Source organism: Polypterus senegalus, chromosome 12 (genome assembly GCF_016835505.1).
Source record: "Polypterus senegalus isolate Bchr_013 chromosome 12, ASM1683550v1, whole genome shotgun sequence".
Taxonomy (NCBI): domain Eukaryota; kingdom Metazoa; phylum Chordata; class Cladistia; order Polypteriformes; family Polypteridae; genus Polypterus; species Polypterus senegalus.
The window spans coordinates 150,175,774-150,319,952 of record NC_053165.1 but is presented as its reverse complement, the minus strand read 5'-3'; the positions used below and the strand labels follow the sequence as shown (position 1 = coordinate 150,319,952).

The following is a 144,179-nucleotide window of genomic DNA, read 5'->3' as shown; positions in this document are numbered from 1 at the left end:
TCTCGTTGCTCCGCCGGGCCTCCTTTTCAACTTTCCCGCTGGTCTTTCTCCTCCCCAGCAGCCCCCTGCTCCTGCTTCAATCATCCAATGAGGGTAAGCCCCTTTAGGGCTACTGGGAAATGGTGTTCTTCCCGTGGTACTGGTTACTGGTTGGCCAAATATCACCACCTAAGCTTAAAACATACCAAAAAAAGACAAATACTAATCATCATTAGTGATGCCCGCCTGGCCCAGCAGTCCTCAGAACTCCACGTACGGACTCGCCAGCTTTGGCAAGAATGACACACAGCAGGGACGTGCGGTTAGAGGAGGGCAGGTGAGCGGTCATCTTGAAAAGAAAAAACACTAATAATGATGACATAAAATATATGTGTCCACTGGTCTGCGCTATACATTTGTTTTCTCTATGATTCCAAGAATTGTGATCAATTTTATTTAGTTAACATCGCTGAATTTGCACATTTCCTGTTCAAATACGGGGTAGAAGCGTGAGGTGCGGCAGCGATGAGCCTCACCTCATATCGGACTGCGCTCTCCATCACACACGGGGTTGATGCCTGCAGATGGCGCCTGCCTGTCACTGTCTCTCTGTAGGTCGCCAATATAATGTTTGCAGACACGTTTATTATACACCCTGACTTTCCACAGTCTGGCTAATATCTTCAATGAATGTGTGTGCTGATCAGACATAAAACCACAGTGAAAAGGCACAAGGTGAGTGAGGCAGACAGTACCGTGTCACACCAAAGGGGGCGCATGTGAGCCAGACAGGTGCTCGTTGCTGCTGTTCTTCTATGCAGACGCTCTACAAGTTGGCGATAGCAGAAAGTCAAGCGCATGGCCGCGGTCCGTTTATTTTTATTTTTTGTTCCGACTGACTGCCAAAATAGAAGATCAAGATTTTTAAAACTAAAGGAAAACCAGGAGGGACTTTTACAAGAAAGTGACGGAGATTTTCGTGGAGAAGGAGAAGGCACATGGACTTCATTTACAAATAAAGGGAAGACCATAAACGGTTTTCAATTTTATAAAAAATGGGATCAGACTAAGAAAAAATGCGCCGTCTCCGCTCACGCTCACTGCTATAAATGTAACGTTCTTTCTTAGCCAAATATGAAAATTACCGACCTATCTGTGTGTGTGTAAAGAACGCTGATGAGATATGAAACATAACCGGTAGTCAATGTGCAGGCTGCCAACCGAACTGTGAATAAGCGACTCTTTTGGGTTCACTAATTTGTAAATCTGACTCTGAAGGAGTCAGCGGCCATCAACCTCACGGCATGTCACTGACACGCAGGTGTCCTCAAATAAAACTGAGACTCTGAAGGCTGCCTTGATGCCCAAGAATTGAGAGGAGTCCAGCTGCAGACCTCCGCACTTCAGTAGCCAATTGGATTGCCGGTTTTTGACACCTGGTTTACTTGACTTGAGTCCGATAACCCAAACCTTAACCAGTGTGTAACCAGGTGATATCACAGACGTATAATACAAAGCGATGGCCTCCTCAATGGAGTGCAGCTCTGGAGGTCAGCAGCATCAGCAGTCTATCGCAAGAATAATCAAACGCATGGTGACTGAGGTACCTTAGCTGATGCCACTTATGGTGCCTATAAAAAAGTATTCACGCCTTGGAAGTTTTTACATTTTATTGTTATAGTTGGGCAGCACAGTGGCACAGTGGTAGTGCTGCTGCCTCGCAGTTAGATGACCTGGGTTCGCTTCCCGGGTCCTCCCTGCTTGGAGTTTGCATCTTCTCCCCGTGTCTGCGTGGGTTTCCTCCCACAGTCCAAAGACATGCAGGTTAGGTGGATTGGCGATTCTAAATTGTCCCCAGTGTGTGTGCCCTGTGGTGGGCTGGCGCTCTGCCTGGGGTTTGTTCATGCCTTGTGCCCTGTGCTGGCTGGGATTGGCTCCAGCAGACCTGTGAACCTGTGTTAGGATATAGCGGGTTGGGAAATGACTGACTTACTGTTATAGTAGATATGTTACCTGTCAAAGACAGCTAATAAAATACGTTTTAAAATGATACTCGATATCTCCTGCCTTACTTGTACTCACAGCATTCCTCTTACGCCTTTCTCAACCTGTCTTGCCTGGCCATGAAGCCCGTTTCTCAGGCTCTGTCATTTAAAGGCACCTCGCTTGCCTCCTGTCCATATTTTGAATACTACTGATGGTAGACGGCAGCCCCCCATCCTACCCCCAAGTTAGCCGCTGTGAAAACATCACTCGTATTCTTGTGAAGACTTTCTGTCTTTGAAGGCGACTCTCAGCGTTCCTCCTTTCCATTCAAAGTGCTTCCTGCCTCGACCACATCAAACACGGACCAATCAGACCAAAGCCACGCGGACCAATCAGACCAAAGCCACACGGACCAATCAGACCAAAGCCACACGGACCAATCAGACCAAAGCCACACGGACCAATCAGACTGCTCCGAGGAACTTGGTATTTTAATAGACAGTAGAGTGCAATGTGAATGGCAGGAGCTTTAATTTGGTTTTCTCTTTAAATGTCAAAGAGAAAGCAGATCTCTGCAAAGCGGTCCACATTAATTACAAATATAAAACACTAAACGATTACTTGCATAAGCAGACAGTATTTAGTGGATGACAGACCTGACAGTCTTGGCGTTTCTCTTTCACCTTTGTCCATCTGCGCTCTGCCATTTTCTCTCAATACTTCTTTGCTAAACGGCTCCAGGTCCGTCTGATGGTGATTGCGAACGATCAGCCTTTGTGTAGCGTTGGTTCTATGCTGTAAAACAAATTTTCTCCCACAGGTTTCTTGTGGACCCCATCAGGTTTTGGGGCATTCATTAGACAAGCAGCCCCCCACTCAGCCCGATGCTGCTACCACCCTACTTCACGATACACATGCTGTGTGGTTGATAATGTGCAGCGTCCAAATGTAGTCTGATGACCCAAAGGCTCAATTTTGGTTTCATCGGACCACAGGACCCCTTTTTTTCCCCCAGTAGACTTTGGAGTCTCCCCTGTGCCTTCTGGTAAACGCTAGCCCAGATGTCCTGTTTGTGTTTTTCGCTTTTCCACTTTACCACAAAGCTGTGACTGGTGAAGCGCCCAGGCAAAGTTGCCTGTAGCCATAAATAAAACTGCACATAACAGATATGGGTTACAGTTGTACCCACTGTGCCACCCAGAAGGTTATGATGTAAGAAAAAAAAATCATTACTTTGCAAGACAACATATAAACAAACCTCATTTTATACGATGCCTTTCACTGCTCACGCGTCTCCATTTCTAATCTGTAAGCACTGCCAGTAGGGCGTTGAAGCCTCAGGTCCTGCGTTTTCCGGGATTTTACCAAGGGTGGGAATACCAGGCAGGCTAAACGCTGACAGGAACACACAAGTGGCACTTTCAGTTTCCTTATCACTAAGCGAGTTCGTTGAAGGGGTAGCTCGATGGTTAGCGCTACTATGACATTCATTCCATTGAGCTCAAAATGTTGTGCTGCTAATTTTCATTTGTTGTCAGCATCTGCTGCTTCGCGTTTCACAGTCCAACAATAGGCGGCCAAGCATTGACGGATTCCACTTGGTGTGATGCCACTTTTTCGTCATCGCAATGTCCTGGTGCATCCTTTCGCCATGTTCATCACCAACTGCACCAAGAACAGCAGTGTGAATGCAGAAAGCGAATCTTTAGTGTCTTGTTGCACTTGAAAGCTGTCATCAACCAGCTGGGCGCAGTTTGGTACTCTGCAGCTCTCAGCAACATCCTTGAATGGCTTCCACGTGATTTCCTAAGGACCCACTAGCAGATCCTCAAACCACTGGTCACTGATGATGTGTTTGATGTGTGGACCAACTAAAATGCCACCCTTAATGGAACTGTGGAAGCATCTGCCCAAAATATCAAAAACCTTCACACTTCCCTGTTCATCATTTTCATGAAACGTTTCCATCAGCCCAAGTTTTAATATAAAGATGAGGCAAAAATCTCTTTGTGGGGCTGACGAGTGGTTTGTGTGCCACACTTATGCCCTTACAGGATGGCCAGTTCTTTCTAACATCACAGTACTGGGTCCACCTGAAGTGCACCGCCAAGTGGGTCCAGCGGTGGTAGTTGTACAGTTCATGTATACTAATAATACAAGAGGAAATCGCTAAAATATACGAATGCCATAAAATGTGTGATTGGACAATTTTAAAGTGATTTTTGTGATCAGCAGGTCACAATCGATAAGATGCACGCAATAGTTTTCAGGAAGCAAAATGTGAATTTGTGCCCCAAATTCCCTAAAACCTCATAAAGATCTGCCGCTGTCTCGTCCGCGCTACTTAGGTTTGTGGCACTGCATGCCAGGCCCTGTCCTGTCATTTGGGTATATTAACAAAGCGCAGACGTTACGTTATTATATCTTCACACCCAAAGGTATTTTCCATGAGCAGGCAAGATCATGTATGTTGAATAAAAACAGAGAGGTGTTGAAGGCACACCCATGACCACAGCACAGAAGAAGGAGCAGTAGGGCGTCCCACATCTGTCTCGATACAACCTCAATATTTTGATGATCAGGGATTGCAGCTAAGGGGATCAGATTTCAGGCAGAGGATTTTCTGCTTTCATTGACTGGCAACAAAGTGATGTGTGTGTGCATTATGGGATACAGACGAGGCCCGTAATCTTTTAAGAAGCCTGGACGGATCAATTCGAGGTTATCCAAATATGTAGATAAACAAGGCGCTTTTAAACGAAGGTTCAGAAGGCTCGGCTCCGCGCTTGTGGGGGTGTAGGGGGGAGGCTTTGGTGTCTCATTCTGCCACCTCTCTGGTTTCAAAGCAATGCAAGGAATAAGGAAAGCTGAGCGAGAAAGGTGGATTAGTGCCAAATGGAGCTCCAGACACCCTGCCGTGTCCGGCTCAGCATGTCTGACACCCCGAGTGAAAGCCGGACTTCTTAATTCATGTGTGATTCAGGGAACATTTGTAGGTACTCAACATACAGCGTGTACATGAGCATTGATAAAAGTCTGATTGTTTTTTTTTTTTTTTAAGGAGTTTTGAGCGCATGTGCAGCATGAAGCTGGGAGAAAAAAAGTGATACAAGTGGCTAAATTAAAGGAGAATGGGGATGGCCTGTTTGAAAGCGACCACTCAGACCCTGTCCAATATAAATCTGGTGAAGTTTGGTCCTTACCATCAGAATGAAACTGTTAGCACACTGATTCATGTCACACCTAAAAGAAATTTCTGAAACCTTCAAAAAAAAAAAAAGTTCAGTGTCAGTGTAGAAAGGCTTCTGTATCAGAACTTTAATTAACACACATAACAAGTCGTCTAAACAAAATCCAATGATCAATAAATCATTCAGGTAAATAAAACACACATACGCACACAAACAGTCATGCACCTGTGTGAAACATTTTTTTACCTTTTCCCGGATAAGCTGTCTTATCCGAAATCCAAGGATACAAAACTTGCACAATTCACAAATCCTGGGGTCATCTTTATGAATCATCAAGCAAAAGAGATGAAGGCTACATGTGTGGAAGATTTGAGAGCCATTTAAAGATGCAGGCTGCTCATTGATCTTACAAAACAGTTGTCACTTTCCTCAATTTTCCCACTGCCACAGAAAAAGTCCGACAACTTCCAACCCCCTTCTATAGAAAAATCACATTAACGGCTGTTGTCGTGTCTGTCCATCTAGAGGACGCCACTCTGCTCCCAGTGGACTGACTCTGTTGAAATTTGGTTCATTTATACTTCTAGGACATTTGTCACAAAGGTTCAAAATTCGCAGAGAAAGCACAATGAGCACTTTTTTTAAAATCTGGAAAACTTCCATTTGATACGCACCGAGGAATTTTCAAAATCTTTTGTCTTAAAACAGAGAAACATTCCATGCAACCTCAATTACTGATTGAATTATTTCACATGGGTGTTTCTTTTATATATCTAATGCTGATCCTGTCATAAAAACAGATCTCAAATGCTACTGCTTGAAGTCATACTTGACAAGTTAAACAATCTTTGTAATCATAAAATTACGCAATGCAAGCAAACTGTCACTTAACTTAAGCAGAGAAGAGGAGAGGCGCACCTCTACGTGTGGGTTAGTAAGGCATTGCGCATACAGTGAACAAACATGAGCTCAGTATTTAAGTTACACTGAAAATCAGCTCATGGTTGCAATTCAAGGAGACAGACCTGATGAAAACCAGTCCATCCCTAAGGGCAATGATACACCCACAATGTGCCAGTTTAAGACTCTCCAGTACAACTAAATAGCAGAAAGGCTACTTAGGTAGGTAGAGGATGGCATCTTAGAGGCAGCGCATGTACACGGGCATACGGGGGAAACTGAGGGAGAAAGCAATGCTCCCTACCACATTGATCTTTGACACCAATGATACCATTTTATACTTTTACATACACACATATTTAACAATATTTAAAATAATATTTATTGTAATTTGGTGATCATGAATATACATATGTTGATATATAAATAAAACAAAACAACATTACAATAAATAGAACAGTGAGTGCATTACATTTTAACTACAACCATTTTTATGTTATTTATTATCACAGTACTGCACATTGTATACTATGTGAAATATTCAATTAACATTCTATGAATCTATAGCTCAAAAAGCCTACTTGAACCGTATCATCCACACAGGTAAGAGATATGCTTGTACGTGTAAGCAGTAATGCAACAGGGACTCACAGACTTATGGAGAAACTCTTTTTTCTTTTTACAGGGTAACTGGCCATCTGGGAGGTAATGGAAAATAAATACTTTTTTTTATTTAAAAAATTTTTTTTTAAAGAATGCAATAATATAGAACATTCTGATTAAAAGCCATTGGTATGTTTATTTTACAAACCACAAATAAATCAGGTAAAAGTTTACAATATTTTAAAAGAAAAATATTTATCTTCTTTATAACTAAAGAAATATTTTCTTAATTATTTAAACTAGTGACAGCATTCCAGGATTTTGTTTGGGAAGTGTGCCGAGAGTCAAATGTGAGCAGAAAATGCTTCGTGCCAGCACATGAGTCTGTTTTAGGCACCATACCAATGTATCTGTGCATCCACACTGCATTTTCATTTGGTATAATGCAATTTTTAGAATATCAGATGTTTACCACTCACAAAAGAAACATATGAAACAGTCTTGTTTGCATGAAATTATCATCATATGTTCCTAATGATGCGTTTATTTAGTAAACTGAACAACAATACCCTGTTAAATGTGATTAGACAGTTCAATGAGTTTGGTCCCTTTAGTTACTTTAGATCAATAATTGCTCAACCTGACTAATATTTACGTATATGACAAATGCTCTATAAAGTTGTAATGTCTATTACTTATCTTGATCCTAATAAATGTTAACATCTTCAGCAGCATCACAGTATTTCTATTTGTAAGGAGGCTCTTTATGCAAATTGGAAATATCACTATTATTTTTAACATTCAACCCTGTGATGCATTTTTAATCAAGTATCTATAACACTGTAACTATACCATATAAAAGAAATAAGACATAACAAACAAATGTGCCCTGATGATAACAACATATTGCTCATTATTCAGTTCAGTTTATTCTTATATAGCGCTCTGCTCAGTAACAAGTGCTTATGATTAACAATCCAGTTCTTCATTCCTCAATTTACTGCACAAAAAGGTGCAATGAGGTATTCATGACACAATATATATGGTAACAATGCCTTTTAGTTTTATATATATATATATATATATATATATATATATATATATATATATATATATATATATATATATATATATATATATATATATAAATAAATAAAAGTTATTTACCAGGCTTGTGCTCTTTTAATTCCCCATCCATACTGATTTTTTGTAAATGAGTATTAGAGGGGCCACAAGCCGGAAGAGGTAATTTCTGTTAAGTAGATTTCTAAATCTTGTACATAGAAAAATAAAATACCAGTTTCAGGGAAATTTTCATAAGAATGGAACTTGGATCCTGCTCATGCTAACTAGGTTTCATGGAGTTATTTCTTTAAAAAGAAAAAAGAAAAACTGTATAACAAGTTGTATATTATATTTCATTAAGTATTTACTTGACTGAGGCATTTAGGAGTTCACAATTTCAGAGTTCAATGAATACTGAAGCTGTCCTTAATTTCTGAATAATTTTAAGAAATGATGTGATGCACACTGCCGCATTACTGGTAATGTTTACTTACTAATATTTATCACTATCGAGTGTACACTTTAATTACTAACATCTGAGATATACTGTAGTAAAGAGAAGCTAGTAATGTCACGAAAACCTAAAATTCAGCAGACATTAATCATAAGCATTTTTCTATATTCTGTCACTTTTTTGCAGATTGGTCAAGATATACACATTGTTGGCTAATCCTAATCTGTTTTGTTCACCGATTTGAGTTACTGTATAGAGATATTAACTGTCAGTAGAGACGTCTAGCATTATTAAAACCAGACATATTTAGTGTATTACACATTAAATTGTGAAAGAACTCAGAATTTAATATCATAATAAATCCAATGCTTGAAGAATGAAACTTGAATGAAGACTTTAAAAGCGAATCTTTCAGCTTTTAGTTTTCTATGTACTAGTTATCCGTCTTTACAGAACTGAACACTGACCTCTATTTAGCAATAACAAAAAACATAAGTTCATGTGCTTGATTAAATTAACTGTTCACTAGCACTTACAACATAAACAAGCAGTTTAATGGAATAAAAAGTAATTAAAAATGGGACTTATGATTTTCAAACCAAATAGAAGATGGACTGTTTAGAAAAGTAGGGAAAGTACAGCTTCCTTTGGAGAGTTGTTTGCAGTTGGTATTGGATTAAATAAATACCCAAAATAAATAAAACTGCTGATGTCTATTTTCTTTCTTTGTATTTTGTTACCAAAGAAAAAAATCAACTTGTGTTATAATAAATAAAATATAAATACAGAAACATGTAGGTTAATAAAACATGTCTGGTTTTCCACTACATGTACAGTTAGGCCCAAATCTGAAAAAGAGAAAAGAAAAAAACATAAATATTGTAATGTGCTTGTTGCACTTATACACAAAAATGCTCATGCCACTGAAAGTTAAAATAATATGATGGACTAAACAGAACAGAACAACATGACTGTTTTACCTTATTTCTATATTTATAACAGGTCATTTTATTTTCTTATTTATGTGATGAATCGAGCAAAGACTAATAAAATGATCTGATATAAGTGAATTGCAAGGACTGACAGGTTTGTTACCTGTTTCAATTAATTAATATAGTGTCACTGCTTTACATATTTAAATTAACCTGGACTCATTTTAAACTAAACTGGTAAGATATACCATACTGTCTCCAGTGGTCTTTTCCAGAGTAAAGAATCAGTCCCAGTCTTTGAAGATCCGAATTATGTCAATCTCTCCTCATCAGGACATCTTGATCACATTTCAGTTTTGAGTACACAAGTGAGATGATTGGAACATTTATATGTCTACCATTATTACATATAATGCAAAATGTGTAAATATTCTAAAAATAGATGTGTTTGGGAAACAGACATTCACACTACTTTACAGTACAGCAAAGAAGGCAGCAGAGATTTACAGAATGAAAACAATATTGCTAAGACTGCTATGAAATCCTCTTTAAGCTTTCAATGTTAAGGTTATATAATTCTGCCTAGCAACTCTTTAGCAGATGCTGTGGAAAATCCTTTGGGGAAAAACAATTTATTATTAAATGAATCAGTTTATCTGTACATCATGCAGGTTTTATTATTAAACTATTACTTTAAAATATCTGAACCATTTCATTTAAGTGTATTAAAACCCTATTTCAAAAAAAGATGCCTTTATTGCGAGCTTTGAACCTAGCCATGCCAATTACTCATGCAAACTGTGTACAGATTCAAAAACATACTATAAACAAATAGACAAAAAATAGTACCATTCTGTTATTTACATAATACGTAAACAAAATTATTTTTTCACACAAGCACAAAGGAAAAAAAGTTATACTGTACATGATTAAAGCAAAATCACAACAGCTAAACATATTTAAAAGTAAATATTACTAAAAAGCGAAATCTTTATTGGACAAAAATAATAATTATGCTTCAAACAAATGTATGTGACCTCAAACAACAGACTATACATGAAGTGTAATAAATCTTTTATACTCTATAAAGTGGTTTCATTCTGTAAGACGTTTCCCATTATGTGTTCTGGATATGTACTGACACTAATACACCTGCACTTACCCTTAATGTATGATCCCATGACCCAGAACAAAAAGCTGTGCCATCAGGTGAAACTCTCAATGTACTAACACGATTCTCGTGGCCAAATAAAATAGAGACTCTTGTCCCCTTCAAAACATCCCAGACATTGATTGTGTAGTCATTATAGCCAGCAAAAAGTAAACGACCTAAAACAGAAAATTGGTTTACTTTTTAATAAATGAAAAAAATTCTTGTGGAAGGTATAATGTCATCTTTTAGGTTATGCCATAACAGAACAATTTGGATCAGCAATACACAAGCTATAAATAGCCAAACAGAAAATACAGATGAATTATTATCTCATAGTCCTGCCAGACATCTCTTTTGTTTATTGGATAGACATTTAAATGAAATTCAATGCACACATATTGTTAATTAATTTATTCATAAACCTTAACATGAACTGTAAAAAATAAAACCAGATGTTAAGTTTTGTAAATGGCCAGCGCCACACTAATATTTAGTATTAAGTAAGGGGTCATCTTCTTTTGTAAAAGCCATCTAGGGAATTGTTAGTAATTAAAAATTTCCAGTTGCAATAGGATCATACAAATAAAAACATCCTGATGCCAAAATTAGAGTGACAGATTGTTATAGGACAGTGGACAGAAAAATCACAGCCCCTGAGAATACCCAAAACATCACTGAGCTGAATTACCCTGTAAGCATACAGCTGGCTATATTTTGAACAAATGCAGGCAATAGTATTAATTCTCCAGTACCGTATTATTCATCTTTACTTTGCTTTGCTTTTCCCCTATTGTATCATATTTGTAAAGCATTTACATTATCATTTTAATAAAGGAATGATTTACAACATTACTAATGTACAGTTTAATGCCAGTATTTTGCATCTTCTTTGACAGATGCCATCTCCGACCCTTCTGTAATATTGCATTAGTATTGCAGAAGTCAGGGAACAGTGCCAAATTATTTTATTTAAAAGCCAGAAAAGCTTTAAAAGATAAACACCACACATTTAAAGAAAATCAAAAAATGAATGACAGAATAACAGCAGAAATGAGTACATACAAAATGGGTAAGTAAAATAAAGAACCTTTTCAGGATACCTTGTATAAGACATACAGGAGAAGTCTAAGTCCTGGCATTTGCTTATATGAAGTTTAAATGAATGTGTTGGTTCTTACAAACATTTGCTTCATTTTACATTTCAAAATCATGTGTTTAGATTGATTGGCTACTTTTGATTGTCTAGTTTAAGTGAGGCCGGGCATTCCATCCTCAGCCGGTCTATGCCTGATGCCCATTTGTGTTAAGATATAAATTCCAGCTTTCCATGAATCTTTACAAGGTAATACACATGGTTGGATGAAACATTTTTCATTCAAATAAATTAGGTTAGAGATGCTTCATTACCTTATATATTTGGCAAAGAAGCACATAAGAGTACAACAGTAGATCAACAAAAGTTTTAGCATGTTATTAATACTAAGAGAGGAGCTTTGACATACTTTTCAGCAGCTGCATTGCCTGAAATGGTTTAACAAACTGATCATTCTTTTGTTACTTTATCAGCAATGTTACCAATTAACATTTCACTGCAAACTATTTTCCTCAATGACAGACATTTTCAGCAACAATTTCATTTTGCAGATAAACATCCAAAGTAAATGTTAGAAGTTCAGCTTTTGTGGACTTTAAACCACAAATATGTTGTTTCAAAACCTGCTTTCAGCTTACTGTGTAATTCTCCAATAATTAAAAAAAAAAGCAAACAAAAATAATGTATCCTGATCTTTTACGTTGGCTTTAGTAAAGGTATCTCCCATGTAAATAATAATTTCATAAACTGCCTGTGTGGAATAAGGTGACAATTAAGACGCCTCTTATTTACACCTTAAATAATACTACTAGTTTCAAACAACATTAACTATCAAATGCATATAAAACTACTGCCCTTACTCTGTCTGTCGTAAGAAATCTTACTGGAAAGGAATGTTTAGCTCCTAGCTGATTTTTTGTCACTCAAGCAAATTGTTTTGTAATCATTCATCTTGTTAGATATGATTTAACATGAAATGTGTGTGCTTCTTCAGTCTAAAGGAACACACTAAAAAGTAGCCAGAGTGTTGTCAGAACTTGCATCATAGAGTCAAATGTCTAGCATTCAGAAATGTTTTTCCAAGATAAAAATGTGGTAATGTCTGATACTATTCTTTCAAAAGATATCAACTACTTTAATATTGTTCTACCAGTTCTGGACTATCTATCATCCCAGATAACTGTGTTGTCTCATTCTAACAGATAACTACAGTATCAATGCACCTAAGGTACACCCATCCCATTTTTATTTTTAATGGTAAAATGTCATATAACCCTCGAATAAAAACTTTGTGTATTTTAAAGATTCTGCTTCGAAGCAGATACTTTGCTTTTCTGCATGTGACTAACTTCTTTTTTAGTCTAAACAGCACTGCATGGGAAATCAGAAGTAGTTTGCCTATTTCAACCACGTTTTCAGTTTTAAGTGTACTTATAATATTTCTTTTGTATTGCAGTTGGGCAAGTTTCTAAACTTTAGTCAGATATTGTAGAAATAATTCTTTCTACAATAGTTCTATTATAAAAGCTGCTGATTAGGCTGTATCTATTATGTAGCTTAGTTTGTTAGTCGTTTATACGAAAATAAAAGCTTGGTTATCATTATGAATCTAAACCTCCCCTATTTTGTTTAAATTCTTGGTATCCAGCTGGAGTGGCTTGATGATATTGCTACGTTACATTATCAGGCTACTTTCTCTTGCCCAATGAAAGTAAAAACAGAGATTTTGAAATGGTTGGGAGTTCATGGATTAAATATGCTTCTCATTATATTCAAAAGTACACTTAAGATAATTTAGCATGTTATGTTATTGTGTAAAATGTCTTGAAGAAACATGGGAGTTAGTTGACCTAAGTCATCAAAACCGTGACTTTGCCTGTTACAAGTATTCTCCAAAATTATATTGACTGGCGTTTTTGTTTTCTGTATCATAATTTTCAATTATCAGGTTAACAGAACTTTATTTTCCAATGATATGTTTATAACAACTATTAAGGTTTCTTCTTTTTTATTGTGTGTGTTACATAATTTGTGTTTATGTGTATAAATGTTGTTTACTGTTAGTGCTTTAAAGCTGTAAATATGAGTTGGTGCCCAGAGACTATTATTCTGCAAAGACCAGTTTGCAAAAGTAAAATGAACAGAATAACACTTTCACTACAGAATGACAATGGTTTTAGAGTTTATATTGAAACCTAAATCCTTTGATTCTTACAGCAATTCGCCTCTTTTTTGGGAACAGGGCCTATCAAGATTCCAAGATAGAAACCATCACTAGATGGTAGGCCAGTTCGTGTCAAGTTACAATACAAGTACAATCAGCCACAGATTTATTTGGAGTATTTTGTAGTTATCAATTGACCTGACTGTGTATATTTAGATTACAGGAAGATATTTATTCTTCTGTTTTTATTAATATACAATTTAAAGTATACAGTTGCTTATGATATAGATTTCAATAAAGCAGATGATATAAAAATACAACATTCTTTAAAATTTCACATCAAACTGTTGAGAAAGCCCTTTAACATTTTCTATCACATACTGAAAATTCTATAGTGCTTGGCAAAAACATTAACTTAAAATGAAATGCTGCACATATGTTTTACAATTTTGAAGTTTTTTTTTTCAACACTGTTAAGTTCCTACTCTTATTTTCCCAGTACTATTGCAATAATTATTTCAAAATACTTACCACTAAGAGAGAAATCCACACTAGAAGCCCCAAAAATGATGCTTTCTTTAGAATATATTGCAACTTCTCTGTCTGCACGAAGGTCATAAAGCCTGCACTTTAAAAGGATAACGTGTCAGAACTTATAAAACAATAAAATCCACAAAAATGTGATTTTAGCAAAGAAATTCTATAGATAACACAACTCTACATTAGATGCCATATACAGTAAGAAGAGAAAAAAGTATAATTAAGGATGCTTTTATGCAAATAATTGTAATTAATTAAATATCAAGACGTAAATCATATTAAGTTTTCCTCAACTTTTAATGTTCTAGTATGCTAGCAGTACTAGGGTGTTGTACCGTGTTAGTCATTATGAATGTAATGAAAAGTCAAGCAAAATGACACCTTTTATTGGCTAACTAAAAAGATTACAATATGCAAGCTTTCAAGGCATCCTGAAGAAGGGGCCCCGAGTTGCCTCGAAAGCTTGCACATTGTAATCTTTTTAGTTAGCCAATAAAAGGTGTCATTTTGCTTGACTTTTCACTAGTATGCTAGCACAAATCTATAGCAGTCACCACGAAAGAAGAAATCTACTATCAACATTTTTTTCTATTCCCATATAATATACGTAGTCTAACATCTTCATGGATGTCAGAAACAATTTTCAGAAGCAATTCACTATCAAAGTCCATTGTGGCACGCAGAAAGCAATATTGAAACACACACACACACATACTGTATATATATATATATATATAGATATATATATATATATATATAGATATATATATATATATAGATCTATATATATATATATATCTAAGTATCTATCTATATCTATCTATATTGATTCAAGTGCTATGCTTCTACCATAAATTATCTATGGTTTCTGGAAAAATAAAAATATTTACACTGGCATCATCAGAACCAGAAGCAAATGCATCTCCACTTGGGTAATACCTGGATAAATAAACACAAATAAGGAAAACAGTTAGAAAAACAATGTAATAAAAGGAAAATGTACATGTATTTAGCCAGATATTTTCTGTAATAGCGTTATTTTTTAAAAAATTGGACTGGGCATATTGAAGAAACTCTCTCTGTACAGGATATCCAAATAGGCAGAGCACACTCACATACCATACAAGCTCATGTTCATTGACAACAGGACAATTTAGAGTTGCCAAATAACATAACATAGATTTCTTAAAGATGTTTAAGAAATCTGCAGTAACAGAAGAAAACTGATTCCTGCAACTATGAGACGGTGGCGCTGAGTGGGTAGCTCTTTCCAACATTTTCTTAGAACATTAACAGCTGCATCTTTATGCTTTATTTACAAGGTCTTTACAATTTTTTTGAATCAACAATCAATCTGTTTAAAGAACAAAATACAATACTTCTACATATTTTCTTGACAGATTTTGATTGAATTCATGTGATAAATTTATTTTTTAAAGCAGGTGACAAACAAATAAAACAAAGACATAACTGAATCAATAACTGTTGCTATCCCTGTTACAAATCATTAAAGGAAGTACATGAGAACAAGGATTCTGATGATGAAAAAATAAGACTCCAAAAGATAGGACACGTCATGTACTGGTGCAAAGTGCAGTTTTGGGGTGCACCACAGCTCCTGACATTTTTTCCTGATGCTTTCTCACAGATGCCTCAGCAGTTTAATGTAATGTTGCTGATTAACAGTCTGTTCACTTTGAAACTCTTTACAACCAAGTCCATTAGTGCAAAAAAAAAAAAGAAAAAAAGATCACCATTCTCCTGCTGTTCAATAAGACAAGCTGCTCAATTGTAGAATAAATGCCATAAACATGCATCTCAATCAATGTAGCACAAGAACACTCAGCAGACTGATTAACAAAACTTTAGGCGTGTAATATCAGGCAACACAGCTGATAACTTCTCACCTGTTCCATGCTATTAACTAATTATTTTTGGGTACCCCCCTCATATTATAACAGGGACCTGTTAGTGTTCTACCAGTATGTTACTGTCTGCCTAAATATACACTTCTCTCTTTCTCTGAAATGTGCTTATATTACAAAGAAAAAAAATCAAACTGGGTTTAGATAATAGATGGCCTTCAGGATTTTGCATTTTTCTAGTTTAAGAGAGGTATCTTTGTTTTTAATGAACTAAAATGTAACATTTAAATGTAATGTTCTTTTGAACCCACCTGACACTGTTAATGTCTGATTCATGAGTTTCAAAGGACTGGATACATTGCCCAGATCGCATATCCCATACCATTGCCTTCTTGTCACATCCCTGAAAAGTTAAAGAGAGTTGATGAGAAAATTATATATCATATATGTATATAAACATCTACGCGTGGAAGTGTGTCTGTTAGTCGGGGTAAGGGCTCCAGCTCCAACGATATGCAAGCGAGGCCAGCACGTCAGCAAAAATGAAACATCCGAAAAAAGAGTCACTCGCTTATCTGCTATTACTGATGGTATCCCTTTTACTTTTCCTCCCGCCGCTAATACACAAGTGAGGCGAGCACATCAGCAAAATGAAACCTCAGAAGATAAAGTCGCTTAGCCGCTAATGCACAAACGATACGAGCACGATGGCAAAATGAAACCTCCTAGGCAGAGATGCCCAGAGTAGTTCCTTTCAATTACCTGACATCTCTGCATTTAAATTTTTTTTCTGACGATTTTAAAAGTTTCTAGGACCCCATGCTTTTTACAGCATGGGCTTACACAGCTCAGAGATCTATATATACAGTAAGTATATATATATATATATATATATATATAGTAGTGACCCGGCAGCCAGCGCTGGTGGCATGATGCATTGTGGGTAATTTATGTAAAGTTTACTGTTGTGTTAAATTAGTTGTAATTGTTGTATGTGTTTGTGTTCAACTGGTGGGTTGGGTTTGAGTTATTGCCGTCCGGGGTTATTAAATTGTAAATAGTTACCATCAATGAGAAAGGTGGCTTCGATAATGACCTTGGCAATGGTTTTGCAATGAGCTTTGTTTTCTGACTATCTGCTCTAATAAAGAGATACAACAGGACAGAGCTGTGTATTGCTAAGATTTCATCTAAGCAATGATTGCCGAGACACTCGGAGTCGTGCGTTGTATGGGACACGAGTGCTCGCTTGCCTAATGAGCTAGGTACAGCTGCGTGCATGGCGCTGGCATTCCGCTGGCCGACCAGCTTGGGGGAAGTGCACGGCTGAGTTCGGCTCTGAAGACTTTAAGACTCCACCACGGGTCGCTACAATATATATATATTTTTTTTTTATACACTCACCTAAAGGATTATTAGGAACACCATACTAATACGGTGTTTGACCCCCTTTTGCCTTCAGAACTGCCTTAATTCTACGTGTCATTGATTCAACAAGGTGCTGAAAGCATTCTTTAGAAATGTTGGCCCATATTGATAGGATAGCATCTTGCAGATGGTGGAGATTTGTGGGATGCTCATCCAGGGCACAAAGCTCCCGTTCCACCACATCTCAAAAATGCTCAATTGAGTTGAGATCTGGTGACTGTGGGGGCCATTTTAGTACAGTGAACTCATTGTCATGTTCAAGAAACCAATTTGAAATTATTTGAGCTTTGTGACATGGTGCATTATCATGCTGGAAGTAGCCATCAGAGGATGGGTACATGGTGGTCATGAAGGGATGGACATGGCCAGAAACAATGCTCAGGTAGCCCGTGGCATTTAAACGATGCCCAATTGGCACTAAGGTGCCTAAAGTGTGCCATGAAAACATCCCCCACACCATTACACCACCACCACCAGCCTGCACAGTGGTAACAAAGCATGATGGATCCATGTTCTCATTCTGTTTACGCCAAATTCTGACTCTACCATTTGAATGTCTCAACAGAAATCGAGACTCATCAGACCAGGCAACATTTGTCCAGTCTTCAACTGTCCAATTTTGGTAAGCTTGTGCAAATTGTAGCCTCTTTTTCCTATTTGTAGTGGAGAGGAGTGGTACCCGGTGGGGTCTTTTGCTGTTGTAGCCCATCCGCCTCACACACCTAAATGCATTGAAGCAACTGCCATGTGATTGGTTGATTAGATAATTGCATTAATGAGAAATTGAACAGGTGTTCCTAATAATCCTTTAGGTTTATTATATATATATATATATATATATATATATATAATTAAATATGTTTTGTTAATGGCAAACTGTTACTATCTCATGTGGAGTGATACTGTTACCAAAATAGTAAAAGCATATGCAAGTACTTCTCAATTAACAACCATTCTGAACATTTTAATTATAAATGTTACTGACACTAAAACATGAGGGGAGAAAATAAAAATTGCAGCTTAGGGTATAAATATATTTATAAACTATTTATAAGAGGACACATGCAGATAAAAATGTGATGGAACTTTAAATGATAATGATTGCAGTGAACTCCGCATTTTATGGGACAATAATAATAATTATTATTGATTATAGAGGATTTTATTGTGCTGGGTACAAGCTGGCAATTTGTGATTATTCACACATTACCTTTTCAGGTTATTGAATTTTTCTGCTGGCTCCTTCATTTTATTTGACGATATTTTTTGATTAGGTTGCACATTCTTGTATGTGGTAATTGTTCATTTCACACTTGCCTTTAATTTTTTATAATTTTGCAAACTCCACACATTACATGAATCACAAGATGTCAACACCATTAAACAATGTTCAATAAAATCAGCCATGTAATTGTCACCAAAGAACACCCCATCACAACCAGCTCTAAGATTATAGGAGTATGATTTGAACTGTAATCAGAAAGCAGAAAGGCCAGACGGCTATCATGAACAGCTGATGTTTAGGCTTCCTTCTAATAACCCTAGTAACAGCATATTAATATGTTGAGCAGTCCCTGGCAGGATTAAACTTCATGTGTGTTTTCTTGAAAGAAATCACACAGTAGTGATAGCAATTGAATGATGTACAGACAAAATAAAGGAAATAATGTAATCTTTAAATTCTAAAATATGGATGATCACTTTCAGAAGAAATTGCCACAGTTGCTGAACCATATGCCATGCTACTAAGAATACTTTCCATTGCCTTATAATTGCGTGTTATGAATTGCGGGTGAAGATTATAGTCAGACTTTAAGAAAACAGAAATGGCATAACCAAAAAACTTTGTGGGCAAAACACACCTAGACATTATCAAGTAATGTAGTATTTAATGAAAATGAGGTGATATGTTTAATAACAGATTGCTGTTAGAAAGCCCAAAAACCTTTTAAAGAACTTTTGAGTGATAGGACAAAATAAAAAACCTTTTCCTGCTCAGTAAATACTTTGGATTTCCTACATTATACCATAGCCAAACTGAGAACATAAGCAAAAACTTGGGAAATACAAGGACTTTCCAATTCCCTCAAGTCTCATACAAAGGATTAGAACAACATGGCCTTAAGACGAGGAGTACTGATGTTCTTACTTACTCCAGAGACAAATGTGTTTCCTGTTTCAGAAGGTGCAAGATCAAGACAAAGAACATCAGCAGCATGGCCATGGAAACTCTGGAGGAGCTGTCCACTCTCCACATCCCACAAAGCACATGTACCATCCCCACTGGCAGTCAGAATCTGTATTATAATAGATATTAGCAGAACATGAAAGAAATATAGTTTCTGAGAGTGATACACTTATATTTTTCCTATACTTTAAGAAAACATCTGTAGCACTGAACTGTAAGTAATATAAAAATAAAAGCAGTAAATGTTACTTTTAAAATGTGATAAATACTATCAATACGGCAATTCAGAAGAATATTTTACATTTTTGATTTGACTTTTCTACACACACATTAGATTTTAGGCCACTAAAAGTGGATTATAAACTATGTATTTCTAAATTTTACTCCAAACATTTCTATGGTATGAGCAGTTACCTTGTGTCAAATGACATATATGTCTTGTTTCAGTTAGAGTAGGCAATTTCCTAGACAACAGTACATTATTTACCTATTTACCACACTTTGGTGAAGAAAAACAAATTTCTTAGCTACATTATCAGCCTACATGAATTAAACTGGTGTTTGGAAATCATACTGAAATCTCATTTCCAATACCTTAACCAGTAGCCAACATATAAACTGTGTTCATGATGCCATCTTGTGGTGAAATCTAAGTCTTTCTATAAATTTCTATTAGCCAAAGCTGGACTGAATTTTCATTTAAACCTCTCTACAGAATAAAATCAACTTAGCTTATTATTACAATGGACAGTTCTTGTTAAAAGGTCTGTACATTACTCCCTGTTACAAAACACAGCACTATTAAAGAAAATGCAATAATACATAGAACAGAAATTCCAACATTCTGCAAAAACAAAACTCATTACACACAGAGAAATAAACATACACACATGTCTAAATTTGCACATATACACTTTCTAAGAAATAGTTTCTAAATGAAACAGACAACACAGCAAAAAAAAACAATGCTGAACTGAGATAAATGCCTAAAGCCAAATCATTTACTGAAAAAAAAAAAAATTTCACACAGACTGTCAAAAAGATGGATGTTATTCTATAAAAAGGTCTACAATTCTCCAAAAGAACCAAAATGCTGACTTATTTTGTTGCATATGCTCAGCACATTTATGAAAGTTTACAATTCTAAAAAAATACTGACCACTTAATTGTAGCACAATATTCTCAGATATGCGTAATTCTGTTCATGGGAAGCCAGGGCATTATACAACCTGGATGGGTTGCAAGGCACACAAATACACACTCAACCTGGGACCAGTTTAGAATCACCAGTCAAATTAACTAGCACGTCATTCAGATGTGGCAAGAAAAGTAAAGTGCTAAAAACCCAAGCAAGCACGGAGAACATGGATTTTACTACCACACAGCAACCAGATATGCGTTTGATTGAAAAGCAGGATGCTGTTCTAGTCCAAAAATGAGTACCTCTGTTCTTGGTGTTACATTATACATTTTCTATTATAAAATTTCAAATAAAATGATCATATCTGTACAATTTATATCTGATGCACAATCACTAGAAAAGTTCACTGATATTGCACCTTTCTGCTGGGAATATCTTATATTTTAAGACAAACAGTGCAGTCTTCAACAATAAATACCTGGGGCATTTCAAAGTAATGGTGGTTAACCCTTTTAAAAACTTTAAAATAGTTTGACCAAACCCACTTACTACTGAAAAAGTTTTGAATATAGAATCACAAGGAACCTTAAACAACATTAGTTACTTTTATAAATAAAACGATAAAAGAGAATATTTTAAGCAAGTAAAATAACATAATTTCACAAAGAGTGATATTTTGCAATTCCTATGGTCTACCTCTTAAAGCAAAGAAAAGGGTTGTCCCCCAAAATATGGCCACATATTGACACAAAAACTACAAATGAAATATGGATTCATAACCATTATATATGGGATCTGGTAGTGTGACAGTGACAGCCAATCTAAGAACAATTCCTGCCTTCTACCCAACACAGAACAATTGCATATGCATGTATATTTTTACAAAATGTAAAACCTAATAAGTACATAAAAATATAAGTATTGCTATTATTGTCTGCAAAACTGTAATTGCAATACTATAATTGCAATTTTTTTTTCACTATCAAACATTTTTTAAACATTACATGAAATTGGCATAACTTTAAAACTTCATAAAGTGTAAGTTTTATAAATTGGCCTATTACACTTTTTGATGGACAGTGAGCATGACCATTTACCAGCAAATCTTTCTCATGCCCAGAGCAACAGGAGAAAGGAGTTCAGTTCAGTGAATTCCATCCTTATCCATAGGTCTGTGGTTGTGACCAGGCCAACCAATTAAGCCACTCTCCTGTGCTGAGTCAGAGTCAACAGAGATTGCCACGTCTGTTACAGATCACTGGGGGGAAAAAGGAGGTTGGGTTCTCTGCTTGAGCTGGTGGCTGTGTATGACACCATCCATCCACTTTGTTTACTTAAAGTCAGTCACCTCATTACTAATGCAAAGTCATCTGAAAGCCACTGTTGTGAATGGCAGCTACTGCCATTCAAGTTGTCAATATACCAGGAAAAGTAGGGACAGTTTAGAGGTGTTCTTTAGCTATTATGCCGCTTTAGCTCATACACGCCCTATGCCAAGTATTAACAGTTGGGCAGTTATACTGACAGATGGAGCTAGGCTATTACATGATAATAAAAATTGTACTGTATAGCTTATTTATAAAATTTAACCAGACGTGACCTATCATAAAATGTTCTTAAGCTTTGGTCAAAGCTCATTCACAGAATTCCTGGAGCATTACAACTGATTGACTCCTTTACAATGACTCATTCATGTTACTTGTAAATGCGCAGCACTTCCACCACATTGTGGATTAAGAATATGATGGACGTTCATTTAGCATGATTTTATGGGTTGGCAATTTGATAGCAAGATGTTCTCTCTCTAATATTTAATAGTTTTTTGCTTCAACTCCAACATTTTTGTACACTTTTTAAGGCTTTTCCATTATTTCAGAAATTAGGAGGGTTATTTTACATACCAAATGAAAAATATTTTTATTCTAAATTTTACCTGCATATCAGAATTTGTAAAACTGCAGGCTGATAAATAGTTTGTATGCATTGCCACAGATTTCTTCTTTGCAGCCATATTCTCATTCTTATCAAAGGTCAAAGGGTAAACAGAACACTTGTTGTCCAAGCCTCTATATAAAAAAAAAAAAGTATGATTATATGTGACAGGAAATAAGACTGGACAAATCCTTAAATGGCTTTAATAAAACATTTTTTATCATATTATTTTTGAATAAATGTAAAGACAAACATTAATTAAAGAAATAATTTATAATTAAATTACTATGTAGTATAGTATGTTTAGAAAATTTATTTCCCCAAGAAGAAAATAACACAAAAATATTATCAAATCGAGAAGGCCAAAAGAACGTGTCAAGAAATACAGTACATGGCACCAGATATAAAATTTTAATATGAAGGTTATTATTATTATTGTGAGGAAAACTATCCTTATCTGAAAGCTCTTATGAAGTACTTTTACTATAAAACTGAAATGCCATAATTGACATACCCTATGTAGTGGTCTAGATTCGTTGACAGTGCTGAAGCTAAATTAACATGAAATATTGTTTTACTTAGTGTATGCTGAATTTTCTACACCATGCTAATGTATCCTTATAAAGCTATAAAAGGAAAAAAATAATTTGATACAATGGGTGTTAAATTTGAGGTGCATAGTGTTAACAGAGCAATATGGGAAATTCGGTTTTCACGTTTAACAAAAGCATCTTAATTTACCTTCCTAACTTATGCATTAGTTTTTGCAACAAACAAATGTGTGTAAGTTATTATAAATATTGTTGCTCCCATTTATTGTACTGGGTTTAAACATTCATTTGTTATCCAACTTGATATTAACTATGGGGAAAACAGACAAATGACAGAAAAGTTTGCCTTTGGCCCCAAAATAAAAGGTGCAAAGAAAACATATTTCCAGCTTCAGCCTTTATTTAATGTAGAGAGTTCAGACATGCCTCCTACTTGCAGTAGCTGGAAAGCACAAACATATTAAAATATACACATTCACTGCCTTGACATCATTTTATTTTTCATAACCTCTTCGCTGTTCCTCTTCCACGTACCAGCCGATGACATATAGTTTGGTCTGGATTAAGGTGCAGGGGAATAAATGATGCCACAAAAACACACAGCTGCAGGCAACAATGCATCTTTTTAGTGAACAAACAGTCATTACTTATTAGCTACAAATACAGGCATGAGGCTGAAAACCACAAACAGAAAACACTTACCCACATGCAACCGCACAGCCAGAAGGGGCATAGGCACATGCCATTACCCAAGTGCACGGCATTGTAACAGCATGTTCCTGAAAATGAAACAAATCATGCACAATGAGAATGTAATGCACAAAAGAGAAAAAAACATGTATTTCAAAAGAGAAATCCAAAGCTCTGCATAGCATTCTATTATAACATAAAAATAAGGTAGAATATTAAAATAATAACTCTACATCAACTTTCTAAATCAGTGCTAGACTGTACAAAGGCAAGTATTATTTGTATTTGAATGGCCACAAATACACTTCAAGTCAAAAGTTTTAGAACACAGTATTTTTCCAGTTTCATAACTTGGGGTCATACTTGTTACTAGATAAATACCCCTAGGAAAATGCTGAATTAACATATGAGGCTCAGAGAAAGAGTTTAAAAAAACAAATATTTTGGAAAAATGTTGCGTCTGAATATGAAATACAATGTGCTTCTAAATCTTACTTTACACAGAGTTTGCTTCGTTTAATGTGCTGTTTGTCTGAGAAAATTCCCCCTAACTATACTACTTTCTATTCTTCATATAAGACAGTTTTTGTCTTACTGTCCTGAATCTCACAGTGAAAGACCAGGACTGACATTTTATTTTTCTATGTAAGCACTTATCGCAGTAAAAGTTCAGATATAATCAATTTAGGGCTAATTATCAATCTTGCCCTTACAATAGTAAAAAATCTAGCTACTATTTTGACTTTAATCATTTATCTGGAAGTTTCAAAATACATTACATCACACCATACGTTTGTTTTGTAAGCAGAAGCAAAATGCAAATAAAATAACAAAGAACAGTCTGTAACCAGGATTTAAACTAGTCTGATTCCTCGGAGTAACAGTTTATGCTCGTGAAGGGAAGTAAACGGACATATTGAGCAGATCCTGTGTTTTATGATAAGTATCCTAATAATCCAGAATAAATTCACCTTGGGAATTTTCTAGTAAACTTTGTAACAAATGCAAATTTCTTATTAAGAAAGGCAAATAACGAGTATTTGTAAAATCAATGTGAAAGCAATAATAAAAACTTCATAATAAATTCAACCTAAAAAAACAAAAAAAAAACCCCAACAATCTAAACTACTGTGAATCCTAAACTGGTTATCGCATGACGGCAAGGTTAAATTATGTTTAGCTAAGATATAAAGTAGAAACAAAACATTCAAAAGTAAATTATTATTATTATTAATTATATATATATATATATATATATATATATAAAAAAATTATTATTAAACTATCAAAGAAAATGTGGATATGATTGTGTAATTTTATTAAACAGTGTTTTTTACATATACAATGACATTCCATATTAAAACCTTTTGCTTTGAAATGCCCAGTTCAGAAGTCCAACTATGAAATGAACACACCTTTCTGTCAAGACAGAGAGTTTGTACAGTACAGTCACATTTACACACTTGCCAATTTTATTAGGACAAATAGAAATGTGTATTAAATAGGAATTTTACCTAAGTAATAATAAACAAAAAAATGTATCAGCCCTGCGTAACAACAACATATTTAATTAACATCTGAAGTATCAAACACTCGGCAATATAGATGCCTAGTATAAGATCAGTTTTACTTGGTTTTGCTTTGTGCATTCCCCCACCATAACCTATCATCCCTGGGTGAGGAGCGAAAGCTTTACATTCATCAAAAATGTCGATCTCTGGTTTTCAGTGTATCTCAATGTTTTAGAGTCCCCCGATACCGAAAACATTGATATCATGATGATTGGTGTGCGTCTGTATATCACAGTTTCTTCAGGACGGTCTAGAGCTAAAACGGCTGTATGGAAAAATACCAAACTCGAAACTGAAGCGTGCTATGACATGACAATGTGCTGATTAGTTTTTGAGCCAAATCGTGCAAGAGAAAGAGGAACTCTAGAGGAACCCTCACATACCATAATTCTGCAATTAATTATGAATTCTTTCCGTCAATTGCTATCATAATGACCTATTTTATGATCAGAAAGACCAGTATCAGAGTGGTAAAAATTACTGAAATATTATGGAAGAGTACGGATAACTTGGTTCCTAGGATGCAAAGTCTACTGACGCTCACGTCCGAATTTTTTGTAGCTTATTTTGGAATTTATACAGCAACTCCTTTAATCTTGAAATTATAAGGTTTGTTCATTTTCAACATGCAAAGTATTAGATTAGTTGAAGTGAAAAACTTATCTTCCTGAGCACTGTAACTTCAGCCTAAATTGGTGTCGTTTTGATGCTGTTAAACATTTACGCTTTTAACAAGTGTTGAATTTTTGTATGAAATCACATAATGTGCTCTTCAGCACTTCTGATCGTATATAATTATGTACTGAATATGAATAAGCTGTGATTAATAAGAATAGGGAGGAATGATTTCTAAAAGGCACGTATATCTGTAACTGAAAACACTCTATAGACTGTATTTTGATGCTTTACAAAACAATTAATTAGTTTGCATGAAACACCTACTAGTCATGTTTGAAGTATATACACAACTGGGCCTATTATAAGAAAAGATTTAAATATTTTCAGTTAAGATGGAATGAAAAATATAAATACACAGCAGAAATATGGAAAACTATATGTATATGTATTACCTTGTTAGTTGTGAAGGCATCCCATACAATAACTTTTCCATCCTGTTAAATACAAAAATGAAATATCATACAAAGGAAAACAATTTGTGCATTAAGCTTTTATTGCAAGTCTACTCTAAACTTAGCTTAATTCAATTTTCTGGGTTGCTGTGTTCCATCTGTCCTGAAGACTTACATTAAACCATTCTTTTCACAGCTCCACAGCACAATAAAAGCTCTAAGTGCACTGTTCCTTCTCCCACCCACCCATTAATCTATGCTCTGGGTTGCCAGTTCCAGAGCCTATTGAAGCATCTTAAATGACATTGTGAAAGTAAAATCTTCCTTTTTTAAAGGCAGCAACTCTGATAGAGTGTAAAAATGAAGAAACATTTTATATTTATATACATAAATATACACACACTGCAATTTAAGAAATTATTTAATAATGTTTCACAAAACAGTACTGCTCATAGAAATAATATGGTGTTTTTAAAAAACATTGTATCAAAATGCGAACATACACTAACTAAAAGCTTAAAATATTGTTAAAACTTAGTCCAGTAATACAACCATACATTGTATGAAAAAAGTTGCAGTTTTCAAATTTAAAGATGCTTCCACTATGTCTGCAATACATTTATAATTTAAAAGCCTACATACTACTGTTCATCTACTTGCTTTCCCGGACCATCCTCCAGTTATAGGTTGCAGTAAATGCATTTTAAATCTTCAATACATCTTCTGTATTAACCACTTTATGCATTTGTTGTTGAGTCAGGCATATCTAGGCGCAAAGCAAGATCCCAATACAAAAGCTCTTCAGCTATGTATCTCAGTTTGAAATTAAACTATAAAAATCTTAAATGAAAATTGTTTTAACCCTTGGGATTAATAAAGTATCTATCTATCTACTGGCAACTGCTTATGAACAACAGAAATAACATGCAACACGCTTTGTGGATGTAATTCTGAAGAAACTTGTTTTGCTATAGTACTTTGCTCAAGTAGATCGTCCATCGACTAATTCTATATTTTACTGAATAACAAATCTGTTCTTATTTTGACTAAAAAAAATATTAAAAAGAAAAAAGGAAATACTATATTCTGTTTGAATAAGTATTCAACCCCTGAATTGTGGAAGCTCTAAATTTACACAATAAAAAACAATTACCTATCAAGGGCACAACTGCCATAAAATTTGCCTCCGCCAGTGAATCACTCAAATAACTGATACAAATACTGGATAAAAATCACACAGTTAAGGTATCATTATTCAAATTGTAACAACAGGAAAACTGAGAAAATTATGAGTGAAGACTATTTCAAGGGAGAAGAAATTAATGCTTCACACCTCAAAAGCAGTATACAGTAATCCCTCGCTATAACGCGCTTCGACTTTCGCGGCTTCACTCTATCGCGGATTTTATATGTAAGCATAATTAAATATATAACGCGGATTTTTTGCTGCTTCGCGGGTTCTGCAGACAATGGGTCTTTTTACTTCCTGTACATGCTTCCTCAGTTGGTTTGCCCAGTTGATTTCATACAGGGGACGCTATTGGCGGATGGCTGAGAAGCTAACCAATCAGAGCACGCAGTTAAGTTCCTGAGTGCTGAATGCGGTGTTAACCAGGAAGTCTCGTCTTGCTCATTCAGCATCAATGTGTTTCGGTGTGTAAAGAGTTAACTTTTGTGTTTATCTTTGTGCATTGTCAAGCCCTTCAGTAAGGCACCAAAACGATCTGCTCCTGCTACTGCTTCTGCTTCAGGGTCTGTGCCCAAGTACCAACGGAAGATGTTAACGATTGCCGAAAAGGTAAACGTTTTGGATTTGTTGAAGGAAGGGAAAAGCTACATTGCTGTAGGACGCCATTACAGCATCAATGAGGCTACAGTTCTTTTTATTTAAAAGGTAGGAAAGGAATATAAGATCTGCGGCCGCAGTGTCCTTTTAACCAGGGTGCAAAACGAGTTGTAAGTGGATGTAATAAGGCAGTAGTCTGGATGGAATCTGCTTTAGGGATTTGGATTGAAGAAGAATAACGGTGGTGCTACACAGTCGCCTGAAGTGGCTCCTTTAGAAGGGCTGTAACACTCTCCTTTGTTGTGCAGTAAAATTAAACTCATCGTTATCGGACAAGTCATCGTGTCATTGTTGGTGAGTAACCATAATTAATTTTCTACTTACATTACTTAGTACTGTACATGTACGTACGGTTAGTGTCACTGTACACACATTTACTGTATACAATTTTTCTTGCATTGTACACATTTATTGCTGGTGGCCTGTCTATCGTAATGGCTGTAACATATGTGATATCGGAAACACTCAATATCTTTAAAATAATATTTAGGTTTTACTGTATATAAACAGTGTGTTTACATACATAATTTCAATGAATCTTACCTAATATCTAAGAGAATACAAAGGGATTATGCTGTATAACTGTGCAGGGAATATTTATAAACAGTGTGGGAGAGTTTATAAGGGCTTAAAATATATAAAAATAAGCATATTCTACTTCGCGGATTTTCACCTATCGCGGTGGAGGTCTGGAACGCAACCTCCGCGATCGAGGAGGGATTACTATATTCAGAAAAACAAAGCTTCCAATTTGGCCACAGTCCTTCCAAGAGTACCCTAAATGCAAAGAGGACTGTTTTATTTATGTTAGGTAGAATGCCCAGAGGGGGTTGGGCGGTCTTGTGGCCTGGAACCCCTGCAGATTTTATTTTTTTCTCTCCAGCTGTCTGGAGTTTTTTTTGTCCTCCCAGGCCATCGGACCTTACTCTTATTCTATGTTAATTAGTGTTGTCTTATTCTAATTCTTACTTTGTCTTTTTATTTCTCTTTTCTTCATCATGTAAAGCACTTTGAGCTACATTATGTGTATGAAAATGTGCTATATAAATAAATGTTGTTACTTGTTGTTGTTGTTGATCAAGTAAACCTTGATCATGAAAAGTGCAAGTGAATCCTCGCTATCCACGGATTCGCTTACCCGGTATTATAACTGTGTAACCTATTTTGTGACAACTGGGGTCTATTCCTGCCTATTCACAGTCATGCAGAACTGAGAAAAAATTGTGAGAGGCTTATCACAAAGCAGTGAAATATAATAAGATGGAACAATGACAGGTCTGTGATGCCCTTAAATGTCTGGGGCTGCATGCATGGTACACTGAAAGGATCAGTGGTTGAATGTTTGTCTTCCTAATGCCGAGAGGAGTTGGTAAGCCATCAAACCCCATTAGGAATGTGGACTGGAACTTGATACTCCCTATAAACAAGGCATTTCCCAGTAAGCGCAGGTCATAAGCTACATCTGATTAAGTCCCTGCCCTCTGCATACACCGCCTATCACTATTACTGATTGGATGGTTTAGTGAGGTCCTCTGATCGGCTCCCTGCTGCAAATGATCACCTGCCTCTGGCAGAACACCTAGAAGATGATCAAACTTGACTATTGAAGTAAAAGTCATAATAAGGTTTCCGTGGATGAACCTGCGGGTGGATCACTACTGAGCCTCGAAAGGCAAATGAAGAGGGCTGGTGTGTCCAAATGACCCTGTCTCCCCCAAACTGTCCTCCCCTAGAACCAATATCTTGCAAGAGACTATCCCCATTTATACCATAGGATCAATGCTTCAAGATCTGAGGTTTTTGTACTGTACTGTACTGAGTTTTTCAGGAAAGTAACCCCTACAGATAAAGAGATTTAACTGTATTTACTACTAAAACACACCAAGTAGTTGGAAGTACCTCAAATGGAAAATTACACACAGTTTGGATTCAGTGCCCTGAACAAATCTCATTTTTGCACTAGTGTTAGAAAAACGGTCTGTTAATTAAAGAAATAGGAGCTTTGTATTACAATCTTTGTAATGACAATATAACTGAATACACAAGCTCTGTAAAATTGTGTGTTTTCTTAATTTTCAAATACATAAATGATAAAAGTAGGGGAAAACTCTAAAACATCTTGCTGTACCTGCGATGAGCTAACAATCCTCCTTTTGTCTTTACACCAATCCATACAGAGGACTTTGTTTCCATGCCCTTTTAGAGTTCTCCTTGTTTTCATTACAAATTGACCTAGAGCTTCCACCCTGTCAGCCACTTGGTGTACTGAAAAATAAATTGGAAAACAGCAGTCATCTTGTGCAACTAATTATCATACTTTAGGAACAAACTTAAAAATGATCTGAATACATTTTTAAAATGCAAGTGTTCTTAATTGCACAATATTAGTTCTTAAATATTTATGCGCCAAAACAAATTAAAAAATAATTTTGATATGCCAAAAAATGATGACATTTATTTCAGGATCTGCATTTGCTCTGCAGACACAATGTTCACTTAAACGTAAATGTTTAAGTGAACTTTTATTTCAAATATAAAAATGAAGTGTCTGCAGCACATTAAACCATACCAAGATTTCCTGGAAGAACAGGATCATTATTTTAAGGTAAATGTAAACAATATTTTTGAATAGTTATACACTACCAGTTGAAAGTTTTAGAACACCTCAGTTTTTCTTCAAACGTAATCAGCTGAAATGCAATCAATGACCTAAAATGGTGTAAAGGAAAGCAGTAAACTACCAGAGGTTTAAATTTAAAGTTTAGTTTAGCACATAGTGAAAAAAAGGAAATGTCAGAATATTACAAATTGGCCTTCTTCAGGGAACAACTAAAATGTTACAACCTACAGATATTCTACAGCCATTAAAGTAAATTTAACCTTTTAAGTTGAAGCAAACAATTTGCACAGGTGTCCCAACTTCTGCTGATTACTTAAAAGCCCTGTCTGTTTGTGTTCTAAAATATTTGACTGATACTGTAATCTTGTTCAGCATATCCAAAATAATGAAACTTGATCAAAGTATTTTAGAAAAGTGTAACGACAAGCTTAGAAAACAACACTAAAATACATAAGATGACAGCACAAACATTACTTTTATGAGTGAAAGCATATTTTAATGGAATACTTAACCCAAAAATTATACTTATTTTAAATGTTACTTATACTAAATACTTTAAGAAAAATCAGTACACATAAACAGGAAACACAAGTCCCCCTGGGATTAAATTTTTGAACTGAAGATTGTTACTCTGGACCAAAAAAATATGGGAAAGAGGAAGATATTTGATTCAAAAAGGCAATCCCAAAGGGACTTGCATCTTTGGTATATGATGTGCGAGTTTTTTTTTTTTCCCCGGAAGCATCTGTTTAACAATATTTTCACAAAAACTGCATGCATTTTGCACATTTTAATCATATGTCCGGATAACGGACTTAAGAATTACATGACACAAGTGAGATTTATTTATTTTTTCCATAGGTGTTTTTCACATTGTTTGCCATTATATAATATTGGTCACCACTGGCTTGTATTATATCATTAACTTTTTATTTCCTCCTTTCTGGGTGAAAACAAAAGATTATTTTTCTTCTTGGTTATCACTATAAACTACATGGGGGTAAGTAATTCATAAAAAAAATAATATTTTTGGATTTAGTATTCCTTTTTATTCTTGCACTAAACCAATTGTGAGAGACATCGTCACATCATATAAAAAGTATACCTAGAGGTTTAAACAAACAGGTGAAGCCTTACTCGTTACTTGCCTAGACTTGCACAACACTGTACTGGCTTCAGTAGTCAGCTACAATTTAACCCAGGTGGTACTGAATGAAAAGATGTATTTAAATCTCAGCTGTGTTGAGAAGTTGACCCTGTTGCTTATAGCTGGCTGTGCTTCAACATGTGCTTCTTTAGTGATCGAGCATTTTGTCTGCTATATAACTACAATTTGGCACCATCCCAAAAAATCATCTACATCTACTTAGTATAATCATACAATTTAATAGATTAGCTAATCAATGAAGACAAAGACTTCAACAAAAAACACTTTAAAAATGTGCCATTCTGGGGGGGAACATTGTGAGACTAGAACTGGGTAAGCTAGGCTCACATACCTATGACAGAATTCTAGCAACGTACAGAATGTAATGGTACCTGCTCTATAATACATGACCCCTGATGGGACTTAGAAACATCCCACCATAATGTTCACTGGAAGAGCACCAGTTACAAATAAGGCAGCTTGATAACATCCACTGCACAATCCAATTGGAGGGCACCAGTTCAGTAATTGATAAGCTAATTGTTCAAGTAAACTTCGTCAGTTCTATACCGTGACAAGGCAAGGTCAAACAGTGAAACATTTGCTCATAGACTTTATGGGAACGATACAGTGTGCCGATATATCTAAATGCCTCTCACTGCTTGTTCAATGAATGGTAAAATTCCTACAACGTCTTCTGGACCACTGAACTGCATGTGCCCTTTGCCAGTAAACGACAGCACCTCAGATTTACAGCTGTCTATCCAAACTAATGGGAAATGTCTTTAATATGTCAATGTCATCACCCAGTAAGCTGTACACGTTCCACAAGCTAGAAGCCCTCGATCAAGTAAGTAACTGTTTATAAAGCTGGACTGCTGGAAATGCCGAGCCAACTAGAGACTCCAATACTACAACATTTGAGTCCCCAGTCCTCTCTCTGATTGTGCACTGGCAAGTATTCTCCGGAGTCCCCTCCCCGGTCCAGCGGCTAGGCGGGTCGGTACAATTTGACAAATCACTGAGCTCCAGAGGTAAGTCAGTCAGCGACGCTTGTCCAGCAAAGCACAGTCATCAGCACAGATGTCTTTTTACTACATCCTTTGCTTTTGCGGTTCCACGGGACCTCTCACATTGCTCGGGTCTCTCCCTTCCCAGAGTCCGAAGCAGCACGGGCTGCACAGATTTACGAGGCCCCTCACATCCCCAGCACTCACGTTCTACGTCGTGCAGCTTGGCCCGCTCCTCTTCAAGCTTGTTTTTTAGGCTCTCTGACTCATTCTTCAGGGATGCCAACGTTTCGTTCTCCTGCAGACCCTCGGTCGCCATCTTCAAAGGTGGAAAAAGGGAACGTAAGGCAGGCAAAGAAGAGGTAAACAAACACAGCAGTGAAGACAAGCAAGCAGCGTCGTGCCGGTGTCAGGGCGGAGCCAGAAGCTTGCTTCGTAGGCTGGGCCTTCTGGCGTCAGACGGCGCGAGGGTGGAGGCGCGCTATGTGGGCGGGAAGAGTACTCAAACTGTGGTGACGTCATGCAGAGCGTGTCCGCCCCGCGCTTCTTCACTTTAGTCGATTAGTCGAATGAAAGTTGCGATGCCTACGGTGGGCTGGCGCCCTGCCCAGTGTTTGTTTCCTGCCTTGCGCCCTGTGTTGTCTGTGATTGGCTCAAGCAGACCCCCTTGACCCTGTAGTTAGGATATAGCGGGTTGGATTGGATACATTGAATTGAATTGGGTACATTTCAAGCTATCTCAAGCGCATTTCAAGATATCTTAAAATAGACAGGACATCGATCTTGAAAAGCATTTGAGATAACATAAAATGATCAGGTAGTTACTATGCAATATCTGGAAATGTATTTCAAACATCTTGAAGTAAAATTCGAGATATCTTGCAGTATATTTTAGGATACCTGAAATAGCATAGAGAAATATTTTAAGATATAAAATGGATTCGAGATATCTATAAATCAATTTTAGATCTCTCAAACAGGGAAATTCAAGATATCTTAGTTATATTTCGAGATATTGTAAAAAAAACTTCCTATGCATTTCAGGATATCTGAAATTCACCTTGAGATATCTTAACATAGATCGGAAATTACATTGGCAGAATTGGAAATTTTAAAGTTAGTGATTTCGAGAAGTTTATTTGGGAGAACTTGAAATGCATGTCAGGTATCTTGAAATAGATGTATATTCATATATCTGTAACTCCCTTTGAGATATCGTAAAGGCATTTTCAGATATTTTAAAAAGCATTTTGTCACCTCTCTAAATGTAAATTCGGCTTGACATACTTTACACTGCTGTACATTTTGAATGCATGCTTGATATTTTAATTTTAACAGGATCATCTCCAGACAGAGGAGCAGCTTCAGCGACAGACTGATGTCACCATCCTGCTGCACTGACATTATACAAAGTTATTGTCTGTTTTACCTGCATTTTATAACTCTTTAATCTAATATTGTTTTTTATCAGTATGCTGCTGCTGGAGTATGTGAATTTCCCCTTGGGATTAATAAAGTATCTATCTATCTATTTTTATATATTGATTTATTAAGCAGGTTTGCTTTTTTGCACAGATCATTGGAATCTCTTGGAATTTTTTTTAGTCTTCCTCATTATGGGGGCAGATGTTTCGTACTGTGCCTTTTATTTTCAATTTTTATTTCCATTAATAAAAGCTGCTGGATTATGTGAATTTCCCCTTGGGATTAATAAAGTATCTATCTATCTATCTATCTATCTATCTATCTATCTATCTATCTATCTATCTATCTAAAATAAGTGCTTTTATTCCCATAGTGCACATTATATTTTTAACATTTTTAAATAAGACCTCTTTAGTCACCTGGACTGATTGCTTGAGCTATTTATAGGCGTTTATTACAACCAAATGTTAAACCAGAATCTGATTTATAGTGTACCTTATTTATTTTGTCTCTTGTATGCATTCAGATTGTAAATGGCAAATGACATTTTCAAAAGAGTGTTCAAGTTTGATGACTATTGAAAATGAAATGGACGAGAAGCAATGATGCTAAGAGTTTGTGTTTTATAATGTGTACAACACTTAACAGTTAACTTCCTCTCTAGATGTATACAAGAAAAATGAAAATTATTTTTTGGTATATGGATGACAAGTTTTGACTACTGTTAACAAAATGTAATTATGCAGACATGAAAGTGCTTTACTGTACTTAGCTGTATATCATTTATGATTTGTTTATATTACTTTAATAACAAAAGTATTCCTAATTGCCATTTGCCCAATTTTTGCAATCAGTAATATTTGGATTAAAATCAAATGCCAAAGCAGCAGAAGTAGTAGTAGTATTGTCACATTGTAGAGAGTAAAGGGTAATTCTTACTTGCATGTAATGTGTAGGCATGTTACTGTACAGAGTTTTGTTACATACAATATAAGTATTTTTTCTTAAACAAGTCAGCTCCCACTGGACTAGATAATTAAGTTAGAAGATGGATGGATGGATATACCCTACCTAAAGGTAATACACTTGGTTCTGTAGGAGGCATGAGAAGATTCAAATATAGTACATGCACTGTAGAAGCTCTAGAATGGCTCCAAAATGCTAAGGTTATCAGAACATATTGGATGTTAATAATCAAATTAATAATAATAATAATATTATTATTAAATTACAAAAAAAAACATAGAAGCATTAGAGACAGTACAGAGGAGACTGACTAGACTGATTCCAGGATGGACAGATTGAGACAGTTTAAGGAAACAGATATAAAGAGGGGACATTTTTTTAAAAAAAGAAAATTTAAAATGAATTTAAAATTTAAATTAAATTAATTTAAATTTATGAATAGGATTAGTACAGTAGATCCTAGTTGTTACTTTAAAAAAAACTTCATAATAAGAACAAGGGAACATGTTTGGAAACTTATTAAGGACAGATTTCGCCCAACTGTCAGAAAATTTTTCTTCACACAAAAAAATACAGATATGTGGAATAAATTAGCAAGTAGTGTGGTGGAGATCAGTACTTTAGATACCTTTAAATCCAGACTTGATATTATTTTTGACAATCTCAATGTATATGACGGTTGACCTTGTTGGGCAGAATGCCTTGTTCTTGTCGCAATCTAATGTTCTGTTATTAGTACACTGCTATTTGACATCTTGTTTCAGGAATTAAGGGGATAAAAAGGCACATAAACATCTTATTATTTTCACAGGTTAAGTTAAATGTTTTAAAAATTATCTCAAACATAATGCAGTTTTCAACAGTGTGTACCTAAAATGGACAATGGACAATTGACAAATGGAAAATTATTTCTCCTGTACAGTAATTAGTTTTGAGTATTTATTGTCAAAATTATTTTCTCTTTTTAGCACATATTGGACTTAATTATGTGAATTTCCCCTTAGGATTAATAAAGTATCTATCTATCTATCTATCTAATTTCTACAGTCACAATGTTATTTCTTTTCAGAAATGGGTAGAATGCTAATGGTTATTTAAGGTTTGCTATGTTTTCTATCTGTTGTACCATTAATAATCATTTCCTGTGGTTCAGTCAACAAACTGCTAGAGAAGACTGGCTTGTGCCTACAGGGAAATATTTCCATGCTTCAGCAGAACTGCCTCCAAATTCCGCATAAGAAAAAGCAATGAATATTGACAAATCCATACAGGGCAAGTAATTAATTTAAAGTAACTTACATTTCTTACACTGTATGTTATCATCTTAAGGAAAATAAGTTTACAAAATAAAATATGCTTCATACTTTTACAACACCACTTTGGTGTGATACAATTCTGCATAGGAAATAAATTCCAATACAAGACAACCTAATCCACGTTTTCATTGGTATTTTTATATTTGATTGCATAATAAAAGTAAAAATAAGCAAAAATCATATATAATTCTATAGTAATAATAACAATAATAATTTAGCTTATGAAACCTTTATAAGATTTGACAAAGGCTTGGAATGAACCTGGCAAACCACTTTGAGAATAAAACTGGAATATTTCTACTGTATACATCATATCTTGTACTGTAATGAGTAATGACTAAAGGATGCAGCATTTATCCAGGTGTGCATATAATGTGGAAAAAGTATAATTCATGATATATATTTATCCTAGATCACATTACATTAATCCATACATTATTAAGAGCATTGTTCATATTATACACATAAATGTTCAGATTTTAATGCTGCCTGTAAAACCGTGTATCATTTACTTGGCATTAAAGTTTAAATTATTCCATTTGCAACAGCACCTACTGGCAAAGCCACTTGTCCATTTAGGTACAAACAATGCTTAATAATGGTGTAGTTCTTCTTTAAAGTAGCATAACATTGTCAAATCTGCTAAATCCAATTCACAGTCTTGAAGTCTGACCCTAGCTCAGAACAACTAGTCACATGACAGGAACAATCCAGTAAAGTTCAGAATATGTCCCAAATGCATTTAATACTGTCCAGCCTCATCTAATGAATAGAAAACTGTTAAATATTGGAGTAAACTCACAGTGTACTTTTATTTAGGTCTTACTTTTTCAAAAAGACTTCAGCATAGTTAACATTTGAAAAATAATAAAGTTCAAAAAGAAATTTGTACTTCACATTTACATTACAGGGTGGCACAGTGGCGCAGTGAGTAGCGCTGCTGCCGCGCAGTAAGGAGACTTGGGTTCGCTTCCCAGGTCCTCCCTGTGTGGAGTTTGCATGTTCTTCCACTGCCTGCGTGGGTTTCCTCCCACAATAAAAAGACATGCAGGTTAGGTGCATTGGCGATCCTAAATTGTCCCTAGTGTGTGTTGGTGTGTGTGCGTGCCCTGTGGTGGGCTGGCACCCTGCCTGGGGTTTATTTCCTGCCTTGCAGCCTGTGTTCCCTGGGATTGGCTCCAGCAGACCCCCATGACCCTGTAGTTAGGATATAGTGGGTTGGATACTGGATGGATGGCATTTGTATTACACATAACAAGAGTTCTAGTTCAGGTATGCTTTACCTGAACTACTCCGATATTTCACATGTTATTGGAAGGTTGATGTTTGAGACTAAGTTCATGTTGGAATGGCTGATAGTGAGTAAAGTTTCAGTTTCCAGTGTCAGTTTTCATGAATGTCATCAGGAATGGATAGCGTTAGTGGCAGAAGAGCATCATGCCAGTGATCTTGATGATCATCCATTGATAATCAACTAATTTAGTAAGTGAAGAAAGTATAGCAGTATTTATTGGTCACAATTTGTAATAAACTTGGATTTTGATGGGGTTTGTGCTGCTATGTTTTACATTTTATCTGTTTTCCCAAATCTGAAAATGTTGAGCAGAAGCCAGTTTGTTCTGTGGGCTTACTACAATTATTTTATAGAATGGAGAGTTACATTTTGTATAACATTTTAATTTGACTTTTTTTGGGATGTAAAAAAAAAGTGTGTGCCTAGTTGTTTGGTCTTAAATGTCTAACTTATACCCACCCAGGTGATGGTTCTGCAAGACATGTAAATAAATTTATAAGTTACGACAATCAACTGAGTTTGATTTAAATGTTTACTCAGAACTTTACTTAAGTATTTTTTTTTTTAATAAAAGTAGTTTGTTTTTTCTTTTAAGGATAACTGTTCCTTTTAAATACTATCATTGATTTTTGCAGCAGCTCCGTATATGACTTTGTATTAGTATACTGCTGCTGGATTATGTGAATTTCCCCTTGGGATTAATAAAGTATCTATCTATCTAAACAATAAATCTTTATATTAAATGAGTATCTTACCATTTCCACACATAGCGAACAGTAGTTTATCGGATCTGTTTTTATATAGATGTTCATCAGTGGTTTTGTCTTCCCACATTTGTCACAAGGGCCAAAGCAGATGGCCAAAAAAGTCTGGTCACACATCTTTTTGAGATTACTTTGAAAAGGACACAAACAGCTGAAAAAAAAAAATAAGAAGGGATGTTTTTGTCCCGAAACAAAGATACAATAAAAAGATCGCCCATATTTGTTTGTTTTTTTTTTTTTTTCTTAAATGTCCACCCAGGGATTGTTTACTAGCTGACAGATGTAGGAAGAATAAGTAGATGCTAATCTTCTGAGCCTGGTTCAGGATATTTACACAGCTCCCATTCACTATATTTATAGCAACACTGAAAACATTAACAAAGTGTTCTTTAATTGCATGGGCTAATAAATTAATGGTAAAACAATGCATTTTAACTTCCTTCTGTCTGCTAATGTTTAACCCGCCTATCTGTTAGTTCATTTTTTGAACCTTGTTTTCCAGTGTACAGTTGTGGAAGCAGAGCAAAAGACAAATGGCAAGATTTAACCAAGAGCTCACTGAGACACACTCCTACACCAGGCCAAGGTGATGTCGTCAATGAAGTGCCAAGCAAGAAGCTCATGATAGGGCACCCCTTGCTAGACTTTTGTCAAACTATAATCCATTTGATGCGAATGGTAATGCTATTCACATTTTCTTAACCTGCTCTCTCTGTGAAGGCTCTGTTTAGCTTTTATTGCTGCCCTAGTCAACGTTGAAAATTTTGCGCCCAAACAACACAGTCTTGAAGACAAATGCTACACACTGTATATATTCTTTGGTTATTTTATTGAAATTTTCAAAAAAAGGAAGTTAGCTTTCTTTGATAGCATGGCTTGTAAGCATTTGTCAGTCTTAAACTAATAAATGCATTTTCCCCTCAGATTTATTCTCTAGAATAATGTGTTAATATTGCAAGAATTTTACGAGACTAAAAAAAATGTAAAAAATAAAATGAATTATTTTCTACATGCCTAATACAGAAACACATATTGCTCAACAAACAAAAAGATTATTATTTTATCTCTACATCGATGTTTTGTGTCCTTTCGCAGGCTCTGACTGAGGAAATAAGTTATCAGCAAAGGACCCTGAATTACTAAACCAGTTATTACAAGTTTTATGAAGTAAAGACATACAAGGTAATTTATCTGAATTGCATACAAACAATATATACTTGGTATTTTCATTAGCAGAGGTCTAGTCCTTATTCTTTCCTTGCAAGGCTAATAATCTCTGTCCTGCTTATCTTTCTTTCGACAATCTGTGTACCAGTCAAAGCCAGGCAGGATGCTATATGTACAAAATACTTAAAAATGAAATAGCAAGTGGTAATAAGAACCGTCTTCTGTTGCATGATAACATGCTGTTTTGGGCTTAAGTATTTATAATGTGACATACTGGCTTGTTTCCTTGGACTATAAACCTCAAAGTTTCTATTTCTTTTCACATCACTGTCTCACTATATGACTGTGAACAACTTATTTAACCTGCAAAAGCTGAACATTCCAAAAATAAAATTCAAATATAGTTGCAATAGACTAGATAAATATAATAATAATTCTTTGCATTTATATAGCACATTTCTCATATAGTAAATGGTCTTTACATAACAAGTTTTAGTAATTTACACATTTGTTCATAACCTCTTGTCTTTGTGTAAAAAAAAAAAACTACAATTTTTGAAAATGTATTTTTTCAACAGAAGAACATAATGTTAAAATCAAATATAATTTAGTTGCAAGTGTTACTTAAATACATCTGACACATATCTGCATGGTGTACCATTTATCTCGGAAAAGGAAGTAATCCAGAGACAAAGCATTTGAAAACTGCACTCATTTAAATATCTGGTGTTTTTTTTTTTTAATTTAAATGATTGTGATTAATCTCCTTCATAGTAATCACAATATTTCTGTATGCTAGTGTAAAAATTACATCAAGGTCATTTTAAATTAGAAACATTTCTAATCTTTTAAAAAGCAACACAATACATAAGCAATCATGTTAAATGGTTTAAGATGAGACGATTCCTTTCTGTTGATCCTACTACTAAATTGAAAATTCATCTTATAAATAATACATCAGCATAAATTATTTAATATCTATCATTTACTATACTTGGTTTTTGGATAAATTAATAATTTGACAAATCATGACTATGCATTTTCATACCTTGTTCATGAAAATCTGTGCGGACTGCTTGAAGCAAGAAGCTACAGTCACAGATACACAGCAGTGTTAAGAGGAGTAATGAAGGTGGACACTGAAGACCCGTCTTGTAATCCTCTTTTGTGAGGGAATTAAATGTGCTATAGATGGTAGCAAACCTTGGTGCAGCATACTTAAAATAGAGTCTTAGGATAAAGAACAATTCATTTGGAAGTACAGTAAATTACTGTGATTGTGCTTTTTTTTCCAATAAAGGTGTTTAACGTGAATGATGGAGGATCCATAGCTAGGTGAGAACATTATCATTTTTTACAGATAAATCAATTAAATAAATACATACTGACATATGAGCATATTTTGTGTAGATAGATAGATATGAAAGGCACTATATAATAGATAGATATGAAAGGCACTATATAATAGATAGATACTTTATTAATCCCAAGGGGAAATTCACATACTCCAGCAGCAGCATACTGATAAAAACAATATTAAATTAAAGAGTGATAACAATGCAGGTATAAAAGACAATAACTTTGTATAATGTTAACGTTTAACCCCCCCGGGTGGAACTGAAGAGTCTCATAGTGTGGGGTCTCCTCAGTCTGTCAGTGGAGCTGCTCCTCTGTCTGGAGATGATCCTGTTCAGTCGATGCAGTGGATTCTCCATGATTGACACGAGTCTGCTCAGCGCCCGTCGCTCTGCCACGGATGTCAAACTGTCCAGCTACATGCCTACAATAGAGCCTGCCTTCCTCACCAGTTTGTCCAGGCGTGAGGCGTCCTTCTTCTTTATGCTGCCTCCCCAGCACACCACTGCATAGAAGAGGGCGCTCGCCACCACTGTCTGATAGAACATCTGCAGCATCTGATTGATGCAAGACAGGAAGTTTTTGAAGTGCTTTACAAAAAGAAAACAGGACTAAACATGAAGTGAATGTGCAGAGTTTTTCTTAGATAGAGGGAAAGAAGTGCAGATTTTACGAACAGCATTGGTGTGATTGTGAAACATCCTTGGGTCAGGAGGAAACAGCAGTGACATTTTGGAAAGCTGTGATGAATGGGAAATAACCTGAGTGGTTGAGGTCAAGAGGCAGGCCAAAGGAGGAAGCACTAAAGTAGTGGTAGATGTCATGACTTGTGATTAGCGTGAAGTCAATGAGGAAAGGAGGAACTGAACTAGTTTTTAGTGGCTTAAAATGGTGGACTTGTATTTTAAGTGTCTTTGAGGGCTAGGGAAGTATCTGCCAACTATGCAGGACTGATTATTGTGCTCAAAAATGTGATTTGAGCTGTAAGGCAGCAGCGCTAACCACTGCACCACCGTGCCTGAAATATCAAAAGATGCAGACAGAACAATAGCCACAAACAAAAAGCAACAAATGACCAGAATTCCAGTTTTGGGGAACGCATTAGTTGTGCAAAGAAGCAAAGAGACATTCCATTGTGTGAAGTCCTAGCGCTGGATGTTGCTAGAATATCTTTTGTATTTTAGATCTCTATGCAGATTCTTTGCACTTTTCTGTTCCATGAAGAAGATAGAAACACCTTATAAACAGTAGTATATCTTTCATTATTATCAGTATTTCATAGGTTGCTTGTGTTTGCTTTTCTTTTTAGGGACTATATATTTAGGAGAGAATTTAAAAGTGATAAATCCTGAAAATAAGATATTGTTACTAGAAAGTTGATTCTGTTCATAGTTTTTTTTCTGATACATCTCATCACTCATCCAAGTGACTTCCTCAGTCTCAGTTGACCGCAGGTTTCTCCAACCTTATAAACAGCACCTTGGCCTAATGACCAAACAAGCACCATTGGCTAACAATGGGCCGTGTGATCAATGATATGCAAATTGTCCATTGCCAGGCCAGGACTCCACAGTCTATTTACACTTACAGGACAGTGATGAAGATGTGCACATCCTGGACAGGGAGGAATGCTGGTTTGAGTGAGGAGTCAAGGAGGCCGTTGACATGAAAAAGGAACAACCATCTCTGAACCAAGGAGGGGGCCTAAGGGTACATCTTTCACCATCTTACAATGCGGTGATTGCAGCCATTCCCTAACTCTCTGTGAATGGCACTCATGGCCATTGACCAATGGACAATTTGCATATCATTGATCACACGGCCCATTGTTAGTCAATGGGGCTAGTTTGGTCATTAGCCCAAGGTGCTTTTTATAAGTCTGCAGTCACATGAGACTGAGGAAGTCACTTGGATGAGTGATGAAACATATCAGAAAAAAAAAAACTACAGTTTGGTCCATAAATATTTGGACAGAGACAACTTTTTTCTAATTTTGGTTCTGTACATTACCACAATGAATTTTAAATGAAACCACTCAGATGCAGTTGAAGTGCAGACTTTCAGCTTTAATTCAGTGGGGTAAACAAAACGATTGCATAAAAATGTGAAGCAACTAAAGCATTTTTTTTAACACAATCCCTTCATTTCAGGGGCTGAAAAGTAATTGGACAAATTAAATAACTGGAAATAAAATGTTCATTTCTAATACTTGGTTGAAAACCCTTTGCTGGCAATGCCAGCCTGAAGTCTTGAACTCCTGGACATCACCAGATGCTGGGTTTCCTCCTTTTTAATGCTCTGCCAGGCCTTTATTTTCAGTTGCTGTTTGTTTGTTGGCCTTTCTGTCTGAAGTTTAGTCTTCAACAAGTGAAATGCCTGCTCAATTGGGTTAAGATCAGGTGACTGACTTGGCCATTCAAGAATTTTCCACATCTTTGCTTAAATAAATGCATTTATTTCATTTAAAATTCATTGTTGTAATGTACAGAACCAAAATTAGAAAAAGCGGTCTCTGTCCAAATATTTATGGACCTAAGTGTATGTCCAGTTGAACAGAATCAACTTTCTAGAATTTCCTTATCTGGATTATTGAAGGGCAGCACGGTGGCGCAGTGGTAGCGCTGCTGCCTTGCAGTTAGGAGACCCGGGTTTGCTTCCCACTTCCTCCCTGCTTAGAGTTTGCATGTTCTCCCCGTGTCTGCGTGGGTTTCCTCCTACAGTCCCAAGACATGCAGGTTAGGTGGATTGGCGATCCTAAATTGTCCCTGGTGTGTGTGCCCTGGAGTTTGTTTCCTGCCCTGTGCCCTATTTTGGCTGGGATTGGCTCCAGCAGACCCCCGTGACCCTGTGTTAGGATATAGCAGGTTGGATGGATGGATTATTGAGCATGCATCGAGACATAGAAAGTTTCATGTTTGGAGGCCTGTTACTGGAGGCTTCCCCAGCCAGTATAGGGCGCAAGGCAGGGTTGCCAGTACCTTGCAGGGTGAACACACAAACACCCACTCGCTAGAGCCAATTTGGCATCGCCAACTCACCTAACATGCATGTCTTTGGTCACAGTCAACCGACAAATATTTAAACTTTAGAAAGGCCAGTTTCAACCAGATGTGCTACAACATTAAAGAAAGAAACTTAATCGATTTTTAGATTTGGACAACTGAAAAGTGATGGGGTATATTAGAAAGGTCTGTCACATAGTACAGTACAGTTTTATACCAAAAACTAAAAGCAGTAAGAATTGTTACAGATCTCCTTAGTTAGGTTTAGGCAACACACGACAATTTACTATTACTGATAAACAAATACTAAAAGAAAATACATCTAGCGGACACCTTTAAGAAGAGCAACAGCAAGGCTAACCATTGATCTTAACTGCACATGAAAGCAACAGTTTAAACAGAAATTAGAAATACCAAAAGGCAGATGCAAAGGAATTGAACTCTTCATGAAAAAGTCAACCTTAAGGCTTTTTTTTTTAATGAGACAACATTTGCTAAATTGCAACTTCAGGAATTTCCTCATTATGTTGTAATTGTGTTAACAGACACTTACAATTTATATAGTATATAATCATCTGCGTCTTTGAAGTCTCTTAGGGAAATGTTGTCCACTCTCAGAAATGGATGTGTTTTTAGTCTTTTAAGGCCGAGTAGAACTTTAGCTCCAGTAATTTCCAGATTGTGATTTCTTACTATTCCCTGTAGCTGCTGGCCTCTTGCTGACCTCCAAACAGATGGAAGTGTTAGAACAATATTAAGAGTATTTGTTATCGCCTTGTACTTTACATTTTATCTCTCCCTTACAGTTTTTAATACACTTAATGTCTACCCTGATGGTTCTCTAATTGATTAAAAAATAACGAAAAAAGCTTTATAAACTTTCTGCCAGTTAGTTTCATGTATTCAGAAGCAAATTAATTGCTTCTGCTTTTCTTAGTTTTTTTATTTAAGAAAACTAAATGAAACCACCAGTTCATCGCTGGTATGTTAATGAACAGCCGGCATACTGTTGGTTTAAGCAGTTTCGATTATGTTTCACTAATTTTACAAACATATAACTCTAAGTGGTGGCACAGTGATTGGCCCTGCTACCACTCTGAACTAGCAGTCACCATTCAAATGCTCTCTCATTGCAGGCTTTCCTCTGGGTAATGCAGATCCCCCTTCCACATGTCAGTTAGCCCAGTCATTGAATTCAAGTTGGCCCTGTGGGTGTTGTGCGAGTGGGCTCTGTGTAGGACTGATGATGTACTGTGTCACAGATGGCCGGGGGGGCGACCCAGAGGAGGGCTTGCACCTCCCCCAGACCACGTGGAGGCAGCCGCCCTGGTGCCTATGGGGACCACGGGTGCAGAGCTGTAGGGGCCTGTGGTGGCCGCCAGTGGGCGCCCCCAATGCCTTGGGTGCCCTGGACCTCAGCACTTCCGCCATACCCAGAAGTGCTGGGGGGGGAAAAGGATCGGGAACACCCGGAGTGCTTCCAGGTGCGCAGCCGGCACCTCCGCCACACTGGGGAGTGCCAGCCGAAGATTGTCGGTAGGCACCTGGAGCACGCCCGGGTGATTATAAAAGGGGCCGCCTCCCTCCGTTCATTGGCTTGAGTCGGGAGTGAAGAAGGACGGAGCTCGGGAGGAGAGGCAAGGAGGCGGCCTGAATAGAAAGAAGCATTTGAGGTGGCCTGGACCTTTGGGGGGCTTTAGGGTTGTTGTGCACTATTGTAAATATGGACAGTGGTAATAAACGTGTGTTGGGTGAGTTGAACATGTCTGCCTGTCTGTGTCCGGACCAGCTTCCACAACTGATTTGCACCAGATGCTGTTGAGATAGGTACAATGAGGTTAGGATTATAGGAGAGCATGTGATTTTATTCACCTTGACTTTTTAAACACCACAGATAAGATTCCCAATTAAAAGCTAATCGTAAAACTAAAAGACAGGGATACAGTACATGAATAAGCATCCTGCTGTTATTTTTTTAATTGATGCTTTTCTGTAGAGTTTGCTACCATAGTTGTATCCAAATGCTAATGATTAGCAATGAGCAGTGCTTACACAAAAGCAAACACCACTCAATCCTAAAGGGGAGCATTACTTTCATTACTTTTCATTTGTCTGCACATTAACCTCCTTGGCGTTACCCCATTCATGACTTGGGCTTGGAATTAAGTGCAATTACGGTTAAGCCCAAATCAGACTCGGGTGACATGTAATGATCTACTTTACAGAGCTAAGCCTGCCTAACTCTTGGGACAGTATGCTGCTGCCATCCACCTTAATGAAAGGATGTGTCTATGTGTCTTTCTGTGTGTCCACCCGGTTGCTATGTCTCTATCTTTCCAAAAGATGGCACATCACAACCATTAATGCTGCTTTCACGAATCCCATACCAAATGGCATACAACTAAGATATATGCATTGCATGATGCACTGTAAATGTTAACGTTGAGGTCTATATTCATTACTTACATTTCAACCCATCCACAGCTAATCTAGTGGATAAAATAACATGCTGCAGAAAGTCATGAATATTTCTCTGCATTTTGCCACTCTAAGGTAATTGAAGCTTTCAACCAAAACACTATGACGTATAAATGAGGAGCTGTAAGGCCAATTTAAGAACAAACTGAAACTAATCCATTAGTTTAATCAAGTGATAGTGATGGAAAAGTGAACTGGTCAACAGACGTTGACAAGGACAATGAAACTGATGCATGTGGCACTATACAACTGAACTGCCATGATATGCCTGGTGGGCTCTGTCAGCTGACAGTTCACATTGGTGCAAGTAGGTGCTATCATATAGAACAAGGGTGTCGAACTCCAGTCCTGGTGGGCCGCAGTGGCTGCAGGCTTTCATTCTTACCATCCTCTTCATTAGTGACCCGTTTTTGCTGCTAATTACTTCTTTTAATTAACTTGACTCCGGCCCTTTAGTTGTTTGTTTTTCCTTAACTAGCAGCCAAACAATAACGAGACACAAAACGAGTCGCCACACGACTAGCTCACCTGTGCCCGTCACACAATATCTGAATATAAAGAAAGGTGAAGGTCTCGGTAAGGCTGATCTCTCAGGTCACCAAAACATTTTGATGGAAAAAACAGTTTTGGAAACGTCTGCTGTGGCAGAATGAGAGCAGCAACAAGCCATGAAATTAAATAACAGGCTTAATTAACAGCAAGAATCAGCTTCTCATTAAGAGATTAGTTGGAGTGAAATTGGTTGGAGTTTGAAGCCCCAGTTTAGCTGGTCATCTGTCGGCTCGTTTCACATCTCATTTCTGTTTTGCTGCAATTTAATGAAGAAAAGTATCAATTCAGAGGACTGAATCCTTCTAACAGGGCGATTAAAATGATGAGAAAAAAGTGAATTAGCAGTGAAAACTGGTCACCGATTAGGAAAAGGGTGAGAATGAAAACCAGCAGCCACTGCGGCCCTCCAGACTTGGAGTTTGACACCCGTGATATAGAAGGGCAAGAAAGACAATTTTCAAACTGCAGCAACCAAAATGTTCATGTCAGGGGAAATATGGAAGTCACCAAGTCTAGCACTGCGGGTGCCTACATTAACACAAGGGTCACATTCATTGTGCAGATCAAGCACGGACATTCTACCCTCTTGGGCTGAAGAAACAGAAATACAGTAAATAAAAGTATACAAGGAAACATTAGGCTGTGTGTTGGTGTCACAAGGAAGATGTGTACTAAATCTGCATCAGTACAGCAGTGGACACTAGGCAGACCTTTCCTACAGTATTCACATTGATATTTACATGTTTTTGTTACACATAATACCATTTTTTCCTGTTTAAAAAATTCAACATTTTTGACTCAGGAGGCTGCAAAATATTTCTTACAAAGGACAACACCAGTAACTGTGGCACAGAAGTAGCTGCACCCCTTTAGCATTCACTGTGGTCAGCCTTTGGATGTAATTACAGGATGTGACAGGCAGCCATGGTCATTACCTGGCCATGATACAATACAGTTTATTTTTTGTATAGCCCAAAATCACACAGGAAGTGCCGCAGTGGGCTTTAACAGGCCCTGCCTTTTGACAGCCCCCCAGCCTTGACTCTCTGAGAAGACAAGGAAAAACTCCCAAAAAAAACCTTGTAGGGAAAAATGGAAGAAAACTTGTGAAAGGCAGTTCAAAGAGAGACCCCTTTCCAGGTAGGTTGGGCGTGCAGTGGGTGTCAAAAGAAGGGGGTCAATACAATACAATGCAATACAAAGAACAGAACAAATCCTAAAAACAGTAAAAAAAAAAATTTTTTTTTTTATTTTTAATAAAAATTTTAGAAGTACGGAGCAGAATCTAACAGTAGATGATATCACATAATAAGATTTGGATATTTTTAGAGTCCTGGAGACCTCATCCATCAAGCTGCCTCCCCCATTTGGCCACTCCACGGCTGAAACAGTGCTGGGCCAGCCAATCCGATGAAAGGACCCCTTTTTCCCATGATTCCTGCGATCCTCCATTAGGGATGACTTTACCATAGGCAGGCAAAACAACCTGGCAGGTGGGCCGTGGCACCAAGTGCCACATTTGAGTACCGAGAAGAGAAACAGAATAGGTGAGGGTTAGTAACAAATTATAACAGTCATGTTACTTGTGGGGGCGGCATGGTGGCAGCGCTGCTGCCTCGCAGTTAGGAGACCCGGGTTCGCTTCCCGGGTCCTCCCTGCGTGGAGTTTGCATGTTCTCCCGTGTCTGCGTGGGTTTCCTCCGGGCGCTCCGGTTTCCTCCCACAGTCCAAAGACATGCAGGTTAGGTGGATTGGAGATTATACATTGGCCCTAGTGTGTGCTTGATGTGTGGGTGTGTTTGTGTGTGTCCTGTGGTGGGTTGGCACCCTGCCCAGGATTGGTTCCTGCCTTGTGCCCTGTGTTGGCTGGGATTGGCTCCAGCAGACCCCCGTGACCCTGTATTCGGATTCAGCGGGTTAGACAATGGATGGATGGATGTTACTTGTGTTTTAGTGCTAATGACTAACAACAGAGATGCAGTCTGTACAGTAAATCAGCAGCTCTAGTCAGGGTGTGCTAAACTGAAGTAGTGAGTCTTCAGCTGAGATGTAAAGGCTGGGACTGAAGGGGCATCTCTTATAGAAGCAGGCAGACCATTCCACAGTTTAGGGGTCCTTTAACTAAAAACTCGACCTCCCACTGTTATTTTATTAATCCTTGGAATCATAAGGAGACCACCATCTTGAGATCTTAATGTGCGCTCAGGTTTGTAAGTCATGATAAGTTCAGACAAGTAAGCCGGACCTCGGCCATTTAATGCTTTATATGTTAAAAGGAGGATTTTGAAATCTGCCCTAAACTTAACCGGGAGCCAGTGTAAGGATTTAAGAACTGGAGTTATGTGTTCGTATTTTCTTGTTCTTGTAATAATTCTTGCAGCCGCATTTTGGACTAACTGGAGGCTGTACAGAGAACAGTTTGAACTTCCAGTGAACACCGCATTGCAGTAGTCAATCCTACTAGAGATAAATGCATGAATTAATTTCTCAGAATCCTGTTTGTTTAGAAAGTGCCTTAATTTCCTAACATTTGATGATGCCAACTGGATGGAAGGACCGGGGGAGAGAGCATCCACAAGGCACTACACTACCTTCTCCGGGACACTAGGGGGCAGTCCGCTGGGGCAGTTGTGGCACCATGGATTCCTGCAGGGCATGTTGGGAATTGGAGTTTGGTACAGCCCTGTTGGGTTTTGTGGGGGCCGCCAGGGGGAGCTGTAAGAACCCTACTTTGGGTTTCCATTACACCAGGGAGTAGTTCCAGTTAATCCTGATGAGCCACCTGGAGCACTCCCAGATGCAACATAAAAAGAGCCGTCTCACTTCATTATAAGAACCAGAATCAGGAGGAAGAGGGACCAAAGCCTGACCGTCGAGGTGGAAAGGAGAGGAAAAGAAGACAGAAGGGACTGTGTATTGTATTTGGTTCTCTATTGTACTGTGCTGCTGTGAGGAGTGAAGGAAAAGCACGTGTGCTGTGCTGGAATGCGGGTCTCTGCCAGTCTGTGTCAGGATTGGGGCAGCTGGAGCGACCCTGGTTTCCATAAGGAGTAAAGTCTAAAGAAAAGGGATAGTTGGGGAAAAAAATGGTAAAGGAGGTTAAAGCATTTAATGTTTACACAAAAAGACAAATACTGCAGAAGTCAATATGTAGCACAAAAACAATGTACACTATATACTGTACATTGAAATATACTGCACAATCCAAATGTATAAATATCAACAGACATTATTATTATGAAAATAATTGTGAATGTGTCAAATATTTAATATTAACTTAACAGTATTAATACATGAAGTGAAATCTTGCTTCCAGTGGTCTCCCACAAAGCACAATGACACTGGCAGAATAATGGCGGGTCCATCACACCCTCTCTAAGGTGTCACTGCATTGCCAGTAGCCATAACCTGATCACAATAGCAGTAACAATAAGCATCACCCTAGAACAACAAGAAAAGGGAGAGAAAATAAGAAAGACAGTGGATCAGCTTGCAATAAAAAATAGATAACCAGTAATCAATATTTTATTTTATATACATGTAGATTTAGCTTACATTTATGTAAACATGTAAAATATTTAGCATGTACTAGAAATAGTGTTTTAGTTGGAGTCGGAGAGTTGTTAAGAAAGTTAAGAAAAACAAATCTAAGAAAAACATACGTGGTTATAATTTATTGGGCTAGTTTTTGTTACAAACATTTAAATAAAAGAATGGCCAGTACACTCTGCTGATGCTGCCTTTACAACTCTTTAAAATCTCAATGCCACTCAGTCTTTAGACTGTTCCTCCAAACCAAGTCACCCTGGACAAAGGTGAAGAGCAAAGACCTCAGCAATACAACAGAAACTCTCCCAAGTTCATGTTTTCATGCTTGAAGTGAAGATCCTTGTTCTGATTATGGTGTTCTGAATTTCTGTGCCATAATAGGAGTTTGTTTTTAGAAGTTATATTGATATTAGAAGTCACCCTAAATGCTGCCTTCATGTAACTTTGCCCTCATGTCTCCGTATCCTTGAATTTGAAAGGATGTATGGCAAGGCTGTGTGGAATTCACAATTTATATAACCTTTTGAGCAGTTCTAACAACAACTATGCATCCATTCATTATCCAACCCGCTGTATTCTAACTACAGGGTCACTGGGGTCTGCCGGAGCCAATCCCAGCCAACACAGGGCGCAAGGCAGGAAACAAACCCTGGGCAGGGCACACACACATGGGACAGTTTAGCATCGCTCATGTGTCTAACCTGCATGTCTTTGGACTGTGGGAGGAAACCCACGCAGACACGGGGAGAACATGCAAACTCCACGCAGGGAGGACCCAGGAAGCAAACCCAGGTCTCCTAACTGCGAGGCAGCAGCGCTACACACTGCGCCACCGTGCCGCCCAACAACAACTATGCTATGCTAAATTGTTTGCCTTGTGACTGATGAGGTGTCTAACACTAGAAAAAATATAATTTGGGGGCACTATAGCCAACAGCTGTATCTTTTACAACAGTTTTGTTTACTCTTAAGTTTTAATAAGATGATTTACATTTTGTGGTCACAACTTCTTCACAGTATAATCCTTTATAACTTCTGACAAAATGTGATTTAGCCTGTAAAGTTAACTTTAAGCCAATGTAGTGACAACAACTTGAGTTTTATGGCAGTATTTCTTGCTTACAGACATGATACTCACCGCTATGTCTAGAATTAACTTTGTAGTATTAAGTGGATTTAGTAGGACTTAAGAATGAATACATGTATAAATCCAATATTTGAATGATTCAAACAGCCTCACAGTAAAGACATGAAGTGGCCAACATTTCTCGATTAAAAATAAACAAGCTTTTCATCAGTTTTAAATATTACAAAGCCGGGAAAAGCAAATTGTTTATAAATGCGATGACTAAAGCGATGTCAAAACTGACCTCTGCATTATTGATGTATTCAGTCAAAACAGAACTTCAAGCTGTTTAAATTTAAAGTCATCAGTACTGCTTTGTAGAATCATTACTTTTTTAATACAGAAAAAAAACATTCTTTAAATAAAATCATTTTCATTCATTCACTTTATATATCAGGAGAACTATTAATGATATAAATAAATAAATATCCTTTGGTTTGGCCGTGTTTCATCAGCATATAAATTAAAGTTGATGTCTCAATTACACCTCTTGCATATAAATAGAAAAAGGAACTGTGAACTGTGATGAACACCCCATTTAGATACAGACGGTAATGAACGAATACTGTCATCAGACCAAAGTAAAACAAAAAAAAGTGTCAGAATGTAAGCCAGAATACAAATGAAGCCCCGTGAACATATCTGCTAGTGTTATTCAATCAAGGTGTTGTGGTTTTCTAAAGCACACTTTAAACATTCCTTCTTTCTTCTATACCTATCTTCTCTTGGTTTGGGTGCTGCAACACTCAGCCCCATGTAAGTGTAGGTGTGCTGGGCTGTAAGTTTAGAGTGACCAGTTAGAATGTCTCTGGACTCTGGCAAGGAACAGTATACTCTGGACGAAAAACACTTGAACACAAACTCCACACAAGGCACCTCAACCTGGCATTGAACTTTGGCCTGACTGCCATCAACACTAAAGTTCATCCACACTACCACCTTTTTGTTTAAAATGCAGACATCACTCTCCATTTTCGTCTTTCGACCACACTAGCTCAAAGTTTTTAATTCCTGAAAATGGAAACTTTTGGAAACACAGACTCTAATCACATTTCAATCGGTTTGTGCGCATTACGTGGCCTTTCCCTAATTGGATCCTACTCAGTACATTTTACCAGCCGCTTTGCTCACCTTCTACTCATGTGTTACACTTAATTGCCTCATTGCCAGTCCAAATAAAACAATGTTTTTTTGTTTTCGTATTCACCATTGATGTTCCCCATGTCTAAATGCAAGCTGCAAATGGAGGTTTAGCATGGACATTTCCATTCCCAATTTCTGCCGAAGTGTGCAAGCCCAGTGTAAGTGAACGGCTACCTGATATGTATTTTCATTTGTCTTAGTGTGGGCAGAGATACCTTCGTACAGGATTAGAAAACACTAGTGTGGACAGAGATGGCTTTCATAGTAGTGTGGACACAGCCTGAACAGTACTATCATAAACTGTATTATGTAATGGAAGAATATTAATAACAATAAAAAAAAAATAACAGTAATTTTCATACTTTGTCATCTAGCCTGTAAGTGGACAGTTTGTGCAAACAGTCATTTAATACTTAATAAAAATTACAGTATGAGTGATTTTTGAAATGACAAATTCCTTTCTTTTGCAATCATAGACAAACACCCACAAACCTGTACATAAACAAGAAACAGTAATTAAAGAACGACTTATTTGTTCAGTTTGTACAGTTTTATATATGTTTTTTTTCCCAAAACACTTTTGTTTAATTATGTTCATCAACTCAGAAAAGAAGGAAAGTCTTAAATCCATCCCAGCTGCAAAACCGGTTTATGAAGTGTTGAACAAATAATGGAGAAATTCTACAGATGTGGGCTGTAGTTCAACGCTGGGCTGTTGGTATTTTGGCACTGATAGATAAAGAGTCACATACTGTAAAAAGAGCAAAAATTCCAGTATTTTTTGCTTTGGATTCAATTAAAAAAATGTAACGGCATCTCATTTCAATCCTGTCAAAGTCTTGTAAGGAATCCTAGTTTAAGACTGCTGGGAACTTGGATAGTTTCTAGAGCCTGAGGTGAGGCACTGTATGGAAATGTGACTTGATAGAGGTACTTGGCATCTAGCATTAGTTGTGAAGTTCCTTCACGGCCTTGAAGAAATGACTGTAAAGGAAACAAAAACAAGAGTACAATAAGATTTAGAACAACGTGTTTTGTACACTAAAGCAATATTCAATCATACAGTACATTTTTTATAATATAATACTTTATAGGGTGGCACGGTGGCGCAGTGGTAGCGCTGCTGCCTCGCAGTTAGGAGACCTGGGTTCGCTTCCCAGGTCCTCCCTGCGTGGAGTTTACATGTTCTCCCCGTGTCTGCGTGGGTTTCCTCCCACAGTCCAAAGACATGCAGGTTAGGTGGATTGGCGACTCTAAATTGGCCCTATTGTGTGCTTGGTGGGTTTGTGTGTGTCCTGTGGTGGGTTGGCACCCTGCCTGGGATTGGTTCCTGCCTTGTGCCGTGTGTTGGCTGGGATTGGCTCCAGCAGACCCCCCGTGACCCTGTGTTTGGATTCAGCAGGTTGGAGAATGGATGGATGGATGGATGGATAATACTTTATAACATAGGAGTCAAATCATATCCCTTTCTCCACTCAATTTTCTGAACCTTCTTTCCTTATAGCAGGGTGCTGGGTTAGATGGGACAGCCTGAATCTAACTGAGAACACCTCTGAAGGGGATGCCAGACCATTGTGGGACACACATTTATACAAACTGGACCAATTTTTAATCACAAATTGAGCTAACAGCAGTGTCTTTGGTATGTGGGAGAAAATCTAATCCTAGAAGACAACCATGCAAATGCTGAAGAAATAAGCGTTTGACACACAGAATGCATGGCAACTGAGAATCAAACTGTGTCCAAGTGCTGCAGCCTGTAACTCCTTATTCCTACATAAAAAAAAAATCAAGGTAAACATTACACTGTAGTACAAAATAAAATAAAAGCTAGCTTTATATAGTGAAAGGGTTTTCCGCTATTCCAAATCACACAAGCTTTTAATATATCATTTACTGATAAGAAAGTGGCACTCTTTAATTTGTAATTTTAATGTTTTTTCATCAATCTAGTATTGTAGTGGTAGTGAAAAATCAAGAAAAACAGTGAAGTGTCCATCACCTGTTGATCAACTTGATTTTGCCTTGTTGGTGTTTCTTGAGGAGCAGCACTGAAAATACTATAGCGCCAGGGCCACGTGCCAGTGGATTCTTGCTCTTTACAATACTCTTTTAGGTAGCTTGCTCCTTTTTAAAAGAACTGCTCGCTATTGCTGCACAACTTGGAAATTCAAATGCAACTTTGCCATGTTTACCATTTTTATAGACTCGCCTGCAGCTGGCTCTGAAGCAGATCATGTGAGCGATGGAATGCCAGCTCCATCTGTCGGCGATTCATTCCCAGGCTGACGCAACTTGTCAGCATGGTTATTATACACCAACAGTGTAGATGGCCAATTAGCAATACACTTATTGATTAGGCGGTCACAGTCATGATATACAGTAACTGGAGTGAGCTGTCACTGGACAGAAGGATGAACATTTCAACAATTGTTTAGTATGATTTGCTCTCTTATTTTACATACAATGTTAAGACATGTATCTTTGCAGTTATAAAGCCTGTATTTAGAAACACTTGCACAAGTCAAAAAAAAAACAAAACTTTTCTTATAACCTTCTGTACACCAGAGAATAGATAAGATCTTGTGTGACTGTTCTTCACGGAGAATGCCAGGTCACTACCAGTATATACTAAGAACAAGGGGGCTCTACATTCATATTAATCAAGGGATGGGGGTCTACACAGACAAAAAAACAAGTTTGACTTAGTCCAAGGATTATTAGTGAAATGCTGAGTTGGTAGAAGGCTCAAGAAGATACGTCATGCCTAGGCAGGAAAGGGCAAAAGACACAAGGCCTGAACAGGAGGGAGCAGTCAACCCCAACACTACGATGCCCTATTGGCACAACAGGTGCAGCAAGAAAGCACAAGAACTAAATATGTTCAGAGGTATACAGAAACACAAAATCTCTCTCTTTCTCACTCCATCATTTCACCAAGAGGCCGTGCCAATGTTTACTCGTGACGTTTGCTTTGGTGGATTTGCTATCTTTTTGTTAATCTGTACCTCATCTACATTATACAAAAGAGGAGGAATTCTGAATAAAGTTCTTGCTGCTTCTGCTGTTCCCACGAAAACAGTTAAGCAGCATGTATGACAATGTGTGTGTTTGTGTTATGTAAATATTTGACCTTTTTAACATTTTGCTGAAACTAATTTAATTTTCCTTCTATTGGAGTTTGACTCTGCTAATGCTGGAGTTTTATAATACTGTGTACTGCACTGTTTTGGGTTTATAAGAAATGATATTACATAGATGTTTTCATCAAGTCTCCCCCATATATTGGCACAAATATTAAAAGACAAAACAATTTTCTCACCTGAACTTTGCGAACAAATGATGGTGCAACTCTTTTCTCAAAGTCATCAATGGGTGTGTATGAGTTAAGAATTTTTACTATCTGAAAGAATTAAAATGAAATAAAAGTTGTTTCTGCAACTTTAGTTAATTTTTACTAATGTACTGTACCGGTTCAATGACGAAGACAATCTCACCTGAACAGAAGAAAGACTTGAACATCTTTCACAGATTTCCTTGGCATCCTCTTCTGTTGATTTGTTAACCTGTAATAGCCAAGCAGCTTGTGAAAGAGGCTCCATGGTATCAATGGCACTGCTGCTTTGGAGATTTTTCTCTTTCAGCCATTCTTCCAAATAACTAATGTTACATCTACAAAAAGTATATAGACAAGTGGAGAACAATTACTTTTGTATAATAATTAATATAATTTTAGGAGGCTGTGTTAATTTTTTAAAGATGTTTGTCTAGTGCAGGGGTCCTCAATCCCAGTCCTGGAGAGCCACAGTGGCTGCAGGTTATTGTTCTGACCTGGTTGCTGAATTAGAAAGCAATTCTTGCCAATAAAGCACTAACAAGCTATGAAATTAAATGAACTCTGCTATGTCAGGTCATTCTCATATCCTAGATTTTCTTTCCCTTTCTATCATGCAACTGATTTGAAGGCTAAAATGGACGAGTAATTCTCAGTCCTTCACTTTTTTCTCTTCATTTTTCTTCCAAGTATTTCATTAAACCCAAAAGTGCAGATAAATACACACAGGTGTAAATGTAAATAAGCTAAATGGAGAAATGCTGCTCTCTCTTGTCATTTGCATGTTATTGATAATAAGGAGCAATTAAAATAGCTGTTTAAGACAAAATTAAGCAATAAGGGCTCAAAATCACTAAAGTGAAGCAGAAGTGTTACTTTAGCAATAAGTGCTTTTTATTAAGCAACTGGGTTGGAGCAAAAACCTGCAGCCACTGCGGCTCTCCAGGACCACCGTGATTGAGGACCCCTGTACTAGTGAATTGTCTATACTTGGAAAAATGAACATATTTATGAAAATCTGTTATTGAGAAGAACTACAAATTCAAAATTACATTAAAAATATTGATACATTTTCAAGTAAAACAAACTTGCTCTTTTTTTAAGTATTTTAAATTTTAGTTGAATTAATTGTCCTGAAATTAGTTTTTAAAAAAATATTTTCTGTATGTTACACACTTTTAATTTTGATAGACTACTCAACGTCTAATTGTAATTTAAATATCATTTTCACCTTTTTTTTTTGATGCGACTCCTTAGATCTTGACAAGTACAGTATATTGTTTTAGAAGATCTAAGTCATTTCAAATGTATTTGAAAACTGGCATTGTTATGCTTAAATTAATTCTCAATTAATATTTGCCATTCAAACACTGATTTAGCATACTTAAAACGCTACACAACAAAGCAAGAGATAATAAAGTAATGTACATGTTAATATAATGTTTGTGAATATATGTATATACTCATATAGGATAGCACTTGGACACATACTCACATGCTGTATACAGCCTAATATAGGGTGCTCCAGATCTAATTATGCAATTTTCATTACGCTATAACTTATTAAGTTTATTACATAGAAAATCTCCCAGATAATCCCGGACCATCGAGAAGTGTGCGAACTGACGACATGAAGAATCGTCTTCGCGCCAAACTGGAATCGTCCCCGCATAAATCAAAGTCATCCAGACGATCTGGATCTGCATAATTAGATCTGGACCACCCTGTATTTAAAACAGGTTGATTAAACAGGTTAAATAACAAACAACAAGATAATTAGAGTAGGGATACACATTGTAAATGGATTCCTCTTTACATGCTGTACACGGTACACTAGAAAGCATAATCCTTAACAATGGTAATGTTAGACTTGCTGCACTATTTTGTTAACTGTCAAGCTGGACCCATAGACTGTAGCATTGGTACAATTTCAGAAGCACCTTGCTTGACTTGGCTTTTTACCTAATCTGCATTCCTTTCCTGCAGGAGCACATGTCCTTGCGGAGGAAGAGGCCGTTAAGAGTATCAGCACCTATAAGGAAGAATAACTGCTTGACAGACTGCTTTATTAACTCAGGGTCCATGCCGTGCTGACACATGGCGCTGTGAAAGTGGCTCAGCTGTTGCAGGATGGAGTTAATGGTCAAAACCTCTGCATCTTCATAGATACTGGAGGAACGCTTTCGGAATCCTGTGGGTTTCATGCTGGAGATACCCTGGAGGCTCTCATATTCCAACATGCCTGGGACTGTGGGAAACAGAGATAAGAGAGAATAAGGTAAGTAAAATCAATAGGACTAAAAAGTGATTTCTGCTATCAAGCCAGGAAAAAGGGATGATCAGATGCTGAAAATCTGCAATTAGTTTTCTCCTCAACAGATTTAAATATTTATGTTTGTTGTGAATACAGGATTGTCATTATTATACTTTTTTGACCTAATCTAATTTAGGTTACAGGGAATCAAAGTTTGTCCTGAAAGAAAAAGGAGATAAAAAACAAAAAGGAGCCCTTACTGGGATGTCACTTCCATCATATGATAAGTGGACACAACCAACCAACCACGCACACCAGGACAGTTTAGATATGCCAATTCCCCCCCGAGGTAAAATCAATATTACATTATGCAAATCGCAATGGTTTAGACATTTTTTTCTTGCCCTACTGAGCTATGGCAAATTAAATGTCATACTCCAAGTCATACACTGAGTTACTGGTGGATTAAAATGCTGATGGAATTTTGTTTTACTGCTATCTACTGACTAATGCACTTTGCTAAGTATATTCCACCTATTTTATCAATTTCTTAATACGTCAGCACTTTAAAAACATTAAATATTGGGATTTTGTATTCAGAATTGTGATTTGTTGTCTTATTGCATTTTATTCAGACATTATTTGGTAGTTTACTTTAAGAATATTTGTAAACATGTACAGCAGTCAAAGCCGGTAAATAGAAGTGTGTTATATAAGAATAATCAAGTCGAACACTTTTGTCACTAGGAGTTCATACTGCCTAATACCACATCGCAATATCAAATAAACTCTGATTGAGCTGTGGCAGAGTAAAGCCTTGTATACCCTCATCACTGTATTTAAGAATAGTCAACCATTTTTTATAGCACCTTACTAAAAAGATTACAATATGCAAGCTTTCGAGGCAACTCAAGCCCCTTCTTCAGGCAAGATGTAATGACATCTTGCCAGAAGATTTTTGGCATTACATCTTGCCTGATGAAGGGCCCAAGTTGCCACAAAAGCTTGCGTATTGTAATCTTTTGAGTTAGCCAATAAAAGGTGTCATTTTGCCCGACTTCTCACTACATTCATAATGGCTAACACGGTGCAACACCCTAGTACTAGCACCTTACTATAAGTGAAGCACTCTATGTTTTAGGTTAAGTGAATCTCTTGAGGTCAAACAGTAAAGGGCAGTTAGTGAAATGATAGGTTGTTGTGTAAAGTCCTTAGTCAATCCAAGAGCTTGGGAAAAAGTTGTAATAAATAATGTAATAAAGTGAACAGAAAGTCTTCCAAAGTTCTAAGCAAGTCTGTTCACTGCAACTTCTTTATACAAGACTTTTCTCACCATTCAATATGCATACTTTAAAAAGGACTGGCATTTCTAAATTTGGATTATGCATCACTGCATCAAGTGCTATTTTTTATCCTGCTGCATTACAGTAACACTTGTATATACCAGCTGATTCATCACCTTTCAGTGTGAGCCAGATTCATCTGTAACCGGTCTTTCAGTTTTTAGTAAAGCCCACGACAAATTCAATACAATTAAGTGATCAATAAGCAGATCCGACAGAGTTCACTACTGATTCCAATTAAAGTGTTTCTTCAACTGAGTTGTATTTTAGACTAATAGACATTAGTTTAAATGCATATGTTACTTGCCAACATCTTCCACTGAGCAGTTTATTTGGAAGGTATGTGATTTTTTTTTTACATTTGCATTTATTTATATTTCTTTTAACAAATACAATTATCAAATCAGTTGTTCATGAAACTAAAAGTAAAGGCAACAACACAAATTCTATCTAATGCACAATACCACAAATTCTTAATGGCAAGTCAGGAAAGAAATATTGCATGATAGATAGATAGATAGATAGATAGATAGATAGATAGATAGATAGATAGATAGATAGATAGATAGATAGATAGATAGATAGATAGGAAAGGTAAGTCACTATATAACTGACAGATAGATAGATAGATAGATGGATAGATAAATACTTTATTAAGTAAAACTAGAAGGAAAAATCAAAGAATTTAAACTCCAAGAAATAATAAATGACAACAAATATAATGGGTGCCTAAAACATCGCTTAGAAGCAAGAAGTTCAGAAATGTGTCAGGCCTGAGGGGTTATATACAGTTTAAATTAATTTACTAACCTTTATTGACCTCTTCAGATTATGATGATAGATGCATTTTTTTCCACTGAACTTCTAAGGCTGATAAATAGCTAACATGTTTCCTGGTTATTATCAGGGATATTATTAGACATTTATTACATATTGTAGTATCCCTTTGGAATGAATAAACTATCCATTTATCTTGTACAGGATGACTGTAAATGCCTGCTTTGTCTCTATAGTGCAATGATGATTTACAGGTAAACAAAACATCTCATAGAATCCTGGTAAGCAAGCATTAAGATTTAAATTGGATACAAGCTTTGGTACTTGGCCAGTGGAGGAATATCAGGATGGATGTAGCATGTGACAGTGAAAGTTGTAGATAAGGTTGCCTACTATGTTCTTGATAAGTGAGCTAAGTGTTGACTGTCTGCATGTCTGGAGTCGTAGCCCTCAGCATCATACCAGCCCATCACAAACGAATCATAAACATATTCAGACTCACACCAGAGACAATTAAGAGACCCACATGGTAATTTTTCATAATACTGGAGAATGCTGAAAGATGACGAATACAGATCACATAAAAACTCAAAGTACTGTAGAAGGCATTCAGTTACACCTCGGATCTAAGATCTATAAAGCAGTAACTTTGTTCAGGGAGTCACCTTGTTTAGCCAGTTAGGAATAAAGGTGCAATGCAAGAGAAGGCATGATTGTGTTATGGTCCTATTGGGACTTAAAATACTCACACAATTCAACACATCATAGTAACTACACTGCTGTTTTTTTAATAAACCCTTTACAGAGGCACTGTGTCCCTCGTTCCCTTGACCTTACCTATTATTGGTTGTAGATTTTTCTCCATTACCTTGATGAACTGTTGATAAATACGAATGGCCAGATCACTGAGAATCTGCCTGTACTCAGAGATATCAAAATTTTTCAAGCAATTTTTATTCTGGCGTGAAGTATTGTGCTTCATAAATTCCTTAAACAGAGACACAGAGATATTTAATTGTAATTAATTAGTAATAAACATGATGATAGGTGGGCAGATGGAGCCAGCCCTGCAGCATCTGTATACAATCCTTGATGAAAAATCAGTCAAAGTACTGAATTAGCTTTATATTATTCTATATCTACTGCATACATTTGTATCAACGTGCACACATACAACTATCCAGACCCTAACCAGCCTAAAGTGAAATACAGTTTTATCTTTGGACATCTCTTACCTCCTCACCACTGTACTGCTTTAAACAGTTAAGAAAATGCATAGCATTGGAAAGCCAAAAGGAGAGTGTTTCAAAATCCTCGGGGTGATCCTATGAAACAAAAGCAATTCTTTGTTAATCATAGCTGCAGTGCATTTAGCTGAGGCAGCAGAGCTAAAGCCAAAATAACCATTATGCAGCTAAATCTTACTTCAAATTTTGTAAGGCTCTTAAAATAAAAAGCAAGATCAATCCATGCTCTTCCCTAGAGAAACAGCGATGGCAATAATGTTGGCGTAGATAATGGCTAATTGAGTCTATTTGCTATGAACGTGAGAAAAAAATGGAGATGATTTATTTTGTAGGATAAAAATACAGTAAGAATCTTTTTTTATGATTCCATCAGCAAGATTATGAAAAAAACTCAATAATCATATGTAGCATAATGCATTTTAGAAATAATACCTGCTTTCTAGGTTTAAGTAATGATTTCTAGTATTCAACTAATTTTGATTCACTATTTTTCTTTCATTTTTAATTATATTATTTGTGTTTGTTTCTGTGTTTATATTTTACTGTTCTATTTCCTGCGTCTTGTGTGATTTTATTTCTATGTTGGCTTCTGCAATCCTGCACTTTTCTCCTTGGGTTCAAGTAAGCATTTCCTTGTCTATCCAATACAAATGTGCTGGCTCCAATTTGGATTTTCTAAATGATTGCTAATTTATGACAATAAATGTAAATTCGCTAAAGATAATGTGAATGACAAGTAAAACCTAATTGGAATGCTTGTATCATATGAAAAGCTTGCATCATATCTCATATCCTGTGACCAGCAATCAAAACCTTCATTCATCCATTCATATAATAATATCTAGGAGCAGCCGCCTGAGTGTGTGTTTAGTACAGTCATTGATGATCTGATGTAGCTGATCCTAATTAAACTGAATGTGCAGCATTCTCATCGTTACTTTGCAACTGTCTACACCACGGTTCTGGATGCATGCCATGCCAGTCATACGATATGCAATAAAAGTCTGATGCCTCTCACTATCAAAGTGGATAAAAACACAGTTCTAAATACAGAGTACGGAAATTGAGATTTTGAAGACTAGTGAAACATCTGAAAGGTGTAATCACTTCAAAATAACCACTTGGAAAATACCACTGCTCATGTGTTCGGTGTAAGAAAACACAATGTTAAAAGTGGATTGATAAGGAAGTCCATAAGGAACTTTACAGATCAGGCGAAACCACTAAGAGTGTTAAGCTCAATATCAATACATCCAATATCACATTCTGTTTTTTAGAAGCTGCCAGTATCTCTACTAAAACTAGCTGACAGAGTAGTTCGATCCAGATTCCCACAACCCTTTGTGGGAACAATTGTTTCCTGGTTTGCATCTTAAAAAGCATTTCCTCCTCATTTCCAGTGATGTTCTTGAGCCATTTTTTTGAACGCTGTCTCCCAGAGAAAACTTATAAATGTCTTTGAGAATTTTGAAGAGCTGCATTAAGTTCCTACAAAGCCTGTCTGACCACAGAGTTCCAGATCCCTTAGCCTTCAGAGGTACTTTTGGGTACCATTCCCTATACACAGCTTGAATTGTCGCTATGTCTTTTTGTACTATGGCGGTCATAGTATCACATAGTACTCCACACACAGTAGCACTAGAACATTACTAAGTCTGAGCACAATGTCAAATATATTTGTTTCTATAACTTGGAATTTAACTGCCTTATTGAATTGCTTCTGGGCACTGACAAAAGGATGAGAATGTGATGCTACTGTAAAGCCCCAAATTATATTTTGTTCTCTGAATTATCCATCATGTATACATACAACATTAATCTGTCATCTATATATAGAGCTAACTTCTTGCACTTGCACCATTTTGACAAATTTATTGGTTGTATTTTATTGTTCATTCAGTGTTTTTATTTTCTTTTTCAGTATTTTACAAGGTGACATTAATATGTCAGTGTGTATGCCATTATTTTAGACAATGGTTTCCACTGTCTTATGCATAAGGATTACTGAACTATGATTTCTGGGATCCATTGTGTATCAGATCTCTTGTGTATAGAAGTTATATTTTCACCTTTCTATCATCAGGTATTTCAGACTTTCCTGCTGGTTTATGAAAATCACCTTTAACTTCCTTTTACACTACTGTTTTGATCGATAAATTCAGCTGTAGCTAAACCTGGAGAAATCAGCTGTTGAATTTAAATAGATGATCAAAAGATCAAAATTAGGTGTTACTTGTAGCTTTTAGTATTTTTATTTGTTATGTTTTTGAACAAAAATGTTTTAAGAGCCATTGTTAAAAATAGGGACTGTTTAGTAAAATCCAATAGGGTGGATTTTTTTGTCAATGCAATTAAATAATAAATACTACTAAATTATTTAACTTCAGTTTCACCTCAAATCACTCACAATTGTCAGCCCTATATAAGATTAAATTCAGAGTGTCATTCCACTCCCACTTTCATGAACTGAGCCAGCATTTTCTGTTGCTTACTGATGTTATGTGTATATTTGGTGTCCTTAAGGCCCCGTCTGCCATTTAAGACAGTCTGTTTAAAACAAACCTTAAGATTCACTAGAACTTCTGTTCTTCAGTCTTTAGTTTACATTTCTTTTTTAGTATTCATTTTGTCTCTTGTAGGGGGAATGATGGGGAATTTTTTTTGTGAAGACAAAACAGTGACTAATGCTTGGATACTACTTAGCACAGGCAATGCAAATACAAATAGATTGCAGTAATAATTACCTGTTTTTAAAAGTATACATTAGTCCATCTGAATCGTACATTAGACTGAATTTAGCATAAAATGACAAATTAAAGAAATTCTAAAATGTTAAACAATAAAAAAAAGTATTTTATAAATTGATGAGATGTATAAAAATCTTGTTGTTATAACCTACAAAGACAATTACAAAAATATCGAAAACAAGAACTCTTTTTATGATATCTTACGATATGGGTATCCTAATGCTACTGCCTACCTTTATCATATCCTTTAGGCCATTGACAATTGAATTCATTAAGGACTTGAGCTTGGCAGCATCGTTCATATAATCCGCATATCTCACACACATAAACAAGAGGTGTGCTGGAAGACCTGGAATCATGTTCACCACAACACCTCGAGGTTTCAGATCTAAAAATGGGCGAATGAAAACAGTTAATTCAGTGAACTCTGCAAAAGGTAAAATGCTTAGCTATAGAAAGGAGAATATTACTGTAATAGGCACACAGTGACCAGAATCAGCTGTCAAGTAATAATAATAATAATAAATTCTTTGCATTTATATATAGTGCTTTTCTCACTACTCAAAGCGCTCAGCAATTGCAGGTTAAAGGCCTTGCTCAAAGGCCCAACAGAGCAGAGTCCCTACTGGCATTTACAGGATTCGAACCGGCAACCTTCCGATTGCCAGTGCAGATCTCTAGCCTCAGAGCCAGTAGTTTTCAAGGATTGTTGGGAAAGGGAGATGATGCTGCCATAGGTATATTATAGCAGTGGTTCTCAAACTGCAGGGAGGGCACCCCTAGGGGGGCGCGAAGATGTGAAAAAAGAAAACAAGAATCAAAAATATGAAAAAAAAAAAACATCTGTTGAAACCAAAACAAATTAACTTAAACTACATTCTGATACTAGAACAATAAATATAGAGTTAGATAAATGTCGAGAAAATTTAAGTAGGTATAATAAAATATGCATCTACATTTCAAAAAAATGTTAGGGGGGCGATTAAAACTGTTATGAAAACTCGGGTCGCAAATACTTAAAGGATGAGAAACGCTGTATTATAGGATAGATAGTGTAAAAACTTTGTGTTCATAGTTGTGTTCAAACGGGGGTGGGTTATAATAGAGGAAAATATTTTCTGCTAAAGAAAATGTGGCCTAATTGTCAAAAATAATTATAATAATAATAAAAAAAAATTGCATACACCAGGTGAAGTCATTTTAAGTATACTACCTAGAATAAGGTGCTTGATAAGTTTAGCTTCATCTTCACTTTTGTATTCCAACATTCCAATGTATTCCTTTGGAACAGGAGGTGCTTGCACTTGATTGGCTATATAAAGAAAAAACAAAATCTCCATTGGTTAATACACAGAGAAGAACTGAGACAAACATAACAGCAATTTGTGTATAAAATGAATATTTCACATCAAAGCATAATCAGACATTTAACCACACTGTTATGGGAATACATAGTGTTCATAAGTCATTTTTAATTCATATTTTCAGGTTCTCAAGAAAAGGACACCGATATTGCAAATTAGATTGATTAGTATGAAATCACTGTATTCCCAGAGGTCCCAATTACATATATACAGAATATTTCCAAGGAGTCAATGACTTGTATTGCCTCCTTAAGCTTCCCTAAAACCAGACTGATGCCCACACCTGCCAAGTACACACATGGACTCCCCTTTTGTCTATCTCTCTTTCTTTGTTTCTCTCTTATACTCATCTAATTCTTGATTTTCTTTTGCTGCACCATTTGACACTTTGCCCTACCTTACCTCAAATTCTAGATCCAACATGCCTCTGGTCATGAGATGGCTTTAAACCTTCTAAACATACAGTATATACGCATACATATTTGCATTTATGTAGTTGCTTCTTCAATTTCTTTCTTTTTCTAATCAATATGCAGGTCATCATAGTCCATTACCATTCATATAAACTGGCCAATATGGCAACATGATGCAAAACAGCTGATTATCTTGTGATATAGAGGAACATACATTATGTAATACCTAAAAAGCTAATTCAGAAAGATTTTTATACAGGAAACAGAGAAACTGAATTACTGTAAATCACTGTGAGAGTCATGCATTTAATTCAATGAGTTAGCACATTGCTAAATAAACAAGAAGTATTACTGTATGAAACATATGACCAGTCAGTCACTTTCAGCCTTGTAGGTAAAGTACAACAGAATAAAAAAAGGAGATTAAATAAATAAAACAAACAAACAAACAAACAAACAAAAAACCATACAACTCCATAGCATACCTTTTTCAACTGCACGGAATGCCTGAATCTGGCTTTGAAGTCGCTTGATGAGTCGATCCTTTGCATCAATCTGTTCCTCAAAATCCTCAAAGCAATTAAATAAAAATATTTTCAGATTTGAACAGCTACTGTTTTCAAGCACTGCCAACTGTCGGTTGTTTATTTTGGCACAGAATCAATGCAGTCACTTTTTCTTGTAACATTTGGAAACATTCAACTGCTGAAGCACTGGCTAGACACTGATAACTTTAAATGAATAATCCATCCATCCATTATCCAACCCGCTATATCCTAACTACAGGGTCACGGGGTGTCTGCCGGAGCCAATCCCAGCCAACACAGGGCGCAAGGCAGGAAACAAACCCCAGGCAGGGCGCCAGCCCACCGCAGTAAATGAATAATGATTCATTTTAAATCGATATGTTACATTAAAGACTAACACAATTGACCATTTTTTTTTCTTGACTACGACTCACCATTTTTTCTGCGCTTAGTCGGGTCGTCTCTTGCCGTAGTTTGGTTTTTGCCTCATTTTCAGCTTCATATTTTTTCCTCAGGTCCTCATTCTCCTGCTCATTCTTTTTCACCTTTTCCAGCAGAACCTGCTTTTCCTTATCATAATCCTTCACATGAACCTCCAGCATTCTTTATACACACAACCCCAAAAAAGACAAACTAGTTATCTTGGAAGCATTTCATGATCAAATATCTGAAAACCTTTTAAACTGTAAATTTGACCATGTAAAAAAAATGGAAGGGACAAAAATAAAAAAAAATCAATGTCTTTAATTAGCTAAGAAAGCCTGAATCATCCTTTCTGTTGTGATATTTTAAAGTGCTCTTGATGCGCAGACATCCAGATAGTTTGTTGCATCACGCTCCGACTAGGACTAGACACTCTGGTACTCAGGATATGGCAAATTCTCAACCTTTTTTTTATTGTTTTTGATTCTATTCAGCATTGTTATAATTAAGATATTGTTTTAAACCATGATATGTATACATTTTTTGTCTTTAAATGTATAACTTGGGCAGTAGCAAACACTATGACAAAACCGAACTAGGCTCATTTTCTGAAAAAGTAACTCCTTACCTGCATTGTGACTGTACTTGTTCAAGTTCATGATGTAGCTGGTCTATGGTTTCTTCCATTTTGTCTAAAGAATTTATCAGATACCCAAAAACAAAATCTAGTTAGAGTTGCAGTTATATTTAAGTCGACTAAAAGAAAAATGCCAGGGTCACAATGTTTCTGAAATTCCATCCATCCATTTTCCAACCCGCTGAATCCGAATACAGGGTCACGAGGGTCTGCTGGAGCCAATCCCAGCCAACACAGGGCACAAGGCAGGAACCAATCCTGGGCAGGGTGCCAACCCACCGCAGGACACACACAAACACACCCACACACCAAGCACACACTAGGGCCAATTTAGAATCGCCAATACACCTAACCAGCATGTCTTTGGACTGTGGGAGGAAACCAGAGCACCCGGAGGAAACCCACGCAGACACGGGGAGAACATGCAAACTCCACGCAGGGAGGACCCGGGAAGCGAACCCTGGTCTCCTAACTGCGAGGCAGCAGCGCTACCACTGCGCCACCGTGCCGCCCGTTTCTGAAATTATCACAAACAAATGAAAAACTAAAATTTCTTCATTGTAAGTAAGCAGATATTGAGAGTTGATATGACAGAAGGATTCATACCTGTTTACAGATTTTAAATTATTGTTAATTTAACAAATATGTTCCTATTAGAAAACCAAATAATAATTAAGAGGATTGGTTCACCCTTTTTGACAAATGGGATCATTACAGCCCCATTCATGAATGTGATTGAGGTCATTTTCACGTTAACCATCAAGAAATGTATACATAAGGAGACATACTTAGCTGATCTGGAAACTTGCCAGACCATTGAAAACTTAAGAAATTGGACACACAAGATGAAACCACTTATTACATCAAGTTTGTTTGTATGGTTAATAGTTAAGCTGTTCCATTATCTCATCCAGATAATTCTAAAATTTTGTCTAGGCCTCTGCTTCAACTGCATGTCTCGGTAGTTTGTTCCCAATTCCTAGAACTATTTGAATAAAGAAGTGCTACCTGACTTCAGTCCTAAATGCATTTCCCGTTAATTTATTTTTCCACTGGTGTCCTCGAGGATGGGATTCAGCATTAAGTTCAAAGAATTCTGCTGAATCTACTTTATCAGTGCCTTTGAGTACTTTGAAGACCTGGATTAGAGCCGCACACAGTCTGCTCGAGACTAGACTGGTTTAATTCTCTGAGTCTGTCACAGTTGCCTATGTTCTCAAGTCCCATGACGCACTGGGTTTGCTCTCCTCTGCACAACTCCAAGAGCTGCTAGGTCTTTTTTTTATAGCATGGTAACCATAATTGCACACAATACTCCAGATGAAGTTTCAGTAGCACATTATACAGTCTGAGCATAACATGCCTTGATTTATATTCATCGGTTTTTACAATATAACCTAACATATTATTTGCCTTTTTAATTGCTTCTACACATTGTTTAGATGATGAAAATATTGGGTCAACATAAACCAAACAGCAAAGATACAAACATGTTAGGCAGATCATGTGTATTGTTTCAGGAAGGTGCAATAACTTCAATTTCCACCATACTCCCACCTCATTCTGTACAGTTTCACTGCTGTTTCATGCACTTTTGCCAAGACTTTCCTGGGATTTCTGGCTCATTTTCTTCACATTACCCTTTAACAAGCAATTTACAGGTACACTTCTCTAATAATTATATTATATATTATATTCTCTAATACTTCTCTTTATTTTTTTTCTCCAGCCGTCTGGAGTTTTTTTTTCTGTTTGTTTTTCTGTCCACCCTGGCCATCGGACCTTACTCCTTTTCTATGTTAACTAATGTTGTCTTATTTTAATTTCTTATTTTGTCTTTTATTTTTCTTTTCTTCATTATGTAAAGCACTTTGAGCTACTTTTTGTATGAAAATGTGCTATATAAATAAATGTTGTTGTTGTTGTAATATCCTATATTTGAAAAATGGGGCTGCTAGCATAGTAACCCCAGTCGTTATATTACATTCCCAGGCCATTATATCTTTTTGCCTGGATTTTTAACAGTTTCTTGCTAGGCATGCTAGTTTTCCATCATCATCATCATCATCATCCCAAAGACATGCACGTTACACTAATAGCTGAGTGTGGTTATGTGAATGTATATGCCCAACAATAGACTAATTTTGGGGCAGATCTCTAGCACAAGAATAGCTAACAGAGAGTTGGATGTGAGGTAGCGACTTGTGCCTGAATGTGCTGTCTATACAAACAGCGGCAGCGACTTGAGCAAATCGCTGTCACATAAACTCAATTCTCCTGCTACTTAAAGCTGTGCCAAGTCAGTTAAATGAACTTCATTATTGTCAAAGTAAAAAATGCAAGCAAGGAAAGCCAGGTGGTCACTTAACTTACAGTATATAGAAAAAATGAAAGAGGAAAAAAGAGCCCTGTAAGCACAGAGTGACTAAGCATGTGCTCGGTATTTACTCCACACTTAAATCAACCCCATCGCTGCATATATTTTTCTGACACTAAAATTTATTGGCAAGCAACACAATCACCTACGATCCAGCATTGTTCATTGCAGCCAACAGTTTTATCTTAAAACTTCAACATAAATTTTAATTGTCAAATGCGTATTACTTTAAAACATGTTATGCTTATTAAATATGAATTGCAATTAGCCATTAACAATGGTACAATAAATACAGTTTTTACAGCTTGAGTTAGAATCTGGTGCCAATGAAAAGCTATTTCTGACACCACAAACCTATCTGGGATATGTTTTTAACTACATGATTATAAAATGCTTTTAAGAAAAATGTATTTTATGTACTCTTTTTACAACATGTAGTTATATTTTATAACTTATTTTTGAACATAATGACACTTAATACATTACAAATGTAATACCAATACCATTAATGAAGTAAATTAAAAAAAATTCTTCAACTTTCCAAAAAAGTCAGCCAAGTCCTGGAACGCACCTGGATGTTATGCCATGCGTACATTTTCTAATTTGATTTATAATGCTTTCATGCCACTTTAAGCTTGTTGAGGTGAAGGGGACCAATCTAATCAGATGCTGTCTGAATGATATGGCTCAGATAATAAATGTGAATACCATTACATACTGTAACTAAAAATGCTGACCAACACTCAATGTGATACAAAAACCCCTGATATTTATTACACATTCTGGTATAACAATTATTTTTACAATTGTGGAATTTCTTGCAATTTCCCTCCAACTTAGGGTCCTGGGGAGGAAACAACCCTGGGAGGGACACCTTTACTAATATGAAAAGGATTTAAGGACTTATCATTGTTGATGACATGGTCTTTTAGTGAATGTGTACACACATACACAAAGTCATCTGCATTATAAGGGATAATAACAAGGTATATGCATATAATTTATAGGAGATGGGCACATGGATAAAATACCGTCATCTCTTGTACTGTTCTAAAAGAGGACTACTGAATTTTCTGCCATTTTGGTAACATTTTGTAGACATTGCTATGGAGTCAATGTTTAGCTGCATGTTTATCTGAAATCTGTAATTAAACAAGTTTAATAAAAATATCCAACTGACAACAGAATCTATGATCTGTAAGCTGCAGAGGTTAACGTGTATTGTGTTAATTGGGAGTAACAAATTCCCGTATCAACATAAATGTCTCAAACTACCAGCACAATCATACAATGTCAAGAATGGTTACCAGCAGGCCTGTGAAAGTAGATGTGTAAATGTTTGTGATTAATGTAGCCTGCTTAACGCGTTAAAAATATCTAGCGCCAGCAATGAGGCAAATGCCTCAGGCAGTGCTTTGGTCAAGGCAGCTTTTTCATGTAATTTATTTATTTATTTTTTAACATTATGAAATGTTAATACAAAAAAATTAAATGGGTACTTAAAGAATTACATACACATCCACTACCATATTAAAAACTACCTTTAAAAATGTTATTAAATAAAACTTTCATTTAAAAATTAAACATTTCATATTACACGGTTCACAATGATCTGCCAACATGTCAATACACTGACTACGACTACAACAGCACTGGTGTTCATTTTTGTAATTTACACATACTGGTAGGTGCAGGGGAGTGAGGTTCATCGCAGTCCTGGTACAATAGAGAAAAGCTGCAAAGGTAAAAATTGCAATTTTCATGTTTCTGTAAGAAGATCAAATCAATGTCACATAACATAAGTGCTAAATAAGTTATCTTTGGGTGGCACTAAAACCAAAATAAATCTTTGGTACCTCTGTATTTAACAAGCCAGTTTGCCAGGTAGCTTACATTGCTGACTAGCCTAATATAATGACAAAATTCTACAAAATAAAAATGCCCATATTCAAGTTTGCAGTATCTTTGCTAATTTATGCAAAGAACGCAACATAACCTTTCACGTAATACACAGGGTCAGTTTTTAAGCAAGACAGCAGCCATAGAGATCTTTTTTAGCGTGCCAAGAGCAAAGGTGTATTTAGATATGTTTTCCAACCTTTTTTCTGAGGCGGCACACTTCTGTAACCCACAAAATCCCTAGGCACACCACGTTTCTACCAACCACAAAATAATTAAATCTATACATGTGCAAACTGTCCAAAGATGCAAGACAGGAGGCAGCAAGAAAAGCAGCCCAGAGATTGCCGTTTTCAGACACAGCACTTGGTCAACACTTTGGACGCATTCTCCAGCTGCTTTGTCCCTTTGCCCGCTTATATAGGTGGTCCTGTCTTTTCCTCAATCCACTGACCCAGAATCAGAGGCCACTCGTGTATGCCCAAAGTCCCCTCAGCTCTGCGAAGGTCACTGGCGAACACACACCCAGGCAAATGGACCCCCAACACGTCTCTTGGCTGCTAAAGTCCTCTGTAAGTGCTGTGTCTGCAAAATGGTCGTCACAGAGCTGTTTTTATGTCAGCTTCTCCAGGTAGTCCTGTCCTCCTCAGACAGGTCTCAAACACCTGAGGAGTGTGTCTGTCTCAGGTCTGGACCCAGGGGCACTGCACTGTTATTTCCATGGTACACCAGTGGAAAAACACTTGTGCAGAGAATAATTATGAAGTCATTGATCGTAATGAATAATTGAGGATAGTACTCGTGGAGTTTCAACACAAATTTTAATGTATGCCCATTTAAAAGGTGCATATTCTTTCAATTAAATACAGGGAGTCCTCAGGTTACAAGGTTTCGAGTTTACAACGCTCACTCCCATAAAAAATTGAGACATGAGTGTTTTGGCTTACGCCATTAGCGTCATACTTACAGACTACGTGGGTGAACTAATTTTGTTGTGCGCGGAGGAAGTGTTCCGTTTGTGTGTCTTTGTTTGGTGACTTTGTGGCACTTATCATGGCTCCTAAACGAAAGTCAGAGTCTTCAGATGGTAGTGCTTCGAAGAGGAAAGCCATCACGATGGAAGTGAAATTAGACATTGTAAAGAGATCAGAAGGAATAAAGGTAAGGAATTTTTTACACTCATTTTTTGTCATTTTTTCTGTTACTACAGTACAGTACACTGTACAGTACAATATATTTATGTCCTTTTCCTCCTTCTGTGGCTTAGTTGTGTTTTTATGTTCTAGATTATGATTTTGCAAATGTGTTAGGATAGGTAAGTGACTTAGGCTGGCGTGTGTTTCGGGTTACATCTCTGTTGTAGGAATGGGACTGTGTCGTAACCCGAGGACCCCCTGTAAGTCTTTAGCAGTTTATTCAAAGTCAACAGTCGTTTCAATAATTTTTTTTTCCATTTTGGCACGTCTGCGTCTCATATGCTATGCCAATATGATAATTAATACGTTGGCCTCAATTTCCTATTGCCTTCTTTTCAACTTGCCTTTAAGGAAGGCATTCAAATTGAGGTTGTACTTGCTCAAATAGTATTTTGTTAAAAGGTCAGTGCTTTAGGTTTAAACTATGTCATTCATTTTTTTTTTTTTAATTCCTTTGTGTTGATTCCACATTAATTTTGTGATTCAGTGTGTATTTACTTCATGATTTACATATTAATTTTTGTAATTACATGTTTTAATGTTAGATGTGATTAATCACGATTAATTACATTTATGAGATTAATTGTTTTTGGTTTTTTTTATTGATTACCAGCCCTAGTTATTACTGAACACCTCACAGTTCCACAGTCTAACAGATTCTAAGCATGGCATTGCCTGTACGGAGTTTTCATGTTGTAATTTTGTCTAAATTTTTTTTCCACCCCATATTGTATCAGTACATGTGTTCTCTGATAAGATAGCTTCCTCTCTCCAAGGCTGGTTCTTGTCTTGTGCCTGATACTAAAAGGAAGAACTCCCAGAACCTTGAACTGAATTTAGGAATTCACAAAAATGAAGGAATGCTAAATGCAATACGTGATACTCAATATCATTCCAGTATAATAATTAAAAAAAGAAAAACAGAAGGTATGGTGCACTGTACACCCTGAATAAATGTATTCAACAGTTGTTCATGTCTGCTTTGTCTAGAAGGGCAGAATCTAATTGACAGCATCAAAGATCAAGGCAAGAATTGACACCGATCAGACAAGACACTACTTCATCAATCAGGCATAGAGACATATTCATATGCCCCTTTAGCCTAACAAGCAAATCTTTGGAGGCTGTGGCAAGAAAAACAATGAAAAAAAACAAACCATGGGGCCACAAAAATAATGTACAAAGGTTTCACAGACATTAACCTGGCCACGATCTGAACCCGGAACTCAAGAGCTGTAATGTAATGGCATTATTTGTACCACTGTGCTAACCCACCATGAAAAAATACATAAATATATATCACAGCACACATATTAACTTTTTAGAAAGCAAACTGTTTGGGGTTGAAATTGTCATGTGATAAATTCTGTTTCTTAGAAAACGGGGGAAAAAATGTACCTTTCATTTCAACAGCTTGGTCTTTAATTTGGACTTCCAGCTCTTTCTTCTGTCTCTGAAGCTCAGATATTTGCTGTTTATATTCAGGAATAACCTTTATTTAAAAAAAAAAAATATATATATTATACAATGGCATTACAGATTATAAAAATAACTTCATGGGAATGGATGGATACTTCTTCCACACACATCAAGTACTTTATTTCTTAATGCTTTTTCATTAACAATTTCTTTTTAAGCATGTAATGAATTAGACTTTCACATTAGCAGTGCCGCAACACATACAAGGGGATGGGTTTCAAAATATTCAATTTGCAATAAATAAATTGTTATAATTTCCTCTCCAGCAACGTATTACATAAACCCACTTTTTCCAGGACAGGGTTGTGAAGAATCAGTCTATCACAACAGCAAGTGTCACCAGGTAGTAAACTCCCTGGACAGGATTGCTGGAGCATCACAGAAACGTTTATTACCAGTGAGTCAATTTAAGGAGATTTATTCCAATAACATCTATAATATGTAGAAGGAAATTGTAGTTGTTGGGGAAAATACATACAAACATGGCAAACCTTGCAAAATTCATAACATAGCCACTGCAGCAAGGGTCCAAGTATTGTGAGTGTACAATCTTACCTACTGTGCTACCTAACTAAAAACAGTAAATGAATCATTTTAAAACACTTACCTTTATGGGTATAAATCCAAAATGCACTTAAAATCAGAGTGCAAATAACAGAGAAAATACACTGATGCAATAATAATAAATTAATTATAAAGTTATTTTGAGAACTCTGCATTTGGATTAGGAGAATTGCTAAAATGTATAATTGAACTGAGAGTAAAAAATAAAAGTGCAAAAAAAAATAAAATACTAAAAGCGTACCTGACTGGCATGAGTCCCCATGCTGTAAGTCAGTAAAACAGTAAACCAAAAGGATCACATAATAAATAATTGATATTTTTTTTTCAAAAATACGCTGTAAGAAACAACTTGATATGGATAAAGGTAAATCTCTTTACACACTGTGTATCAACTTGTCAATCCTTTTAAATGAATAATCACAATACGTATTAAATAATTAATTAACCAGTTAAATATTTCCTTAAATATTTATTTTCAAAATTACTTATCTAATTTATTAATAAATAAATTTGGTAAAAGGCAAAACATATATAAGCTAGTTAGCACAGATCTTTGCTGGTTAGGAATCCGGGACTGATTTTCAGTCAGTCACTATGTGGAGTTTACATATTGTGATATTTGGCCGGCTTATCATCCCGGCCAATACCCCCAGGCCGCCAGATGGAGCCCTCCCTGCAGTATGGAGGTGCCCCGAAGACCAGCAGGGAATCATGGACAATGTAGTTCCACAAGAGGGAGCTGCAGGGAGGACCGAGGACTCATTTGGGCCCTATGACCCGGAAGCTCGTCATAGGAAGAGCGACGGGCTTTAGGGGTGAAGAAAAGAACTTTTACCTGACCCGGAAGTGATTGAGGATCACATGGACTGGGGATTGAGAACACTTCCGGGTCAGGGGATATAAAAGGACTGTGGGAGCTCCCAGACGGCGAGCTGAGCTGGGTGGAAGGGTGGCAACGCGTCTGGGAGCTGGAGGATTGATTTATTGTGAATAGTGATTGTTTATATGAGTATTGTGGTGGAGAGTGTGCTTTGTGCACTGTGGCAATTAAATAAAGTCAGAATTTGGACTTTTACCTGGTGTCCGGAGTCGTGGACAGGGGTTCAAGGGAGCGAGAGCGCCCCCATCTACCACAATATTCTGTCTGTGCACACCTATGTTATCCTTGGTTACTTTGTCTTCCAATACGCTGATATGAGGATGGACTTTTAAACAATTGTTTGGTGTGATTTTCTTTCGCGTTCTACATATTATGTTAAGGCATGTAGTGATAAAGCATATATTTAGGAAAACATTCACTAGTCAGAAGAAAAAAACAACTTTTCTTGTAATCCTGTTCTACTCAGAGAATGCTGAACCAGTATACAGTAAACTAAGAGCTGGGTCCTCTACATGCATTTTAATCACAGGCTATGAGTCTGCAAGGACAAAAAATTCTGAACTAGTCGAAAAGCGGAGTTGGTCGAAGACTCAAGGACACAAGGCCTCGACACAAAGGGGTAGTTGCCCCTACATTATGACATCCCACTGATTCAAGAGGTGTAGTATCAAATGAAGAGGCCATGTCAGACGAGAAACCAATCAACTTACTATAAAGAACCACCTGGCCTGGAAGAAGAGCTGCTATCCACACAGTTTGTATTCAGTATGATTTGTTGCACTTATTACTTTGCTTTTATTTTAGGCACATTAGGAAGCTTAAGATCTGCGGTGGGCTGGCACCCTGCCTGGGGTTTGTTTCCTGCCTTGCGCCCTGTGTTGGCTGGGATTGGCTCCAGCAGACCCCCGTGACCCTGTAGTTAGGATATAGCTTGATAGATAATGGATGGATGGATGGAACCTTAAGATAATCAATGATGCATACATAAAAATATTAGCCTTCTCTCTTGCTTGTCACTTTGAGGCATAGATAAAAATGAAAGGTTAAGTATTTAGCCACGGTTCCAGTGAACCATGACAGTTACCATAAGCTACAGGCTGCAACACATACAAGGACTATAGTAGGGATTTAGGACACTCTGTCCAGGTCCATGTAATAAAGAGTTTAAAAGTGAGAATATGGTCACCACAGGACCAAAACACACACTGAAAGGTTTTCTGTGTTCAGTTATCTGTTGAGTTTAAATTGGCCAAGGATCAATTAATGTGGATGTTTGTGTGCATACACTTGGATCAGCTAGGGTTGGTTCCAGCATTTGTGCTCTGTGCTGCAAGATTAAGATCTGGTACCTCAGGACCCAACAAAATAAAGTGTAGACTGGAGAAATGGATGGTTGGATGAAAAAAAAATTGATTGCTGGAAGAATAATTTTTTTCTTAATTGAGTAATTTATTACTAGATCATCATTTAATTGATATATACCCGATTTATGATTATTAATTTATAAGTGGATTAGAAAATGACTGCACAATTCATAAAACAAAGTCTTAATTAGAAACTGAGACATAAAAAACAAGTTGAATGTCTAACAATATTTTTACAATAGCACAGTGATTAGTGTTTCTAACTCAAAAGTACTGACAACTCTAAAATGTCCCAGTGTGAGTAAATGTAGGGTGTGTGCTCTGTGATATGACTGTCTTTTTCCGGCTTTCTGTGGTGGTGACCTGATCAAAGCACCGTGCTGTAACTACATTGATGGATTGATGGCCAGAGGTCCACATGACCGTCACCATCAAATTCTTCCATATGAACTGATTGAGATCATTTATGTTAGGTAGAATGCCTAGAGGGGCTGGGCGGTCTTGTGGCCTGGAACCCTTGCAGATTTTGTTTTTATCTCCAGCCGTCTGGAGTTTTTTTTTTGTTTTGTTTTTTCTGTCCTCCCTTGCCATTGGGCCTTACTTTTATTCTATGTTAATTAATATTGCCTAATTTTATTTATATATTTTATCTTTTTCTCTTTCTTTATCCTGTAAATCACTTTGAGCTACATCTTTTGTATGAAAATGTGTTATAGAAATAAATTTTGTTGCTCTGTTCAAAGCTGATCCCTTCCTTGCTACAAATTCTGCCAAGTCTATTATTGTATTTAATCGATGTGACAAGGTGTGGACTTAGCAAAGCAGTGCCAGAAATAAAAGGGGCAGGAAATAGGAAAACTGTAAGATAAAGACTTGGTCAAGTTTGTAATTTGCTTTAGCAAAACAGCCACAGTAACAGTAGTACACTTAAGCAGCTACTACAGGCTGGCATGCGTCCAATATTTGACGGGGGGCACATAGCTTAGGTAAGAAGGGTCAATAGTCACTAGAAGACTACCTACTCCAAATGAGTAGATCACAACCAACTTAACATGGTTGGGCATCTATTGTAGAAACTAATGGGAGGATGGATAGAAGGCCACAAGAATTACCATAAACTAATGGGAGGATGGATAGAAGGCCACAAGAATTACCATAAACTATCGGGCTGCAGCAGAGGGCTCCTTTATAGAACTGGTGTAACGCTACAGTTATAGGGAAAATTGCACCTGTGCCATAACATATAGCTGGCCATTTAACTGTGCTGTGGGACTCTGGGATATAGGTAGACCTGGGACCACCATGCACAGTTCTCTAGAGAATAGCACAGGCTTTAATGGATATGTTTCTGTTCCCAGGTGTTGTTCCTGAGATTGGGTTTGAGGATGCAGTCTCATTACACAGCTCGATGTTCCATGTGTTAGTAATTAGTTTTCACCAATTCTTTTTAATGGATGACAAAACACTGGCATGTAAACTTGTGAGATATACAAAAGTGGTAGTTACCATATTTTCAGAGCTGAGCCTGTTCAGTTCCTGGCGGATGCTATCTTTGACGGTGTTTTCCTCCTTGAACAAATTTTGCAAGTGGCACACTTCACCCTGTAGGTGTTGAATCTTGAAGTTAAGTGTCTCTGTTTCTTTTTGATAACCTTCTTTCTGTGCCTGAAAATGCTTCTCCATTACACTAAAGAAAAATGAGAAATGTGTTATTTCATAGAGCTATCTTAAGCACAGATTCCTTGGCACTGGTTACTGTGAAGTGTTATTTTTTTTAAATACTTTATCTTCTCAAGTTTCAAAACACCTTTAATTTTTCAAAGCATAAGTGTCACAGCTTTTCTATGGTTAGATGACTTCACAGAAAATGTGTTAAATTTCCTTTATTGGGTAATGCTGTGGATAGGCACGGCCAGTTGTGCTGCTGAAAAGCCTTGGGTAGTTCTTAGGACGTGCAACCACATGATTAAATCATCTGACAGGACTTCACTGTTAACCTTCCATATCAAAAACGATTTTTTCCCCTCAAATGACATCATGATTTAATTCACATATTTCAAGGATGAAACAAAGCAGGTAAATACACAGATGTTCTTTTGATGTCAAATCATGCTGACACTTATTCTCTAGTCACCTCATAACTCCTGAAAGTAAACAACAACACTCTTATGGTCCTAAACCTATAGCAACATGTGAGATATCAAATGCATAACAAAAAAAGTACATATTGTTTTACATTAAATATTTTCCCTACATCAGTTCATGTATTTTCTAAGTCACTTATCAAGTTTATCAAGTTGAACTGTGCTTAATGCAGAAACCATTTCAGGAAAGAGCATCTATATGTGTGTGTATTTTAAAACAAGTTTAAAATTCTGTGACTGCATTCAAGGAGGCTGTGGGCTGTACAAGTGCAAAGTTTCAACAAACTGAGCATATTTGAAAAATACTGCTGAAGATGAATCATTACAAGAATAGTGTTGTATTATTTAGTTATTTGATAGGATATAACAAGTTTAAATGAGTGCATTTTAAGACAAACAGTAAGAAAAGCAACACAAATATTCAGTTTTTTAATGTATTTGGGCAATGTTGGGCATTAGTTAATAATATATAATAAAAAATAAAATAATAAAAATAACATATCTATGAAAACCTATGGCTAGCAAGCAAGCTATTTTTAAGATTACTTATTTCTTGAAATGATTACATGCCTCTCTTTTTAAGAAAGTAAAATCATTTATAAACACACAACAACCTAATACCATTTGTATTCCTTCATTTTTTTATAATTACTTCATTTTATGAAACTGTCATATATATATATATATATATACAGTATATATATATATATATATATATACAGTATATATATATATATATATACACAGTATATATATATATATATACAGTATATATATATATATATATATATACGAGGTGCGGCAGAAAAGTAATGAGACTGATTTCTTATTTACCAAAGTTTTTATTTTTTTCAAACATCAATGTTATCCCCTTCAAAGTAGTTCCCTTGGGCAGCTACACACCGATGGAGACGTTGTTCCCACTGTTGGTAGCAGCGCTGGAAGTCTTCAACGGTATGGTCTTCAGCATGTCCGTTACACTGTTTTGGATGTTTTCTAAAGTCCCGAAATGACTTCCTTTGAGGACATTTTTCAGTTTAGGAAAAAGGAAAAAGTCACACGGACTGAGGTCAGGTGAATAAGGGGGCTGGGGAACCACAGGAATGCCTTTTGAGGTCAAAAATTCTGTTATGGAGAGGGCAGTGTTTCGGCACCATTTTGGCACAGACTTTTCGCATGTGCAAATGTTCAGTCAAAATTTGATGAACGGTAAATCTGTTCAAATTTAATTGTTCACTCAACATTCTTAATGTTAAACGATGGTCTGATCTCACAAGAGTGTTCACACGTTCGATGTTTTCAATGGTTTTCGAAGTTGAAGTCCTCCCTGAACGGTGTTCATCTTCAACGTGTTTTCTGCCTTCCAAAAATGATTTGTGCCAGCGAAAAACTTGAGCTCGGGAAAAAGAATGTTCCCCATAGGCCTGTTTTAACTTTTCAAATGTCACACTTGCCGTTTAATGGCACAACGTTGCTCCAAATTCCGCTGTCCCATTTTGCGTGACGCACAACCAAAAACACAACTTCGCTAATAGCAGTTGCAAAAATCACGTAGTTAACGGAAGGAGTTGAAACTCGCACTGAGCTATGGGAGGGGACTGATACACGTGCTCTATCAAGGACAACAGCGCAGCGTTGCCAGATCGCTTGCAGTGCTGCCAGTCTCATTACTTTTTCTGCCACACATATAGTATATAAAATAAGGTCAGTAGAAATCTAGCATCAATAAAACTAACAGATCAAAAGCTCCTAGGGTTTCAAAAGAGTATAAATTCATTGACACCAAAGTAGACAAGAAATAGACCATTTGCTATCCCGCTAAATGTAACAGTTTTGCAGTCTTATCCACTGCCTACTAACACTGATGCATGCAGGATCTCTTCTAATACTGGTGTGGTTCGCCGACATTCACCTGTGGATGTCCCATGCAGGGCTTTCAAGCTGCCTTTTGCAATCCTTGTGGCACACTATTCAGTTATTCTCAAAAGAAGATCTAGAGTCTACTCACCTGGCTGCTTTTTTTAAACCTTCATAGACAAAAGTCAACTCTCCGCTATCATTAATATGATTCAGATCTTCTGCTGACAGCCTAAAATGGAACGTATGGTCTTAAAAATATATCAATGTCATAACATGGTCTTTGCAAATAAAAAGACAGATAGGTAGATATAGAAAGCATTATATGATAGATATATATAGAAGGCACTATATGATTGATAGATAGATAGACAGACAGACAGACAGGGTGGCCCAGATCTAATTATGCAGATCTAGATTGTCTGGATGACTTTGATTTATGTGGGGACGATTCCAGTTCATCGCGAAGACAATTCTTCATGTCGTCAGTTCGCACACTTCTCGATGGTCCGGGATTTTTCGGGTGATTTTCTGGGTGATTTTCTATGTAATAAACTTAATAAATTATAGCGTAATGAAAATTGCATAATTAGATCTGGACCACCCTATAGAAGGCACTATATGATAGATAGATAGATAGATAGATAGATAGATAGATAGATAGATAGATAGATAGATAGATAGATAATGTAAATGATCAATCTTTTATTATTCTGCAAATTAAGACTCCAAAAAGCACTCTGGAGTATCACCTGAAAAACGTTTTGTGCCCTATATTTTTATAGACAGCAGTTTAAATTCAAGTGATGTAGAATGCCACTGATTGTGTGTTGTGGAGGGTCTATGACTAACTGTAGTTCAAATTAAACATAGTATTTTTGAAATACATAGTCAAAATGTTAACATCTGTCAAAGTCAAAATGTAAAACTGTTGGCTGCTTTGGATCATGATGGAGAGCAAGTCTGGAGTTTTGTCGATAAACTATAGTGTCAGAGAAATACAGAATCTTAATATGCAGCATTAACATACTGTAGCAGTAAAGTTGTTTGTAGTGTAACTTATTGTAAGCATTGGCTATATGGTAACCTGAGCATTAGGTGTATATTAACCTAAAAGGTGGACCAGGGATGCTGTACCTAATACAGTGTGCCAAATACCAAAATATATTTGTTCACTCTATGCTTATAGAGTGATGCTTACATAATAATTACAACGTGACATTTGGTTTACATTTTTTTTGCTTTTGCAGTTTACTTACCTCAAGCAGCAGGAGAAATGAGATCTCCTGCCAAATGCCTAACTTGTATTGGGCATCCATTTGCCACTGGACAAGTAAAAGAGGAAAATATACAAAATATGCAAGTTTAAGGAGCGTCCCTATAAAGATAAATTTGAAATAGTAAAGCAATCTGTAAATGAAGGTGCAAAGAATGTTTCTCTGCTTTAAAAATGACAAGTTGGCAAAATTTCCAGTCCTTTTCAGTGGGAAATTGTGAAACTTCAGAAATGTGTACAACATGCTGTATTTGAAATATGTTGATGACACCTGAACTTTTCCTGACAAATAACCTTGAAAAATAAGTGTACCAAATTTCATCTAAACCGTCTAATGGGAGCCAAGTTGTCCCCTGCAAACTGATCCACATTAAATCACAGTAGGTGTCTTATGCATTTCTTGCCAACACACCTAAAAAATGATAGAGGCTATTCCCAAACTGAAAAGAAAATAGAATCATCATTTATGTTATATAGTCCTCATTAGGGGTGCGTGTGACTGAAAAGGAAATAGTAATTTACATACAAAAGTAATTTTACCAGATTATACCTGGAGAGTGTTTGTTTCATTTAGGAGTGAAGAAAGCAAGGGAAAACAGATGAAGTGTAAGGTAAGAGTTTGTGCAAAGAGCTGCCATGAAGAGAAGAAGAGAATTTAAAAAGTTACTTTGTTTGACAAGTCAAAGTCCAGACAGTGGATTTTTTTTCTTCTGCCTTTTTGTTATTGACTTGGGTTTGGGATTTATTATTTTATTGTATAATTATATTGCCCTTCTTTTCAGCATGAAAATAAACCTATACCTTTTCCACAAGCAATACATTCAAAGTATTAAGTCCTTCCACAATACGGCACTATAGCCTCTCAGTTAGAGAAGAACAAAAACTACTTGAGAATAAACATTTTTAAAAGTTCAGTTGTGTATGGTTCACCTTCACATCACATTGGTACAATGAATATCAAAAATAACTTTATATTCATGGAGTTTGCATGTTTTCCCTGTGTCTGTGTGGGTTTCCTCCTGGTGCTCCGGTTTCCTCCCACAGTCCAAAGACATGTTAGTTAGGTGCATTGGCGATCCTATATTTTCCCTAGTGTGTGCTTGGTGTGTGTGTGTGCAATGTAGTGGGCTGGCATCCTGCCCAGGATTTGTTCCTGCCTTACGCCCTGTGTTGGCTGGGATTGGCTCCAGCAGACCCTCGTGACGCTGTGTTAGGATATAGTGGGTTAGATGATGACTGACTGACTGACTGACTTTATATTCATATATTGTAAGTAATTACAATGTAAGGAACATGGAAATACGATGCAATGAACAAGACCTAAACTTGTTTCAGAATTAGGTTCTTAAAGAAGTAAAGCCTTTGAAAATTTTTCTTTGGATATTTTAATAGATAGCACAAAAGTCGTTTCACCAAATTGTACCTGGACAGTGTTTCTTCTTCCTTCAGTCCTTCAAGAAGTTGCTTCGTGACCTCTGCCATTTTTACTACAAATAATATACAGGGGCAAAAATAATTGTTATTACTACTTATTATTTGCCAGATGCATTATCCAAGGTTCCTTACAACATTTGAAAGATAAAAAAGGAGCTTAACAAATTGTATTTTTCCAAGTGGAGCACAGGCGAGTGAAGCGATTTGCTCATGATCACATACTATCAGCTAGCAGGGTTTGAGCCCATGTCTGTAGGGTTTGAAATCAAACACTTTAACCATTACACCACACATATTCAAGCAGTATTAGTCACAAAGCCTCGAGTTAAAGAATATGCAAGGTGGTGCAGTCATGGCCATGGGGTGGAGGTTTAAAGACACAAAGGTCCCATGCTGCCTTCAATAAAATCAAATTTCAACCACCACCCTTACTGATAATACAGAAAAGCATTGTGACAACACCTTCTATTTGACATCATTTTTCAAAAATTGCTTCCCTCACTTGTTACTAGTCCTGCCAAACATCTGATCTTACTAAAGAGCTTGTGTTACATTGGCTGCTTTGGAAATTGGGAATTTCATGAGTAACCACTACAATGAAATATTTCCATAAACACTTGAATTCATACTGCTTACTCACCTTTTGTGTGTTCCATTTGCTCTTTGTTCTTTTTTTCCAGATCACTTTTTTGCGTTTCCAAAATGACAACCTCTTGTTTTAGGCCTGGGATAACCTGCACCACATTTAAAACAAAACAAAAAACAGTAGCATTTTATATTAGGTTTACATATTTTGTAATTACTTATTTCCTACAAAACTGGCACTATAGGTTAGGTAGGTAAAAGATGGGTTACAACATTTTGGAATAGCTGTACTTATTCCTTAGAAGGCTGGTGTCTTTCAACATCTGCAATAAGATGCTGCAGATGTTCTATCAGACAGTGGTGGCGAGCGCCCTCTTCTACGCAGTGGTGTGCTGGGGAGGCAGCATAAAGAAGAGGGACGCCTCACGCCTGGACAAACTGATGAGGAAGGCAGGCACGGCGCTGGACAGTTTGACATCGGTGGCAGAGCGACGGGCACTGAGCAGACTCCTGTCAATCATGGAGAATCCACTGAACAGGATCATCTCCAGACAGAGGAGCAGCTTCAGCCACAGACTGCTGTCACCGTCCTGCTCCACTGACAGACTGAGGAGACCCCACACTATGCGACTCTTCAGTTCCACCCGGGGGGTAAACGTTAACATTATACAAAGTTATTGTCTGTTATACCTTCATTTTTATCACTCTTTAATTTAATATTGTTCTTTATCAGTATGCTGCTGCTGGAGTATGTGCATTTCCCCTTGGGATTAATAAAGTATCTATCTATCTATCTATCTATTATATAGTGCCTTTCATATCTCTATCTATCTATCTTATTTGGAGGATTTTTTCACCAGTCATAGTCATTTACCCATAAGGCTAAGACTAAATCATTGGTCCTGCAGAAACTTTCTAGCTGCTCAGCTCATGCAATTTGTATCTTGTCATCAAGAATGCTTTTATTTGTTGATATATCCATTAAAAAATATTTTCTATTCATCTATTTTTCGTTAAACAGGCGGTTTTTAAAACTCAGCAGCAAACTTGTCTACCTTGTTATTAGTCCCTAATTGCACAACTGTTTATGTCCCTGCGCCAGCGTCTATTCACTGCTGAACAAAAGATGCCTGCAGGGAGACATGCAGGCAAGTAATTTAAATTCAGCTAAACAAGCCCAATGATCACAAGATTAAGAAAAATAAAGTGTTTTCTAATAGTGAGACTTTCACAGCCAAAACCAAGGAGCTAATCATATGCTTAGGATCTCATGTGGCCATTTTTCTAGGGTAACAGTACCTCAGCCTCCCTTGCAAGCTGCGCAATCTCCTGCTTGAGCTCATCGTTGAAAATAAACTCTTCCTGGACCTGCTGCTGGAGCTGCATCTTTTCCTCTCGGAGGCACTTTATCTCTTCCTTGAGGGAGTCAATTTGCTTCTCATAGTCTTCCTTCTGAATTGCAAAGTCATTCTCTAGCATCCTAAAAGATATAACATCAAAGCAAGACAGGGTTAACACAGAACAATCAGGTTCTTCTTAAGGTATATTCTAGGCAGAATTGTGAGGTTCAACAGAGGAAGGATACCTCAGTTTGTTTGAGGTAAATACTTACATAGCACTATTTTATTATCTTGTTAGTGCTTTTGGCCTCACTTCTCCAGAGTCAAATCCTGGTGCAGACACTTTCTCTTCAGAGTTTGCATGTTCTCCCTATGTCTCTGCATTTCTTTTTTCTACTAACATCTGCAGCTTCCTCCCACATGCTAATCAGTTACAAGTTATACTGGCTAATGACTTCACATTGTCCTGATTGGAGTGAGTGCGTCAACTAATGGGCCAGTGTCCCGTACTAATGTTGTTTCCTGCTTTTGACCCGATGCTTATAGGTTACCCCCTATCCCAAGTGAAGAAATCCACACCCCAATGTGAACTGGGATTCACAAACAAACACATTAATGAATGAAGTAACAAATCTAATCTTACTTTCTTTGTCGCTCCTCCCTGTCCAAGTCTGCCATTAATTTCTTTTGGAAATCATCTACATTATCTAAAAAACAGAAAAGAAACAAACGTATCTGAATGTCTCTAAAACAATCTTAAGTTTCATTTTAAGAAAAATATAATCTAAACTTGAAATCACAATAAAAATACACATACAAATTAGTTGCTATATATTTAAGTAGTCCTGACATTGAGCTTTGATCTCTGAAGCTAGGTAAATGTTTACTCCACCTTTACAATCTGCATCATTTCCTGGTCAATACCAGTTATTTACCCTAAAAAACCTAAATAATAACAAAATATGTTCTCTTTAAATATGGACATTTCTGGATTACAAACTGTATCAAAATGTTGGGCTGACCTTTCATCTCCTGAAGCTCCTCTTGTAACTTTAAGTTCAGTTCTTGCTTCTCTTCATTAAGGGTAGCATTCTGACTTTGGAGCTGAGTGATAATCTGTTAGGAAGAATAAAATGAAATCAATGCTGAAACTAAAGATCACAAGAGAGACTGTAATTGTATTGGGCAAACATTCAAAATCATTACAAAGTCCTATAGCATTGAGCTTCCTGTATTGTGAGGTTTGGATTATTAAAGGCTTTGACATAAAAATTACACAGTGAGCTAATTATTTAGCAGCACACAGTGTTGTATGCTTTAGCAAAGTCTTATAAATTGTCTTGTGCAGGTCAACACTGAGAATCGTTTATTAATTTTACATGTGACTCTGTAACTATTAAACAAATACAGAATCAGGAATTCACCAAGAACTGTCAAGGACATCCTGACACACATCTAGTGTGAAGGACTCACAACATCTTCATGGGTTTTAATGTACAGATGTATTATTAAGAGACTCGGGCATGCAGATTATATATGAAAACGAGTTATATTTCACTGGGTCACCTAACCACTTTAAAAGCACAGTTGCTTAAATGCTAGAAAGAGACAAAATGAGAAGCTGGCAATATTATGAATACTGTGGATTTATAATATGCTATAACTTGAGACTAAAGACACCATCCCTCTTGTGTGTTGTAAAAGGAGGTTGGCATCATGAAGTGCATCCAGACGTAAATATTTCTGCTCCAATAGTGACTTTGATGGGGGCAACTGGCCAATCCAGGTAAACCCAGAAAATGTCCGTTAAACTATCAGAGAGAGTTAGAGAGTATATTTATGGATAATGGGACAAATAACTGGAGAACAAAGTAACATGATTCATCTAAACAAAGTATTGGTACTCAATTAATAAATGCACACACACACACAAGTGGCAGGTGAGGGTGCAGTCAAAAGCACAGGTATAAACGTGTGTGTCCAAATGAGTTAAACACAAGCAAACTTGTTAAAGTGGGGTCAAATAGCCTACGGATAATAATAATAAAAACACACACAGGTATGCAAAAATAGAAACGGACTGAAATGTTTGAGAAAGGAGACCTGATGACTCAACAGTAAAATGTCAAATTGTTTAATTAAAGCAGCAAAATGGCTTCATAATTGATAATTGAGGTTTCCATTTGTGGCGTGACCCCCTTCCCATGTTTTTGCATTACTTAGCCAAGGAGTGCCCATGCCAGTAAAGCTATGCACAAGGCAGGCCATAATCACACACCTCTTAGCCTACCATGTGTGTCTTTGGGATGTGGCAGGAGAGTGGAGTACCTGCAGAAATCCCCTTTGATACACTGAAAATCAGAGGTACATGTTGAGATAGTCAACTAGTGGTTGTTGCATATGGCTTCTTTTTATGTACTGTACGTCAGAAGCAGCAATTCCATTTCCCATTTTTTACAATGTATGTTGCAATTATACAGACCTGGCTTGTTTCTTCAGTCACCCTCCTCATTTCCTCCTCTAATGCCTTCTTCTGAGCCATCGTTTTTTTCAGGTTTTCCTCAAGCTTGTGTAGCTTTTCCAGATCATGAGAGTGAGCACTGGCAAGTCCTGTCAGTCTTTCAAGCAATACATGGTTCTCCTTTGTCTGCAGAATTTCAAATTGTACATTAACATTTCACATACAACCACATAACATACAAATAAATGTGCAAAAGTATTAGCTGAAGTGCAGTGATCAGCTGTAACGTTGCATGGAGTGTAATTCTGTGTTATTACATTGTGCCAGTCCACATGCCACCCAGGTAGATAGGGTGATGATGGTTAGATGTCTTTTAGTAGGCTGGGTTGTAGCTCATAAAACATTGTGGATAGACAAGGTGTAGATGTGCATTCGTCCACTTCATTAAGCAGCTTTCTTCTGTTAAATGATCACATATAGTCTCTTTGTTATCTGTAAAGCACTGGGTAGAAGGAAGCAGCCCTAAAAGGGATTACGGTGCATTACTGCACACATTACCAGACCTATTTACATAGGACATTTTAGAACTGCAAATTAACCTAAAGAACGAGTGTATCCGATACTGTGAAAATAATGGAGTCCTTTGTCAGCGGAAAACAACCTTAATATGCAAGTGCTGAAGCTAAATTGAATTTGAATTTTTGTATCCGAAAATACAACACTTTTGCAATGTGTTGTCACACTTTAATACTAACTACATTGATTATAGCCAATGGCTCTAAATTGTAACTCAGTTTGTTGTTTCTGAAGTGCAGGTTAGCCCATGTCCCCCCCTTTATAATTAATTGGTTCTAAAAATGGTGAAAAAAGTTTAACTTTTGATAAAAAAGGGTGTTGGTTTTATTTAGGATACAAATGACAGTACCAGTGCTATGCTACCTGCTTTCATAGTAGAAATGGGAGGAAATGTTTTTTTTTTTTGACATGTTTTTGACAATTTTGGCCATGTGTAAATATAAAATTGTATAAACTGTCATCATTGTAATGGTCTATTAGTTAAATTTCATAAATTATTAAAGTAATATGCAAGAACGATACTCTTCGGGAATGCTATATTAACATAAAGAGATGTTCCTTTTTATGCAAGTTGTTGGGTTTAAGCCAGTAAAATTAATTTTTCTGTGGGTGATTTTTTTTTTGTACGACTTTTGAAAAAGCTTACGGCTATAGTAAGATACATATTACTACATATATACTGTAGAATATATAGTGTAAACAGAAATATACCAGCATCTCCAATATTAAACCTAGCAGTATGGACCTACAGTATCTTCTTCTGTTTACTCTTGATATTATGTTTAATTGTCCATTTATACCTATTGTCAAATGCAACTGTTCCAACATACATGGTAATTATAACTCAACTTTGCCATCTAGTGGGCAACTTTGAATGAATTCTACATATTATTATACAAGACCAAGTGGGGTGAAGCATGCATGGGTAAACATGGCCTCACATTTTTTTGGCCAGACATAAGCTTGAGGTAATCAGGGAAAAGATTAAGTGTACAGTTCTGGACTGGCCATCCGAGTGGCATTTGTTCATGCATATTTAGATCTATCCATTGAAATCTGTCTTGGGTACGTCCAGACACCTCATGGTACTCACCTGTTCCTCCAGCTTCTTTTGCAGTCTCTGCACTCTGTAAGAGAGCTGCACGTTCAGAACCACCCGACGAATGCTCTGAAATCTACGCCTTGCCAGCCAGGCCCGAGCGTACTTCTGCAGGATGGAAGCTTTATAGTCTTCAAGTATCTGTCCAACGCAAGAAGGGCACATTTGTAAGCAAGGAGACTCCTGCAGTCTAGAACCATTTCTTTCTTTCTTTCTCCATTTCATGGTACAACTTGTGTCATTTTATTTTTGCACAAAAGCAACCAATAAGGATGCACTTAAATATTATAGCTTTATAGGTGGTTATTACAAAGTCCCAGCATGCGGACAGTCTCAAACAAAAAAACATGCAGCAGACCTTGAATTTAAGGTGGCCTTCATATTCAGTACGAGATACTGCATAATGGTATCATTTTTCACAATGTATTTTTCTTTCTAATGTATAATGTGTAATATACTGTAGCAATGATTCGTACTCATGCCCATCTGCTTCATTTTGTGGGGACTGAAACAAAAACATTGTAAGGTCTAACTAATTAGTCTTTGTTTTGGAGTTCTAAAAGCATATAGAAATCAATCTAACACATCATTCCTTGCTTATTATACAGTGCCTTTGATGGTGAGCTCAATAACAAAGTGTTTGACCAAGAATAAAAGTCCAATCTCTATCTGACTTTGTATACAGCTTAATATAACAACGGCCAAAGATTTGTTCCTGCCTTGTGCCCTGTGTTGGCTGGGATTGGCCCCGACAGACCCCCTGTGACCCTGTGTTAGGATATGGCGGATTGGCTAATGACTGACTGACTAACACATTTTACAGAATTTACAGGCAATTTAAAATTGTATACACCATATAGCACCTTTCATATTGGATTCTTCTGAAAAGGACTTTACAAGCTGTTAGATACACCAGTATTTTATACTTAGCACCATCGTCAACAAGCACTTTCACCAGGCACTTGTCAAGATATCATGGCAATCTTAGACAAAAACTCATTTCAAAATGAATTAGCTCTTTACATTGAAACCTTCTGCAACCGAGTTTAATCACAAGGCACTTTGCAAGAAATATTTTATGTTTGTTTAGCTAATAATTTCTTCCCTTTATCCAAAAAGTAACTTACAAATTACAAAATATTTTTCGTATTATTATTTTACAATGTGAGTACTGGCATGTTAAGTGCAATACGCAGGGCTGCAGAGTGAGCCATAGATGGAGGCTGAATCTGAAACATTGTGCATTTATATGGTGTCTAAAGTTTTCTCTAGTGAAAAACGATTCCATGGCATTTTGCTAAAATAATATAAATGTTTTGATATTTTTTAAATTTAAACCTTGGCACATGATGTAACTTGCAAATGGTTCCAAATATGACAACCTTGCTCTTTTCAATCCAAGGACATATCCTCTAGTTGGCCATACAGTATATACTATGGCTCTCACTCTTATTGAATCCTACAGAGAAATGAGGTTTTCTTTCATAGCACTGAAATTCAGAATATTTTATGCAATTTTATTTTACGTTTGAAAAATTTTGATGAAAAAAGAAATATCCTGTTTGCATTCAGTCCCCACAATAATAGTGTACACAGTGACCGTTTGCAGAAATAACACCTTTAAGACCTTTGACATAAAGTCTTAAAGCTTAAGTGAGTACCAGCTTTGCACACTGTTTTGAGTCATTCTTCCATAATCCAAGATTTGCTCTGGGGTTTTCAGAAAAATTGAATAATTCTTGTACATCACAATTCTTAAATAGTGCCAGGAATTGACTGGGCCACTGTGTGTGTATAGTCAAGAGCTCTGAGAAAGTTGTTTATATACTTACAAATATTTTAAATAGTTGTTATCCCTATCACAGACCCTTCAAAACCTAATTAAGAGATGTAACTTTATTTAAAGTGCTTTTCAGAGTAAATACTGTCAACAAGTAACGTACAATAAAAACCTTTATATATTCAGGACTGTCATATAGAACACTATCACAAAGTATTCTGTAAAGTAATGAAACATTTTCAGTATTTTTGTACACATATATATTATTCTTCAATAGAGGTCAACATTATGAATACTTAAGTTAATACTTCTTATCATTCCCAAGGTAAGGAGTTATTACTAAAGCTTACCTTTTTGAAACGTTTCCGGGCAATCCATCCGCGAGCAAATGCTTGTATTGTGATAGTAGCCACCTGAACGAGCTGGTAGACCCTACGAACCAGGAATCCTCTGCAGTGCTTCTGAATTATGATGGCTGCCCAAGCCTGCTTTATGGTAGTTGCACTGACAGTTTGCCTAAATGTTGTCAGAAAAGAAAAAAATAACATAATTGGGTAAAAACACAGCAACAGTTTCATTTAACAATATGAACAGCAGGTATAATAATGCCACCTGAGACATGGCACTCTTTGCTGCCCTTCCTCCCTCCCCTCATTTGTTTCTTTGCAAGGCATCAGTTGATACACTTCATCCCAATATAATATGCAATGTGATACAGGCTTCATAATACGTTACAATACAGTACTCCCAAAATACAGTACATCCTCTGAACAACAGACAAAGTTATTTTTGGAAACCATTTGAAACAAATGAAAAGAAGTAGCTTAAAATCAATAAAACCATAAATAGACATTAAAATAATGCAAATATATATTTTTTCACTGGATCGGTGTGAGGTGAGATAGATAGATAGATAGATAGATAGATAGATAGATAGATACTTTATTAATCCCAAGGGGAAAATCACATAATCCAGCAGCAGTATACTGATACAGAAAACACAACATTAAATTAAAGAGTAATAAAAATGCATGTAAAAGCAGACAATACGTACTTGTATTGAGTTTTATGATGGCAAAACTGAATGCAAAATTAAACCCAGCTGTTTCGCTCATCCAGCACAGTCCTCTAAACACCTTGGCAGTTTGAAACCCCTGTTTAGCAATTTAAAAAGTGCCTTCCCTTTCTAACTATGCACATGTGTTGCAAACTTGAGATATTTAACAGACATTTTACCTGTGACAAACACCTAATAACATTCCAGAAATTAAAAAAAAAAGAGCAAAACAACAATAAACATATACACAATATGAAATGTGAAACAACAGAGAAATTAAGGTCAATATCAGTGACTGACATGTACTGTAACTTTTAAATGTGCACGTCCTGTTTTCATACTTGGCAGTCTGACAAATTGGTGTGAATAGCAATTTTGAGATATCTGAAAGTTTTTAAACGAAAGTATTTCTTACAATTTTTAAATACAGTAAACACATTAGGTATTTCTTATGTATGTAACTCTTACAGTTCATACTTAACTTTATTTTCTTGGCATTATTACGATTATTTAGTAATATTAAAAAAAAAAATACTCTTTATGAAAATGCCATCCTGACCAAAATGCCACCTGAGCTGATCACCTCATCACCACACTCAGTGTGCTGGTCTTGTCGAACACTGTCCCCTTCCCAAAAATCTGAACTATAACTCGGGTTTAAGCCTTTTGCTTTATTCAGGCATAGCTGTTCCAAGCCACTGAGAAGACTTTGTGTATTACTGTATTAATTTAGTTCTGCTTTCAAAGCAATAATAGAGCATTTTGAATGGTACCAATAATTGCCTTACCGGATTGTCCTCTGCCCGCGGACATACTGTTGAATGATGATCGCTGCCGCTCTCATTCGAACGAATTTCTTGCGCTGAATCCAGCCACGGAAGTTTTTCTGGATTGTAATACAGGCAGCACGCAGTCTATCAGAACGGAGCTTCTCCAGGTAAGCCACCTGGCCAGCTCGGAAGAAGATCTTTGTGCGCCCAAATTTGTACTGGTTGGAGTCCTGAAGTGACCAAAGCATTCAACAATAAAAGCAAAGAAATGGATTGTTAGAAAATGGCTATAGTGTAGGATGGAGCTGTGTCATATCCTTTTCAATAGCGACCTGGTTACTACTTTATATATGACCTTTCAAAACTATAACTTCAACACTATACAATTAACACAACAATTCAACAGAAATTTTTTCTATGTGTACAATAATTTCATAATTGTGTGTAGAATTTAGATAGACAGACCAACAAACAAGCGGCACGGTGGCGCAGTGGTAGCGCTGCTGCCTCGCAGTTAGGAGACCCGGGTTCGCTTCCCAGGTCCTCCCTGCGTGGAGTTTGCATGTTCTCCCCGTGTCTGCGTGGGTTTCCTCCGGGTGCTCCGGTTTCCTCCCGCAATCCAAAGACATGCAGGTTAGGTGGATTGGCGATTCTAAATTGGCCCTAGTGTGTGCTTGGTGTGTGGGTGTGTTTGTGTGTGTCCTGCGGTGGGTTGTCACCCTGCCCAGGATTGGTTCCTGCCTTGTGCCCTGTGTTGGCTGGGATTGGATTCGGATTCAGCGGGTTAGACAATGGATGGATGGATGGATGGACCAACAAACAGACAGAGAAGCTAAAAAAATTCTATTCACTTACTTAGCATTTTCTATCCCATTTAAATAATTTTTAGTTGTGTTGGAGTGGTGTCCAATGTCAGGAACAAGAAAAATAAAATCCAACAATTAACGTGAGTGTCCACTCATGCTCCCGCACCCACTTATCCAGTTCAGAGTTATCAGTTAAACTGACTTTAGTCTTTGGGGTTTTGGTGTAAAGTCTATGTAGACATTAGAATATTCCAGCTCTACAGAAACCGTAACTTGGTGAGGGATTCAGCTGCAGGGTTGGCTGCATCCATCCCTTTAAAACCATCTTTTTTATTACAGTAACATGGAGAGCAGCAGTGTCAGGCAAAGGTAGGAAAAAACCTTGATGGGATGGCAGTTCATCCCAAGATACACAAGCATATTAAACATTTACACAATATTTACATTCATTCATTCAATTCACAGTGCTTGGATCCCTGTTCAGTTACTAGCTACTATGTCTTCTACATGTTCTCCTGGTACTCACTAGTGAATACAGAGTCAATGGACTGGCATGATTACAGGATGGAGTTTTGTCTTACGCCCACTTTTGTCAAGATAAGATCAAGCCTGTAACTGGTAGAGTGGGTTTGGAAATATGATGAATGGAAAGAGAAATAGAAAGTCATATTAAAAAGATTTCTTTGGATATGATTTTGAGATAGATTGCTTAGCTCGATCAGCAGATATTGTGAAATTAACAGCTTGCCCATTTATAAGGACATTTTCATTGGAACAAGATCTATTAAAATATCATCTTTCAGTTGGACACAATACAAAACTACTTTTAGCACTACAAAGATATGGTTTGCAATACCCAACACACTTGTCATTACTTTACATAAATTAAGCAAATAAACGAAGCAGTGCAATATTTCCATAACAAATGAATAACCAGAATAACAAGAATAACATCGTGCTTACTGTCACTGGGGAAAAAAAATAGTACTGCTTGCAATCAAAGAGCCATATGCTAGAAGAACAAAATTTGATGTCCTTAATGAAATGGCAGATATATACTCACAACTGGGTATTGCCCCTTCACTTCAGATATTTGATTAGCATGAAGAAGGGTAACTCACATGAATTAACCTCTGAAGCACCGTCTTGCAAGTCTGCTTTTTATCATTTCCTGCGAGTTCCTTCTGTGTCATGAGAATGCTGTAGCGACTGTAAAACTCAATGTACGTCCACCTGCAAATGAAAATGCAAATTTGGAACAGGTTCCCAATCTGCTCAGCCGACATGAAGCTCTAATTCATTTCTCAGCTAGTATTTTGGTAAATGTGAATTAGCCTACTACATCATTACCCCTACTTGACACATCTTCCCTGGCCAGAAGGCTGGGAGTAAAGTTAAACAGAAACATGTGGTGCATTCCTTTGATTAATCATTAATCCAGTGATCCCATTCATTCTCTGCACTTGCTTTTTCTGTTGTATGGGTTTTGTGTGTTAGTATATTTTGACAACACTTGATGAGAAGCAGGAACTAATCTAGGATGGGAGACTAAGCCATGACAGAGGACACTCACACATACTCACTCTCATTCAGGACAAAATAATTTAGGACATCCAATCACCCTAATATGCATTTCTTTTGCTCACAATGGAACACCAGAAGAAAATATATCTATACTGTGAGAATAACACACAGACATGGATCGGGCTAGGAATCAAACCCAGGTTATGCATTCCAACGAAATATTCAAATTACTTCATATATCATTTTTCACAGTCTACAACATCAGAATGCACTTTATAAAAAATGAAACCATATAAGATATTAGAGAGGAGACAGTGTGGTGTAGTAGCTAAGGTACTGGCTTTTAAACCATAAGGTTTCCAGTTACATTTATTTTTTGATTCTGAGCAAGTCCACTAACCAGCCTAGTTTGTACTCCAATTATAAATAATTTATTTAAACATTGTACTGTAGCCAAATTATCAAAATTATATGGACAAAGGTTCACCTAAACATATAAATATAACTAAGGTATGTTTGATGATTATAGTAACATCCAGGTCACCACACTGTGATCTTAAATTGCAGGCTCTGTATAATCCACTGGCTGCTACTGAAAATCCTTCTTAAGGAGTTTTTCAAAATGGGCCTTTTTTCGCCAAGTCAAAAACTAGTCAAATATAATTAGTGAGGTAAGGTCCGCATCCGACAAGTAATATTTGTTAATCAGGACACTGGATACATATTGGTTGGACATGCAAGGAAGGAAGGAATTCATATACAGTGGGTATAGACAAGAATCCCCCCCTTTGAAATATTCCCATTTTTTTGCTTTACAGCCTTAAATGAAAACACACAAACCAATATTTTTTTCTAAGCTTTACTTACTCAATGCAGTCTATAACATCCAAGTGAAAGATATCACAGCTACAGTTCAGAAGAATTTAAAAAAATGTAAAAACAAGACATACTGAGATTAATAAAGGAAAAACTCAATCAGGTGTCAGTGCCCACCATTTCCATTGCGGTTACGGGTTTCCTTCCACCTGTGATCAATTGTAGTCCGTGTGATTACTGAAGCTGTTTCTGGAGCAATCATTCCCTTGCTTGGCAGTGCAACTGACAGCAAACAACTGACTGTGGGTGGCAAGCCACTTTCAAAAGATCTCAGGGATAGAGTTGTGGACAGACAGAAGGCAGGAGATGGAGACAAAAACATCTCAAAGGCTTTATCAATCCCAAGGAGCACAGTAAAGTCCATCATAAAGAAGTGGCAAGTGTTTGGTACTACTAGGACCCTCCCTGGATCCAGCCGTCCCTCCAAACTGGATTGAAGAGCAAGGAGGAAACTGGTGAGAAGCTACCAACAGGCCAATGGCCACTTTGAAGGAGTTACAGGATTTTATGGCAAAGAGTGGTCATTGTGTGCATGTGACAACAATTTCACAAGCGCTCCACAAATGTGGCTTGTTCGGGAGGGTCGCAAGTAAAAAGCCACTTCTTAAGAAAGGCCACATTAGGCTCGTTTGAGCTTTGCCCAGAATGCACCTTGAAGATTCTCATGCCAAGTGGAAAAGGGTCTTATTGTCAGACGAGACCAAACTATCTGGCCTCAATACCAAACAGTACACCTGGCGGAAATCCAATGCAGCTCACCATCCACAACACACCATACCTACAGTAAAGCATGGAGGTGGCAGTATCCTGTTGTGGTGGGGGGTGTTTCTCTGCCGCAGGGCCTGGGGCTCTTGTTAGGGTAGAAAGACAAGTGGATGGGGCAAAATACCATCAAATTCTTGAGGAAAACGTGCTACCTTCTGCCAGAAAGTTGAAGATGGGCAGAATGTTCTCCTTTCAAAACGACAACAACCCGAAGCACACAGGAAAACTGACCACACAGTGCCTGAAGGAGAAAAAAGTGAATGTCCTCGTGTGGCCAGTCAGAGACCAGAGCTAAATCCCATTGAAAATCTGTGAAAAGATTTGAAGATAGCAGACCACCAACGCTCACCATCCAACTTGACCAAACTTGAACACAACTGTAAAGAAGAGTGGGGGGCAAATACTGAGTGGGCTCAATCTAGATGTGCAAAGCTGATAGAGAAGCATCCCAACAGACTCAATCAAGGCTGTCATTAAAGCAAAAGGTGGTTCAACAAAATACTGACATGGAGGGTGATCCTTTATTAATCTTAGTATGTCTTGTTTTTTGATTTTTTTTTATAATTTTTCTGAACTGTAGCTATGATATCTTTCACTTGGATGTTAGAGGTTACATTGAGTAAGTAAAGCTGGGAAGAAATATTTTTGAGTGTGTTTTTATTTAAGGCTGTAAAGAAAAAAAATGGGAATATTTCTATACCCACTGTATACATAGTACAGTGACTTGTGCCCAGTGCTACAGGAATAGGCTATGGTCTCTGTAACCAGTCTGGATTTAGCAGGTACAGTAGTGGATGGATGCGTGTACTTAATACTTTAAGACCTGCTTTTTGTTTCTAAAGTACTTTGGAGGAAAAAAAAAAGACTAACAACTTCATTCTCAAATTAAAAGCTCCAATATTTTGGAAATGTTACAGTTCAGATTTTGCTTTGGTCACAGCACATGAAGCAGCCTTGCGGAATCCTAAAATCAATTATGCTTTTACATCTAAGCACCAATCTAATGATCTCTGCAGCACATTTCCTAGTTCAGTTACATCTGTTTCAGTTTCATAGCGGGCATTTATTTCTTAAGAAGTGACAACTTTGGCTCCAAATGCCTGCCATCTTAAAGTAACCCAACCTAATCCTCTAGATCACTTCCATATACATGTTAAGAAGGGCGAAGTTTATTTAGACAGATTCCTAGAATCAGTAACTCTTGAGACAGTACAATTACTTTTCATAATTTGCAAAATAATGATTATAATCATTTAATACATATAGTTGTAGCTGAAAATCCACAAAGGAAACAAATGAATCAGGTATCTTAAAATGCTTTATTCCTAAGCATTTGATTCCTACCAGGAATCATCACCAGAGGAAAATGATTCGAATTGCTGGAACCCAAGGCAATATATAGCAAATAAGGAACAAATATGTAAACCGTATCACAAACCATCACATCGATTAATACATATAGTACACGATAGATAAGGATTATAATAGCACGATAGATAATGATAATTAAATACATATAGCACAAGACAGATAATGATTATAATCATTAAATACATATAGTAAAAGATAGACAGACAGATACAGTATGTAAGGTACTCTCTAATAGATACATAGACAGATAGACAGGAGCTACTCTATCAATTTGCAGTATAGATGGAAAGCAAGATCTCACCTGGAAGGATAACTCTGTGCACTAATCCGGATCGTCTCAAGCACACCACAGGCTCGGAGCTGCTGCACAACTCTCTTGGAATCATACCTGTTACAATGCAAACATATAAAAGTGCACTCAGCCAGGAATTAATTAAGGGCAATATGGCAGAAATTTAAAACATATGCACAATGGCTTAAGACATCCTTTTAGGTAAAATATCCAATTCATAAAGTAACCTAAAGTTAGGGTAAAAGCTAGTACATAAAGCCTTTAAAAAGGGCGAGTTATCCTAAGAAGTTAAAAGGGAATGTGTACTTGTAGTATTGTTCATTAGTATGTCATACCCATGCATCTGTCCCCCTCCATTCATCCATTTTTAATTCTCGTTCTTCTAAATATCAATGAAAGAGGTTTCACTCCTCTGTAACAGGTAAAAATCAAGAAGCCACACTTCTTGGATTGCCAGTATGTACTGTACGTACAATTTGTAATCTTTACTATTTTATTAATGATAACATATTTCAAGTTGTGAATTTAGTATTAAATGTTATAGATTGGGCTATTTTAATGCATAAATGCATTCATTTTACGTAAAGCACTATATAAATAAAATGCATTAATAATAATAATAATAGCAGTATACAGTAAATTCATTTAAAGCCTTAGTACCAGAAGATAACTCTCTGATTCTGTCTTCTATTCAGCCTCTTTGTGGGAATGTGCAGAAAGCCAAATACATTTCTCGATTCTCTTTATTTACTTTTTAATGAGCAGTAATGCCCATGAAGTTTTAGCCTACCAGTCCGTTAGTTTCCCATATCCACAATACATACGACAGGTTAAGTTTTACTCATTCTTCATCTTTTTACAGTAATAAGTAAACATTAGAGGTGACTCTAAGACACCATTTCCAGTACTGTTGATATATTTTTATTCTTTCATCCATTTATAGATACATTTTCCCCATTACAGGGTCACTGGTGTCAGAGACTATCAACGTAACATCTGGAACATGACAGAGATAACAGGTCAGCATGGGGCACTCAGTGCTACATTTGAGCACATAGTCCAACAGACTCAGACTTAACACGAAATCCACACTAATGGAATCAAATCAGGGGAGAGAAATGCTACTTCAGGTCCATGTTGATTTCAGGCTGTCTTAGATGGGCAGCACAGCTAGTGCATATAAAGCAGTGATGAGGAATAAGGAAAATGCAGGTCTTGAAAATCATAAGCAGAAGAGAAGCTCAAATGTCTAATGTTTTGTGTTTTATGTACCGGACAGTACAGTACAGTACAGTGTTGGGGAGGTGAGATTGTGGCTGAACTGGAGGCATTATGGTATGGAACTAGACCACTGAGCTGAAATACACTTTCAACAAACATCATTCAACTCTTTGAAATTAATTTTATTAATCACTTCATAAAAGTTTATAAATACCAACGGTTTCATTATTAAATAATAAAATTAATAATTTAAAACACTGGAAGGCTTAAGCTGGATCATGTTAAAAAAAAAAAAAAAGTAAAAATAAAAATAAAATTGACAACCTACTCAAATGGGAGCTTCTCTTCATTTGGTTTTATACATCGCACATAATGAGGTGTGGTGGCATTTAGGGTATCCATCAGCATGTACAAAGAGCTGCGAAACTGGAAAACAAAATAAGAGGAAGAAGCAAACTGTTGTGAGATGCTACAGCAGAGTAAATCTTAGGAGCTTTAGGAACTATAACAGATGTTATATCATTTATCTTACCACAGCACGGCGCTTTGAAATCATTCAAGGTTTAAATAATGTCTACATTACCTAACTTACTGATTGACACTGACCAAACAACTTAGTGTGCCTTTGCTTGAATTGTAGAGCAGTTTTACTGTATCTTGGTCTTATTCGTTGTCCTAGGTCAGTAGTGGCGAACCTATGGCACGCGTGCCAAAGGGGGCACGCAGAGCCCTCTCAGTGGGCATGCGCGCCGTCGCCCGAGCACAGAGTTCGTTACTATAAAGCCAGAGGAATGCGGGGCCGGGCTGCTCCCCTCACCGGTCCCCCTCTTCACGCGCGCAGGAGGACTTTTCTCACATCGCCCGCCCCTCTGCCCAGCAGCCCAATGGGAGCGCGTCCTTCCTCTCCTGTCTGGGGTAAGGCGGGCGGCACACATGCTGCTTGAGGGTGCGGCACGGACTGCAGCCTTTTGAGCCTGTGATTCCCGTGGTGGGGTTGGAGGGGATGTGGTATAGCGGGTCCACAGCTCAAAATTGAAAAGGCCAGTTTTAACAGATAATTTAAAGGGGGTTATGGTAGAGTGGCCGGAGCGGTTTCCGGGAGCTTTGTGATGCGGGCAGTCCTCGCTTAAGCGCACAGGTGAGGAGTCGTCCGCATCTGTAATTATTGCCGGGAGTTGCTAATCGCCACACCTGATCCACGACCCCGTAATATATAATGGAAGCTTTGGGGGCGGAGCTTAATAGGGAAGACCTGCGTGAAACACTTGAGAGGATCGAAGGGATGACAAAGGACAGCACAGTTAGTTATGAAAATGAAATCCTTAAAGTGTGGAATTCTCTGCCAAATAATCTTAAGTCAATGAAGGCACTTGAGATTGCTTTCCTTACTTTGTTTGGAACATCTTATGCTTGTGTGCAGCGGTTTTCATCTTTGAATTAAATCAAATCTGACACCAGAAACAGACTAACAGATGACCTGAGTGCTGCATGTGTTGCTCTCAAGCTTACAAAGTATGAGCCAACGTTAGACAAATTATCAGCATGCATACAACAGCAAAAAGCACATTAATTGTTCAAAAGCATACCGAATGCAAACTTTTACCTTTCAACAAAAAGTTGTTTGTATCATTGAAAGCTCCGTTATTATGTTTTTCTTTTAAGACAAAAGATGTTAATGTATGAGTGGCTTTTCTAAAATAAAAGCTCAGTAGATAGACAGACAGACAGAGCATCAGTATTGGCAGTTCAGTCCAATTTATCATCCAGCTGCACTCCCTGGTATTTATAGGTCTGTACCCTCTGCACACACTCACCTCTGATGATCACGGGGTCCATGAGGGGCCTGGACCTCCTAAAATCCACCACCAGCTCCTTGGTTATGCTGGTGTTCAGTTGTAGGTGGTATTCAGGTTAAATTGCCATGTTGGCACTTTGCGATAAATAAGTGTGTTTTGGATTGCAGTTTGGGCACTTGGTTTCTAAATGGTTCGCCATCACTGTCCTAGGTAATGACAGCCAAATATGCAATATGTATGAAATTGTAGCATGCTCAGGAAAGGAAGAGCAATCGGTTCGCTTAATTCATCAAAACGGTGACTTTGTCGGTCACAAGTAACCATTGACACCCCAGAGGTTTATTTTCTTCAGCAGTATTGTTACTACAAGTCTTCTTTTCTCCTTCATTGTTAACCTGATGTATATCAATTGCTAGTTTAAGGTTACCATCACTCCATGTGCAGTGCACAGGTTCTCCCTGCCTCTGAATGAGTTTTCCTTTGGGTTCTTTTGTTCTCCTCATACATTCCTAAAAGCTTGTGAGATTAATTTCCTATTTCAAATTGGTCCTCAGCCCAATGTTCCTAGAAAAAGGGTGCCCTAGGCGTCGATCACAATCGACCTGTAGATCGCAAAGGTAGTGCAGGTAGATCGAGTTACATTCCAAAAAAATCATATATCCTCCATATGGCACTTGCAGCTTGATTGACATACAGGGCGGCCAGTCTGAGATCTCTTCTCTTCTAACACACTGGTCATCCCGCACGCACGATCAAACGCACGAGCTACTGCAAAACTCCGGCTATCTAAGTGATCTAGTTAGCCTTCCAATTTATATCGACTAAAGAAGGGATTTAAAAAAAAATTGTTTGGGGAGGGTATGGGCTGGATGTGGAATTGGAAGAGGATTTTTTTCTCACAATGTTACAATCAAAGTGCGTTTGTCTGATGCGTCAATCTATCATTGCTATTCCTAAGAAGGAAAATGTGGAAAGGCACTTTCGAACTGTTCATAAAAACTACGAAACTGACTTCCTTCCGAAAAGCGATCTGAGAAAGAGAAAGGAGAGGGAACTAAAATCTCAGTTAAATCGGACAGCCGTCATCTTTCACTCGGCTGAATTCAAAAGCTCCTTGACTGCATTATTCGGCTTTACTTATTTATACAAGTCAGACTTTTCCCACATGAAGATTATTAAATCCAAATACTGTAGTGACCATAAATGTATTGAATTGTTATTGTACCATAAAGGTTATTCAGTTATGCAAGGTACGACAACATATATTTTATGTATAAAGTATACTCAGTGTGTGTGTGTATTATTTATATATATATATATATTTATATATTTATATATTTATATATATATATATATATATATATATATATATATATATATATATATATAACTTTTTAATGTAGGTAGATCATTTCGACCTGATCATTTCAAAGTAGCTCGCAATTCAAAAAAGTGTGGGCACCCCTGTCCTAGAATATCCCAACTGCTTGTTTAGGCGTCCCTAGTCTATCTAGCTTACACCCCTTTAAATATAATTCACTGCCAAGTGGTGACAGCCCTGCCACTCCTTTTAAACAATAGTGTCCAAAACAAATAGCCTCAGGCTAGACAACACAACTATAAAGTCTATCATGGACCTTTGGCCCAAGGTGCTCTGATACCAGGTACAGTTATGAGCGTCTTGGATTGTCTATAACAAACAGAAAATTCACAAACAATGACAAGCACAAAAATTCAATAACAACTCATCATTCTGGTTCAGATCTGGCAGGCAGTTCCTCAAAATCACGCCTCTCCAGGTATTTCCTTCATTCCCAACATGAGCATTGAAGTCACCCAAATAAGACTACTAAGTCAGAACACTGCACCCTTTCAAGCACCTCACCAAACTTCTCATAGATGGCTAAATACTCAGAATAGTTATTTTGTGCATTTGCACAAACAATAGTCAGAGTTTTCTTCTCTGTGACTAACAGCCACACGGAGGCAAACTTGTCCTCCACTGGAGAAAACTCCAGTTCCATAGACTTTAAGCAGATGGGGCTTGTGAGTGTCCCCAACCTGCCCGAGTTCTTTCACACATCAGAACCTCGGAGGAGGAGAGTGGCCACCTCCATTCAATAAGTTACATAACCCATATTATGAGTGAAGATGATATCAGCTATATCTAGCTGGTACTTTTCCACCTGTTGCACCACTTCAGGCTATTCCTTATCAGAGGGGTCTAGTCTGTCTAGGCCCTTCCCACCTATGCCTGCCACTAAACTGGCATCGCACCCGACCCTAACTCACACTGTGGGCTGAGCCCAGCCAGGTTATGCTAGTTGCCTGACCACCGGGCCTGGCTCCAGGGATGTGTCTGGGTAACCCTATTCCACATAGAGTACATTTTTTTTATTTCATTTTTTAATATTTTTTTAATTTCATTTTTAAATATTATTACTTCGTGTGAACTTGACATTTTTATTAAAATTTAGGAATGCTGATGTGGAAAGTCAATTGTTAAGTTTCACATTCTAAATAAACAAGTGCCATTTCTTACAAGCAATTTCAGTAAGATAAAATAGTGATCCAATTCCGCCATCTAGTGGATATATATGCTATATTTATTTATTAGTATTTCGAGAAACATCTATTTACAGTGCTGCAGAACCTTTATGCACGTTCATGCAGTTTTAGGGTATGACGTAAGCTTGGTTTCAGGGCAAAAGTTTGCATACCTGATGGAATATTATTACACATGGAGAAAATAATAAATACAGAATAGTGAGGGGATTGCAGAGAACTATGTATGCTGTTTGAAAAAAAAATACAATAGTTAAACTGTTGGCTACCTATGTGTCTTATGATAGGTGGATGCCATTCACACCATTACTCCAGAGGAGCTAGTTTTGAGAGAGAAAGGGCCAAGCAGACAAGAGGAATTCCTCTGCATACCTGGGAAGAAAATCCGATCACCTCAACTTTTTAAAAGAAAAATATTCTGTCATTGGTTTTTTGAAATTATCTGCAAAATTATGTTAAGGTTTCAACTTAGAGTAGATATTTTATTTACGTTATTACTGCTGAAAAGCACTCTGATGCAATGGTTAGAAATGCTGCCTCCCAGCTGCAAAGTTCTGGGTTTGAAGCACAGTCGGACTATTGTAGGTGTACTGTTTCCACATTCTCTCCACTGCCGAGTGGTCTGCTCTTCATATTCAAGTTTTCCACCTACATGCTAAAGATATGCACATTAAACTAAGTGTACTTTCTAAACTGGCCCTTCATGAGTGAGTGAGTGAGTAAGTGTGTGTACATGTGACTGAATCCTGAGATCCTGCCACGTACCTGATTCTGCTAAGACATGCACCTTTTTCTAGGATAGGATATAACGTGTTTGAAAAAGCACTGATCATAATTATTCACCCTTTTCATTCCATCCATCCAAACCTGCTTATTCCAAAGCAGAGTCACAAGTAACTGCACTCTGTCTTGACAGTACTTGTGCAAGGCAGAAAAATTAACTGCCGAAAGGTAGATTTAGACACACTCCCAGCTTGGACCAATTCGGAATGTTCAGTCTCCTGGTTGGCCTGTCTTTGAAATTTGGAAACTGCTGGAGACAGAACCATGCAGAAAAGAACAGAGAAAATGTCTCACAGATATCGTTAGGGCAGTGAGACAAATGTTGTGTCTTGGAGCTGTGAGGCAGCTGTGAAGTCATCCTTTTAATTTTGATGATTATCAATTAATTACTATTCAGCAAGGTTCAGTCCCAGCTGATGACAAAGATAGATGTACTCCCTTGTGAAGAAATTTCCACTAGCAGGTATAAAAATCACACCCTAATAATCCACCATCATCGCTATCAACAATCAAAAATACAAAACACATAATGTCGCCCTCTTGGTGATGCGTGTGGAACAGAAGATTCGGAAGCCGTTTTTGCAACCCAGTGGCACCATGAAATTCCTGGATTGTATGATTGCTATCCATTAACATCAAGATTGAAGAGCAGCATTATTTTTTATACTTTCTTCCTTATATTGTTATACACATTTATGTGTGTAGTTTTTTTATTGCTATTCACAGTGCATATTTAACTTATTGGTACTGAGAGATATCAATATACGTATAGTGATAATTACATACAGTAAACAAAAGGAATATTTAGAGGAAGCAGGCTAAAAGGAGAATACAAATTTAACTAGAATAGTTATTATCAATTTAACAATTAAACACAAATCAGTGCATGCATATTGTAAACTACAACACGCAAATAAATGGTGTATCAAATACAGCCTAGCAGGTTTTTGTGTACCTTATTTCCAACTGTTGTCTTCAGCTGCTTATTGGAGGGCTTAACTAAGGGTCTGGCAGGCTTAAACGTGATGCTCTTCCTGAAGGGAGATGTCGGCTCATCTTCTTGAAAGAAGCTTGCTAAAAGATGGAGCTACAGTAGTGTTCATAAAACAAAAAATGATTATGTATTATTAAGAATATGTGATTACTATAACAAGGCAGAGAGTTTTGTAGAGTGAAAATTAAAATGGAATACCTCAAATATTTAAAGGAAAGCAGGTCAGTGGATCAAGTATGTTTTAAAGTATGCAGTTTTTCATCAGGCCCCAAGCATTACCCGACTTTCTTTACTTAAAGTATAAATCAATAATTCATCTTTAACTTCTTTAAACTTAGCAATGCCTACGCAACAATTCAAACAAGTATAAATAAACTTGTGGTTGGCTCACATAATAGATGCATTAAGCAGCAATGATTAACACTTCAAGTTTCTGCCCTGCTTTACGCCAAATGAATACAATTAGGAAAAATTCCCTCTTTTATTGTCAAATTAAAAACATTTTAAAAATGGAATACGTACATGACTAGCCCTCAAAACACCAATTAGCTCTTCATACATTGTGTCTCGGTTCTTCTCCAAGAATCCTTGACACTTGTATTCAACCTATGTTCGGTAAAGAAGTAAGTAAGCAATAAAAAGGAAGGAATTTAGTAAACATGTTTGGAGTTAAAACCTTTTTCTTAAAATATATATATTAGGTTATTAAAATATTATACCAAAACACAGTGTAATAAATGTAGCACAGTGTCATATAGATACCCACCAAAATCTACAGTGAAGGCTGAATTGTCTTTTGTTTTTTTCTACTTGTCATAAAGATCTTGTGATGAGCAATATTTAAGTAAAAAGCAAATTGATAGTTTTCAAGAAAAATAATAAAACATTCAGTGCCTTGGATCCAGCGAAATTTGTAAAGATCATTTACATGAGGACCTCTAATAGTCAGGAAGGCAAAGTACACTCAGGATAGTGATAAGGACGCACTCTTCACATCAGAATCTGCATGATGCCACCAAAGCGTATGTGTGCATATACAGTGGGATGCAAAAGTGTGGGCAGCCTTGTTAAAAGTCATTATTTTCCTGTATAAATCGTTGGTTGTTACGATAAAAAATGTCAGTTAAATATATCATATAGGAGACACACACAGTGATATTTGAGAAGTGAAATGAAGTTTATTGGATTTACAGAAAGTGTGCAATAATTGTTCAAACAAAATCAGGCAGGTGCATAAATTTGGGCACCGTTGTCATTTTATTGATTCCCAAACTTTTAGAACTAATTATTGGAACTCCAATTGGCTTGGTAAGCTCCGTGACCCCTGACCTACATACACAGGTGAATCCGAGTATTTAAGGGGGTCAATTGTAAGTTTCCCTCCTCCTTTAATGTTCTCTGAAGAGTAGCAACATGGGGTCACAAAACAACTCTCAAATGACCTGAAGACAAAGATTGTTCACCATCATGGTTTAGGGAAGGATACAGAAAGCTGTCCCAGAGATTTAAGCTGTCTGTTTCCACAGTTAGGAACATATTGAGGAAATGGAAGACCACAGGCTCAGTTCAAGTTAAGGCTCGAAGTGGCAGACCAAGAAAGATTTCGGATAGACAGAAGCGACGAATGGTGAGAACAGTCAGAGTCAACCCACAGACCAGCACCAAAGACCTACAACATCATCTTGCAGCAGATGGAGTCACTGTGCATCGTTCAACCATTCGCACTTTACACAAGGAGATGCTGTATGCGAGAGTGATGCAGAGGAAGCACAAACAGAGCCGCTTGAGGTCTGCTCAAGCACATTTGGACAAGCCAGCTTCATTTTGGAATAAGGTGCTGTGGACTGATGAAACTAAAATGAGTTATTTGGGCATAACAAGGGCGTTATGCATGGAGGAAAAAGAACACAGCATTCCAAGAAAAACACCTGCTACCTACAGTAAAATATGGTGGTGGTTCCATCATGCTGTGGGGCTGTGTGGCCAGTGCAGGGACTGGGAATCTTGTCAAAGTTGAGGGACGCATGGATTCCACTCAGTATCAGCAGATTCTGGAGACCAATGTCCAGGAATCAGTGACAAAGCTGAAGCTGCGCCGGGCTGGATCTTTCAACAAGACAACGACCCGAAACACTGCTCAAAATCCACTAAGGCATTCATGCAGAGGAACAAGTACAACGTTCTGGAATGGCCATCTCAGTCCCCAGACCTGAATATAATTGAAAATCTGTGGTGTGAGTTAAAGAGAGCTGTCCATGCTCGGAAGCCATCAAACCTGAATGAACTAGAGATGTTTTGTAAAGAGGAATGGTCCAAAATACCTTCAACCACAATCCAGACTCTCATTGGAACCTACAGGAAGCGTTTAGAGGCTGTAATTTCTGCAAAAGGCGGATCTACTAAATATTGATTTCATTTCTTTTCTGTGGTGCCCAAATTTATGCACCTGCCTGATTTTGTTTGAACAATTATTGCACATTTTCTGTAAATCCAATAAACTTCATTTCACTTCTCAAATATCACTGTGTGTGTCTCCTATATGATATGTTTAACTGACATTTTTTATCGTAATAACCAACGATTTATACAGGAAAATAATGACTTTTAACAAGGTTGCCCAAACTTTTGCATCCCACTGTAAATGCACATTCTGTATAGTTCATAAATGCACATTATACAGTATACATATAAACACAAGATACTGTGTGAGTAAAGAAAAGAATGAATATTGCAAATTAAAGCTTTTACCTTATCAGCAAAGTGTTGAATTATAAATGATTTGTTTGACATTCTTGGCTTTTCAAACAATGCATTCTTGTCCAGATAATTGTTGTACAACTTCTGAAGCCAGTTCTCATCTGTCCCTTGAGGAAACTGTGGAAAGTATAAAATGCTAGAAATTATCTTTTTTATTTTTTTGGATGACACAGGAGCATACTGTATTTGCATTATAATGATTTATTGTGGCATTTCCTGGACTTGAGCCTAGGATCATGAGTTGATCAGATCAGAGAGAGACAGGTTAGGCACAGATCAGACCAGACAGGAAGAACTTCACTGAATAGGCTAAAGGAATATTCCTGAAGCTACAGCCCCTGTTCTATAGTGTGGGATGGTGATGCCATGATATTGCCAAAAGACACCAATGAACGTCTCAAATCTCTTTTAGTATTATTCTAATATAGAGAAAAGCCAAGCAAAATGACACCTTTTATTGGCAATTTGCTTGGCTTTTCTCTACATTCATAATGGCTAACACGGTACAACACCCTAGTATTACAGTATTATTCTAAGAGACCAAAACATATTATAGGGAATAAATTCTTGAAAATTAATACACAAAAAGTGTTACATTTTACAAAATAAGCCAGTAATATATCTAGAATAGACACTCTTAATTAAATAATAGTGTGCAATTACATGATATACAAATTTCATCTGGGTAGCATGATTGGTAGTCTCACATTACTTAGACCATAAATACATTCCCAGCAGGGGTATCTTCTGTGTGCAGTTTGCATATTCTTTCCTTATTTCAGAGAATTTCCTCTGGAGAGTCTACTGCTTTCATCCCACAGTTGAAGGTGTGGGTGAGTTTATATTTGCCTTAATGTAGACTGATGCCCCCTACTGGACAGGGTAATTTATACATCCATTTTCACTCCAGTTATCTATGACTCCAAATGGGATGAGCAGCTTAGAAAGTGGATGCGTATAAATTTCCACCACAGTTGCATTTCAAAAGGTGTTGAGTTGTATATTATAGTGATACAAATTAGAGAGAGGCTGATTACAGCTAGAAAGCTAAATGGCAGATAAAGGCAACGTACAGATATCAAGGACATGGGTCAAGTTAGCTGCTTGAAAAGACAGTAGCAAGAGACATAGTCTTTTAAGGTAAATGAACTCTTAGAGGTACGTGGACAGCGTTAGTGTTAGCAGGAGGTTCCCTGTTCCTAAAATAGATATTACTCTGGGGCTTGGCCATACTTGACCCCCAGGATGGGGTTAAAAGTCGTCTCAAGTGAAATGAAACACTCAATCTAAAGTTGTAAGACAAGGTGAGGCAAGATTTCACCAATGGGATGGAAAAGATGCAAAAGTACTTGGAGAAAGAAAGACAGAAAGGAAGAAAGGAAGGAAGAAAGAATGACAGGTCAGATAAATGAGTTTGATATTGTGCCTTTGGTTTGAGCAACTGGGTGAGCCAACATAATGATTAAACAGTGCTTCAACCATCAGAGATAGGCCTAGAGAAAATCTAAGGCTTTGTGTTGTCTTCTGCTATACTGACAACTCTATGCTCATCCCTTCCTTGTTGTTTATTTTTAATCTCTCCATTTAGTGTTTTTTGACCTCCTTTATGTGATTTTAGCCATCATTATAAAAGTTGTTTTATAATTATTTATATATACTAAAATGTCTGAATTTTATTTATTGATTTTTTTTACAGCATGACCATGAGGATCTGTGATGGTCTTCTTCCCTGGGCTGCCAGGATAGGCTGTAGGCCTCCAGAGCCTAAACTGGATTAAGTAACTTTGAGAATAGTATGACATGGACAAAAGACAGTCTTGTGAGGGTCACACTGCTGAAAATCAGAGGTAAGGACTGACCCCACAAACTTAAGTTTTAAACCTAAATAACATACAGTCCATAAAATTACAAATCCTTTGTACATTTTAGAAATTGCCACTTAATTACAAAATTCAAATAATGAATGTCTAAGTTTAACATGAACTTTCAGAAATGAGAATGCCTGCTGTGTTTCAAATTCAAAGAAATCTTGTACAGGCAATCTGATGTGCCATTGTATTTAAACACAATCTCTATGTTTCTTACATAAAAGCCTTATAGGGTTTAAACATGGGGAATGATTCTTACCAAACATTCTTCATCCAGTAAATCCAGAATACCCATTTTAGCCTCAATAAGGTCAATGACTGGTTGGTTGTCATAAAAATCAATCAGTGTCCATGGAATATCCTCCTTCATGTACTCTTCTTGTTCCAGTTTAAACACATGCTGTAACACAGAACACAGATGTTCTCTCAGATGAATAGAACAAAACGATGGGGAATTAAAAAAAAAAAACATGTTGAGGTGATGGTCAGTACCTACCAAGTTAAACTGCTGCTGCAGCTTTTCATTTGCATAATTTATACAAAATTGTTCAAAGCTGTTTATTTCAAAAGTTTCAAAGCTAAAAGAAAGTAAAGAACAACTATTAAAAACAGTAATTCTATCCAAAACAGCTTATTCTACCTCATACTTATAAAGGGAAATTCAGCTGTTCAAAGCAGAAGCCATCCTTAAACAAGATGTCAGTCTCTAACACACCAACAATCACTCATACTGGACCAATTTCGAAATTCCAGTTTGTTAAAACCCATGCAAGAACAACATAAAAATTCCAAAAAAAGTTAGTGTCCACACCAAGATCAGATTCCAGACTTTAAGAGCCTGTGGTGGGTTGGCACCCTGCCCAGGATTGGTTCCTGTCTTGTGCCCTGTGTTGGCTGGGATTGGCTCCAGCAGACCCCCGTGACCCTGTATTCGGATTCAGCGGGTTGGAAAATGGATGGATGGATGGACTTTAAGAGCTGTGAGGCAGTAGTGCACGTTGCCATCATGTTTCCTATGATAGTTAGAGAAGGCAATGCATTTCCTTTTTATTTACTGCTAAACTTTTTATGACTTAAAGTGTCAGTCCTTTAAATAGTCATAGAACAGAACATCTTTTTTCCAACACTGGATAACAAAGTGATGAAGTAAAAGGATGCGAAAATAATAAAATCCAACTTTTCAATGCGTTTGCCTCTTAATGACAGGGTTGCAAGGCCTGGCAAAGGTGTACATATGAGTGGACTCCATAGTGGGCTACCTCCCTGTGAAGTGGTGGCCCATGCCTTGTTGTTATTTTGTCAGGATATAAATTGGATGAGGTGGGTTTGAGAATGTTATTCTATGCATTAATACTAATATTTTGAAAGTATACAGAAACAAACTATACAATACTTAAGCTCTCACCTATATAAAGTAATTCTGACAATTACAATTAGTATTCCACATACAGTACAACTCAGAGTGGGTCACCCTTCTAGTGTCTACATTTTTATACAGATCTGCAGGGATCGTGTATCAGATTTATAATCATGGTGTGCATTTATTGGCCAAAATGTGCTTTTCACTTGTTTTGGACAACTGGAAGATTCATTGGCATCATCATTACAAAACGTAGTGTAGAAAGATTAATACCCATAAATGTCCAGAACACCTATAAAAGTGTGCTGTTTGCCAGGAAACTGTAGAGCCTTATTAATTCTGTCGATGATACAGTCAAACAAGTGAGAGTAGATTTGTTTGGCCAGTGCATCCCTGGCATTGACAGCCTGATGTCTTGGCATCGGCTTTACTACGGTCTCAGAGGCAGTGATGATGCTCCGGTTGCATAGCCAACGAGATACTCCTTCAATATTGACATCCAGAAGCTGGCAGAACAGATTCAGGTGCTGGTCATTGAGCTGCAGAGAAGATAAACACAAACTGGGTGTCAAAGTAAAAAGAAAAATTAATGTACTGTAGGTTTTGACAGGGGTTATTCTTGTAAATATGTAACATAAGTAGAAAGGCATCGAGCTGTTCTTTAAAATTAAAAAGCAAGTTCAGTTTATTAGTCACAAATGTACAATTATAATACATTAAAGTACAAAAGGTTACTGTATAATTCAGAGTATTTTAAATAATTAAATAAACAACTGTATTGTGCAATATGAGGACAGACATACAGACAGATAGAGTCAAGCATGTGTGCCTAGGGATGACCTTCCTTGCCCTGCTGAGGTAAGCAAGACCACTCTGGGATGAGAAAACAATCTAGATAAGAACAGGCCATTCAGCCCAACAACGCTCATCAGTCATATCCACTTAATCCTTCTAAAATAACATCAAATCTAGTTTTGAAAGTCCTTAAAGTCCTTCTATACCTCACAACTTGGTCACTTAGTCCACGTGTCAATGGTTCAGTGTGTAAAGAAAAACTTGCTAATGTTGTTGTGAGGAATTTACCCTTAACAAGTTTCAAACTGTGCCCTTGTTTTCTTGATGAACTCATTTTAAAATTACAGCCTCGATCTACTGAACTTTTTCCCTTCAATTTTAAACACTTCAATCATGCCTCTCTCTTAATCTTCTTTTGCTTAAACTGACTTTGTTCATTCCTCATAATCCCATCCCACCAGAATCAGCCTAGTCACTCTTCTTTGGTCTTTTTCCTGTGCTGCTATGTCCTTTTTGTAGCCTGGAGAACAAAACTGCGACTCCTAAATTCTTCTCATAATGTGTACTTTGATTTTCAGACCTCCCACTGTGTATTCAAACCTAACTTTTTACTTCCTACAAGTAATATTTTACATTTACCTACATTAAATTTCATCTGCCACAAATATGTCCTAGCCTCTCTGTAATGATTCACCAGATTCTAGATTATTTGCCAATCCACCTAGCTTGGTATCACCTGCATAGCTAACCAGCTTGTTACTTACTTATGTAAAACACACCCAGCCCTGCACATGACACCCAGAGCAGGCTCCGCCTCTTCCATTCAGACACCAGAAGGTGACATTTCATTTTGAACAGTTCCCTCAACACGGATGGAGTTCCCAGTGACAGTTTGTGTCTGTGTACACCCTTTCTATTGCGTTTTGTTTAGCAAATTAAATGGGGTTGCCAGGTTGGTGCCCTTAATATCCCTCCTAGCTTACTGTGCTCTGTCCACTTGATCACAACCAAGATAACTTTATTTGCCTCAACAGAAAAAAATTGGCTTTTTAAAAAATTTCAACAAACAAATAAATACTATAACAAATATATACATAGGAATTGTGTTTAGGTATCTTTTGAAAAATGCACTTTGTCATTAAATATTTTGGATCTGTTTAGCTTCTCCCCTATAGGATAGCTGCTGTTGTACTGACAGAGAGTTTAGGATACTGATTTTTGTCTAGTTGTAGGTATAACTATATAGTAGTTCTACTCCCTTGTGCTCACTTTTTTATCTTGTTCTCTGTTGCTTTGATGCTTGCAACTTCATTCTTGTATGTTTTAGGACTTGCTTTATAAATCGCCTTGGATAAAGGCATCTGCTAAATACATAAATATTAATGATAAATATGCTGGATGCTAAGGAGCAGCTCTGATCTACAGCATTTTACTAACATTGTTTTACTAACACCGTTCCTACAACCATGAATCAGATTAAACAGGTCTAAGAATGAATGGATAATTTCTAGGGTTTTATAACTCTGCCTCAGCAGCGACAATCAAAATGTGGCAAACTCCCACCAAAATATCACAAATTTCTTTGAAGGAGACAAAAGATGAATAGGCAATAACAGCTGTAAAGTCCTGGATATCTTATATTCAATATCTCCAACAGGCAGGAAACTTTACTAATCCTGCCATACAGGACTAACTGGAGGAACAGGACATCAGTCTAGCACTAAAATTTAAAAAAATTATTCAAAATTGCTAATGGCCGCAGCAGAACTTCACTAGATAGTGGGAGAAAATTTGAGCAATTAAATAAAATTCTATAGATATTCTGATGACCTATTAGTCATGTGTACAGAGAAATGCCCGTTCATGGCTCTATAAATATAACTAGCTACACTCTTAAAAGTCTTTTAAAGGCATTTTCAGCTTCAATATTGAATCATATGCCACTGCCAGCATATTAACTCTTTGAAAGCAGAATCACAACATCATAAGTAAAAAATTGCCTGTGGTTTAATCACTTACACTAACAGCCGACTTCTCATCACTCACAGCTTTAATGTGTACATTGCCTAAATGAAGAATAGCTGCAAGCACCTTGAAGACATCCATCTGGAAATCTTCATTCAAGCCTAAAGTAATGTAACAAAAAGCAAGTAAGCACGGAAACCTAGGTAGAACATGCAAGCCAAACACAGACTGTGACATGATACATGCTGCAGTGCAAACAGTTAGATAACACATTTACTAATATAATACACCAACAATAAGGCAGACAAGGAACACATACTGTACATACAACTATGTATATAGTATACAATTCACATGTGTTTTATACACACACATTTTATATATATATAGAGAGAGAGAGAGAGAGAGAGGATCATGGGACTTGAGAGTCTGCCTACTCAGCCCTGTTGGGTTCCGTGAGTGCTGTAGGAACTAGGGAACTCTACTTTGTTGGGCTCCCACTTTGCCAGGAAGTACTCCCAGATGCTACATAAAAAATGCCAGCTGCCTCAGCTCTGGGAGCCAGAGGGGGAAGGAGATGGACAGAGCTTGCGAGGAGGAGTGGAGGCAGCAGTGACCAAGTGACAAACAGAAGAACAGTGCTTCATTTTAACTGTGTATTGTATGGTGGTTGCAGTACGGGAAAGACTTAGTGAGAAGAGTTACCCACAATAAAAACTCTTTCTACTTTTACACTGGTGTCATAGCTTGTTTGTGTTGGGTGTTTGGGGAGATATATTTACACACACACACACAATACATACATACACAAGTCTCATATCTTATTGTAATAAAATTTTATTTTAAGCGATTTACTGACTGATGCAATCTACTTTTACTCATCTGAGGTGCTTGTCTCTTGAAATGTGTCGTGCAGCCCTCCCCCCTCTTACACCACCTTTGATATGTTTTAATTTCAGGAAATCACAAATGGAGTAGAATACCTTTTAAAAAAAAAAAAAAAAAAAGAAAAAGCATATATATATATATATATATATATATATATATACACACACACACACACACACACACACACAAGGGACATTCAGAAAGTTTCTGCACTTTCGTTGGAAACAGTTAAGGCGGGAGGAGCAGTAATTGGGAATTAAAAAGTTGGTACGACGCTGGGAAAATTGCATCGCAAAGGAAGGTGACTATGTAGAAAAGTGATGTAATTTGTTTTTGAAATTCTTAATAAATACAGTTGAAAAAAGTATAGAAACTTTTTGAACGTTCCTTGTGTATATATCTCGTGGACACCAAGGGGCGCTGTAGCTCCCCAAACACCCAACACAAAGGCTTGGGCACAAACGTAAAAGCACAACTCTTGTCTTCTTCTCCCTCATTCAGTCACTGCCTCCTCTGCTCCTCTCGTAAGCTTTGTCCTACTTCCTCCACAACTCTGGCTCCATGATGAGAGGTAGGCAGTCCATTTTATTTTAGTTCCTGATCTTCCACACACATGGTCTGTAAGCACTTCTGGGTAAGGCGGAAACCCCATGACGAAGGGACTCCCTTGCCTGTGGGTGTTGACATCGGTCACGGTCTGTTAGATTTAAGACCAAAGGCCACCTGCCCCATACCTGGGCATTATGTATTCATATGGTAAGTATATTTTAGTAAGTGTATTTTTGTTCTTAAACAGTATAATAGTTAGTTGTTAAGAGTATACATGTGGTCTTATTACCTAACAGTGAGAAGGTCCTGCGAGTCTCGGCCATGTCAGATTTGTCATTCACACCGTCTATGTATGTCATTCCACCCATGCTGGTGTACTTAAATTCATCTGCTTTGCCTGTGTGGGGGAAAAAATGCAATTTTACCAACAGCTCCTTTAACATGCACAGTATAACACAGCCAGAAGGTCAGATGACAGTGATCTTCTGTTTAATAATATAAAAGCAAAGTAACTAAAAATTGTCAGATGCACTTCAACATAAGATCTTAAAACAGTTCTGTACAGGAGTTGTACAGAATGGAAAAAGAAAAAGGGCAGAGATTGAGGCAGACCATACCATGCCTGTTAACTGATCGTACACCACCAACTCTGTCAGGTAGTAGACTATTGATTGTCTAGCAAAGGGGCAAGCATGACTGTGCTGGAAAGCTGTCAGACAGTCACTAAATTTGACATGCGCAGTGATTTTCAGTTGAGTAAACTCACATGGTCTGCAGACAAGATCAGCAAATGCAGTGGGCATGTCTGACATACCCTATGCCTAGAAGTCTCGTAATGTGACATCAGCTTTAGACATATCTGCTTTATGATGTACAGTACTTTGTATAATGTGCCATAAAAAAGATTAATCAATATAAAAATGAATTTAAACATAACTTTTCTTCATTAATAAACTATGTTTATATTATACAGTAATACAGAATTTAGGCTCCTTACCCAGCTTCAGATTCTGGAACTCTGGTTGGTCCGCACAGGCACAGAGCTGATAGAATATGTGGTAATTTCTTTCATTCTCAGACTTTAGAAGATTATTCATAGATCAGGGGAGATAAAAATAAATAGATAAATCAAAGAAATGAGTACTGAGTGGCTGCAAACAAATAAAGCTGGATAGTGGTTAGATATCCATTATTAGTACATACCTGAAACACCACTCTGGATTTTTCTAGCAAGTAAGTCCTCATGTTTGCACCGATAATCTGGTACCTCCTGTCAAAACTGATTTCTGTATATTTTCCAAAACGACTACTATTGTCGTTTCTTGTTGTTTTAGCATTGCCAATTGCCTGGTTTCAGCAAGACATAAAAATATAATAAAACAACACATTATGAGTACTGTCAAATACTAGAATCGACAGACAAAGAGGATGCTTCATATATTTTTATCTTTCACCTTGGAATCAACTTTCACTTATTTTATTTTATTTTTTTTGCTAGCACAGCCCTTCTTATTCTCAAGAGTGTTTACTGATGGTGCTAAGCACCGAAAGCCAAAGCAGCGTTCTGTCAGTCAATTAACTAGAGGCTAAAAAGAACAATAGTCTACAAATTGGGGGATCAAATTTTCCATCAAGTTGAATTTTCCTTGAGGTCTGGAAGATCTGTGTTTGTTTTATTACTCCAGTATATTTAGCTAGTGCCTTTATCTGAGGAATTTTTTTAAGATCAGGATACATTACTACTTCCGATATGCACTTTTTTTCCTACAATTACAGTACAAGTAGGGAAAAGCCAAGCAAAATGACACCTTTTATTGACTAACAAAAAAGATTACAATATGCAAGCTTTCTTGCCTGAAGAAGGGGCCCCGAGTTGCCTCGAAAGCTTGCATATTGTAATCTTTTTAGTTAGTCAATAAAAGGTGTCATTTTGCTTGGCTTTTCTCTACATTCATAATGGCTAACACGGTACAACACCCCAGTACTACAGTACAAGAAAGTTAAGTGACCTGCTCATTGACTAGCAGCTTTGTGGTCGAAAGTGCATCATCTTAACAGTATCACCAAAAACGTTAAGGTGAGATGTCAGTCCTGTATAACCTGTAGCTTTGTTTCATTAGCAAACCTACTTCCAAACTATGCAAATGCTCCAAAGAATTCACACTATTGCCCCAAGCCACTACAGACTCAATACACAAACTTAGATTGCCAAGTGTTTAAGAAATGAGGGTGGTTTGGTGTATTAGGTTCATGCTTTTGGAATATAGCCAAATGACATTATATCAATGTTAATTATCCACAATATTTTAACAAATTGCATTTTTCCTTTTAAATTAAGTGACTCAAATCTGACAGTCTCATCAGTTCCCATCAGTGTAAGAAGCACAAACATTTTTGGTACTGCATTTCTAAATAATTGAAATAGAAAGCCCTTTCATTTACACGTACAAATCTATCACATCATGTCTAGTCATTTTCTTTCATAACATGCAGGACAAAGTGGTGATTTTTACTCTTGTCTATAAGTAGCAGATCAACACAGTTGAACCTAACAAGAAACTCATTACTTTTAGGGGATGCACCCACATTGGAAGTTGCACCTTTACTTTCCATATTTTTAAAAGTAAACAACAGAAAATATTTTATGTTGGGGCTATTGAAATAAATTCTAAGAAAAAAAAAAATAGTAGAGAGACTGGACTGCTGCAGTCAAGCATAGAAGCAGGATACATTTATGAAGTGTGGAAATGGATTTTGCCGGGTGGCGCAAGTGGGGTGGGAGGGGCAGGTTTAAGACGGAAATCAAAATACTTTGGTGCGTCAAAAAAATCTCCAAGGTAATTATTATAACGGACCCAAAGCACGTGGACTTCCTCACTATACAAATAAATAAAACACTCTGGTAGGTAGCAGTATCAATTTGCCCACGTTACTGCATCTGGCACATAATATCATAAAGTTTTCCCTGAACTGTACACAAAATTGTATTTAGATGTGGTAACCTTGAAACCTAATCATAACCCTAACCATATTTTATGAATCATAATTTCACAAAAGCGTTCTGCACTTGACATCAAAATATGGTACAACTGTACAGGAAGTTCAGTTAAGCCCGGCTGCATCTTCAGCACACACTTCTATATATCCACTTGATGGATTTCACCATCCAAAGTAACCTGTACATCAAAATTGTGCTTATAGTTCTGCAGTGTTGCTCAGTAAAGGTTAAACACCAACATTAAAGTCCAAAACCTTACAAATAGGCCACACTACTGAAATTGTAGCCAAATGACACCTTTATAATTAGGATATGTGTGCACAGACGAAGCTATAATAATATGATTAAAACAGAGATAAAGAAAGACAGTGATAGCACCTCTTGTGTAATATCCTCTCCATATTATCACCTTACCTCATAAGGAATTCAAGCATTTGGTATAGTTTCCAAATCCCACCGTACCACTGAAGGTTTGTTTTCATACCTCTGTTATTGGGTTGGATGCAAGAACTTTATCTTCCACACGCGTCTTGCTTCCAGATTTGCTAACTGTGGCAAAGTATCTCATTGCATATCTTGCAGATACTGTCTTTCCAGCTCCAGACTCACCACTAACAATAATAGACTGATTTTTATTGTTCCTATAATTGTAAAGAAGAAAGGAAATAAGAGAAAAACGATAAACAGAATGGCACTTGAATAAAAGAGTATTGTCAATAACACCAAAGGGAATCATTTGAATGAAATATCCGATTCCCATTCACATGTCGTGAACCTCGAATGTCTCACACCGTTGTGCAGCAGTGCAAAAAATAAATGCTTTATCTTAAGATGAAAGAAATAGAATTCAATTACAGTAATAAATGGTTTTCCATGGTCTCTGCTATTAATTTACTACACTTACACAAAAGTAACTTTTTTTTTCTCTCTTATGTAACCAAGGTTTGCTCTTAGTGCCTGGCAGAATGACAGGGGTTCAAGACCCATCTAGTTAACCCTAGAATGACAGCAAGGTTTTAGTGTACTCCAGACATTTTTTAAGTTGTATATCTCACCCTATGGTTGTTTTGTGTATTGAAGCGCTCACATTTTAGTGCCTTTTGCCTCTTGTGTGATGTGAAATGAAATGAAAGGTCATTTCTGAGGTTGACTTCTTTCCAAAATGCCACATAAGCTCTATTGCATGAGGACAGCATTCTTTACCTTACCAAACTGTGATGTAATGCTGACCTCTCCCCTCATTTTAGCCTATAAAATTAAAAACCAGCTCAATGGCAATCTTGATATTCAGTGGATTCTGAAAATATTCAGGTACCTTCACATTCTACTCACTAAATGTGATGTAGATTTCATTTTAAATGGGGTTCGTCAGGGGTGTGTTTTTGCTCCTACTCTGTTCAATGCTTGTATGTACTGGGTGCTGAGCAGGGCTGTGGGGCATCTGTTGATGAAGAAAGATTCATGGATCTTGATTTTGCTGACGATGCTGTGATCTTCATGGAGTCATTGGAGGCTCTGATCAGGGCGCTCGAGAGACCGAGTGAGGAGTCTGAGTGTCTGGGCCTGCGAGTGTCCTGATAAAAACCAAAGAGCCAGGCCTTTAATGACATCTTGGGCACAGCCATCAGCAGTGTGTCTGTCTGCGGAGAGAGTGTCGACCTCATCGAGAGGCTTACTTACCTTGGCAGTGACATTCATGTCTCTTGTGACTCTTCCTATGAAGTCAGTAGACAGATTGAAAGGTCGCTGGAAAGGAGTGTGTGGCGCTCCTGATATCTATGCAAAAGGACGAAGGTCCAAGTCTTTAGAGTCCTGCTGTTTTCTGTCTTGCTATATGGCTGCGAAACATGGATGCTATCCAGTGACCTGAGATAAGGACTGGACTCCTTTGGTACGGTGTCTCTATGGAAAATCCTTGGGTACCGCTGGTTTGACTTTCTGTTGCTCATGGAGTCCCGAATGAGGCACATTACCTGCATTGTGAGGGAGTGTCAGTTACGGCACTACAGCCATGTGGCACTTTTCCCTGAGGGTGATCCGGCTCGTAGGATCCTCATTGTTCAGGACCTGAGTGGCTGGACCAGGCCAATGGGTCGCCCACGTAACACCTGACTGCGGCAGATAGAGAGTCATTTCTGGACGGTGGGACTGGACTGCGTGTCTACCTGGGGGGGTTGCCAACCAGGATCCTGAGTTGTTTCGTTGTGTAGTGGGTGCGGCAACCCACTGTACCAGTGCATGCTCCCTAACTTGACTTGACTCGACTCAATAACCCAAAATGACAAAGTGAAGCCATGTTTTCAGCATACACTGGCAGCCATTTCAGAATTAAGTCTTCTTGCGAAGTCTCTACAAGCTTTGCATAGCTGGATTTGGGCAGTTTATTTATACCTTCTGACATAAAGCCTTCACATGTCTTGAGGACACCTGTACATATGCTAGTGCCAGAGACAGTGAGTCCCTACTGTATGTGGAGCACTGAGGAGTGACAGGCAGCTACACGTCATTCATTCATATTTATGTGGATGGGATCATATGTGGAATACTACTGGGTGATACGCAGTTGTGTGAGTAGGATCTGTTTGTGTGTGAAATAGGCAACCTTAGTAACAAACATGTTAAGTGTAACTCATCCCTCGATAACACACCAAGCCAAACCGTTATGCAAGATGTAAGGATGCTTTAAATGATAGCCCTGTAAAGCTGGACAGATACCAACTGGAATCAATAAATTATAAAAGTTCTAATTTTCTGTTTCTAATATGTTTTCAGGATTCAGATTATGCCAATGTAATATACAGGAACCACAGGGGAAAAAATTAATAATCTGTATGCCGGCATCATATTATATATTACTTAAGCAATTAAGCTACAAAAATTTGATAGCATGCTCAAAGTTCTCCCCAATACTTTTATTTCTAAAAAAAACATACAGTCAGAGGACACCACATTACAACACTCATCCCCAGCTATAAATGATCAATCACATCACCTGGCCATTTGTTTATAAGCTTCTTCTGCAACAGCAAATATATGAGGATCCATGTCTCCCATATTCTGACCACTGTATGCATGGATGATGGCCTCCCCATAGATCGGTAGCTGTTTGTATGGATTGATGGCTACAAGAATAATACCTAAAGAAGGAAACAAATCAGGCATATTTACAAAATATCAACATATTAAAAATACAGCTTTTTAAAATACTGTATAGTGTTATTCTACAGTAAACATGTTTGAAAATGCTACATAGCTTCTAACATGAAAGTTCACCAAGGTGTTGTCTCCTCACCACAATGTGTAAAGTTTTAAGTTTATTTAAATATATTAAATAAGGGAAGGAGAATAAAAGGAAAAGATAGTAAAACAGAGCATTCATGAGTAAGCCTACGCCCAGAGATTTAGAAGTAAATGATCGCACATCACTGCACTCATCCATAAACACTTCACCTGCATCCTTGCGTTTTTTTTACCACTCATTACTGAGCCACACATAAGCGCGATCTTCCTTAGCAAGGTTTGATATTTACCACTGTAGGTGTAGATGAGCTTCGACTCCATGAAGCGCACTTTGAGGTTGTGTAGGACGGCTGGTTCGTGAAGGTAGCTGAGAGCTGTCAGATCATTTTCGCCCACCAGGATATCAGGATTGCGGAGAGGCGGTAAAGCCTGGGATACTGGATCCAGAGGATATCTGATTTCCTACAAAATACACTTAGACTTTTTTTATTTAGGAAGAGGACTTCATTGTAGCACTTACGATACTTCTTCATCAGCAATTTATTAATTTTCATATGTATCGATTGTATCAAAATATAAGCTGTAAGGCAGTACCCAATGTTGGACAGGGTGCTAGTCTGTTGCAGTGCCCACTAATGCACAAACACCCACCAACCGACAGGGTCAACACAGAGTCACCAAATAACTTAACCTGCCCACTGGAATACCCAGATGCAGGCAATGCCCAAGTTTTAACTGGAACCCAGAATAACAGAGACGTGAGGCAGCAGTGTTAACCACTGTTATAGTTCCACACCTTTTTACACAATACAGATGTTGCTATTGTAGCACTGAGCAGCATTTCCTCTTCTTGATTGGCTGTTGATGTTCTACATCCCTGATTGGCTGTTAACTCTCAGAGACACAAGACAATCTACAACTTAAATGGTTCCACTTCATTTCAAATATGGCTAATATTGTGAGTGGATGGGATGGATTCTTACCGTTCCATCCTCTAGCTGTATCTCAAGCACATCTTCCCCTGGTTTATAATCCTTGGTGATTTCAGCCGATTTCCAGACATTTTCAGGGTCGGGAATCCATACTCTGTTGTACTGAAAAATATGAATCGCATTTTATACTATTGTTGTGTACTGCTGCCATATTTTTTATTCAAAGAAATGTAACAGAGATAGTGAAAGGTATTTATAATGGAAATAGATGAAACATTTCAAAGTACAGTAATCCCTCCTCGATCGCGGGGGTTGCGTTCCAGAACCCCCTGCGATAGATGAAAATCCGCAAAGTAGAAACCATATGTTTGTATAGTTATTTTTATATATTTTAAGCCCTTATAAACTCTCCCACACTGTTAACATTATTAGAGCCCTCTAGACATGAAATAACACCCTTTAGTCAAAAGTTTAAACTGTGCTGCATGACAAGACAGAGATGACAGTTCTTTCTCACAATTAAAAGAATGCAAATATATCGTCTTCTCTTCAGGAGCAGAGAATTTCAGAGTGGGAGAAAGAGAGCGCTCGCAAAGAAAAGCAAACAATCATAAAATCAATACGTGTGCTTTTAAGTTTGCCGCGGCATTTTTTAGAGGAGCGTCAGTATCTTCTAAGCAAACAGCCTCTGTGCAAACAGCCCCTCTGCTCACATCTCCTCCGTCAGGCGCAGAGAACGTCAGAGAGAGAGCGAGATTAAAGCAAACAATCAACAGCACCTCTGCTCACAGCCCCTCCGTCAGGCGCAGAGAATGTCAGAGAGGGTGAGATAGAGTCAGAGACAAGCAAACAATCAAGCATATCTTATAACATGGAGGAGTTTTAGTTAATATATAATACATGCTCTGATTGGGTAGCTTCTAAGCCATCCGCCAATAGTGTCCCTTGTATGTAATCAACTGGGCAAACAAACTGAGGAAGCATGTACCATAAATTAAAAGACCCATTGTCCTCAGAAGTCCACGAACCAGCGAAAAATCTGTGATATATATTTAGATATGCTTACATTTAAAATCCGCGATAGAGTGAAGCTGCGAAAGTCGAAGCGCGATATAGCGAGGGATTACTGTACTTAACTTATTTGAGGCAGAAGAGGATTTTGATTGTCAGGACAGAGGACAAAAACAAGATGACAGCAACCTTGTAAGACTAAACACACCAGCTAGACACAGTGCCAGGCCCACTTATGAGGGGTCAGACTGGGGTGTGTGTAGATTTTTGAATAAAATTCCTTCCATCCACTAACAAGCCTACTTAATTCATTTCAGTGTGAAAAGGGCAGGAAGTGGCCCTGGAAAGCATGATGGAGGACAAGCTCCAGGAATAAAAAGTGTAAAAGGCATCAAAAATTCCACAGGGCCTTGATAATTCCTTTTTTTTTTTTTTTCTTTTAATATTTGTATTGATTTTAATTACAAACAGATAACACATATTTCCTTTAATGCAGAGCTTTTGAAACTATTCAAGTGAAAATTTATTTTCATTTTCAGTTTCAATAAATAATGAAGTAACAACCGATAGTATAATTAGAGAATCAAAACACCAGGATAAGAAACAAAAACAAACAAACAAACAAACAAAAAAAAAGAACTTAAATAACCCCTTCCAGAAGACAAACACCACAATACTGTTTGCAAAATGATTCTTCTTCTTTTGGCTGCACCCGTTAGGGGTTCCCACAGCGGATCATCTTCTTCCATCTCTTCAAGTCCTCTACATCTTGTTCTGTCACCCCCATCACCTGCATGTCCTCTCTCACCACATCCATAAACCTTCTCTTAGACCTTTCTCTTTTCCTCTTCCCTGGCAGCTCTATCCTTAGCACCCTTCTCCCAATACACCCATCATCTCTCCTCTGCACAAGTCCACACCAGCACAATCTCACCTCTCTGACTTTGTTTCCCAACTTGAGCTGACCCTCTAATGTCCTCATTTCTAATCCTGTCCATCCTCACTACACCCAATGCCAATCTTAGCATCTTTAACTCTGCCACCTCCAGCTCTGTCTCCTGCTTTCTGGTCAGTGCCACCGTCTCCAACCCATGACTTTATTAAGGGTGGTGCAGTGATATCGCTGCTGCCTCGCAGTTAGGAGACTCGGGTTCGCTTCCCAGGTCCTTCCTGCGTGGAGTTTGCATTTTGTGAATTTCCCCTTGGGATTAATAAAATATCTATCTATCTATATACCACAGCTGGTCTCACTACTGTCCTCTAGACCTTCCCTTTCACTCTTGCTGATACTCAACTGTCACAAATTACTTCTGACACTGCAAAATGATACAGCAAATATTTAAGTCAAATAATCCTAAAAGTAAGATATTATATTTTGATTAATAATAGAATTACTAACATAACTTTATGTCAGCAGTCCAACCTGAGACAAACCCAAATAATTAGGGTTACTGGGTTTGGGTTATACCTCAGTGGCACAATGGATCCTCTCGGAGACACTTTACATGTACAGTATTTTTGAAAAACACATCTTAAATTGTGATACATTTTATTCACATATACAGTAGACATCATGAATACAACTGCTAGGCATATATGGCAAAATTGGATACTTCTATGACGGCGATATTTCAGTTTTTTATTTTTAATACATCCACAAACTTTTCTAAAAACATGTTTTTACATTGTCATTATTAGTAGAGATTGATGGGCAAAAAATGTTTTATTCATTTTATTTCAAGAAAGTAACATAGTGTACCATCAAGCAGATAAAGTTTGCCGAACTACAAATTACTTCAAAAATTAATCTAGAAAGAACACCCAGAGATATTGAGAGAAAAAACAAAATCTAACAAAACAAGAATTTCATTTAAGAATAAATTTGCAACACAATAAATTATGCAGAAAGAAACCACTCTCTTAACACAGAAGGTGACTTCCTGATGGAAAGCAATTTGGACGAGAGCGTCAGTAGGCTTTGCGCCCTAGGAACCAAGTCACCCAGACTATTCTGTAACATTTCAGTAATGGACCGCTCTGATGATAAAATAAGTCATTATGATAGCAATTGATAAGGAGAATTCATAATTAAATTGCAGAATTACGGTATTAGAGGGTTCCTCTAGAGTGCCACTTTATCTTGCATGATTTGGCTCAGAAACTAATCACCGCATCATCATCTCACAACAGGCTTATGTTTTGAGTTTGGGATTCTTCCATCCAGCCGTTTTAGCTCTAGATCGTCCTCAAGAAACTGTGACACAGAGACAGATACACACCCATCATCAAGAGATTGATGTTTTCAGTATCGGGGATCCTAAAATGTCGAGATCCGTCAAAAACCAGAGATTGAAATTTTTGACAAATCTAAAGCTTTCGCTCCTCCCTCATAGACGATCAGTTATGGTGGGGTAGGGCGCAAAGCAATAATGTCAGCAGCTTTTAGCAAAGGCAATCTGTTTATACCGTAGGAGGATCTGAATTACAACAGTATACAAAACTGTGGACTTCACCGTATAAAGAAAGCAAACTTGAAGCAATCAACAAAAGAGGGAGAGAAAGAGAAAATGTTAACACCTACTTCCACTCCACCAAATTACCTATGTCGAGAACCCGGTCTACCTGCAGCAGGGGCTCCAGACACTAAGCATCCATCTGCTCTGAATTGTCCCAAATGCAGGCAAGGCTTCAGTAGGCTGACAAGAGAAATGACCGTGCAAGAGCTGGAATCCTTTAAGTGACCACAGCAGAACAGGACCAGCACATCAGACTGACCTAACTGAGAGACTGTTTCATATCCAAGACCCATGTTGTTCCTGAACCCGCCAGCAAACTCAATGACAACATCGGTGGCAGGACGATAAGGTGCTATGCTAGGACTAGAGTAAGGTGAAGCGTCAGGGGCCCTCTACTCGCACGTTCTACATGTCTGACCCTACAACAATGACAGGCCACACAGTTACTGCAGTCACAAGAGTCTGAAGAAATGGATGCTGATGTGCAAGTGCTTTCATGGACTGCCTTCTCATCCTGCCTTAACCTGGGGTACCTTCAGGATGAGACAGATAAATAGATAGATATACTTTATTAATCCCAACGGGAAATTCACATAGCCTACTCCAGCAGCAGCATACTGATAAAAAAACAATATTAAATTAAAGAGTGATAACAATGCAGGTAAAACAGACAGACAATAACTTTGTATAATGTTAACGTTTACCCCACCGGGTGGAATTGAAGAGTCGCATAGTGTGGGGTCTCCTCAGTCTGTCAGTGGAGCAGGATGGTGACAGCAGTCTGTCACTGAAGCTGCTCCTCTGTCTGGAGATGATTCTGTTCAGTGGATGCAGTGGATTCTCCATGACTGACAGGAGTCTGCTCAGCGCCCGTCGCTCTGCCACAGATGTCAAACTGTCCAGCTCCGTGCCTACAATAGAGCCTGCCTTCCTCACCAGTTTGTCCAGGCGTGAGGCGTCCTTCTTCTTTATGCTGCCTCCCCAGCGCACCACCGTGTAGAAGAGGGTGCTCACCACAACCGTCTGGTAGAACATCTGCAGCATCTTATTGCAGATGTTGAATGACGCCAGCCTTCTAAGGAAGTATAGTCGGCTCTGTCCTCTCTTACACAGAGCATCAGTATTGGCAGTCCAGTCCAATTTGTCATCCAGCTGCACTCCCAGATATTTATAGGTCTGCACCCTCTGCACACAGTCACCTCTGATGATCACGGGGTCCATGAGGGGCCTGGGCCTCCTAAAATCCACCACCAGTTCCTTGGTTTTGCTGGTGTTCAGGTGTAAGTGGTTTGAGTCGCACCATTTAATAAAGTCCTTGATTAGGTTCCTATACTCCTCCTCCTGCCCACTCCTGATGCAGCCTACGATAGCAGTGTCGTCGTGGCAGGACTCACTACATTCAGAGACATGTTAGTTCAGCAATGAAGGCTGCAATTTCAGTCCAACATTGCTTTATTTCTTTCTTTCTTTTTTTTTTTTTTAAATTCCAACAGTATTTACTGTTGACGCTGCACAGAAAATTGTTAAAAACAACCTGTACAAAGGACTTGGGGCAAAAACTAAAATGTAAATAAAAATATAGATTCTGTGTCTAAAATATTAATCTCAACTTAAAACAAATCATGTAAGTAGCGTGTTCATGAAAGTGTATTATGGAACAGCATTAAAAAAGGCCCAATGTAAATGGAGAGGCACCTGAATGTGAAAGTAAACATTGAGCTAAATTAAATAACACGGAGGGTCAATAAACCACTCATAAAAGCTATTATTAGAACTCGATACTTAATTTCTGAACTCCCGTCCAGCTCAAATGAAAAATGAGTAAAGTCAATTCCCTAAGGATGGAGCAGAATGATCAGCTCTTATTAGCTGGGCAGACGTAAAAAGTGCAGCTATCCCGACAAGTTCACCAGACTTGACAATTTTATGTGCCCTTACATAACTTACCTTTCATACAGATCACTAAACAGATAACCACTTGGTGAGATTATTTTGGCGAGCTATCAGCCTTTTTAGCTGCCTTGCTTCCTCTTTTCTGAAAAATAACGGCAAACGTCATGCATCAGGCCTGCTGCTTTCTGTCCCACGTTGATAAAGAAGTGTTCATTGGTTAAAAATACGATATTGAGAGTTTGTCTTTGCCCATGTTACTCAGCTCACTTTTAAACTATATTCTGAATGAGAGGACATTCAAGAACACTCAAAACCAAGAAGCTAATAATCGACATACATACAGCGCCACTTGTTTTTTACATTAGCAGCATTATCATTTGTGCAAACCAGTAAAACCAAGGTGCCAAGGCTACAATTATCTAATAAACTTGGCTCATAGACCACATGAAAGTGCTTGGCAGACCATAAACCTCCCGTTGTTCACTTGACAAAAGAGCAAATTCAAAAGGGCATGTAATTAAGGTCACAACACTGAAGTCTAAACCAAACAGAGCACTAGATAAAAGACGTTCACAACGTCAAGAATCACAAGGATAAGACGAGGACCTCCAGTCAGGATCCCCACTTTATTCTCCTTAACCCATCTGCAAACTAATGTTGCCTAGCAACACACTTGGGTGGGCAGGGCTGGGGTGCACCTAAAAGGCAGGACCAGGCCAGAGCTTAGCACATAAGTTAGGATCTCCTCCCTGTCGATCACTCATCTGCTAACTAATCAACCATATTTACTTGAAAAAGTACCCATCTGAAGTGAACAACATTCCGAGGCACTTCTTAGCACAATCGCTGATACTTTCCTATACATTGTGGTGGATGGCGGGGGAGAGGAGCAATACCTTCTCCGGGTCACGAGATGGCAGCCGCCCTGGTCTGCGTGGGGGCCACGGGAGCACAGCTTGGAAGCTCATCCCGTTTGGGGCCCCGATAATTATGGAGCCCTGGAAGTGCTGCCGGAAGAAGAATCCAGGTATGCCCGGAGTGCTTCCGGGTGCAAGAACAGCACTTCTGCCACACCAGGAAGTGCTGCTGGGAGAAGATCAGGAAGCACCTGGAGCACATCCGGGGGAGGTATAAAAGAGGCCGCCTCACTCCACTCAGGAGGCCGGAGTCGGGTGGAAGAGGACAGAGCTTGCCTGGGAGGAGTTGGAGGCGATAGAGAGGAGGAAAAGAAGTCTGAAGGACAGTTTGATGGCGATTAGTGCACTGTACTATTGTGTGGTGCAATAAACGTGTGTGTTTTCAGACATTCTGCATCTGCTTGTTTGAGTCCGGGGACGAATATTTCCACAACATATAGTATAGACATATTAATGTGTGTGTGTGTAAATATGTATATATATTCATATGAAAAGGTGCTCTGACTAGATAATCTACTTATTTTTTTTTTTATATACGTTGTAGCCCTGGAAGAGATTCAGGAAAAGGAATTATGTCAGCAGCCTTGTTCAGTTAGTGCCTTGTGAACACTTATAGAATTTAAACCAAGTAGCTTCAATGGCACTGAGGCAGTTCATTTAGATTGATCAGCAAGATAAAACCTAGAAAAACTTGTCCTAAACATCACACAGAATGGGAAACATCATGTGGGTTTGGGGGAAGATGGTGGTGATGGCGTAACAAATTCCATCCCCGTGAAGCTGCTCCAACTGAAACCCAGCATGAAAGCAGCCACCTGATGGAAAAGCGACATGCAAAATTCATACTTCCCAATTCAAGGCTCTCCAAGGAAAGTAAGTTTTAATTATAGAATTTCTTTTACAATAGCAAATGCAATTTTAAAAAGTAAATATTTCACAGATATCCAAATACTACTGGATATTGGTTTCTCGATTATCATTAGAATGAACGATTTTAAAGTGAGGCGTCCTTAGTTGTGCTCAATTTTTTCAATGTGTTCTTGTTCTACATTTTATATTGGTTGCTCTCCTTCTCAACAGAATTGTAACAGAAAGATGATAACTGATGGGTTTTTTTTCTTGCATTGTGGAATAACTTTACACCACCTTGGAGAGGCTGGTCCTGGACTATATGAGCCCACTTGAGAAAGACCACTTGGAACCACTGCAGTTTGCCTATCAGAAAAAGACGAGTGGAAAATGCAGTTGTCTGTCTGCTCCACAAGGCAGAACAAAGCTGGCAGGAGTGTGAGGATTATATTTTTTGATTTCTTCAGTGGCTTCAATACTATCCAGCCATCCCCGTTAAAGGGTTTGGCTTTGTGTTATGCAGTTGGAAGAGCCTATGGTGTTGTTAATTATGGACTCTCTGTCCAGCAGATTGCAGTCTGTGAAGCTCTGTGAACAACAGTGGAGCATCACAAGTGACCATCCTGTCCCCTTTTCGGTTAACCCTGAATACCTCAGACATTAAATAGAACAGCAGGTCAGGTCACTTGAAGAAACTCTTGGATGACAGGGTGTACTGACGAGGGGTTTGGGGGGGGGTTAGACCAACTACTGTTGTCAGGTACAGAACTTTGAGAAATGGCTGCAACTCAACATCATCAAATCCAAAATACTGTTTGTTGGTTTTCTTCAAAGAGTCACTACACCTGGAAACTGTTTAGAGAGTGGATGTGGAGGTGTTGCACTGCTACAAGTACTTGGGGGTCCACATCTTTGACAGCCTGGATTGATCTGGTAACACAAAGGGGACGAGCGGATCTTTTCTCAGCAGACTGCATTCCTTTAACGTGGGTGGTGACATCCTTTACATGTTCTACAGTACAGGTATCTTGATTATCTACGCTGTGGTATGCTGGTCTGGTAAAATCATTTCAAGAGAGGCCCACCAAATCAACAAGCCGATGCAGAAGGCAAGATCTTTCATGGAATGCACTCTCAACCTACTCGACGTGTGTGAAAGCAAGAAAGTAGACAAAGCTGATGGCCATTATGAACAAAACTTCACATCCTTGCTGTTACACAGAAACATTGAGGACTTTCAGCGAACAAATTAGTGTAACAGGAAATGCCACCTGGACTCCTTCATACCAATGGCAACACACCTTTATAACGCTTCATTTGAACTGCTCTATTATCTTTAGCCAAGTCAGAAGTTTTCCTCTTATTTATTCTGGTATGTATTTGTTTATTGAGTTTCTATAAAAGCTAAATTTCTCAAATTGGGACAAATAACGTTTAATCTACACACGATATTCAGGAATAATAAAGGGTTAACATATTTGGGGAACATTTATAGTGAAATATCATCTGGTGAAATCATTCATGAACCTCTGCTTTATAAAAGGCACTAGAAAACATTGCCTAAAACAGGAAACTTATTCTAAAGAAAGCCCTTATTACAATTAAAACTGGTTTTGACAACTCTTAAATATTAATTGAATAAAACACATCTGATGTTTCATACCCTAAGTGGAGTGGCACAGTGGTGCAGTGTTTAGCACTTGGGCTGCAGTCAGACACTCCTGAGTATGTCCGGGTGCTCCAAAGCCACAAGGGTTTGATTAATTTGACTTTGTGGTGGCCTGGTTTGAGCCAATAAGGTCTGTGTGAGAATGCAGCCTGCAATGGTCTAGCTCAATAAAATCAACTATTATACAGTGATAGATAGATATGAAAGGCACTGGGGTGGCACGGTGGCGCAGTAGGTACAGCTGCTGCCTCGCAGTTAAGAGACTCGGGTTCGCTTCCTCCCTGCGTGGAGTTTGCATGTTCTCCCCGTGTCCGCGTGGGTTTCCTCCTGGTGCTCCGGTTTCCCCTCACAGTCCAAAGACATGCAGGTTAGGTGAATTGGCGATTCTAAATTGGCCCTAGTGTGTGCTTGGTGTGTGCCCTGTGGTGGGCTGCCGCCCTGCCCGGGGTTTGTTTCCTGCCTTGCACCCTGTGTTGGCTGGGATTGGCTCCAGCAGAGCCCCCGTGACCGTGTAGTTAGGATATAGCGGGTTGGATAATGGATGGATGGATGAAAGGCACTGTATGGTACGATAGATAGATAGATAGATAGATGAAGGGCACTATATAAGACTATATAACAGATAGATAGATAGATAGATAGATAGATAGATAGATAGATAGATAGATAAGACACTATATAATTAATAGATAGATAGATATGAAAGGCACTATATTATAGATAGATAGATAGATAATAAAATTTAAACCACCTATTGTGTAGGTTCCCCCTCATGTTGTCAAAACAGCTCTGACCTATCGAGGCATGGGCTCCACCACACCTCTGAGGGTGTCTAGTAGTGTCTGGCACCAAGACATTAGCAGCAGCTCCTTTAAGTTCAGTAATTTGTGAGGTGAAGCCTCCATTGATCCAACTTGTTTTTCCCAGCATATCCCACAAACACTCAACTGGATTGAGATCTGGTGAGTTTGGAGGCCAAGTCGACAACACCTTGAATTCTTTGTCACATTCCTCAAACTTTTCCGAATAGTTTTTACAGTGGGGCAGGGTGCATTATCCTGCTGAAAGAGGCCACTGCCATCAGAGAATACTGTTGCCATAATGGGGTGTATGTGGTCTGCAAAAATCTTTGGGTAGGTGGCATGTGTCAAAGTGGCATTCACACGAATGCCAGGAGCCAAGGATCTGCAACAGAACATTGCCCAGAGCACCACACAGCCTCCACCAGCTTGCCTTCTTTCCACAGTGCCTCCTGCTGCCATCTCTACCCCAGGTAAACAATGCACACACATCTGGCAGTCCACAAGATCTAAAAGAAAATGTCACTTATCAAACCAGGCCACAATTTTCCATTGTTGGTGTTTTCGACTGGGTCAGCATGGGCATTCTGAATGTTGTGCAGCTATGAAGCCCCATAAGCAGCACACTGCGATACACTGTTTGTTCTCTTGTGGCCAGCATTTTGTACTGCAGAAGCTCCTCTGACAAGCCTCCAACTCTCCAGGCACATCAATGAGCCTTGGATACCAATGACCCTGTCACCAGTTTACCGGTTGTCCTTCCATGGACCACTTTTGGTAGGTACTAACCACTGCATACCGAGAGCAGGCCACAAGACCTGCCGTTTTGGAGATGCTCAACACCATCGTCTGGCAATCACAATTTGGCCTTGTCAAAATCACTCAGATCCTTATGCTTGCCCACGTTTGCTGCTTCCAACACATCACCTTCAAGAACTGACTGTTCGCTTGCTGCCTAATGTATCCCAGCCCTTGACAGGTGCCATTGTAATGTGATGATCAATGCCACTCACCTCACCTGTCAGTTGTTTTAATGTTTTGGGTGATCGGTGTATAGGTCAATAAACACACACAAAAAAAAAAATAAAGGTTCTATGTAACACAAAGGGTGGCACTGCTGCCTCGCAGTTAGGAGACACGGGTTCACTTCCCGTGTCCTCCCTGCGTGGAGTTTGCATGTTCTCCCCGTGTCTGCGTTGGTTTCCTCCCACAGTCCAAAGACATGCAGGTTAGGTGCATTGGCGATCCTAAATTGTCCCTAATGTGTACTTGGTGTGTCTGTGAGTGCCCTGCGGTGGGCTGGCGCCCTGCCTGGTGTTTGTGTCCTGCCTTGCGCCCTGTGTTGGCTGGGATTGGCTCCAGAAGACCCCCGTGACCCTGTAGTTAGGATATAGCGGGTTGGATAATGGAAGGATGGAACACAAATAGCTGTGAAGTGCGAAATATGATAGACATCAGTAAATAAAAAATTAAAGGCACTATATAACATGAATAGCCATGAAATGCACAATATGATGGACAGACAGACCGATAGATAGGATAGGACCGGGCACATGAAAATTTAAATTCCACAATGCAGTCTCTAGACCAGGGGTCGCGAAGTCCGGTGCTGGAGGACCACCGTGGGTGCAGGTTTTCATTCTAACCCTCTTTTTAATGAGTGCCCTGTTTGTGCTGCTAATTAACTTCTTGTGAATTCATTTTAATTGAAACACTTGTTTAAGATTTGTTCCCCTGAATTTCTTCCTTTCCATCCTTAAATGGCACCCAAACAGAAATGAAATGTGAAGCGAGTGAGCCAACAGAAGACCACCTAATTCAGGGCCTCAAACTCTAACCAGTTGCTTCATTAGGCGGCGAGTCTTGTCGTTAATTATAAACTCGTTCTTTAGTTCCATGGCTTGTTGCTGCTCTCGTGGTGCATTAGCAGACATGTCTGAAATTGTTGATTTTTCTCTTTCTAAGAGCACCGTTTAAAATTTTTGTGGACCTGAGCAGATCGACATTCCCGAGACCACCATCTTTCTTTATTTTCAGATATTGTATGATGGACACCAGTTGTTTTGGCTCGTTTTGTATCTCGTTATTATTTGGCTGCTAATTAAGGAAAAACAAACAATTAAGGGGTCTGAGTCTTCAAAACGCAAGTCAATTAAAATGAATTGAAAAGAAGTTAATTAGAAGCAAAAACAGGTCACTAATTAAGAAAAGGGTTAGAATGAAAACCTGCAGCCACTGGGACCCTCCAGGACCGGAGCTGGAGACCCCTGCTCTAGACAATGTGAGGTGGCAGGAGGACTGTGCTGGCCATTCATATTTACTGTATATAGTGTCATTAATATCAGCATAGAGAATTATTAAATAGTGTCTCTCATATGAAGGATACATAGATCATTTAAAAGCTTGTTAAGAATGTTTTACTTAGTGCCTTTCATATATTTATCTGAAGCTTTTTTTTGATTTATCTATTGCTTGGAGAGACCTGTTGCTGCCTACTACCTTTATGGTGTTTCAGGTATGGCGTGCATCCATTGATCGGTTCATTTACTTAAACTTTTTTTTATTTATTATTACAGGAGTCGTAAGAAAGTGGGAGCCTATCCAAGCAGTAAAGGGTACAATACAATACAATACAATACAATACAGTTTATTTTTCTATAGCCCAAAATCACACAGGAAGTGCCGCAATGGGCTTTAACAGGCCCTGCCTTTTGACAGCCCCCCAGCCTTGACTCTCTGAGAAGACAAGGAAAAACTCCCAATAAAAACCTTGTAGGGAAAATGGAAGAAACCTCGGAAAGGCAGTTCAAAGAGAGACCCTTTCCAGGTAGGTTGGGCGTGCAGTGGGTGTCAAAAGTAGGGGGTCAATACAATACAATACACAGAACAGAACAATTCCTTAATACAGCATAATAATAAAAATTTTAGAAGTACGGTTTAACAGTAGATGATATGACATAATTAGGTTTCGATATTTTTAGAGTCCTGGAGACCTCATCCATCAAGCTGCCTCCCCATTTGGCCATGCCACGGCTGAAACGTTGCTCCGATGAAAGGACCCCTCTGGGATGACCCTACCATAGGCAGGCAAACAACTTGGCAGGTGGGCCGTGGCCGTACAAGGCCTGAATAGGCCCAGGATGAGACACCTGTCAACCACTGTCCTGATAGTCTAAGTGTCAATGTAGTTTGCACATGACACTCATGACCGTGAGTATCCATTTATTGCCAGTGTCCACACAGCATGTTATAGACAAGCGTAAAGAGTTGGACATTTACCTACAGTATCTATTAACAGATAGCACTGCAAAGCCATGATAAGCAAGCATTGGGAAAATAGCATCTTGGGAATAAGGCAAGAACTGTTTTAATTGAAGTAAACGGTGAGGCTTGAATGAATGAAGGTGTGGGAAATATTTCAATTACAGCGTGCCAAGGGTTCTGTGCTATTGAAAAGCCGGACTGAACACTTTTTCCGATGGTCATTGACAAGAATTCATGCATTTTCTTCTAAATTTTCACGAGGCTGAAAGTGTCCAGTTCAGATCAGTCCAGTAGGTGGTCTGCCTGCATTGGGAGTGTAAAAAGGTGAGTAACGCGGCTCAAACACGTAAAGGCGCAAGGTGATGACATTCCAGCGGACAACTCCAGGCATATAACGCCAGGCAGACGTTTTTGAAACCCTGGGCGTATTTTGCAAAAGTAAACTAATCAGTGATTTGAAAAGTAACTAAATGAGTACAGTAACTAACAAATGGGCGTGCTAGGCGATGCCACCTGTCCGGAGGCTCGGATCGGATCGGCGCGGCTCGGCTTCCCTCCCTCTCAGCGTTCGACTCCATATGGCGTCGCTTTCCCCTGCAGCCGGACGAGCGGCGCCTTTACCAGCCGCATATCTCAGCGCTACAAAAAGTTACAAAAGTTTTTGCACTCGCCCGAGACACGTATGCCCGGCACCTGCACTTCCGCCAGCCATGTTCCACCTTACGCCTAAAAGTACTTTTTCTGTCACCCTACCTTCGTGTAAAGCTCCGCCAAAGCCATTCCTTCGGATTCATCCAGGATTCGGAGAGACAAAGACGGGCGTCAGCTACAGCAGCCGCGGGTTGAGTACGGTCGGGTCGCGTCGCGTCGCGTCCTGCTCTGGTCACATTACAAGCGGCATTCCGCCCCTCGGCACTGTTCGGCGTGATGCTTGCTGTATATCCCAGCAGGTGAGTCGGCGTCCCACCTGTATTGTACACAGTGGCGGCCTCCTGGACTTCGGCCCTCCTTCTCTCCGCCCAGATTCCGTCTTGTGACAAGCCGACGGCGATGATTCATTTTCTCAGGCACTGAGAGGACGGAGGCGCACAACCCAAAAATCCATCCGTCCATCCATTAACTGACGTACGATTGTAAGTTCATCCCGGCAACGTCGGGCGCGGGACGTCAATTTGATGGGGCCGTGCTGAAGATGTGGGAGGAAAGAGCAGCTGATGGACAAATTGCACGCAGACACAGAGAGAACGTACACACACACACACCGCACGGGATCGACTCTGCTGGGGGGAATCACTCCACTCAGGATTCACTGCACACCACCATTGCTTTGGGATACCGTATTTCCTCAGCCAAAAAAAAGGGCATTTTTGGGATTCCCTTTTGGAACTTAGCATATGTAAGTGCAGGTGTAGCACTTTTTCTCCGTAACAGACCACCACACCTCAGCATCCATCATAGAGGTCGATTGTTTAGGCCTAAATAAGCAAGAGATTTTTTTTTTTTTTTTACAATAACCAAAAAAAAAACCAAACAGTGGTGGGAACTCATTCTACCCTAGGTCTAGGAGAGACCTCAAAAACAGAATTTTTCTTTCAGGAAAGTAAATGAACGGTGGCTCTGACATTAGAAGAACAGTGCTTCCAACTTCCCTCCGGGTCCCCTGTGCATTCTGGAGAATCATCCGGAACATGGTCTGTTTTCCCCAAAAAAACCTAACCTGCCCACACCTCCAACTGAAAACATACCTATCCTCTCCGAGCCACAAGTAAACAAAGGACAACGGAAATTACGGGTAAGTGCGTTTAAAGATGGAAGCCAGGAAGCATTTCTTTTCCCAAAGATTTGTGGGACTAGGGAGCAAGCTACTAAGACATGAAGCTGAAACCTTAACAAACTTTAAGAAAATTTTGGAAGAAATTTTGATAGCTTAGCTAAACAAAGTGGCTTGATGGACTGAGTGTGCTCCTCTCATTTGTCAAATTTGTTTTGTTCTTATGTAGGGGAGTGGGGGGTATGGCGTATGGTGGGTGGCATTTGTAATAACTTCCATAATGTTTATAATGTGTGTGGCACACTGTTTGAGAACCTCTAAGGTTATCAATTTCCCAAATGAAAAAAGGGGCCCACCTTGGAGTTCATCAGAGTGGTATTGGGTGATGGTTTCATCCCCTTTGGAGTTCTTTTCTCCATTCAAGACCGGGTTGCTTCATTTGTAATTACTTCTGTAATGTCAATCACGTGCCATTTTAGAACCAGTTATCTACAGCATCGCCATTCTGGGTTCACCTGATGTTTGTTAAAAATACTATGGCAGGTAACACTCAGGAGCGGACTGGGTCTCAAAACCGGCCTGGGCATCCTTCAACGAATGAGGTGACGAGGTTGACCCACTTGGCCTGTTATTCATTGTAATTTTATTAAACGTTTTGACGAGTACGCGGCTCACTACTTGCTAGAGCCTATGATATGAACATTACTCGATAATCAAACTGCTCATTTACAATGGAATAAATGATAACCGAGGTTATAATGAAAACCTCGCATGATTGAAATGTTCCATTAGCTTAACGATAAACTATAAATGTTCCGTCCTATTATGAAAAATTCCTATCCTGTGTCGAATCGTATTTCGTCATAGTAATAATCGCAGCTGAAAACCACTAATTAATCGCTCACGCAGACGACCAGAGAACAATATAATGTATAATACAAAAGCTAAACTAATTATTAGTACAGAAGAATTTAAATACTAGATATGAGATAATAATGTACATACTAAACGAAATGTAGCGGTAACGAAACAGAAATCGGCAAAAGGCAGTTTTGACCAAATTTTTCGCTGCCAATTTGTGTACTGACAACTAAAACAACTTGATGATGTAATATGGTATATTATATAGGACTATATACATCGCAGTACCAGACAGATAATGTTTAGTAGTTTAAAAAATGAATTTTAATGCCAGACAGTAACCAGTACTTCAAATTAATTTCATTAAATGGCCGGCCCATGACCAGGCCAGAGTCCGCGGCCCACCAGGCATTGCCCAAAAGCCCTAATGGCCAGTTCACCCCGGTAACACTTTTACCTGGTTGGGAACAATGGGTCACAATATAAAAAATAAATAGACAGACAAACAGTTTTATAATTACCTGTGCATCACAGTTAAGCTGAATGGATGGACATGGCAAGAAGGGGGGTGTTAGTGAGCAGTCAATATGGGTTCAGACGAGGAAGGTTGCATTTTACTAATATGCTGAAATCCTCAAAGAAGCAACAAAAGAATACAAGTACGATCAGAGAGGTGTACAGATGATTTATCTTGATCTTTAGAAGGTAAAAGACATTCGATAAGGTACCACATGAGAGGTTAGTAATCAAACTAAAAGAAGTGGGAATTTAGAGCGTGGACTGTTGGTGGGTACCACATTATGTCAAGAACAGCATACAGGCTTGGCAGATTTGTATAAAAAGGATAAAATATGACATGTATGGAGTAGAAATGTTAGATTTGAATACACAATGGGACCTTTTGAAAGTTGAAAGTACCCCTAATGAGATGGGCCTAGGGGTCGTATTGGATTCATCACTATAAACATCCACACACAGTGTGCAGAACGTGATTAACAAGGCTTACAGATTGTTAGGTTACATAGCTCTTTCCTTTTAGGGGCAATATACAGTACAGTAATCCCTCTTCGATCGCAGGGGTTGCGTTCCAGAGCCCCCCGCGATAGGTGAAAATCCACGAAGTAGAAACCATGTTTGTATGGTTATTATTATATATTTTAAACCCTTAGAAACTCTCCCACACTGTTTATACAGTAAATATTCTCCGCACAGTTATACAGTAAACCCTCGGTTATCACAGTTAATCCGCTCCAGACAGATAAATGAATTTCCAAGAAGTAGGATTCTTTAGTTATAAATCTAATATTTTTGCAGTTAGAGCATAGAAAACCTGATTACGACCTACGAAATACGTTTTTTTAACATTATTAGAGCCCATCAGACATGAAATAACACCCTTTAGTCAAAAGTTTAAACTGTGCTCCATGACAAGACAGAGATGACAGTTCTTTCTCACAATTAAAAGAATGCAAACATATCTTCCTTCTTCAAAGGAGTGGCGTCAGGAGCAGAGAATGTCAGACAGAGAGAGAGAGAAAAGCAAACAATCAAAAAATCAATACGTGCTGTTGGGCTTTTAAGTATGAGAACCACCACGATAAGCTGGCCGCAATGAAGGGATCAATGTGAAGGTAGTCTTTCAGCATTTTTTAGAGGAGCATCCATATCTTCTAAGCAAACAGCCCCTCTGTTCACACCCCGTCAGTCAGGAGCAGAGAATGTCAGAGAGAGTGAGAGAGACAGAGAAAAGCAAACAATGAAAAATCAATACGGGCTGGTAGAGCTTTGAAGCACCGCGTGGGAAGCATATCGTATATCATTGAGGAGTTTTATTTAATATGTAATACGGGCTGTGATTGGGTTGCTTCTCAGCCATCTGCGAATAGCGTCCCTTGTATGAAATCAACTGGGCAAACAAACTGAGGAAGCATGTACCATAAATTAAAAAACCCATTGTCCGCAGAAATCCGCGAACCAGGGAAAAATCTGTGATATATATTTAGATATGCTTACATTTAAAATCCGCGATGGAGTGAAGCCGCGAAAGTCAAAGTGCGATATAGCGAGGGATCACTGTAGCTCCCTAATTGGAATAAGGTATTTTATAACTGCAGCGTTTTAAGTAACCGAAAACTATATACAGTAGATATGATATTAAAAGGCGGTATTTGTCTTCCATAGTGATACGGCGGTACAAATCACATAAGAGAAAATAACTTGGCTTTCTTTACTGACGATTTACGCAACATTACAGACGGGAAGCCATGACAAAACTTTACCAAGGTGGGATCTTGATCTATACAGTCTGCCATTTTTCGTCTGCTGTGCTGGAAGGCTTTTCAGGACGAATGACGATATCACCCATCTGTCCGTCCATTGGCTTTCGAAGTGTTTGGCTGCTGTGCAAGTCTGCTCCACGTGTAGGCCTTTCTTTGGTTTCCAAACAAGGAAAGGATTCAATTTCATCTCTAACATACAGGAATTATACAATGCCTATTTTCGCAGTTGTTCCCTTCACTCTCCAAATGCTAGCAGTTTCTAAATGCGGACAGCACCTGGGTACTAACTTTGGCCTGACCTGCCTGGCCTGTACATGTGAGTGGATTTATAAAAATCATTTTTTGTACAGAGCACAGTGACATTAAACTTACACTCTTGTTACAGTAGCACAAGGTGCAGAGTTCAAGTCCAGGAAGATTACGTTTAAGCTTTATAACCCACTAGTGGGACCTCGCCTGGATTACCGTCTTCACATTACAATAAAGACATAGCAGCACTAGAGAAAGTCCAAAGGCGAGTGACTCGGCGGATTCAGGACTGAGAGTTACAGTATGAGCTATGAGGAGAAACTGAAGGAACTGACAGCTTTTCAGTTTAAGAAAACAGATTTGGGGCCCGTTCACATCTGAACATGGTAAGCTTACAGCGTTTAGCATTTTTCAAGTTTTTTAAAGGATTTTTGCAAGCCTTTTTCAGACTTTTTTTCGGTATTTTTTCCAAGCATGAACTAGTGTGATCTGGTAGCGCAGCGTCCAGTGTGGGGAGATGGAGGTCATTTACTTCTTCAAGGACTAAACGTACGTTCTTAAAATGAGAAGTATCACTGACGCATTTCCAGTATTTACTGTTAAAACAAGTAAATGTGCCGTTTAGTGTGTAATGTCTTAAATTTTAATGTTTGCACCTAACCAAAGTCAATTTTGGCATGTCTGAGCTGTGTTTATAGCCATTTGAGCAGTGGCGCTCAATCATAAAGAATGCTGGCAGTCGCCTGCTTTATACTAACTGTGTACGCCCGTACTGTTAAAAGCACGGCATCCTAGAAAGTATTAAAATAGTCAGAACTACACTGGACATCTCTCTGCAAGGAGGATTCGTGTTGCCGACGTCCTCGCATCACTTGTGGATTAGCAGCTAAGCGAATGTCTTTCTTAGGAAGTTTCCTTTTGCTGGTGTGTTTGCCTCGCTTGCGTATCCTCGGAGCTGGAGCCCTCACTACGATTCTAAGTCTCACTTCCGGGCCGGACAGACACACACACTTGCACGCGTAAAACTCTAATTTCAAAAGCAACAGGGGCGCAACAGGTGGTGCTCAAAACATAAAGAATGCTGGCAGTCGCCTCCAGGTCGCCCTCTGGTGGTCCTTCTGAGTGTCAACTGGATGATAACATGCATACAAGACCGTAAGATCACACCACCACCCTACCCAGAAAGTCGACCATTGAGAAACACGTGTACCAAGTTTCATGAAAGTCGCTCCAGCCGTTCAGACATACATACACAGATATTGAAGGGAACATTATTGTAAAACGTATTCGCACAT

At 37.9% G+C, this 144,179-nt stretch overlaps 2 protein-coding genes across 2 annotated transcripts; both read right to left on the bottom strand.

Moving 5' to 3' along the window:
* Window positions 1-8,369: 8,369 nt before the first annotated feature.
* Window positions 8,370-33,627, bottom strand: gnb5b (guanine nucleotide binding protein (G protein), beta 5b). Its single transcript, XM_039770310.1, has 11 exons — window positions 33,327-33,627; window positions 30,471-30,607; window positions 26,497-26,538; window positions 23,868-23,944; window positions 22,616-22,748; window positions 19,507-19,650; window positions 16,237-16,328; window positions 14,951-14,999; window positions 14,052-14,148; window positions 10,273-10,439; window positions 8,370-9,026 (listed from the first exon to the last, which is right to left on the bottom strand). The coding sequence occupies exons 1-11, from the start codon at window positions 33,436-33,438 to the stop codon at window positions 9,015-9,017; spliced, it is 1,062 nt and encodes a 353-aa protein (XP_039626244.1). The 5' UTR covers window positions 33,439-33,627; the 3' UTR covers window positions 8,370-9,014.
* An 18,138-nt stretch (window positions 33,628-51,765) lies between these two features.
* On the bottom strand, window positions 51,766-138,717 carry myo5c (myosin VC). Its single transcript, XM_039770309.1, has 41 exons — window positions 138,478-138,717; window positions 124,857-124,967; window positions 124,164-124,335; window positions 123,626-123,770; window positions 121,118-121,274; window positions 118,839-118,982; window positions 118,633-118,714; window positions 117,925-118,032; window positions 116,253-116,359; window positions 113,712-113,977; window positions 112,575-112,656; window positions 112,338-112,478; window positions 110,202-110,327; window positions 107,976-108,059; window positions 107,415-107,546; window positions 101,644-101,741; window positions 100,104-100,190; window positions 96,388-96,499; window positions 94,479-94,690; window positions 92,984-93,149; window positions 90,848-90,994; window positions 89,200-89,364; window positions 87,740-87,833; window positions 87,361-87,424; window positions 86,677-86,857; window positions 85,433-85,526; window positions 84,782-84,845; window positions 82,234-82,314; window positions 79,588-79,768; window positions 75,193-75,286; window positions 68,314-68,377; window positions 67,697-67,865; window positions 67,221-67,305; window positions 66,172-66,270; window positions 65,192-65,346; window positions 62,200-62,289; window positions 61,802-61,952; window positions 58,553-58,838; window positions 56,754-56,928; window positions 56,579-56,659; window positions 51,766-54,240 (listed from the first exon to the last, which is right to left on the bottom strand). Exons 1-41 carry the CDS (start codon window positions 138,502-138,504, stop codon window positions 54,088-54,090), a joined length of 5,232 nt encoding a protein of 1,743 aa, XP_039626243.1. The 5' UTR covers window positions 138,505-138,717; the 3' UTR covers window positions 51,766-54,087.
* Between the last annotated feature and the right edge of the window lie 5,462 nt (window positions 138,718-144,179).

Coding starts and splice junctions, on each gene's coding strand:
- gnb5b (XM_039770310.1), bottom strand. CDS start 33,438: ATGGCGACCGAGGGTCTGCAGGAGAACGAAACGTTGGCATCCCTGAAG. Junction 26,539..30,470: donor GGATTGTTAGCTCATCGCAG/GTACAGCAAGAT, acceptor TGTATTTAACAG/GATGGAAAAGTTATTGTATG. Junction 15,000..16,236: donor TCAGACATTAACAGTGTCAG/GTGGGTTCAAAA, acceptor TTATTTATCCAG/GTATTACCCAAGTGGAGATG.
- myo5c (XM_039770309.1), bottom strand. CDS start 138,504: ATGGCTTTGGCGGAGCTTTACACGAAG. Junction 110,328..112,337: donor TACTGGATGAAGAATGTTTG/GTAAGAATCATT, acceptor TACTTTCCACAG/TTTCCTCAAGGGACAGATGA. Junction 58,839..61,801: donor AAATCTACAACCAATAATAG/GTAAGGTCAAGG, acceptor TGTTTCCCACAG/TCCCAGGCATGTTGGAATAT.